General features: G+C 35.4%; 5 protein-coding genes and 3 long non-coding RNA genes across 13 annotated transcripts; 6 read left to right on the top strand and 2 right to left on the bottom strand.

The window, feature by feature from the left end:
• The first annotated feature begins 37,279 nt into the window (after positions 1-37,279).
• LOC110898195 lies at positions 37,280-37,903 on the top strand. The gene has a single exon (XM_022144955.1). The coding sequence runs from the start codon at positions 37,280-37,282 to the stop codon at positions 37,901-37,903; it is 624 nt and encodes a 207-aa protein (XP_022000647.1).
• Positions 37,904-42,286: 4,383 nt separating this feature from the next.
• Positions 42,287-42,856, top strand: LOC110906751. Its single transcript, XR_002573881.2, has 3 exons — positions 42,287-42,371; positions 42,453-42,667; positions 42,751-42,856. It is a non-coding gene; the product is annotated as an uncharacterized LOC110906751 (long non-coding RNA).
• A 69-nt stretch (positions 42,857-42,925) lies between these two features.
• Positions 42,926-43,563, top strand: LOC110906759. The gene is made up of 2 exons (XR_002573882.1): positions 42,926-43,040; positions 43,355-43,563. It is a non-coding gene; the product is annotated as an uncharacterized LOC110906759 (long non-coding RNA).
• Positions 43,564-78,551: 34,988 nt separating this feature from the next.
• LOC110924156 (NEDD8-specific protease 1) lies at positions 78,552-82,165 on the bottom strand. 3 transcript variants are annotated; one of them, XM_035984573.1, is made up of 3 exons: positions 82,018-82,160; positions 80,914-81,479; positions 78,552-79,431 (listed from the first exon to the last, which is right to left on the bottom strand). In XM_035984573.1, exon 3 carries the CDS (start codon positions 79,402-79,404, stop codon positions 78,733-78,735), a length of 672 nt encoding a protein of 223 aa, XP_035840466.1. In that variant the 5' UTR covers positions 79,405-79,431; positions 80,914-81,479; positions 82,018-82,160; the 3' UTR covers positions 78,552-78,732. The 3 variants fall into 3 exon arrangements, with proteins under 3 accessions (XP_035840466.1, XP_022023888.1, XP_022023886.1); XM_022168196.2 differs by lacking the exon at positions 80,914-81,479 and having other exon boundaries at positions 78,552-79,421; positions 82,013-82,165; XM_022168194.2 differs by lacking the exon at positions 80,914-81,479 and having other exon boundaries at positions 82,018-82,128.
• Positions 82,166-103,084: 20,919 nt separating this feature from the next.
• On the top strand, positions 103,085-119,867 carry LOC110924171 (V-type proton ATPase subunit a1). 2 transcript variants are annotated; one of them, XM_022168215.2, is made up of 19 exons: positions 103,102-103,337; positions 103,410-103,709; positions 106,830-106,874; positions 107,205-107,327; positions 107,462-107,569; positions 108,493-108,609; positions 108,682-108,855; positions 110,076-110,213; positions 110,893-111,000; positions 111,140-111,247; positions 111,352-111,500; positions 112,172-112,325; positions 116,180-116,340; positions 116,444-116,650; positions 117,750-117,933; positions 118,675-118,758; positions 118,834-119,027; positions 119,120-119,179; positions 119,269-119,867. In XM_022168215.2, the coding sequence occupies exons 2-19, from the start codon at positions 103,566-103,568 to the stop codon at positions 119,471-119,473; spliced, it is 2,463 nt and encodes an 820-aa protein (XP_022023907.1). In that variant the 5' UTR covers positions 103,102-103,337; positions 103,410-103,565; the 3' UTR covers positions 119,474-119,867. The 2 variants fall into 2 exon arrangements, with proteins under 2 accessions (XP_022023902.1, XP_022023907.1); XM_022168210.2 differs by having other exon boundaries at positions 103,085-103,709.
• A 699-nt stretch (positions 119,868-120,566) lies between these two features.
• LOC110906767 lies at positions 120,567-121,575 on the top strand. Its single transcript, XR_002573883.2, has 2 exons — positions 120,567-120,968; positions 121,452-121,575. It is a non-coding gene; the product is annotated as an uncharacterized LOC110906767 (long non-coding RNA).
• Positions 121,576-125,437: 3,862 nt separating this feature from the next.
• Positions 125,438-130,691, top strand: LOC110924183 (DDB1- and CUL4-associated factor 8). Its single transcript, XM_022168222.2, has 5 exons — positions 125,438-125,766; positions 126,412-126,663; positions 127,684-127,827; positions 128,351-129,040; positions 130,354-130,691. The coding sequence occupies exons 1-5, from the start codon at positions 125,644-125,646 to the stop codon at positions 130,591-130,593; spliced, it is 1,449 nt and encodes a 482-aa protein (XP_022023914.1). The 5' UTR covers positions 125,438-125,643; the 3' UTR covers positions 130,594-130,691.
• A 7,875-nt stretch (positions 130,692-138,566) lies between these two features.
• Positions 138,567-140,051, bottom strand: LOC110906770 (protein LITTLE ZIPPER 3). Of its 3 annotated transcripts, none has more exons than XM_022151848.2 (2): positions 139,927-140,051; positions 138,567-139,015 (listed from the first exon to the last, which is right to left on the bottom strand). In XM_022151848.2, exon 2 carries the CDS (start codon positions 138,996-138,998, stop codon positions 138,783-138,785), a length of 216 nt encoding a protein of 71 aa, XP_022007540.1. In that variant the 5' UTR covers positions 138,999-139,015; positions 139,927-140,051; the 3' UTR covers positions 138,567-138,782. The 3 variants fall into 3 exon arrangements, with proteins under 3 accessions (XP_022007540.1, XP_022007542.1, XP_022007547.1); XM_022151850.1 differs by having other exon boundaries at positions 138,567-139,019; positions 139,937-140,035; XM_022151855.2 differs by lacking the exon at positions 139,927-140,051 and adding an exon at positions 139,663-139,747.
• Positions 140,052-144,179: the final 4,128 nt, after the last annotated feature.

The following is a 144,179-nucleotide window of genomic DNA, read 5'->3' as shown; positions in this document are numbered from 1 at the left end:
ATATTGGTGAACGACTTGTGAGTTCTTTTCTTCTTTCGTGTTACTGGTTCAAATCATCCTATTGTTTCTCATGACTTATCTACCTCGTTCATTGTTCTCAACATATCACTTACATTGAAAGCACTATAAAAATTAGCTTTAGCTACGTGAGGACTCATAAGATTATTTTTTGTAACAAACATAAATGAGATTTCAAAGCTCATGATGCCCAACAAAACAACGCCGAGCCACCACTTCATTATCTCAAGTCACACATCTCGTGACTTACCCCAATTTAATCCAGTAGCTTCTTATCCATATCTCTTAGCTATCTTTCCTAATATAGAGTCAATGACACTTAAAAGAATACCATTATTAGACCAATTGATCGATATATATAAAACTAGGTTAATGCCCGCGTAATACGCGGGCTTCAACCAAAACCATATTATTTACTTTGAAATGAAATGTTCTGTACAAATACATACATTGGAAGAAAAAAACAAAAAACTATTCAAATACTAGAAATTTTTTACATGCCGCTAAAGCCATGAAAACAATAAAAAATGATAAAAAAGAAAAAAATAATCTACACACAAGTATAATAACATATGTTTGATGGTTGTAGGAATTAACACGGCTTTTAGCACAAGCGCCTTAGGCGCCTCATTGATATTGATGAACCTCTCTCCATTGATGACCAGTAGGTCAATCACCAGTAGGTCAATCCCTACATACATATATATATATATATATATATATATATATATAAACACCTTCGGGGCTTTGATTATTAGTAAATAGAATCCAAAAACTTTAGAGAATAAAATACCCTTTCAAAAGGCGAATCTAAATCATATATTTGTAAAAAAATATTAAAAAATGTATTTAAATATTGATGATATCATAAGTTTTAACCATGTTCTCCTCAAACAGAAGTCGTAAAAAATGAATCATGATCTGCATGCACATCCATTGATGAATCAGAGTGATCTTCATTGTTTCTTGGTCCATGAGATATGTAATAGTCCTGAAGGCTGCGATGAACTGGGCATGACTTGAGAATATATAATTCATGGGTGCAGCTTGATCGCTAGCGACATTGCTAGTATTAGTCGAGTCGGGTTGTAAACTTCTTGGAGCCATTGTCATTGATGGTTCCTCCCTAGATGATTCCAGCTTCTTAGCCTAGAAATTCATGTAGTTATGCATGTGGTCCAAGATACATTGTTCATAGTTATTTAAAATAATAAATTGTATACTTGTAAAATTATAGCTACTGTCATAGATACCTCCAATTGTGCAAAAGCCTCTTTATACTGTCTTCTTAAAGTCATTACTTGAAGTTGTTCCCTGGCAGATAATGTCATAGAAAAAGTCCAAACTATTAGCCGTTGGCCAGCAACGGTCCCAACTTCAAAAATAACCAGTGGTGGTCCCACATTTTCACATATTGTAAACTAATGTACCTTTACTAACATAACCTTAATTTCTTTTTGTCCCCTTATCATTTTTGGTTTAGTAAATGTCCATTGGTTTACAATATATGAAAAGGTGGGACCACCACTGGTTATTTTTGAAGTTGGGATGGTTTTCGGCCAATGCCTAATAGTTAGGATTATTAAAATCCATTATTCCAAATTTATATAAATCATAACTCTAAATATAAAAGAAATTTAAAGGAAATTTTACATATTAATATGGACAAAGTTCTGATGAAAATGAACATCGGACTTTTGATCTCTTAGACATGTCATTGCATATATACTGTACAAAAGAATTAAGATAAGTTGTATGTAAGAATAGAAAAAGTCCAAGCATAGCATGTTTTGGTGAATCAACATATTTCATAACAATTGCTTCGAAATAAAATTCTCTCCAAACATAAAATATAATGGAATTTAAGATAAAAAATCAAAACTTAAAATCTCTCCAAACATGTCGACTCTTTTATAATTCCAAATCCATAGAAAAAAGCAATGAGGATATAGGTGGACTTGTCAACATGTTTGAACACAAGAAGAGCTACTATTTTTAATCCTAAGTCATCAAGACTTTTTTTCCTAACCATTGGTGAAAGACAATTCATCGTTTATTGTCTGTATTTAAACCACTCATGAATTACAAACAATAACTTAAATAAGTACCTTAAGTTCAGGGAAGGAGGTTCCAAGATACTTATTACATTAAGTTGTTGCCTACACTTGCAAGAAGGATGAAAAAGAATGAGTACCAAATTAAACTCTAACATAAATAAAGAATGAAAAGTTGTTGCCTACACTTGCAAGACATGTCTCGGGTGTGGCGGCGGACCACCTTTGTATTAGTTTTGACCCGCTGAAAAATTTTAGATGACATGTTAACCAATTTAAGGTGACCTAAATTGACCCATTCACTAACTTGAGGTAAGCCGAACTAATCCATATACACTTTATTATTGCCCAAATCAACCTGTTTTATAAAGAATGGTTCAAGATTGCCACCTGTAAAAATGGGTAATGCGAGACCATATAAAAAGGACGCAGAGCGAGCAAGATAAAATTGTGATTCTAGGATTACAACAAAAGAAAGAAATGATTAAAAATGTAAGGAATAAATATTATAATCAGCTTATTTCCATATAAAAGAGTCATACATGTAGATAAATATACTCTACACATGTCTCACTATGCTTCCAACCAGCATGAAGATTCCAAATTTGTCAAAAAAAAAAAAAACAACAACAACAATAAAATCGAAAGCATTTAAATTCATTACCAGGGATTAACATAAAAAAAATCTTTAATTTCGTAATAGAATGAACCTTTTTTTTCATTATGGCCAAACATGGATAATCTTTCTTCAGCACCAGCACTATCACTATTGAGGCCTTCTTTGCTACATCTCAAATTCGAAAACAATACTCCTCATAGGGTATACTTTCCTGTAAAAATCACTCAAATTTTTTTCACAATAAACCACAAAAATTGATAATCCACAATCCATAATCACAAGTAAACCAATATAGAATGTATTCAAAGGGTTTTTTCATAGATGATCTTACAGTTGTATGTTGAGTACAAAGGGATATAAAAATGGAATAAATCAACAAGTGATTGTCTGATCTTTTTAAGCCAGTAAATAAGAAAAAAAAAAGGATAGAATTAAACATATTAGAGGGATGGTCAGCACCTTGATACAAATTCATATGATGAATTAAACATATTAGAGGGATGGTCAACACCTTAGCCTAGTTAGTGTTTCTTTGCAGACTCCTAGTCCCTGCAGATTACAAAGAAAATGCAAACAAAATTGATATATCAAAATACATGTTTTCCACTGCCCTAATCAACATCCCTAATATAGATTCAAACCTAAATAATCAATCAAGTATGAAACTTAATCCGAATGCTTTGGATTCACAGTAACCTAACTATCTAATCACATGTAAATCGACATTGCGGAATGCGGTACAATCGATAAATTTGATACGTACACAACCATATGCATAGAATCAGAGAAATTATAGCCTTTGGAAGTGGAAACCTAACTAATGAAACCCATTTCACCTTCAAATAAACTTCAAAAAAAATACCCTCAATCAATCGATCAATTTACCAAGAAGCATAAACAGAATGAAATCCAATGGATCTGGAAGACAAGAAACTGTAATTCAATCATAAAATAATGCATACCTACGCCACCATGCAGCACCAACAATTGAATGGAAGTGTAGGTTAAAAAGAACATTGGTGACTCTTACCTTATTTTTACTATCATCGGTGATGGGGAGATTGGAGGCGTATTCTTACATGGCTTGGCGGAATGTGCTTCCTGCTAAGAAGGTCAACCAAAAGAGTCCCAAGGCTATATATCACGCTTTCAGACCTTACTCTCCCTACAGGATGGAAACAAATTTCAGAAAAGCAAATGAAAAAAAAATTACTCGTGTCATATCTAAAGTAAAAAATCAGTAATTTTGATTTTAAATGTTAAAATGCATCTTTCTATAATAAAAATACTAATCGTGCCGAAATCGGAACACATTGATTCTCCAAAAAATTGGAAAAAGTAAACATCGAATTTGTGCTTGTTCCCTTATACTTGTTCCTTTAGTTAAAAAAACACAAAGAACTGCTTACAATGAAAAAGATGTTTTGCAACGGTGTTATTGGGCAAATACTCAATCACAGGTAGTCGTTCTTTGTTTTTACAACAATAACCAAGAAGATTTAAATTTTTTCAATATTTTTATTTTTAAATTACCCATGGCAGATATCACACTCGCAACCAGATCTTTCCCCTCCGCAAATCCATCCTTAATCTGCAACCAAAAATCAAACATCAAACAATCACAACTCAAAATTAAACAATCACAATTTATATAAGAGGATAACATCATACCTGAGTGAGGAGAGCATCATCAGTTAACCAACTCTACACAAAAACCAACAACAAACAAAACAGATCTAGAGTAAATCTTATGCAACAGTTTAATACTATCTGATTCTAAATAACTAATGATTCAACACTGGAAAGATAAAGAACATTCAGTTACCATCTTGTGATTACCGTCGAGTATAAAGGCTTCAAAGCCGATTTTTGATGATTCTTAGATGATCTTCAGAGAGAGAGGAGTATTGCGTCTTGAAGATCGATTGAAGGTTGTCAGACAGGATTGAGAGAGATGAAGATGCAGAGGAATTTTGATTTAGGGTTTTTGGCGATTAGGGTTTTCGGTTAGAAGAGGAACGATGATGAATGAGAGAATGAGAGATAACGTATAATTGAATGAGAGAGAGAATATGAATGAAACGTACAAAAGAAGCTTCTCCAATCCTTTGATTTTTAGCTATGCCACATGTGTGCTGATGTGTCAGCTTATTTGGCATTAACCATAGGGTGACAAGTGTCCCCCAATGGTTTTGTTTATTATATATATAGATGGTAATCCGTCACATAACTTTGTTGTAATTTATAAAACAACATATATGATTATCAACAATTCTTATCACCTCATATCCCCTTATTATCGATATTAACATTGCTACAGCAAAACAACCCATATAACTATTGGTGGGTGCGTATACATAAATGGTTATTAACGCACATTATAATCATTCATTTATCATTCATACTTTCCTACGCAATATCAACTTTTAACCAAACCAACCCATACCTGGGTTATAACCTCAACCAACGTTTTAAAACAACAAAAGTGGACACCTTAAGTGTTACAATCATACGAAAACCACGCCCAATGAGTTCTTTGTTAATTTCCAATGATTATGTAAAATCCTATAAAAATTATATTTCAAAATAGCTTTGCGCAGTTGTAGTAATTCAGTATTTTCCCACCCTTAGGACGAGTATTTCACCTCAAACTAAAATTCTTAGTAACGTAGACCCATAGAGCTTTCCATTGATATAAAACGCCCTGAATGGACCTTCGGTTGATTTACTATGAATTTTCAAAGACAGACAAAAATATGGAAATAAACTGAATTTTCAGCACTTGGGTCTCTCGACCCATTAACATTTTGCACACTTTCTTCATGGGTTTAAACCCCCAAAACACCGTCAAACCAATACGTTATTTGTATGTCAAACCATATTTAATAATTTATATTAAACCACCTTAACTATAAAAACTTCAAGTCAACCATAAGACTGTTTAAATCAATACAACTCTAAACACATTCAAGCCACTCACCTTCGCCCTTAGGAGTGTTGTTGCTTTATCATCCATTTGACACGTTGTCATCCAGACGTTATTTCACCTATCTTGACAACACATTAAACTTGTGAATCATTAGAACACATAACATGGGCAATCATCTCGAAATACCTAAGTATTATCCACCCATCACCAAACACATGTTCTAAATCGTTCTTTAACCCCAAACTTGTAAATTGGTTTATCACTACTCATTTGACCCGTTATCACACATTTTTATTTAATCAGAACATACGAGTCATTTTCACCGTAAATCCTCCAAAACTTTATGTTTACTAAACACCAATTTATTATTAGCAAATCATCTAAATCAAGGAAGCATGGCAATTCTTTCAAATTTCACTTTTATTTTGGTTTAGGCATTTAATCAAACATCTTGTGGGTATGATTAAAATTAACCATTAACATGCCCATTGGAACTCCCCAAATCACCATTTTGTCATCAAAGTTATCAAGTTCATTTAGCATGCACATGCAACTTGAAATTATAATCAAGCTCCTACTTTTTTTTGTTTTAATCAACTATCACCATAACTATGCGAAATTGTTAGAACCCAACATAAATCATTATTTTTATACCTTTTACACACCAAATCATACAATCTAACATCTAGACTATAACATGCTGTTAGAAATAACCCGTTGATGTGGCCTTACAGATCATTTGAGTAATGTTACCAATATGACACAACTAGTCTCTGACAATTACTTGATGGTAGTAATTGTAAATATTAAATAGTTTAAGGGGACAATTAAGATTTCCCTTTAGGTACCTTTTAATAAGAGAATGTATAGAGTTTTTTTATAACCTACCATCACTTATGATCATTATATATTGATCATGAGTACTGATAAAAAGGTATGGAAAAACTCCTTAAGAACACCATCATCAATTCTCTCTAATGTGATCCATCAACACAAGGTACCATAACGGGAATTGTGGATTCAACATTCTTATCTCATATCTCTGTTCCAACAAGTAAGTTTTACTGATTTGATGTCTAATATCATATTCATGATTGAATAAACATGATTAGGGCTTTTATATTTGACCCATGTATAAGGATATAATCAACATGTGGTATCAGAGCAATGTTGATTATATCAGGTTGATCATGTAAATCGATTTGTTGCCATGTTTTATGTTTCGTGATCTTCTGACCTGCAAGTTGATTTAGAAGTTAAACCATGTAAGTCAATTTGTTAATAATATCACGAGCTCTTTTGGACAATTCAAATAACTGGCAATCATGATGTAATAGCTTTCTTATGGAAGTAAAATATATTCATTTTCAATTGATTCATTCTGACACTCTTGATAACGGAAAATATATGGCATACAATCCAAAACAAAGAATTGTCACTTTAACTATATTTACATCATCTTGAATTGCAATTGATGGTGATTTTAATTAGTAGCATATTTTTAATTTTGTTTTGTTTATTGGGTTTCACAATAAATACTCTGTTGCAATTTTTTATTCATTGTGATTAGTTAGTGACTTATACATATTGGTGGTGAATTAATGGTATATTAATTTTAAATTATGTAAATTTCTATGCCATCAAGAATCCATCAGTTGGATTATTTCTTTGATTGCATTTAGTTTTGCAAAAAGAATTTAATCAAATGAGATATTTTATTTTATAATCGAGTTTTTTTTGCACATCGTTTATATGCCAATCGGTTTTCATGAATCTTAAACAGGCATAATTTGCAAATCACTAAATTAGCAGTATTTTTCATAAATCTATTGATGATCGGTTAAATCAATTTATTCTAAATGCTGGTGACTTATTTCAATCACACACCAACAAACCTATTAATGGTGATTTAATTTGGTATAGATGAAAAGTATTGAAATCGACTAATTAGTTAATTATGTTGGCAAAATTATCTTGCAAATTATGAAATCGTTTTGCAAAGATGTCGAAACCGGTTTGTAAGCCTTAGTTATTTATTTACTTATTTTTGCTCTCATATGGGACTAACTTGTGAATGGCCCAACTTAAGTATGCAAATTAAATGGCGTACGTCAGTGATCAATGATTGAACCAACGGGATATCATTTGATTAAACATTGAAGCTTAAGTTATGCCATCTTATGTGATTATCTGTATTTTCCTAATTTACATAAATATTTCATTTCTGGCAGGTGTTATGTTATATTTATGTGCTTTACTTTATTATTTATGTGTGTTCATAATATATGAATTTTGGTCAAAGTCAAAGCGAAGCCAGAGTTCATGTAGAACACTGAAGACGGTCTATTATTTATATTGTTCATAATGCCTGAATTTTGGTCAAAGCGAAGCCAAAATTCAGGCAGAACATTAAGTTGGTTTTATTTACATATGCTCATAATACATGAATTTTGGTCAAAGCCAAAGCGAAGCCAACGTTCATGTAGAACAATAAGTCAGTCTATTATGTATGTTCATAATGCATAAATTTTGGTTAATGCTAAAGCAAAGCCAGATTTATGTAGAACATCAAGACAATCTGTTATTTATGTATGTTCATAATGTGTATTGATGCGTGTGTAGTGTAATATATTTTAGATGTATATTTAAGCCCCTTTTTACACTTTTGGCCAAGTTTTAAATTTATAAAACACGATATTTACTAACACTAAACACACATATGGGCAAGTGCACCCATCGTGGACGTAGTATAGTGTTGGTAGATACCGAGGTCGTCCAAGGACACAAGAGCTTTTAATACCGGTTTATCCTCAACGTCTAATCAAGTCAAAAAGTGAGAAAAATGTTTTAAACTAAGAAAAATAAAAACTAACTAAATGCTGAAAAATAAAATAAAATAAAATAAAAACAGATAGACAAGATGAATCACTTGGATCCGACACGTGTGTTAGTATAACCTTTGATTATTTTCGCACTTTTGCACTTATTTAAGAGATTATCTTAGTTATTATAGTAGGCCCCTCTTTTGAAGGCGACGTTACCCTCAACCCAGTAGTTTGAGTCAGCAAGGATACAATCCTAAAGGGTCGGATTATTGAAAGATAATGAATTAAGTTATTAATGCAAATTGTGGTAGGCCCCGCTTTCGGCGGTGACGTTACCCTCGGCTAAGTAGTCTGAGTCAGCAGGGATACAGTCCTAAATAGCCGGGTTATAGTATTAATAGTAGTTAACTTATGAGGGGGTCAAAGAGTTTGGATCCCCGCCATCCAATACCTATGGGCATTGAAAGAGATCCTACTAAATTTGACCCAGGTCCCAAGCAGGACCTCTAAACGCTGAACAAGGGCAAGACCCTTACCAAACCGTTCCCTTAACCCCCGACCAGGTAGCCAACATACCTCCATATAGACCGTGGAGATATGAATGGTGAAAATCTTTTATTTTATATAGACAGTAAAATAATGCCAAGACACCACGGACAAACGATAAGGAAAGATCACCTTCAACATAAGTAACTAGTTATTAAAGTCATTAATACAAAACCAAATAAAAAGTGCAAAAGATTAAAAATAAAAAAGTATTATACTAAACACTTGTCTTCACCAAGTGATGTAAGAGACTTAGGCAAACATGGCCTTGATTGTCAAGAACTCTTACTATCAATCTTGGATCCCGAGACGACTCACACACTCTACGATGGACAATGGATGATGGTGGTGGATGATGGTGTTATGGTGGTGGTGGGTGGTGGATGAAGTGTGAGAGAGGTGGTGTGCCAAGGGATGAGATGGAATGAAACCAAGCACCCCTATTTATAGGCTGAACAGAAGGCTGGGCACGGCCCCGTGTCGTCCGCTGGACACGCCCCCGTGCCCGTCTGACATTCTCTCTCTTCATTAATTGTAATTCGCAATTACAATTAATGCGCCTGCTGTACTTTCACCACGCCCCCGTGCCCGCTGGACACGGCCCCGTGGTGGGCAATGGAAGCTTCTACTGGTTTGTCTTTTCTGCTGCTTCCTGGGCACGGCCCCGTGTTCGCTGGACACGGGGCGTGTTCAGTCTTCTGTTTTCTCTTCTTTGCCTTGGGAGGTGCCGTTGAGGGTCCGGGCAGTCTACTTTTGTTCCTTTTCTTGTATTTATGCTAGAATTAGTTGTCTTTTTGCTTCTTTTGTGATTTTGAGCTCATTTCATCCTGAAAATACAAAAGGAAGACAAAAACACTCTTTTTCCAACATTAGTACTTAAAAAGGGTTAGTTTTATGCTTTAATTGATGTGATTTATATGTTGCATTTTACACACATCAAATACCCCCACACTTGAACTTTTGCTTGTCCTCAAGCAAAACTCTTTAAATGTGGCTTACACTCCCAAATGGAATAGGTAGAAGAGAAAGTTTTTAGCTTGTCCTAGAGTGTCGGGAATCCAAGGTCTTTGTAAGTTTTATTTTTATTTATTTACAATCCTATTCGTTATGATTTATTTTGAACGTTTCATAAGATAAATTACTTATTTGGGCATAGCATGCCTTATTAAAATTCCATTTATATACAAGTTCACATACCTCGCGGGGGATCACTCAACACTCGGCCGAAGGTGTATTTTTTTAGTGAATCACTCGTGAGCGGCATGGAACTTACGCCTTCCATAGGCTTGCCAAGCAATTAATCCTCCTCCTTTTTAACTTTTTACCTTTGTAAATATCAAGAGGACTTTTTTTTTGGGTGAAGGGTTAGACTTGGGTTAAAGGTGGGTGGTTGGGTTAGTGGTTAGTAAAAGAGCGAAAATCGTAAAAAGCGTCGGTTTTCGTGAAATACCTTGTTTTTAGTGACTTTTTATTTTGAAGTATTTCTCCAAACAAGCTTTTATATAGCTTTTGTTTGTTTTTGACTTCATCATTTTTTTTCACATAAAAAGGCGAGTTTACGAAGAACCGAGCTTGTTACTAAAATAAAGGGTGAAAAATAAAACGGGTTTTTTTTTGGTGGGTAAAAAGAGTTTTGGGGTAATGAAATGAAAGGTTTAGGCTCAAAGGGGCTATCTAGGGAGATTTTGGGTAGGTGGTAAAAAAAAATGAAAAATAATGGTTTAGAAAGAAAAATATGGTTAGTCCTAATGCCTCCATCATTTACTTACTTGGGTTTAAGTTGGTAAGGACCGGGAATGTATTGTCGTGGCAAGTTCTAGATTTGTAAGAACCAAGTGGCTATTCACACAAGAAACGAAAAATGAGCATTTAGTCTAAATATGTATATTTTTATGCTCAATAAAGGCTCAAAACTCACTTTTGTGGGAATGGGTTTTTTAATGTGATCAAGTATATATAATCGAATTTTTAACTAGACTTGTTATGCCTTTTCATAATTTTCTTATGTTGGTTCTTTGTTATCACGACGCTATCGGTTGTAAATTTGTAAAAATATAACCTTTTTAGAACTTGTTATTCCCAACTTAAACTAAGAAAAGTAAATGATAAAAAAAATGAAAAAGTTTTTGAAAAAATTTGGGGTGTTTAGCGGTTCCAATAGAGTTTTGTGTAAGGCTTGTATTTAAGATTTGCAAAATTCAAGGTTTTAGCATCCCCCCACACTTAAATTACACATTGTCCTCAATGTGTCCAAAAATAAGGTTTTTGGTTGATTAGAATGTGTAAAAGTAGGTTAAAAAGCAAAGATTTATGTTACTGGCATCCTGGACACGGCCCCGTGGTGACCGGGCACGGCCCCGTGGTCAGGTGCCAGTAACGAAAATTAAAGAATTAAAACAGAAGCCTGAACACGGGGGCGTGTCCGCTGACCACGGCCCGTGTCCAGTTACCTGAACTGGGTGTTTTTCTGCAGGTGGCTCAGCACGGGGCCGTGTTGGTTGGGCACGGCCCGTGTTGAGCCTTCTGTGATGGAGATTTGTGTCGGGTTGCTCTGTTCTTCGTGCATGGTTCCATTTTTCTCGTTCCCCTTTTCATCCATTACCACCATGAGTGTGTTTATTCGTAAAACAACCATCAATCTTAAAAACCATAATAACATTGCAAACATAGAGAGACATTACATATAGTTAAAGATGAAAGTACATAAATATTAAGCTATGGAGTTCTAGCCCTATGTTTTATTTTAATTTAGCAAAATTTCCAAGAAGCTACTAATCTTGGTTAGATAAGGCTTTTTAGAACTCATTCTTCCGGGGGTGGTCCTCCTCATATGTCGGCGAGCCACTCCTCTACCTCCCTTGGAAGGAGAAAAGAGGGCTCATTTGCATTAGTTTGAGGAGTTTCGACTTCCGCTGGAATTTCTTGTGGGTGTTCCATGGGAGGTTCCGCGGAAAAATCTTCCCACCCGGTAGGGTTGTTAACCCCGAGTGCCAAGTTCCAGTCTTGTTGTGGAAGGACTGGTTCCATAGGGGGTGCTACCAGAATGTTTAACCTTTGGTGCAAAAGGTTAATCTCTTGGAAGCTGCTTTCAAGTCCCATCGTAAGATCGTTAATACGGTCAATGAGGACCTCCTCCACTGACGTCATTTCGTCGAGAGCTTCCCTCAGTGCTATCACATAGTGCACAAGTGTAGCTTCAACGGAGGGCCTTCTTCCCCTTCGGCTGTTTGAGGAATGAACGGATGATGTTTCGCTGTTTTCACTCGCCATTCTACGAAAAATAAACCAGAAGTAGTTTATATGACGAAACAGTTTCTGGACACGGCCCCGTGCTCATTGAGCACGGCCCCGTGTTCATCTTTCTGCAGGTTTTTGGAGCAAGGAATCTTGGGTTTTTAAGTTATTTTCTGAATTTATGTAGACTTTTTGGTCATAAATAACTATAAACAATGTTACACAACATGTTTTCACCAAGATTCCATGATCAAAACTCATTGTTTCCTACCACAAAGGTTGAAGAATTCAAACTTTTCATGGTAGTTCTTGAAGAAAGATGAAAAGAAGGAAATGTCTAGAAGAGGAAAGGACAAGATGGGTTGTTAGAACCTTCTTTTAGACTTACCTAGGATTGTTTGAGAGAAGATTCCTTCAAATCTCTGCCCCAAGTTGGTCCAAATGTGCAGGATTTTTGGCTGCATTTATAGAAAACGACAGCCTTCTGGACACGGCCCCGTGTCCGCTGGACACGGCCCCGTGTGCAGATGAAATTCTGACACAGTTTGTCCGTATTCTGACGTTCTGATCAGAAAGGAATCTTTTGGTGGACACGGGGGCGTGTTGGCCGGGCACGGCCCCGTGTCGGAAAGCTGTTTTATGAAGTTTGTCTCTACTAAGGAGTTTTATTTATATCGGATGGTTCTTGATTTGTTGGAACAACCCCAAAGTGCCTAAGATTTTGAGCTCATTTCATCCTGAAAATACAAAAGGAAGACAAAAACACTCTTTTTCCAACATTAGTACTTAAAAAGGGTTAGTTTTATGCTTTAATTGATGTGATTTATATGTTGCATTTTACACACATCATGTATGAATTTTGGTCAAAGCCAAAGCGAAGACAAAATTCAAGTAGAACTTTAAGTTAGTCTGTTATTTTGGTGTTATAGTAGACTATATCTTCGATATAATAATTTGTGTCTGCCTTACTTGATTACCCCATAATGTAAATCACTCCATGCTTCTTCTTAGGTTTGTATCTCATCTATTTCATCCACTCTAATTTCAAAACCTAAAATGTTTTGCTTTCTAAAGAGTTTCTACAAAATTTGCTCTTGTTGAATTGTTGATTATTTCTTAAGATATGATAATCCTACTGCTCTTTTCTGATAAAAATTTTCTAGAAGACAACTAGAGCATGACTAGTGGGATAAGTCAACTATTATATCTCTTATGATAATCAAGAACTAACTTAATTATTGCTATCATGTGAGCTATTCTAGATTCTAAATTTCCGAAGACTAATTTGTTTTCTTTGGAAGAATCAAAATAACTCCTAAGATGCATGCATTACTCTAGATTCTTACTATAAAGTTAGTTGCATATGCGAATACATCATGGTGTACAATACCATGACCCATAATTTAAAGGTTTACACATGGAAATCAGTACACTTTTCCGGTGCATTACATATAATTTTTCCACCAATACCATAAGTTGCCTTAAGAATCAACTATACCACTCAAGAGTACCAAAGGAAAACGAGTGTGTTGATTAGCAGCATATGTACAGGAAAAGGAATGCATGAAACTGGAAAATTAGATGTTGTTCATCTCACCGCCACTAAACCATAAAGGAGGATACTTTTAAGATTCAGCGATAGTGTACAAGTACTATTTCCAGCTATAAGTTTCTTCAAAAGGAAAGTCTCACTGCAATTTTGTGTCATTAAACCAGGCATGAGCATCGAGAATATCCATAATTCAATGGAACGGCTGGTTAAGATAAGTAGTCAGAAATTTATGATATTTAAGTCTGCTAATGATGATATTCCAATCAACACATGACGAGTTGACTCTAGTTCTTTGTGTTTCCTTACCATAAATCAACAAATACTTAAGATGAGAGTTAGTGACAAAATTTATTGTTAAGACTGTAAGAACCATAATAAACTCATAATAGGGCTTTATGATACCTTATATATTCTGTAAATTATTCAGAATTTAGTATCAATACGAAAGCTACATTAAGACAGTTGTGAGGTTTGCATGGTTAAAACAAAGTCACTCTTACTTTAAACTCTCATATTATTTGTTATCTCAATTTGGATAGAAACCTTATATGATAGAACTAGATAATACTACATTTTTTTCACAACTTTTGTTAAAAATTTAACAAAAGAAAAATGAGATCTACAAACTTCATCCATTAAGACCAAATTGCATGCGAAATTTGGACCAGGTTAATGAAGGATGAATGTGACAACCCGAAATCTAGAACCTTTCGTTGTGTCGTGATGTAACTTGTTTGTACATTATGTGACTAGTGACTGACTAAACTTAATGATAACGTGAATCTTTATGTGATATGTGCTTTGTTATGTGTGCATTGGTATGAATATATGTATGTGATATATGTGAGCCGAGAACCCAACCCGAGAACAAGGAACCCGACTCGAGACCATGAGGTCTCGAGTGATTTGTGACCATGACTCGCAACCGGGCGGTTGCGAGTGGGCCTTTGGGCCGTAACCGGCTTGGGCCGAAACCCCAAGCCCAAACCGAAACATCCCTTGGTATATATACCCCACCCTCCCCACTTTCCTTCACTTTACACAAACACACAAACATACACTCCTCCTATTTTTCTCTCAACTAGAAACCTTCAACAACAACACCACTCTTCTTCTCTTTTCGGTTCAAGCAAGGATCCCGGACAAGAAACTCGGTCAAGACTATCACTCGGACACTTCATCTTCTCTCATTTCCTTCCTTTCTTTCGGCTCATCCTCCTTCTTCACAACCGGTTAGTGTTGTTACTATGTGCATGAGATTTATGTTTGTTGTATGAACTAGAAATGCTTGGTTAGAATGATTATGCATGATTCTTAGGTTGATTTGTAAAGTTTGACAATATTTGGTAACATGTTTAAGAAAATGGTAGTTTAAGAATGATAATGCCTAACCATACTATGCTTCATTGTTTCCTTGTAAAATAATGATGTTAAACTTAAGATTTCGGATATAATGTATGTTTTGCATGTTGATCTTGCTAAAACATGTGATTTTGGTTCATAAATATATGATTATGTTGATATGAAAACCCTAGAAAATGATGAACATAAGATGAACTTGTTTGAATATGACTTGAAGATGTAAAAATGGCAAAGTTTGATCTATCTTTACTAGTAATCAGATTAGGAAAAAGTGTTAGTGAAACCTTATTGGTTGTTTCCTAATCTGGGTCTGAATACATGGTACAATTTCGGACTGTTGCATCTGCATCATCACGTGTACGTGAAAGGGACAGCTTACGACTCGCAACCGCACCGTTGCGACTCGCAACCAAGGCAAGACAACTCGAGACCACGTAGTTGCGACTCGCAACCACTGCATGACTACTCGAAACCACAAGATTGCGACTCGAGACTACGCCGGTTGCGACTCGCAACCACAGCATGATGACTCGAGACCACACGGTTGCGACTCGCAACCATAACGTGACAAGCCGAGATCTCCTGGTTACGACTCGAGACCATCTGGTTGCGAGTGGGCTGATCACTTTGGTTATTGGGCCATTATGTGTATCATGGGCTATCTGTTAAATGGACTATGTGTCACTGTGTTCTGTTTGAATGTGTGAATGTTAGGGCCGGCCCAATAACCCCATGACTGTTTGTATTGTTTTGCATGTTACGTGCCAGTGGTGTGTTTTTACGTGAATGCTTGTACACCGAATCTGACCTATACCGGTAACCATGTTAGGACGTGGTGACCAGCGTGTTTGACCAAGTAACCTAAACCTACCGAGCAACCCAAGGTGAGTTCACAACTTAAAAGCATGCGTCCCGGTGGTTTGGGACACGAGACTAACAACCCTATCCCCTGGTAAAAGGGGATACCATTTACATACTTTCCCTGGTTATTGGGAACAAAACTTACTTTTCCTTCCCTGGTATTGGGAAACCTTTTGGACAATCCTATCCCCTGGTAAAAGGGGATACCATTTACATACTTTCCCTGGTTATTGGGAACACAACTTACTTTTCCTTCCCGGGTATTGGGAAACCTTTTGGTTAATTACTGTTTATACGGATTGCAACTAACGGCACTAAACGAAACTCTATCACTCAAGTCCCTACTACAAATACCGATTAGTCGCCGGGTTAGGCGAGCGGGTTATTAGTTGATAGCGCTATTTAGGTGTTTACCAGCCTCACACCGTGCCCTGGTTTGGGACGGGCGTGAACTAATAGACTCAGAAATCCGTCAATGATGATAGAACATTGACATCGGGGCATCCTGCGGATACGCAACGGTTACCTAGTGTTCGGTATTGGAAAAACAGTTTAGTCGCTAACTTTTGGGGTAGCTCCCCAGGGCATGTATAAACGGATAAGTTAACCGGTGAAACAAAGTTTTTGGTAATTAAAACTGGATAACTAGTGAACTCACTCAGCATTATTGTTGACCCCCCTTACTGCATGCTTTGCAGGTAACCAATGATTCAGGAGCTGCTGCTTGGGGATGTGTAGTGTTCGTCAAACCCGTGTGTTGGGATAACTGTTTTGATCAATGAACTGTCTTTAAAACTATTTTGGTTTATGCTTCCGCTGTTTTGTTAAACTAATTACCGAATCCAAACTCTAATGTTGTTAATTACTTCGGATATTAAATATTGCTACTATTAATTAAATGCTCAGTATAATTGGTGGCTGGATCCTGGTCAGTCACGCCCTCGAAGCGGGTGTTATCCGCAGGTGGAATTTGGGGGTGTGACAATGAAATATTATCAAATCTCGTTCTTAGTGACTTATGAGCATGTGTTATAAGCCTTAATAATTAAATGGCTAAGGGAATAAATCAAGTTCAATCAGAAGTTATATTTCATTGGAACTTATCCCAAAATGGAATATTCAGACATTATTCATTTATCATAATATTTACTTGTGTCTAATATATCCCTTATGGATCAAAGTATTAAAGAAATTAATTCATATAAACTATGATTCCTTCTAAATATGTCCCTCAAAATTTTATATCATCTGGACATTAAGGAAATCAAGTCTGACATATATGACAGGTTCCCACAGCACGTACATCATTGAAACTTATCTTGTAGCATTCCTAGATATTTAAAAGGTTAGTGGGAGCATTAAGTATCTTAATTTTAACTTGTGAGAGTTGCAAGAGGCATGGGAGTGAAAACTTGTTGTTACCTCAATTTGTACCTCTTATACAAGACATTGCTTCTTCACAATTTTTCTCTTTAAGAATCTACTGCTACTCTAACAAAAGTTTCATTGTTGCTTAAACGTGGGCACACTCAGATTTCTTACCAAAATTATAATCCTCAAATAGAGAAACTACAATGAGTTACATCATTAACTTGTTTCTCTATTAGAATCTATTGGCCTTCTAATGTTGACCATAAGCATGCTAAATTTCAAATGATTTCTAAAATTAGTGGGAGTAGTAAAAGTCCTTATTATGACTTGCAAGAAGTACAAGAGGCGGGGGGGAAGAGACTTATTAAATTTTACTCCGATTACACCTCTTGTACACCATACTCCACCAACTCTTACACACTTAGAATCTTGAAAGTGATAGCAACTTAATCAAGAGTTAATCCATAAAATTGAAACTCATAATACAACCCAATAATCAGCTATGGAGGTCATCTAGGTTTAAACTTATCAAATTTTACTCCGATTACACCTCTTGTACACCATACTCCACCAACTCTTACACACTTAGAATCTTGAAAGTGATGGCAACTTAATCAAGAGTTAATCCATAAAATTGAAACTCATAATACAACCCAATAATCAACTATGGAGGTCATCTAGGTTTAACTTTGATGATTATGTATCCTCCTTGGCTGAAGTTGAAATGGATATTGGAAAGTTTACTCGTCCTACTTCCTCTAATTAAGCCATTAGCATCAATTATTTTTCTAAATGGAATAAGAATTGTTATTAGCAAATTCGATTTTAACGTTTGGGATTTGGTTGAATTACATAAGGGTGTTCATCACTAAACAAAATCTGAATGCAAACGTTAAGATGCTACAAATATGATTCATTGTTAAAGGTTATGCTCAGAAGAGAATTATTTATCAAAGAATCATCTTACCTTTCTTACAAAATGTTTCTTTGAGGATCATTGTTGTTCTAGTGGCTTATAATCATTTAGAGCTACATTACATGAACATTAAAACAACTTTCCTTAAACAAAGACTTACATGTTCATAAAACAACCTAAAAGTTCTAAACCGAAGGTCAAGAACACTTACTTTGTAAGTCAGTTGATTTCATGTATGGGTTTAAGGCAAACATCAAAATGTGATGAAATCTTAATGCATTCTTTTCATCAAGAATTAAGTGGATTTATGTACCTACCTCAAGATGAGTGGGAGCAACTAATGTAAACTTGTCCTTATATAGATAGCACTTTTTGGATAAGTATATGTTACACAAGTCAAATAATTTCTCACACATATTTTGATATAATGAATCTCGGAGATACCACTTACGTGAGAGATATCAAAATATACCGAGATAGACCCAACAGGACATTAGTTTCATCCCATAAGCTTTACTCTAAAGCGGGCTCTTACATGTATAACAAACAATATAGCTCTTCTTTAGAGGATAAAATGATAAATGAGATTACTTCCTTATGCTTCATTAATTAGAAGCCTTATGAAGGTTCAAGTCTATACTCGTTTAGATATTGCTCACATTGATGAACATTAGACCACTCTAAATTATCGTGAAGCATCTTACAATATCTTTAAGAAACGAGAAAGACTATAAGAAGAGGTTGATTATTCTTACCTTGATTTTGTAATATTCAAAAGAAATAAAAGTCAATTTGGGGTAATCCTTATGTCTGCGGACAAATTTGTCTCATGGAGGAGTCATAAGAAACTCATAAAACAAAATAAGTTATATTGACATAATATGTTGTTAATTAACAACGCAATTGGCAATAAATGTTGTTGAAGATTTATTAGTGGACTCATAAACTTGTTAACTCCATATAAATACTATATTGAAGACTTACTGTGAAAAGTCAGCTACCTTATTTCCTCGGGCAGTAACAGTTCAAGAGGTGCTGCATTAAACTTCGATACAAAATTATTGTTCGTTTATGAACAAGAAGAGGAACCTAAATACTTGTATTGAATACATTTACATTCATGATATGCTTGCAGATCCGATAACTAAGATCTACACCCAAAGTCTTTTTAAGAGCTCATAATAAAGACGGTTTTACTAAAGGCCTTACATAGTAGCATATCGTACATATGAATGATTAGTTATTATTTTTCCTCAATAATACAATTTGTTTGTCTATAAATACGTATGTGCACCTAATGACGTATACTATCGAATACATTTACATTCATGATATGCGTGCGGATCCGATAACTAAGGTCTACACCAAAGTCTTTCTAAGAGCTCATAATAAAGACGGGTTTTACTAAAGGCCTTACATAATAGCATATCGTACATAAGAATGATTAGTTATTATTTTTCATCAATAATACAATTTGTTTGTCTATAAATACGTATATGCACCTAATGACGTATAGACGAGAATTATACAAATTAATTTTAAAGGGCTTAACTTAGTCATTTTGGTCTTGAATTTACGTATGTTTTGATTTGGGGTTGTAACATGATTAATGGGGGTCTTGAGTTGATAATAACTCAATGACTGTATTTTTCTGTTACAATTTCAATTTGAAACATTGATTAATGTTGTAACTTGGCCAAACTTATTTATGTTTATCACAAATGATCACTCGGCCAAGTGGGAGAATGTTAGAAATAACCCGTTGATGTGGCCTTACGGATCATTTGAGTAATGTTACCAATATGACATAACTAGTCTCCGACAATTACTTGATGGTAGTAATTGTAAATATTAAATAGTTTAAGGGGACAATTAAGATTTTCCTTTAGGTACCTTTTAATAAGAGAATGTATGGCATGTGCTGGGATGGCATGCCAAGGACAAGCATGTGCTGGGAAGGCATGCCAAGGCCAAGACAAGGCCAAGGCAAACACATGCATCGTGAGCGAGATGAGACTTATAACCTACCATCACTTATGATCATTATATATTGATCATGAGTATTGATAAAAAGGTATGGAAAAACTCCGTAAGAACACCATGATCAATTCTTTCTAATGTGATCCATCAACACAAGGTACCATAACGGGAATCGTGGATTCAACATTCTTATCTCATATCTCTGTTCCAACAAGTAAGTTTTACTGATTTGATGTCTAATATCATATTCATGATTGAATAAACATGATTAGGGCTTTTATATTTGACCCATGTATAAGGATATAATCGACACATGCGACATGTATCTATAACTCCAAAGTTATAATCAATCATTCTAGCATAGAAATTAGGGTTGCTCAGCATCAAAATCTCACACCATCACCCCCAATTTCTTGGATTTGAACAACAACTATGAAGATCCCTTAGTCTTGAGTTTTATTAACATAAACTTAAGAAATCACTTACCAAAGCCCAAGAAATCGAGCAAGGATGGTAGAATTGAGACCTTAGCCTCTTAATGTCGCGATTTCATAATGAATTTGGCCTCCCACTTCCTTCCCTTGGGTTGACGTCGAACATGGTGACCCCTAGTCATGTTCTTTTTTTATTATTTCCCATTTAAAATATGTATTTTCCCTTATCACCATTACTATTGGTTCATTTAAGTTTAACCCCTACAAATACACATATATCATTATTGGAGATGAAATTTTAGTATATTTCACCCCTTGCAATATAAATCAGTTTTATAAAATTATCATAGTATTATTATAAAAAAAATACTATTTTGCCAATATAAACTCATTTTATAGATTAAATACTTATATTTAAAATATTATTTTAATCTCATTCAAATTCAGGATGTTACATGTTGTAACATCCTATTTCAGGATTTATATTAGACCGGAAATTGGGAGTTGTAGTTTGGGTCCGGACTGTCAAGGACCAATTTACAAGGATTAATTGTGCAATTTAACCTTTTTGGTTATCTACTTACATAAATACAAAGGTAAACTTGTAATACGATTACTGGAAACTAACAACGCTGATCAAAATGAAAGGAAGTAAAAGTTTTGCAAAAAAAGTGGAAAATACCCAAACTACGAGGACTAAGGTTGTAGTTATTCCTATTTGGTTAAATTTTTTGGAAGTTTATGTTGAGGGGAGTTGGGTTGTCATATGGTGGGATTATATGGGCGAAAAGTGGAAGTATTGTTGCAATTAACCAAAAGGCCAAATTAGAAGGACCAAAGGTGACAAGTGGGAAAAGTTGATATAAAATCTGCATATTTAGAATTTGGGGCTTGAGATTTTGAAGGATTTAGCCCTAGGAAGGCTTTTTGGTCAAAATTCAACACACACAAACCTAAGTCAATAGGAATACTGGAATATATGAAGTGCATGTGTTGATTGAAGCCAAAATTGAATGCTTTATGAAGGTTGCAAGCTAAGGTATGAATTATTCAACTCTAGTGATGGATGTACACCATGGAGGTTTATTGGTGATGAATCTTGAAACCAAATCCAAAAATTGAACGTGTTTGCATGAACTATAGATGTGTTGTATGTTATGTTGATGATTGAAACTTGGTGGTTGATGTTATGAGCTAAGAAAGTAGGCATGTAGTTGTTGTACATTGTGCTTTAAATGGTGTACGCACACCAAGTGTAGACGAAATGTCTAGGTGATGTTAGAATGTGATTTTGTATGCAAGAACTTGATAATATGAATAGAATGTGGTATTTGATATGATTGATAGTAATCTAACATAAGGGACACATATTAGTTGGAATTCATGTGGTAGTTAAGTTGAGTGTATGATTGGTAGAAATATGCACTAGAAGCTTGTACAATGAACTTAGTATGTTGTACGCACACCAACTGTTTGATGAAATGTCTAGGTGATGTTAGAATGCGATTTGTTTCCAAGAATTTAACAATATGAATGGAATGTAAAACATGACATAACTGGTGACTTTCATATGAATTGGTTGCATATGTGCATTAAAAATCTTGCAACAGGAGCTTAGTATGTGGTATGCACACCATTTGTTTGATTATATGCTTGACGTAATTCAATAGGTGAAATTGTGTTAGTTGTGGAGTATGTAAACTTACTAGCAAGCAATCATGTTAGAATTATGTTGTAATGACTTAAAAAGTAGTGTGTTCTTTGAACATATGGGAGGGATGGTAATTGGTTACCTTGGACTTATAAATGAAGATGGGTCAAAATTCGTAATATAATTTCCTATTACAACAGTAACTTTGAAAAATCATATAAAATCATAGAAAACTCCTTTGGAGGTGTATTTTATATGCCTGGAAAGGTCTCTGAATGAAGCACATTTGTATTTGAAAGTAAAACTCATGTTCTAAGGTTTAAAAGGGGAAAAGTGACTCTGAACAGCAGCTGCGCATAAAATGCAACAATGAGCTTTAGATTTAGCACAAACACATAAGGTGAATAGTTTAATTTATGAATGCTTAGGAGGGGAGAATGTAATCACAACTATGTTTATGTGTATGTATATGTATACAATCACTTATAAAGATGTGGAATTTGATGGAATGTGAATATTGTTGTAAGTAATTTCATATTGTATACGTAGTATAGTTTGACCTTAGAAAGTCAAGGTGCATATGAGTTTGAATGTAAACAAACTTGATATAAATATGAATACTAATGAATAGAAAATGCAATGACATGAAGATATAGGAATCAAGTTAATATTGACTCAAGCATGGAAGCATGGAAGGCTAATGAGCCTAGAGGAGGCAAGCATGAACATGGCGACTCGAGGTAAGTGATTCCTGAGCTCAACTTATGTTTATGTAAATAAATTCATACGTTTATATAAAGAATGGGAATCATGAATAGTTAGTTAATGGTGGTGCCAAGGTATGGAATGTAGTAATGAATCAAATGTAATTTAACTATGCTTAAATTTACATGGAGTATTCGAGGTGAGTGGCGTCCTCTAGCTTACATGTAGCTTGGTTAATTTGACTTTTAGATTAGTAATGGGTATCATAATGGTTTTTAGGTATTGATTAACTTATTGGGGGATTAAGTATTAGTTGTGGGAAAAAGGATACCTAAGTCTACAAAATGTGTAAAGTAATAAAGATGCCCGAATGCTACGCAACCGTGTTGAATTCTAACATGACCGTTTCGTTGTTCTGTCCCAAATTTATATAAATGAGCATGGTCGAGAGTTTAAGCACTTGTAAGGGTTATTACTCACATGAATTGATTATACTAAATACTTGAGAGTATATAACCTACATGATAACTTGGATTACATCCAATAAAGGTAAATAAGTCATAAACTAAGTGGGTCAGATGGAATATACATGCTATGCTTGTAGTAGGTGCAAGCTTGATGTGTGTATGTTACTATAATCCTTGAATATGTCATGGAAAACTAACAAGTGTAGGTACAAATGCATTTTAATGTTGTGAACTGTATTATCAAGGGAATGGAATGAAAGTGCAGACAGTGGCGGACCCAGGAATTTTTTCATGGGGGTGCGGAACATTTTTAAAAATTTTAGGCCCCAAGGTATATAAATAAAAAATCGGTTCATATCGGGTCGGTTCGGGTCGGGTCGAGTCGGGTCATGTAAAACAAAAGAACTAACTTTATATAATCATCAAAAACACATCAAACCTTGTTACAAACATAATTAAAACATCGTCCTACGGATTTTCATTTTTTGAAATCTATCCAAAACATCATCTAAACTTACTTTCTTAAGCAAGTCTTTCTCTATATAGCATATACAACCTTCACTTAAATTCTCATCACCAATCCGATTACGCAAGTATCCATATCAACGAATCTGGAAGATGTATCAACTTTCCTCTTGAGAAATCGCGCCATAACGTCCCTGCTCATTATTCCTATCGGCTATCACAAACAAATTGATCTATAAGTTCATGGCTCCATAACATATTACATAATGTATCAACTATTCAAGCCCTAAATATCATAATGTAAATCACCCTAAAAATCATCTAAACAACATATAGACCATAAAAAAGCCAAACGTTCTTCACTAAAAAAAAGCCAAACATACTGTGGTCTGCGGCTATAAAAAAAGGCAAAATATCATCACTAACAAAATATAACCCACCATAACATAATGAAAACAAAACGAAACACATGTCTACTATGGTTAGTATGCGGCTATAATAGGCTGCTGGAGATGGATAATATCAACCAAAAATCATCAAAAATAACAAAGAAACTTACCCATGTTTGATCGGCGGTGGTATGGTGGTTGATTACGGTGGTATGCGGCTGCTGACTGTTCACTATGTCGCTGTTGATGTTCTGATCGCTGGCGTGTAAGGACGATAGAGAGAGCATGATAGAATATGTAAGGGTTTTGGGCTTTTTATTTTATTTTAGTTTGAAATATTGTTGATTTGTTGGGTTTGTTTATTGGGCTAAGACTTAGTAGTGAGCTAGTTAAATGTATTGGGTATTTGGGTTTAGTTATTTAGGTATTAAAAGTAATATAATTTAGGTACTGTTTTTTATAAAATAAGACTTTACTAAAGAATATTTTTAAAATATAGGGTTATTGGATTTTATCACCCACAACTATTGGCTATTGGCCGCTGCCACCCCCAACTATCACTTTGACGCCTGTCACCCTCAACTTAACACTTAGTGTGTTATATCACCACATCGTGTTAACTGATCACTAACTTTTGATCCTGTTACTATACTTTTGAGGGTGTCATAGGGAACTTAAGAAGGATGTAGGGATCTTGGGATACCCCAAATGTATAGTAACAGGATCAAAAGTTAGTAACGATGTTGTGACAGAACACACTAAGTGTTAAGTTGGGGGTGGCAGACGTCAAAGTGATAGTTAGGGGTGACAGCGGCCAATAGCCAATAGTTAGGGGTGATAAAATCCAATAACTCTAAAATATAAATTGATAACACTTTTTACCTAAAGGGTGCGGATGGAAAATTCCATGGGGTGCGGACGAAAAATTCCAAGGGGTGCGGACGGGATTTTCGATGAAACTTAGCACTAAATTTTTTTCCCCGGGGGTGTGCCCGCCCACCTTGGGTTGGGCTTAGATCCGTCCCTGAGTGCAGATATGTTCAGAATGTACCCTTGAAAGTTGAACATTAGAATCCGAAGATCAGATACGAGTTTGTGACTGGTTGGATCCGCACTTGAAGAAGGAAGTTGATGTGGTGATTTGGTCTCGCTAAAAGTTATTTATATGTTGTTTAAAGTCATTTACTTTTAGCAATCTTAATTTGTTATCACTTTCTACACATCCTTGTATACTTTGTACTATGATAATTACAGTATTTTAGATTAAAACAACTTTCCTTTTTCATTCTTTTGTAAGTTATATCTAAAAGACTAAAACAACAATGCATATCAGTCAAATCAATTGTAAGCTAAGCTTACCAACAACAACAAAACTTAAGCTTGGCGACTATAAGATTAAGATAGTTAACAAATATTTTTATTACGGATTATAATTTGATTACGGATTTTTATGGTTAAAAACGTAAATAAATAAATACACGAAAAACTAATTAGACTGGAAGGTATGGGGGCCGGCTGAGGCCCGGCTAGGACCGGCGCCGGTCCCCCACACCGCCCCCCTCATGTCCGGCCCGGCTCAAGCGGCTCCCCACAGCCGGGTTAGCCTAGCCTCTCTCCTCTCTCCTAACACACATACATCTATACATACATACATATATATATATAAAGGGGTTCATCCCCCACCCCCTAGGTTCATCCCCTTCAAACCAAGCCTACGTAGCGCCTACGTGGCGGCTCATCCCCTCCAAGCCCATCCTCTCCATACCCTTTAGTCTTAAAGGATAAAATAAGCTTCAAAGAATCATTCTTTTATGAAATAAAAAATCCTCATATATAAACAGCATGACAGAGACACATCTTTTAACTTGTTTTCAACACCTAACCAGACAAATCCTATTCATCTTCTTTTTATGTGTCTCCCTATGTTCTCTTTTAGTATAATAAGTGACAAAATGGGCACAAAACACATGCATGCCACTCCCTTGATTATTAATCCAATCATATAATTCTAGTAAATTTACTCTGAGTAACTGCATATTCTTACAAATCACTTAAATAAATTTTATTGTATTTAAAAGATTAAAAAAAATATCTATGAGTTTTTAAATTTTGTTATTTATGCCATTCTATTATTCTAATTTTGAACAAAACAAATTTTTAAATACTTTTAATAACAATAAAATATATTTGCTTGTTAAATTGAAAAAGTAGGTTAAATAAAATTCATAAAGCCTTTAAAAAAATAAAAATAAATAAAATCCGAAAGCAGTAACAGAAAATTCAAAAAATTAATAATTGTGCTTCTCTTGTATTCACAAAACTATAAAAAGAATTACGTAAAATGATGCAATATATAATAGAATATTCCTCAATCAATATATTGTTGAAAATGTCACAAACCCAAAAATATAAAACTGAAATTATGGACGAAAATAAAGTAATAACACAGCAATAACTATCAACTGTAGAAAGGTACACAAAGCGTGAAAATTTACTACAAACTTTATACAAGGATAAGATTATTATTATTATTATTATTATTATTATTATTATTATTATTATTATTATTATTTTATTATTATTATTATTATTATTATTATTATTATTATTGTTGTTGTTATTATTATTGTTATTATTATTATCACTATTATGATTATTATTATTATCATTATTATTATTATTATTATTATTATTATTATTATTATTATTATTATTATTATTATTATTATTATTATTATAGTGTTAAACTCAATTTGTATGATTTAGACTTTTAGTTGATAAAATTGTCTTTCAAATAGACATACTGGTGGAGTGGTGGTTAAGTGGTGTATATCACAACCAAAAAAATTAGGAGTTCAAAATAGGTGTATTTATTATAGCAAATTTAAGAAGTGTTAATTTAAAAAAAAAAATTACAAAAATGTGTGTAATTATGATGGATTTGGGATTGCTATTGAACCTGTTATCTCACTTGATGCTTATTTATTCTTACATATGCTTATATTTATTCAAGCTATTTATACAATTATGAGAAAAATGCCCGGATAGTCCCTGTGGTTTCGTTTTTTTTCACCTATAGTCCCCAAGTTTCTAAAACTACCTGAATAGTCCCCAAATTTTTATTTTTTGTTCCCGGATAGTCCCTGAGTCTAACTTCAGTTACTTTTCTCTGTTAAAATGATGTGAAATGACAAAAATACCCTTTTTATAAAAGGCCAAACCATAGGGACTATCCGGGCATCTTCTTCATTTTTAATTATAAAACCCCACCACCAACACCCAACACCACTTACAGCCACCACCGCCACCCCTTTCTCTCTCTCTAAACCCTCTATTCAAAACCACCTACATTCCCACTGCCATCACCACCAATAACCAAAAAATACACTCTTTGTACTCTCTTCATCTTTCTCTAAAAAACACACACCGTTGAATCCCAATATTAGCCCAAATCTCATGTGGAACAATAACAAACCACCATGACATTACTCTAAATATATACACCAAGTTCAAAATCAAAAATTGAACACAATAATGAAAGGGGATTTGTATAGGGCACAGTATTTAATCGAACACAGTAATCAAAAATCGCAATCGACGGTTATTCGAATTCGATCTGGAAACGAGTCCACAAGTGGTATCAGAGCTACGGAAGCTTTGCGTGTAATCGTTGATCGAATCAGACGAGTTTCGGTGGATTTCGGACTGATTCCATTGATTTTTGGTGAAAAGTTCGAATTTTCTGATTGATTTTCAACATATTTCGAAGGAGTTTCAATCTGATTCAGTTTGTTTCAGATCGAAAATTCTAATATTTCGGATTAAATCGGTTGATTTTCAATAGATTTCGATTCGTTTCAGTGTATCGTTTGAAATGCCATAAGGATTCGGATTTGTTTGATGTATTGTTTGTGTATCTCGAACTAAATCGGTCTATTTCGGATCGAAGTTTGTTCATTTCGATAAGTTTCGGTGTGACGATTTGAGAATTTTGACATTTTCGATTAAATATTACTGAACTGTTTGAATAGATTCACATATATTTCAGGCTATTTCAGTCGAAGTTTTTTGTTTTTCAAACATTTTTTACTTCGATTTCAAATTGTTTGAATGAACAAAATTAGATGAAAAACTGAGTTTGTTGAGATCTGAATCAAATTTTGAGTTAAATCTGATGTTATTGTTGATTGATGTTGTGGCAAGTTGTTTCCAGAGTTCTTGAGCTGAGTTGATCGGACTTGTTGATCTGAGTTTGTGTGTTGTTTGTTTTGTGTTTTACGAAGACGATGGTGGTTGGTGGAGGGTAGAGGGTGGAGGAGGGTGATGGTGGGTGGAGGTTGAAGATGAAGTGTGGTGGTGGGGTTTTATAATTAAAAATGAAGAAGATGTCCGGATAGTCCCTATGGTTTGGCCTTTTATGAAAAGGGTATTTTTGTCATTTCACATCATTTTAACAGAGAAAAGTAACTGAAGTTAGACCCAGGGACTATCCGGGAACAAAAAATGAAAACTTGGGGACTATTCAGGTAGTTTTAGAAAGTTGGGGACTATAGCTGAAAAAAGGCGAAACCACAGGGACTATACGGGCATTTTTCTCTACAATTATTTATTAATTTATTAGTGGCATCCACTTCATAGGTGATAGAATAAATAAAAAGAAACAAGGTTTTTTTTGTTTGTTTGTTTGTTTTTTTTTTTTTTTGGGGGGGGGGGGGGGTATTTAGTGGTATCTACTTCATAGGTGATAGAATAAATAAAAATAAACACGTTTCTTTGGGGGTAAAAAGAATTTAGGCAAAAATACTGGTATTTTAATGGTCTTTATATTGTATTCTTAATATCTCAAATTTTCCTATGTAACATTAATCGTTTTACTCTATATTCTATTCTTAATATCTCAAATTTTCCTATGTAACATTAATCATTTTACTTTATAGCTCCGGACTAGTTTTTTGTTTTTTTTTAATTGCCACCATTTAAAAAAAAGTTATTTATTATCAAATAAATAATTATTTACTTCAATTAATAAATAATAAGCAGTTAGAAATTGAAATTTTAAGTGCAATTTATTGTTAAATTATCAACAACTACAACATAAGTGTCGGTTTTCGGCGGGAATAGGGGAGGCCCTTCATTGGGCTAAATGGGCGGCAAATGTATAGTGTCAGGCAGCTGTCTGGCACTCACTTATTGGCCTAACAAATTTACGATTTTATCCCGCTTTAAAATTACGATTTTGCAATCAGTTCAAAATTATGTTTTTGCTCTCACTTAAAAATAAATTTATGCTTATGCTTCCAGCTAAATATTTCAATTTTGCCCCCGGTTTAAAATTACGATTTTGCCCCGTTTCAATTTACAGTTTTGCCATTATTTTTTTTCCCTTAAAAATACGATTTTCCCATCAGTTCAAAATTATGTTTTTACCCCCACTTAAAAATAAATTTACGATTTTGCCCCGTATAAATTTATAATTTTGCCATTAGTTTTTTTTCTCACAGTCAAGTTACGATTTTACCCTCAACTTAAATTTACATTTCCCCATCGTTTTTGTTTGTTTTCCTGGTGACATTACAAGTTTGCCCCCAGTGTAAAATTACAATCGTGCCGGCAGCTTCCTGACACTCCCCCGTTGGTCCATTTAGTTAACAATTTATCCCCGAATTAAAATTATGATTTGGCCCTCAGTTAAAAATTACGTTTTTCCCATCGTTTTAGTTTTTTTACCAAAACTATAAAGGTTTTTTGTTTTAATTGGTTTACTCGATTTAATTTTTTTCCGTGTCAAGGAGCTCCCTAACACTAGCTCATTAGTCCTGAAAAATTACAGTTTTGCCCTGAGCCCAAAATTGCGGTCTTATCATCGTTTTGGTTTTTTTTTTTTTTTCCTAGCAAAATTATAGTAGTCTTTTTTTAATTGGTTGAGAATTATTCGGCCATCGTCCCGTAATGCGGGCGGGGCACCTACTAGTTAATAAATAATAAGTAGTTAGAAATTGAAATTTACAAGGGGATATGGAGTGGCGCGGCAAAAGGGATCGGCAAGGTGGTTTGCCGCGCGGGAACACCGCCGCCTACCCCCCTTTGCCGTTCGGCGACTTTGATGATCGGGGACCAATTGCCGATCGGTGAGTGGGGAGAGAAGGAGAGAGGGGGTACTGTGTGGTAGGGTCCATGTTAACTTAACCAATCAAACTTTTTTTTTAAAATAGTTTACCATTTCATCAAGTGTTTAACCATTAACAACACTTTTCAATATAATTTACCACTTTAACATAACACACTCTCATTAATTGATTTTAAAATTTACCACTTTTAAATGTCTAACTAAAAAAATTTACCAATAAGGGTGCACGGGGTGCCTTCGGCAACCCCATGCGGTGACCCTTTTTACCGATTAGGGGGGGGGGGCTGCCGATGATGAGGTGAGTTAGAGAGAGGGTGTGAATCCGGTGGGGAGCTGCCGAAGAGAGGGGAGGAGAGAGGGAGGAGAGAGGGAGAGCTTGACCAATCAATGCTTTTCTTTTTTTTTTTTTTTTTTAAAAAAACCAATTCACCTAAGAGGGGAGTGCCGCCATCAATTTAGGGTGTTAGGGGAGTTTAAGAGGGGGGTTGACGTAGCACACAAGGATTGGTTAGGCGTAAGAGAGGGGACTTACCTCTTAGGTGAGCACCCCTTACACCCTAAAAAAATAGTTTCAAATATAGACGGACATCCCAACAAATACGGGAGTGACATGAGATATGTAGGGCGAATAGGGTGGTGGGAGTGGGGGAATACCAAGGGGCCAACAAATATTCTAACTTGTCATTATCTGTCAGACAAAATAAACAAACAATCATACATTCCACTCAATCTTCCTTGGATCCTATCATTCCTGGCTCTCTCTTTTTTTAATATAAAATTAAGTTTAAATTTATAATCATATAATGAATTTTCTAATAAAGTTTTCCTTGTAAAAAAAAGATAATGAGTTAATTACACAAATGGGTCATGTGGTTTATAGCTAGTTTCGCCTTTAGGTACTAACTTTTTTTTTGTAACAGGTTTAGGTTCTACTGTTTCAATTTTGTAACACCTTTGGGTATTAACACCAAAAATTGACTAAAATACCCCTGCATTTTTTTTAAGTTTATCAATGTAACACATTTGGGTACTAACACCTAATTTTATTTAAGTTTAAATCAATTTTACAAAATCTATTTTTTTATTTATTTTCATCTTTTTATTATATCTCTTAATTAACATAAAATCTATTTTTTTTATTTTCATATTTTTATTAAATTTCTTATTTAACACAAAATCTACTAGTTACACCAGTATTTTTTTTAAATAGATTTTTTAAATAAAATCTACTAGCTATATAGTTTTATGTAAATTAAATTTCTTACCCGTTTTAATGCAATGACGTACCAAGGTTTCGTGCGATGATGTCGAATTAGTATTTGGTATTTTTTTAACTTATCTGAATGACGAAATTTTGTATGTGCAATGCGGTGTATGATGGATTTTAATTTTTTATGTTAAAAGTAGTTGTGAAATAATAATATATATAATTCGATGTAGCGACATACCCAACCATAATTGTGAAATAATTTGATATCATTGAAATCTTATTCCATACCAAATACTAATTCGACATCATCGCACATAACCTTGGTACGTCATGGAATTAAAACGAGTAAGAAATTTAATTTACATAAAACTATATAGCTAATAGATTTTATTTAAAAAATCTATTTAAAAAAATACTGGTGTAACTAGTAGATTTTATGTTAAAAAAGAAATTTAATAAAAATATGAAAATAAAAAAAATAAATAGATTTTATGTTAATTAAGAGATATAATAAAAAGATGAAAATAAAAAAAAATAAATAGATTTTGTAAAATTGATTTAAACTTAAATAAAATTAGGTGTTAGTACCCAAATGTGTTACATTGATAAACTTAAAAAAAATGCAGGGGTATTTTAGTCATTTTTTGGTGTTAATACCCAAAGGTGTTACAAAATTGAAACAATAGAACCTAAACCTGTAACAAAAAAATGTTAGTACCTAAAGGCGAAACTAGCTATAAACCACAGGACCCATTTGTGTAATTAACTCAAAGATAATCGTATAAACATGTATAACATGTACAAGTAGTAGGAGCAAGAAAAAGGAAGGTAAAGCCTTTAAACATCTAGGTTTAAGAGGGATAGATATTGGGTTTAAGTCCCATAAACGACAGAAATTAAAGAAATTTGACGTTCAAAAAAAGAAAAAAAAAACAAGTAAAGTATTTATACAATTTTAGTAATGCAAGTAAACGTTCATACAAAATTTCGGATTTGATAAAATTTCATAAGTATTTAAACACTGTAACACATTAACACGTACATAAATTTTAAATTACTTACAAAGTTCATAAGTATTTCAGTTCGTAAAATAACGAAACAAAAGCGGAAGCTTGAACTTCGGTTGTGTTCAGTTCTTCGTTATGTTTGATCTTCATCCGTAACATCACAGCTATCGCCTATACATCAAATATCATCTCATACGTTAGTTATATGACGTTTAAACGTAGTTTGATAACCCAAATTTATCAAAACAAACAAACAAAAATATTCAAAGAATACTCGTCGTAAGCTACGGCACACACAACAAAAAAATGGCAGATGGACTCTGCCGTAGCCTACGGCAGAGTGCCATATGTTATGACCACCTGCAGTTGTTCCCATTTTTCCATTTTTTGCCCCTTTTGGCAACTCCATATCTTTTCGGATATCTATTCGTTTCGCATCAAATTTATTTCTACGCGTTTGAAAATCAATTACTCACATTTTAACTCATAATCCTCTACCCGGATTAATACCTCTTACACCTTATGCTATCGGATCATACATTGTTCATGCAATTATTCGACCCGTTTACATATTTAACTATATTATCCGCATATTATGATAAAAATTATTTCCTTACAAATTTTATATCCCTTCTCCGGGTTTACTAAGCTTGCGTTTACACTCCCGTTACCCGGTTTGTGTCCGCATTATTTTAACCCGTTTGGTTAACTTTAACCAAACGAAAGCCTTACTTTTGTTTATCTTGAGGAACTCACATCCTCCATATTTTAACCTATTTCTTGGGTTCATCATTTATATCATGTGTTCCCGTTACTCAGTTTACGCTTTCGACTCGTTTGGTTGTTCCTGTGATATCCATCACTTATGAACTAACCAAACATATCAATATTCGCTATTTTGACCCGTTTGATTGTTCGTGTGAAATCCATCACTTATGAACTAATCATACATATCAATATTCGCTATTTATCCATTCATATCAATATTCCCTATTTTGACCCGTTTGATTGTTCGTGTGAAATCCATCACTTATGAACTAATCAAACATATCAATTTTCGCTATTTATCCATTCGATTCAATCGTGTGAAATCCATCACTTATGAATGAACCGAATTTCATGAGTATAACTTCATTATTCAACATATCATCCAAAAATATTAACAAAATCCTACAAAGCATAAAGCCACGTACTTTATTGCTTTTCCTGCAATCGTGCATTTGTCCCGGCTTGACTTCCCGATGCTTCACTTGTTTTGCCTAAAGTGTACAAGCCAATATCATTAGAACCTCTCGGCCCATAACTATGGCATGTAGATTTGCCAATCACATTACTTCATATTCCCATTAACAATTTCCATTCATTATTTAAAATTGGCAACTCATTTAGGCATTTTGTCAAACATCTTGTATGCATATAATTTAGCTAGCCATTTTAGTTCAATTAAACCTTGGCTAACCAAGAACCTCAACTTAACAAGTTCAATTACTCATCATAATTCACATTAACATGTAATTTCAATAAACTCATGTCCTTACCTTCTTTATTTACACAAGAACTTGGCGCTTTTCATACTAGAATCAAAACCTACTTCTTCATACAAAACATAATAATTTCAACATACTATTTTTTTATAACTCTATCAACTATTTTCAGTTAGGATTATGATCCTACACTTAGATTACACCTTCCTTAGGTCATGACATCAACCAATTGTTCAAGAACTTCAATCACCCAAGTTTCACCCAAAATCATGTATCACCAAAACTGAATTTACGACTTACCTTGTGTTAGACAAGTGTGGATTATTAATGTTCTTGATTCTTGTACGAATTTTAGACCGGATTTTCCTTTCAATTTGTTCAATCAAGTGAATGAGGGTTTTGATGTACTTCCCCCTTTCTCTAGTCGCACACTCATACACACTCTAATGAGTGTGTTGTGTTTTGTTTAATTGTTTTAATAAAACTAATTTTCCTCATTATCCCACTTTAGTCCCTCAAGTTTGTTTCATTTAACAATACTTGTCTACCTTCCATGTTTTCTTTATAAGTTTGCTATTAACTAGTAACTACAACAACTTAACCAAGTTACATTATTTTAGTTATCATGTCATTATTATTTACCATCAAAGTAAATATGAGACATTAATATAAAATATTTTCAAGGTGTTACGGGGAGGGTTCCACATGGAATAGAGTTTGTTTGTTTGTTTGTTTTTCTGAGAATTGAAAATAAACCAATAATTTTTTCAATTTAAAGAAAAAAATAAAAATACAAGACAATGTTTAAAATGTAATGTTTATCCACCTCTTCTAACATTTTATGAAATATATAAACAAAATTCGTTTATTTATAAAACCTACTAGGGGCGGAACCAGTGTTATGTGAGTCGTAGCACGGGCTACGGTTGAAGTCTGCATGCATAGTGTATTTTTTTAATTTTTTTCGGTTTTATACAAAGGATACCCTTAACCAACCCAAACTTATTTCGCCCGATTGAAACAATGACCAAATTGATTAGATAAGCCCAAAAAACATAAAATACGTATGACGGCATTCTTTCTGATCATCGCTCAGGTTCTGGAAGAAAACCAAACGTCGCCGATAATCCTTTACGCACTGGGCTCCGGTTTTGCTACTGCCAGTAACACTGGTTCAATAAAAAAAATCCATCATCCTGTTGTTTGCTGCTGTGATAACTGGTTCCGGCCGTTCTACCCATGCCCTGCAGTTTTGCTGCTGAAATCAGAAGGAAATCACTGACTTGGTAAGTGGTTACTTGTTATGCAATTTAATTTTATGCAAAATTTTATAGTTTTACTATTCTAATTTATGTAGAATTGAAGTTTATGCAGAATTTTTAGTTTATGTAGAATTTATAGTTTTATACACTACTAGAAAATACACTCCTCTTGACACGCGAACAATGACACGCGCATATTTTATGACATTCAAAAGCGTATGTCAAGAAAAAAATGTCATGGTTTACAAAATTTAATAAATCTATGACATTCTTTTTTGTGTGTCATGTTTTTAGTGTCATAAAATAAACAAGATTTATCTTGACATGCAAACAATGGCACACACTCATTTTATGACATTCGAAAGTGCATGTCAAGAAAAAAATGTCATGGTTTTACAAAATCTAATATATTTATGACATATTTTTTTGTGTGTCATCCTTTTAGCGTAATAAAAAAACAAGATCTATCTTGACACGCGAAGAAATGACACACACTTATCCATTCTCAAAACTTACGTTAATGATGGATTCCAAATTTATTATGGGAGAGCTAAAAAATTAAGTTATTTTAGGAGGGAAGTAGAAATTTAGATTAAGAAAGAGGAGGGAGATACTAGGTTTAAAGAAAATTGTTTATTTCAGTATATAAAAACACATGTCTAAATAAACAAAATAGTTGCATAAACGACTAGGGTCTAAAGATCAAATAGGGTTAATGTTGGTCAACTATAGTCTAGGATGGTCAATTAGGATCAATGATTATTTAGATTTAATTTAGGTCAATGATAGTCTGATAGGTTCAACAGGACTATTTAAGACCAATACGATGTAAGCCTTTAAATACATAATTCTAAGGCCACACGGTATGGGAACGTCCCCCCACCCATCCCACCCGGCGCCGATCAAACATCATCCCCCCACGTCTTCGTCGTCTCCGTCCGCATGGAGACGATGGGGACACTCCACTAAAGGACAAAATTTTTTGCCTTCCCCGTGCCATTTGACCGTTTAAAAAATATATTAATTTCCAATTTTAAAAACAAACGACTATATTTATAAAATACCCCAAAATCCAACCAAAATTTATATATATTCAACACTTTTACACCACTTCTCACCCATTACAACCTCATCTCTCTCTCTAATTTTTTTAAACCTTCTTCATAAAACATTCTTCTACCATGGATCCCTTCAACCTGAACAACCCGAACGTCCCCAACAACCCGAACTATCCCACGATGGAACCGAACCCTTTCGGTCAATTTTCCGCAACCGCTTTTGCCGCTTTCCAAAACTCACCAAATGTTTTTGCGAGTACGCAACAAAGTCAAGCCTTACAATACTTGATGATGCGTAACCCTTTTAATACGCAACCCGTGCAACTCGTTCAACCCGAACAACCATCGCAACCTATTCGAACCGAACCCGACGAAGATGTTGTTGAAGTCGTTCCCGAGACCCAACCGCAAACAAACAAACGAAAAAAAGGCAAGCAAGTTGTGGGTGACCAAAGCCAACCTTCCAAACCGAAGCCGAAACAATGGACGCAACTCAAGGAGGAAGCCTTAGCGAAGGCTTATATAGGCTCGGCCACACATCCCATTAAAGGTACGTAAAAATAACTTGTAATTTTTTTAAGTATATACTTTGTAGTATTAATTTTTTAATTTTTTGTAACATATATTTTGTCGAATATAGGTAACAATCAAACGGGTGAGGGGTTTTGGAAATCGGTTTTGGCGAAGTTTCTTGAGCTAATGGAACAAGGACCGTATCGAGATGTCGACTCGGTATCTTCTAAGTGGTGAAATATGAGTGGGTTCGTCAACAAGTTTTCGGAGGAATTTAATAAAATATATACAAGTGGGCGTCGTAGTGGGATGAGCTACGAGGATGTCTTCAAAAAGGCATCAGATGTTTACAAGACAAACCACAAAACCACGTTCGCACACGTTCGGGCTTGGGAAGTTATGCGAACGGCCCCAAAGTGGGCGCCGGTTCCCAACGAGGTGGAGATGGCAAAACGTCAAAAAAACTCGGAGACCGGTAGTTTTAGCGTCGCCGGCTCGGACGCGAGATGTCACATAAATTTAAACAACGACGACGAGTTCGATGAAGAAGAGTACGCTGTAAGGGAAGTGGAACGTCCCCCGTGTCGGGACAAATCAAAGAAGGAGGTGACCTCAAAGAAAGAAAAGCAAAAGGTCGATCCGAAGATGGAGGAGTTTATGACGCAATTTAAAACTTACACGGAGGTCACGACCCAAAAGGCAAAGGCGAAGGAACGGGCAGTCGAAGAAAAGGCACGCGTGGCGGGAGAAAAGTTACGATTGGCCGATGATAAGGTTCGGCTCAAAGAGTGGGATATATTGACAATGGATGTTGATAATTATCCCGAACCAAAACGCTCGACTTTAAAAAATGTGGATGATTAAAAAATAATAATAAACTAGTGGAGTAGGATCATCAACCCAGTGGAGTAGGATCATCAACCCATTCTCAAAAGGACTATGATGTAGCGCCTAGGTGGCGGATCATCCTCCAAGGGAGGATGATCCTCCAAGGGAGGATGATCCTCCAAGGGAGGATGGTCACCATACCATGTAGCCTAAGCTATAGCAAATATGTAAGCTTAATATGGTCCATTATGACATTTATGATCTATTCTTACTAGAGATGTAAACAAATCGGGCTACTCGAGATCTGCTAAACCAAAAAGCTCGAAACAAGCCAAACTTACACGAGCTCGAGCATGAGCCCAAGTTATTATTTATCTAATTTTATTTAATGTATCAATATATGTTTATATAATAATAACATTTTTTAATCATGATAAAATAAGTAAAATTATTGACAAATTATAATTATAACTAACATAACTTAATTAATTAACAAATAGCAAATGAGCTGGGCCCGATCCAAGCTCTCACATGTTAAACAAACTCAAGTATGGTTGAGCTTGGACTCAGCTTGATTCATTTGCACCCCTAGTTCTTAATTACTATGATTTAGTATGGCTCAAGTTTGGTTGAGCTTGGGCTCGACTCGATTCGTTTACATCCCTAACTCTTACCTGCTATAATCCATTAAGATATATATGATACATTATTGCCCATTATGATGTAGTGTGACTCTCTTTAAGCCGATTTAACCTTAAATATCTAATATGACTTTTTAAGGCCTGTCTTGGTACATAAAAAGCTACCATTCCATGACTATTAAGACCTAATATGTTTCATTAAAATAAAATATATATGTTCTTTTATTGCCCATTATGACATATAAATTGTCACGAATTGTATAACTCATTCTAACTTATTAAAACCTGATACATTTAATTACAACTCATTTTTATCCATGACTTAGGCTGGCATGGTGTGGTTTGGCTAGTATGGGCTAGTTAAAGCTCTACATCACTGCCACGTAGAAAGCGAGACTTTAACTAACCCATCATTTAACTAACCCGGTGTGATTTAACTAAATGTAAAAAAAGAAAAGAAATATGATTGGTTGAATAAAAGACGGTCCCCACATTTGGAATAGATAACGCCGGTTAATGACAAACTCATACTTGACGCCCCTCTTTAACTACCGTGGTTTGATGTTAAATGCGTTAAAGTGCTGAGGTGGAAGGACGCTAGGCCACACAAACCATCAACATTATTCATAAATAATAATACAAATATTTAGTTTTATTAAACGATAAAAAAGAAATATGTATTAAAATTTTTTGTATTCATAGCTGATATATAAATCATAATTTTAAATCTCCACATTTATTTATACCTATCGTAATAGATGGAAAAAAAATATAGAGATAGATGTGTTTTTGATTATTTTTATAATTCATTTATATTACTATATTTGCTTTAGTTTTTTTTTTCTTTCCAAAATTCAGTTTCCAACCCTCCTCTCTGCACTAAAAATTTGAAGTTTCCCTCCTCAAAAATTTGAGATCCCCCCCATACCTTGTCCCAAATCCAATTTGTATGCTCATTTCTCTCTTAATCTCGATCAAACTCCAACAGGATTCGCACCACCATTCAGCCGCCCCCATCCTTGTTTAGCATTCTCGTCATCATAGTTTGGCAGCCTTTATGATGTCAAGTTAAAGAGGACTTCTTGTTCTGAATTGCCCATCAAATTTGTATATGGAAAAATAGTTTCATGAATTTACTCGTTTGTTTATGGTTTTTGTTTGGTGCCCTAATCTTATAGTTTTCATTTCAGATTATGAATTACTGCTAATGAACACCATCTGTTTGATTAAATGCCTTGTGAGTTCTTGCCTCCCATTTAGATTTACTTTACACTCGTTTTTCTTTTGCATCCGAGTTTGATTTCCAGAAATGTTTGTTTAGGAATCATGTTGGAAGGAATATTTGTAACTAGGGCATTCTTTATGATAATGACGATGACATTTGTTGCCTACTTCAAAATCTAGCCGTTCATATTCGTAGTCAGACCCTTCATCCCTTCATCTTCCTGTTCTGTAAGTATTATTTTCAAAACGTTTGTTGTTATGTATTTGATTATACCTAATCTATGATATGTTTATTATCAGAATTCACAAGCATTTCATCAAACCCTAACCGAGGTGCCAGATGCGAGAATCATAAGAAGTTTGATGTTTGAAGTATTTATATCTCATTTTTTAGCATAGAAGTGGCCTGTAATCATAAAAAAATCACCAGGTAGGTATACTAGTCAGTTTATCCTTTTTCCTTTCAATTACAAGTAAGAACACACTATGTTTCACAAGTGCAGTTTATTGTTGTTATATCTAGCCCATTTATAGACTTTGATGATCATCCTTGGTTTTAAAAAGCGAGAGGCACACAAAAGCGACGAGGTCTAAAATTGAGGCACGAAGCGCAAAGCGCAAAAGCGGCGGGCTTTTCGTACCCGAGGTGCAAGATGTTTATATAATTTTTTTTTATATATCCCAAACATATCCCATAGGTTTTTAGCTTCCTTTAACCAAAATATAGCTATAAGTATGGTTTTTATACCATTTTAATTACATGTACAAGTCATAAAACCCAAAGTACAACATTTTTATGCAATAAAACGCCTAAGTTACATGAGGCGCGCGCCTCAGGCCAAAAAGCCCACAAAAAACATCAAAAAATGCGCTTTTTGGTCGCTTCCTGTAATTACACAAGGCGAGAAGCAAAAAAGCCCCAAGCCCTGCGCCTTGCACCTAGGAGCGCTTTTTAAAACCAAGTGATCATTTGGATTTTCTTTGTCTAATTGTGTAGCTGCCTTGAATTAATACATGGTTTTGTGCTGAAACTTTCTTGATTAGCAACCATATGTGCAGGGGGGGGGGTCGTTGGGAATCCTTAAAGAAATGGAGTGTGCCTTTTTTCATTCAACTATATGTAGACCTATCAACACCCGTAACCAGCAATAGGTGCGCATTTTTTATTTGCTTACTAGCACTATGCTTATTTGTTATTAACACCTATGTTGTCAAAGACGCAAGGCGCAGGCGAGGCGCATCGGCCTCGCCCGGAGCCTAGGTGCAAGGCGCAAAAAAAAGCGTGGGCTTTTTTTAAGAAAAGCGCACATAGAGAAAAAAAATATAAAAAATATGTTATGCTTTGAAAATAAATAAGATTCCACATATATAATTAAAAAAGCTATTATACATGCCATTTAAGATCATGGAGCTAATAGTTAGTAGCAAAAGTTTAGGATTTATATGTTGTAAGTTTTGCGTGTGTGAATAAAAGTCTCAAAAGGTGGTAAATACTTTGTCCCACATCGGTGTGGGGACAAAGTGAGTGGTTGTTTATAAGGTAAAGTCTTTACTACTCTATTGTAGCTTTATGACATGTTTTACCACAAGTCCTACCCGCACGCATGGGGGGGGGGGTTGAGCTGGAATTTGGTTGACCTCATGCGTGCCCGCACCTGCGGACACGAATGCAGCTCCGAAAAGCCTAAGCCTGGTTTATTCGTACTCAGTTTTGTTTTTTTTTTTTTTTAATTTTCCTGCTGCGCTGCGCCTCAGGCCGTTTTTGTGCGCCTTTTTTGCGCCTCAGGCCGTTTTTTTCAAAAAAACCTAGGCCGCCACCAGGCGCTATTGGTGCGCCTAGGCGCGCGCTTTTTGCGCTTTTGACAACATAGATTAACACACAATGGAATCATGGAGATTTGAATAAAATCCAAGATAAATATATTAGCACTTTGAATGGAATTATGGAAATTCGTTATATGTACTTCATGTATTTAGATTGTGTGTTATTAGTTTGTTTAGTTAAACACATAAGATTTGCAATGTTTTTTGAAAATGTTGGTTAGTAAGGATCTAGGCAATGTACGGAGGGTGGTGCATGGCGGTGCTAGATCGATGAGTAGAATACCGTAATAAAGGCGTAGCAGGAATCGAAGTCAATTTATTTATTGCTTCTCTAAATAATTTGATTTGAGAAATAGTAAAACTAATTATGGTACTCATTTTCATTCACGTAAGTTGTTTTGTTTTCCATTGTGTGTGGACGCCCTTTAGATGTACGCTTTTCCATAGATAAGTACATGGTTGAAACAAATGGCAAAGTTGGGAAATTAAGTGGCATTGGCGAGTCAAATATGTGATACATGTCTGGTCAAACAAGCTGAAGTGCCAAAAAAGAGTATCATGATAAAAAGACGCAGAAACAAAATTAGAACCCAGCTCTCATGTGTCCACATTTTTAATGTTGGAAAACAACTTTAAAACCTGAATGGAACCAACTTTGTCCTCACGCAACGAATGGCACTTGCTACTACAAGATGAGAGCAAGAGGAGCAAAAGTCTACCAGGTTATTGCACTAGCTTTCTAAAGATTAAAATGTTTTGAAGTTAGTGAGGCGGTTGTACCGAACACCTTATCTTATCAAGAGGCATGGGAAATGGTAAACGAATTAATCTCTTTCGGCTTATACCGTGAAGCTTTCTCGGTTTTGTTTGTAACTAATCTAATGTGCTTAATGCAGTCATATTTAGGGGCAAATGTTTTATACCCTCGAACTATCATTCCAGTGATGCAGTATGACATTCCGATCGTTATAAGAAACATCTTCAACCTCTCTGCACCTGGAACAAAAAATTGCAGGGCACCCATCATTGAAGCTGAAGTAAAACAGGACTCGGTAGCTTATGTAAAAGGCTTTGCAACCATAGACAACTTGGCCCTTGTAAATGTCGAGGGGTGGGTTTTTTTGCATTGTCTTCCACCTATCTATTTGTTTATTTTTTATTTTTGTGATTTGCGTTTACGTAACGGTTTTATAGAACTAGAATGGCTGGTGTTCCGGGTACAGCAAGTGCCATTTTTGCGGCTGTTAAAGATGTTGGAGCTAATGTCATCATGATTTCTCAGGTATGTTTCTCTAGTGTCTTATGAGTTATGTAATATTTGACTTATGTTAAGTTTGGTGTAATTACAAGCTAGCAGTGAACATCAGATGCAAGAAACCGGCAAGACAGAAGAGGAGATTGATAGGGCAACGTTGTGGAAAAAAGCAAGAGTATTGAAAACAGGAGGTTTCCAGAAAGATGTCCGAGTGATTGTTGATAGAATTGTAAGTTTTTTTCTCTTTATGTCTTACTTAACTTAAGGCGAATTTGTTTACTGATTAAATAAAAAACGTTGTCACTCACAACAAATTCTTGAATCTTGATTAAGCTTAACTAACAAAGTCTAAAAAAACTCTCATAGGATCAAATGCTTTTATCAACCCATAAAAGAGTGGCAACATTAATGGTGTTCCTGCATGAAAATGTTTACTTATTCTTTAGAGAAATATGTACTTATATATCCAAACAAATGCTTAAATTCATATATTAGAATTAAACTCTGATTTTTAAGATTTATTTTATTTAATTGTTGTCTCAGGTTGGGAAAGGAGTAGAAGAATACTCGGCTGCGGATATGGATGGCATTCGTGAAGATTGGCCGACTTATGCGGTTAACTCTATTTTTAAGTTATAAATCATATTTTAGGTGTTGATAATGTATTGACAAACAATTCTTTTTTTTGTTAACGTTAAAATATTTGTAGTATACTTGACAAATGATTATGTAATGGATTGTTTTGGTATTTATATATGTGTATTTGTTTTATGAAAAAGATTTATTGTTTTCTGTTATTATACATGTATCCAGGGCAAATTAGTAATTTTATAAAAAAAACTTTATACAATTAAAAGCATGACACGCGTAAATGAATGTCATACGTATGTGTCATAAATGCTTGTCATGAACGTGTGTCATTAAAAAGTGTCATAAAATGAGTGTCGTGAATGTGTGTCATTAAAAGGTGTCATAAAATGAGTGTCATGAATGCATGCCATTAAATGTGTGTCATTAAATGTGTGTCATGAATGCGTGTCATTAAATGTGTGTCATAAAAACATGACACACAAATGCATGTCATGTTAATTTTATGACTCCTCAATCAACGACTTGCATTTGCGTGTCATAAAGACCCTTTTATGACACGCAATGCATGTCAAGAAATGTGTTTTTTCTAGTAATGATAGTTTATGCAATATGCAGAATTTTAGTTCCGCCATGGTAAATTTTTTTAATACCCTTGATTTAATGGACTAGTTCCACCACTAAAACCTACACATGTATAAATCACGTGAAAATATACTTTCTACACATAACCTACTTATTTATAAATAAACATTTAAAATGAAAAAAAAAACACATTGTAAACAATTGATTTGAAAAATTAAAAAGTTTTAAGTTTATTATTGGTCTCACAATAATTTAGCCTTTCATAGTGAACTTCATGCATATATACATACGTAGATACTTTACATATCTTTTATTTACATAATTAGTGATCATCTTTGTATCTTGATCAGTTTTGATATAAAAATGGCCGGATGAATACGTTCTTTTTTTCCTTTACCATAATATAAAATAATATTCTATTTTTTCAGTAACATATTTTTCATTCATATTTGTCAAGTTACATTAAATCAGAAGGTAGACGGGCAACAAGCTGTGCCGCCACCCATTTCTGAATTGCAAACCCTAATGTACCAAAGACAAAACCCTGCCCCATGGGGCTGAACAATTGTTGTGGATGACCCGTTGGACCCAGTCAAGAATTAGATAACTTCTGGCGCCAGGGAACCAAATGTGTCAAAGGAAAAAAGGACAAAAACATGCGGGTTCTCTGCACAAGCTTTAGCATGCTTATCAACTTTCTTCGATTCTGCATTTCTTGCTACTTGTCCAGCTACAAACTTGTTTTCCCTTAAACCAACAGAAGGGAAACCCCCATAAGGTCCACACAAACATATTTCCCCCTAAACCAACCAAAGACGAGAAGATACGTTGGTGGCAAAGTATTCTATTGTACAAGTTCAAGAAATTATATTATGCCAACCCGTGTTCATATGTACGTATAATTTTTACACTTGTGCAATAGCTCATAATTGTGCATCAATTTAGAGCGCTTGTGCGGCAAGTTACAAAATGTTACACATGATGAGCAAAAGAAATCCTCTATTCCTCTTGTTTATTATGACAAGAGCCATATATATAGAAATACATATAACAAGATACAATAATAGTTATGGAATGTGATATATATTTTCTAAAATTCTCCTTAGTAATAGTACTCCCTTTCGATGTTCTAATTATAGATCGGGAACTTGATTTTCTTTCTTTTATCTTCTCTTATTTTTTCAACTTTCACAATTTGTTGGCAGAGTATATCAGTATTCAATAGGTTTTTTTTGGTTCACAATTTAGCTAGTCTTTATTTTGCATAATTGTCCATCGCAAAACTCAAACTATTAACCTCATAGGAGGGGACACCATTTAACAACCTTAGTATCGCTAGGCCATGTGCCTTTTGGTATTAGTATTCAATAGTCATAGACCTGTTCTTTATATATATTACCTTAAATCAAATGTCATTAATTTGTTATGTACTTTTTCTTTACTCTTTTTTTTAACGGTTACTTTTTTTTTAGTGATCCAATATCATACCGTCTAAACGGCAGTCCTGGTCAAGATCTGTCCAGACTACGTTGTCTTAACCGGGCCCGTATTGGATTGGTCAGACTTGGTTACGGCGTTCCTCCGGAAACCGTACTGCCTTCACACGAGAAGTCTCGCTAGAGTAACAGCCGGATGAAAACCGGGGTGTAGCTCAGGATCGAACCCCCCTCGATGGGTTTGTGACCATCATTGCCCAATATCCACCCCAATATGACACAAGTGAAAATTAAACTAGAGTCTCCATTAGAAAACACAACTCTTCTACCACTAGGCCACAACCTCTCTAAATTAAATTGTACTCAAACTAAGAACCCTTAATGTGGCAAAAATAACTAAAACATTTATTCTTAATTGTTTCCATTATATTATATTATATTTATTTATTTATTTATTTATTATATTATATTATATTATATTATATATTTATATATTGTTATTGTTAATGAAATACAATAAATTGTAATTTTACTTTTATAATGATATATATGTTTTTATTATTTTATATTCAATATAATAGTTTTTTATTATATTTACTTTTAATAGCATATTTTTATTATTTTCCTTTTTCTAAAATCATATATTTCATTTACCATTATTTTAATAATTTGTTTTTCTTTTTTTAGAACATGAATTAATTTATCGATTAATTTGATAATTCTTTAATAATTTACGTTTATAACTTTTTTTTCCAAAAACTTAAGTACGTAGTTGTGCTTATTTTTTCTGACATTCCATTATAACTTTTGTTAAAAATGAAGTTGTACTCAAAATAAAATATTCATTTGTTATCATAAAACGTTACGATTACAGACTAAACCGCTCTAATGGTTTGGCTTTCTAAATAACATACTTTATTTTTAAAACACGTTTGTTTTATATTATCATTTGTTCAGTTTCGCCGCAACGCGCGACATCAAAAGAAACTAGTTGCTATTAATTTTCATCTTATCAAATATAAAAGCTAAAAATGACCGTATATACTTTATTAAAAATTACTTCATCCATCATAAAGTAATTTTTATCGACTAAATGGCCGTTTTACACTTTAATCCATTCTATTCAAAAGTAAACAATTACCTAAAGACATATTATTAATAATAATATTAATATTAATGCGGATAAAGTAAACTACTCTATGTTTTATCTTTCATATTATAAATTATAATGACATACTCATTCTATTAGTAAAAGTAATTTACATACGATTAATTAGCAACGTTTTTATTTATGAGGGTATTATACCTCAAGCTTTGAGGTTTTTAAAAAAATTAATTTTTAACTTTTACCATTAAAACTTTTCATCTTTTGCAATTTTAACCTCACAAAATTTGTTTTTTTTTTCATTTTAACACAAAACTTTTCATTATTTGCAATTTAACCTCACAATTTTTTTAATTTCAACTTTGGTCCCCTATACTTTTCATTTTTCACAAATTTTTGTTTCAAGTTTCATTCTAAATTTTGCGAGTTAATATGCAGCAACGTGCGTGTTTGGTTGAATGTTTTTTCGTTTCGCTTTACGGTTCGTTCAAAATTTTACAAGTTACCACGACGCAACGTCCATGTGTGGTTCAGTGTTTTTACGCCTATTTTTCTCGTTTGACACTTCGCCATAATGCACGGATCCTAGATCGACTCGGTGTTGGTGATTGCTGGCGATGGCGTGACATTAGTATTATTTGGCACGATTTTACGTCCGTGCCGCAACACGAGAGGGGTTAATTCTTGTTTAATCATAATTTATAAAAGTAATAATTATTTAAGAAAAACTAGAAAACCCTAGTTTTGATGTGAAGATGGGGAGTGGGGACAGGACGCATGATATTACATATGTTGGGATTGAGTCAGGTTTGTTGACTGGTCAATCCATATTATTAGTCAAAGCAAACAATGTCACAAAAGTGAAAAGAGGTGAAGAGTAAATTATATACACATATATGTTCACAAAGATAATATTTATATAGGGGGGGGGGGGGGGGGGGGGGGCTGAAAAAGGTCCTGGAAACTGTAAATAAGATTGAATTAAAGAGTGTGTCATGCATGAATCCCAGAAATCGTGATTGAAGTAAGAGAACATCTTCTTCACATGGAAACTTCTTCAGCTTTGTCTCATTTTCAAATATGGACTTCTTGCTTTCTTTGCTGACATTACTGTCCCTACCTCTTCTCATGATTCCCTCTTCCTCATTTTCAAAACAATCCTATTATATAATTTTCTTTACAATAAAAAAGTTTTATACGAGGTTTAAATCTATAAACGTTATTGATTTGCTTTTGAGAATCATTTATTCACCTTGGAGAATATCAACTGGTGTTGGATTTGGTACGTTATGGTTCAGTTAAGTCTATCTGCATTGTCTTCATTTAATTTAATATGGCTGGCTACTAAATGAACCGAATGAACCGGAAACTGGATATAAAAATAATTATTTCTTTTCTTGTTATTTTTAAAATCTCATTTACTTTATTTCTTATTTTGTTTATTTATTTATTACTTAATACTTTATTAACAAAACAAATTCACAACAAAGGATAAGTGTGTTGCATATTTTATTTTAAGTTAGCTTTAGGCACACAAGCACACATATATAACCTAAGTTGAAGTTTGGGCTCTGGCTTGTTTGTCAAAATGGTTAATTTTAGGTTTAGACTCGAGTTCATTTAAGGTAAATCAACTTAAGATTTTTACGAGTTAATCTTGAGTACCTCAAACGCAACTTGACTCCTTTACATCCCTAACCCTAACTAATATATTTGATGTGCAGCCTTTCAAAAAAGATATACACTATATTTAACATATAGAAGATAATTACAATAAATCCTAACTCATATGCAGGGGCGAAGGATAAGAGAGGCGGGAGGGGGCGCCCCCCCCTGAATTTTTCGCTCAGTAGTGTTATATATGTAGTTTTCGTACAAAAATTTGTGGGTATATACGTTTTCGCCCCCCCCCCCCCCCCCGGACCGAAAAATTCAAGCTTCGCCACTGCTCATATGCCTATCTAATATATAAGAGATAATCACACTAAATTATAACTAATATACTATGTCTTATATATTTATCGCTAACTTGCCACCTTAAGCTAGACGTCGTGTCAATTCGAAGCCTAGCTTGAAACAAATCACGAAATAAAATTATAACTTAAATTGATAACAATGATTTGTTTTTTCGAGCTTGTAAGATGTTATATTTCTACACAAGCTAGATGAGGGGTGAAGAGAGCAAACGGCCAACCAATTGTGGCAAAAACGGCGAAGAGAGGTGTGGAAGGAGAGAAGAATGCAAGAATCCTAAGCCTGTAATAGTTTTTAGAAATAATGAAGACCACATAAGATATTATGTGCTATTAATCAACTATATATATGAATACAATAAGGATAATACAATGAATACCTAATCGCCGTTCAAAAAAAAAAAAAAAAACAATGAATACCTAATCAAATCATATATATCTAATGGAGGCGGCTGGTGTGCGTGTTTTAGGTGTGCTAAATTTAGTAACTTTTAGCACGGTTAGTCAAGTCAACTTAATAACTTAAAACACGTTTATATAGTTTTAAATTTATAATAAAATGATTATTATTTAGACTAAACATACACAATAGGTAAGTGTATCTATCGTTTGTAGTAAAGTATATGTAAAAACCAAGTATTGAACCCAAATGACAAAAGTTTTACTAGTCAACTTTTAATTACCGACTAGTTAATTAGTTATCATTTGTTTATTTGTTTATATCCAGATAATAAATTCAAGTAATAGAAATTAATAGAGAATATTAAGAAAATGATGAGTATTGCTTTGGGTTTTTGACAACATTTAGATTGAATGATAGTTAGGTTACGGGTAAGCGGTGTGGTGAATTTAACTAAAAAAAGACCCGATTAAAGGCTTTTTATTAGATTTACAAATTATGTTTTGAGGTTAAAATGGAATTAGGTCCGGTTAAAGTTAATTTAATGTCTTTGCCTATAAGAAGACTCTTTTTAAAGACTTATCAAGTAGGTTTAGGTTAAACACATACAACTATTCTTCTTCTTCTACACACTATACTAAACGATCCTTCTAGATGTGATCCCTCTTATGGGTCCATCAAGGATATATGTGTTGCTCCGTATAGCGTACTAATGGCACGTGTGATTAGTTAGGGTGATTGATATTTATTTAAAGGGTGACGTTACAACAATAAGATATATAAAGACGTATATATTTTAGTATGAGCTTACCAATTCTTGGTTCGCGCCAAACCTAATATATAGATCGTGTTACACAAGTCGATCCACCAAGCTTTGGCTTATCATTGAGGCTGATGTGTGTAAAATGCAACATATAAAATACATCAAATAAGGTATAAAACTAACCCTTTTTAAAGTACTAATGTTGGAAAAAGTGTGTTTTTGTCTTCCTTTTGTATTTCAGGGTTAAATGAGCTTAAATGAACAAAAGAAGCAAAAATGCAGCTAAATCTAACAATAATACAAGAAAAGGAATAAACGTGGCATGCCCAACCCCTCGACAGCATCCTCCCAAGCAAAAACAAGAGAACAGAAGGCTGAACACGCCCCGTGCTCATTGAACACGGGGGCGTGCCCAAGTGTCTGCAGAAAAGACAAAGTTGTAGAAGCTTCTATTTCCCAACACGGGGGCGTGCCCAGCGGACACGGGGCCATGGTCAACACTAAGATTCGCAGAATCCAAGCAAATCTTGATAGTACAGATACACTTCTGCACACGGGGCCGTGCCCAGCAGACACGAAGGGCGTGGTTAACTAATGCAGACAAACTGCAATTAATGAAGAAAGAGAAGATGGATGGACACGGGGCCGTGTCCGGGCTTCTGTGCAGGCTATAAATAGAGGTGCTTGGTTCACTTCAAAGGCATCCCTTGGCAAACCACCTCTCTCACACTTCACCCACCCACCACCACCATCACAACCCACATCCACCACCATCATCCATCATAGAGTGTGTGTAGTAGTCTCGGGATCCAAGATTGATAGTAAGAGTTCTTGACAATCAAAGGCTATGTTTGCGTAAGTCTATTACATCACTAGATAAAGACAAGCATTTAGTGTAATACTTTTTATTTTTAATCTTTTTGCACTTTTTATTTGGTTTTGTATTAATGACTTTAATAATTAGTTTCTTATGTTGAAGGTGAAACTTCCTTATCATTTGTTCGTGGTGTCTTGGCGTTATTTTACTGTCTATATAAAATAAAAGATTTACACCATTCATATCTCCACGGTCTATATGGAGATATGTTGGCTACCTGGTCGGGGGTTAAGGGAATGGTTTGGTAAGGTTCTTGCCTTGTTCAGTGTATAGATCCTGCAAGGACCTGGGTCAAGCTTAGTAGGACCTCCTTAAATACCCACTGGTATTGGTCCTATTGGATGGCGGGGGTTCGAATTTCTTGATCCCCTCCTATGTAAACTACTATTAAAACATTAACCCGGCTACTTAGGATTGTATCCCTGCTTACTCAAACTACTTAGCCGAGGGTAACATCACCTTCAAAAGAGGCGCCTACCGCATTACGCATTAATAACTTAATTAATTATCTTTCAATAATCCAACCCTTTAGGATTGTATCCTTGCTGACTCAAACTACTGGGTTGAGGGTAACGTCACCTTCAAAAGAGGGGCCTACTACTATAACTAAGATAATCTCTTAAAAAGTGCAAAAGTGCGAAAATAATCAAAGGTTACACTAAAGGCGAGTCGGATCCAAGTAATTCATCTTATCTATCTGTTTTTATTTTTATTTTTATTTTCAGCATTTTTAGTTTTTATTTTCATGTTTAAACCTTTTTTTCTCAAATTTTGATTTGATTAGACGTTGAGGATAAACCGGTACTAAAAGCTCTTGTGTCCTTGGACGACCTCGGTATCTTACCAACGCTATACTACGCTCACAATGGGTGCACTTGCCCATATGTGTGTTTAGTGTTAGTAAAATATCGTGTTTTATAAATATAAAACTTGACTAAAGTGTTAAAAAGGGCTTGGTGTGGTCTTCGCGGGGCGCGACAGACCCCTGAACAACCCTATATATAGAAAGGTCGAGCATTCAGTCCCAAATCGCTCACAACTTTCTTTCTCTCTCGAATTTATACATAGCTAAAGTAATTTTCGGGCATAATACCCCCCTAAATAGCGAAGTTCTGCCTCGCTGTAAGTATCATAACCCCGGTTACGTATTAGATATGCTGCCCGATTGATTTAGGGTTCCGTAACGGCTGTCGAGGTTCTGCTCGACGTAGTCGTTGGAATGCCGTCTCGGGGAGGGTATTACTAATGTAAATATTGGGTTATTATACTAACACGTGTACATTTGTGTAATTAATAGATAATCACCAGGAAATCCTTAAGGAAAACCCTAAGACAGCAATGTGAGTAATCTCTTTTTTGTAAACCTTTTTGCAAACTGTTTTTACAAAACCTTAAATATTTTAATTTATAAATAGCAGTGATTGAGTCTTTGTAATTCTTCAATTACTGCCGGTATGTTGGGGTTTTGTATACAAAATGTGGAACACGTTACCATTGGACAAAGAGTTAGCCAATGTGTAATATGACCCACTAGTCAGGATTGACAATACTGAATGAGTAATTGTGTAGAGAGAAACATTGTAATCGCTCTCAATACTGTTAAAGGATAAAACTCCTTTTGATTAAACTGGGATTCACTCACCAGTATTTCCCACTTACAAAATGTTTTTAAACGCGTTTCAGGTAACAAAATGTGAAAGTCAAATAGAAGTCAGCTGGACAGCATTGAAGGCTTGGAAAAGTGGCTATAAAAGTTACCTAAATAAAGAAGATGTTTTATTTAAATAAAAGAGGGTTTATCCCTATAAAATGTGTGTACTTGAAACTTGGGATTTTCCCATGTGTTTAATATTATAAAAGCGTGGTATTTTACTCTGATAAAATATTTCCTAACTACGGTCCTGATGTAAATCCCGCTGCTAAAATGATAAATACCGATACCACCGAAAATGGCCACGGCCGCCCGTTCCCGGGTAATCAGGGGACGGGGGTTGCAACAGAAGGTGGTATTAGAGCTAAGCCACTGATTCAGCCACAGAAGTGTTCTACTGACACCAAAATTTCTTCATATGTTAGGAAATTTTCTACGGAACTACGTGCATATTTGTATTTTATTGTTGTGTGTTATTTGACTATTTGTTAGTTTACAGTATGAGCGACCAAGGACCTTCCGACGCTTACTGCCAGTTGTCCAGCTCACCTAGGGACGAAGGTACCTCTTCACAGCCTACCCTCTCAGGGTATTCTGCTGACAATGAAGATGGGATATTCGTGTTCAAGGCCCAATCTGAAGAATCATTCTCTCCTAAGAAAAGAGGATGGTTCAGCAGAGGCGCGCATGAACGTAGGAAAATGATGAAAAAGTTACAACAACAGCGAGCTTTAGCAGCCGTTAAGAGAGAAACAGATGCTCACACCCAGGATATGCTCAATAGGAGTCTAGCAAATTTCCATATTTTAGCAACTACAGCTGCAGACCCTAATTTAGAGCAACTCATAGCACCCAGCCATTACCACTATTTCCCACACAACCAATGGAAATTGAAGTCAACTCAGAAAATCAAATCCTAATGCCTGACCTTGACCCAGCAGAGATACATAGAGTACCAGCACCCAATCCCTTAGACCCAGACTACGACTCGTGGTTTGACGACCATAGGAATTGCCAGCAACGCTACCCAATACCAGAGGAACCCATGCCAAACCTAGCAGCTTACCTAGACTTGGACCCTCTAGATCTTTACTATGATAATGACCAATACATCAGGGAAATTCTAGAGAATCCTTATCCTTACCAAGAACCCATGCCCCAGTTCCCAAACCCAGTACCAGCCCCTGCACCCACAATGAGTGCAGAGAATGTGCAAGAACTCTGAACGTTTGGTGAGTAGATTTTAGAAGGTAGTGAGAGGATAAGGCAGATAGGAGAACGACGCGTCTGGAAGTATGACGAGCGTAATATGGAGTTCTGGATGAACCCATATTAGTGATGGTGATAATAATAATAATAATAATAATAATAATAATAATAATAATAATAATAATATATAATATGTGTGTATGTTTGAAAAAAAAAATCTAGATAATAGCTATGGATGTATAATAGTATTGTAATTTTAAATTCCAGTTCCAGTTTGTATTAGATGCATAATATATAAGAAAGAGTAAGTCGTAATGTTTGACGATTTTGATCAAAATGTGTATTGTGTAATTGATTGTATTAGAAATTATCATATGATATTAACACGTGGTAAATGTTTAAAATTCAGATGGACAACGAAGTGAACCAGGAAAACCAGAATGATAATAACCAGAATAACGATACCCGAACAACAATAATAATGGAAACCAAGTGGATAACAGTGCCATCCAACACATAGTGGCACAAGGAATAATAGATGCGATGCCATATATTATCAAAACGGTTAAGGAAGCGGATAATAAAAGTAACCACGGTAGTAAACGACCCACTGAACCAGAACACAGCGTAAACAATGGACCTATACTTCAAGTGCCCATTCCCAAAAGAAAAAGAACCATGTCTTATGGTTGTTCTTATAAAGAATTCTGGTCTTGTAAACCAATGGAATTCTCGGGCAATGAAGGGGCTGTTGCAGCTCTACGCTGGATAGAAAAGACTGAGGCAGTCTTGAAAATAAACAAGTGAGCGGAAAAGGATAAGATAATGTTTGCCTCCAATCTGTTTAAGAATTCAGCCTTAGAATGGTGGAACACTTCCTCCAATCCAGGGGAAGTGACATGGTGTATAATATGGAATGGGAGGAATTTAAGAACATGGTGGAAAGGAAATTCTGCCTTCCCAATGAAAAAGAACAGATAGCAAATAAGTTCATAAACCTTAGAATGACTGGAGTGGATAATAAGAGTTACACTACGTTATTCTTTGAATATGCTAAAATAGTGCCAACCCTTGCATCACCTGAACCAGTATTAATCTCCCGTTACATCTGGGGATTAATCAGTGAGATTAGGCATGTAGTCAAGGCGGCTAGACCCCAAACTATAGAAGAAGCTGTAGAATTAGCAAACACATTGACTGATGAGTTAGTGCGTACAGGAGAAGAGGACCAGAGGATGAACCTAGCTCAGAAACTTACCCAAGAATTTCGTTACAGAAATTCCAACCATGGAAAAATGTAGGTTCTACTTCTGCACCTTATTGCAAGTATTGCAAAAGGAAGCATTCTGGAAGATGCTCTATATATTGTAATTTCTGCAAAATATCTGGACACAAGGAAGAAGACTGCAGGAAGAAACCTAACAACAGGATATGCTACAACTGTGGAGAACAAGGCCACATTAAGCCAAACTGTCCGAAACTAGTTCCAGCCATGAACAACAAGAATACTAAAAATGCTAGGGCATTTGTTCTAACTGCGGAAGAAGCTAAAATGATTCCGGACGTGATAGCCGGTACGTTTTTAGTTAATGATGTTTTTGCTAAAGTATTATTTGACTCTGGTGCAAACCAAAGTTTTATTAATACTTCATTTTGCAAACTTCTCAATTGACCATTAACTAAACTCCCACAAGAATGTCTAGTAGAAACAGCAAATGGGGAAACCATTAATATTTCTGAAATCTTGCAAGGAGCAAGAATAGAATTTTTAAATCAAAAGTTTATTGCAAACCTTTATCCAATGAATCTGGCAGAATTCGATATTGTATTAGGAATGGATTGTTAATAGCCAATAAAGCCAATATTTTATGTGATCAAAAGTCAATCCAAGTAAATTCACCAAGGGGTGAAAAGATCACAATTAAAGGAGATAAGCCCTCTAGATCCACAAAATTCATCTCTGTGATGAAAACAGCAAGTTATATAAGAAAAGGATCATTAGTGTATTTGATTTCTATAATCACTAACACTAAAGGAAAAGAACTAAAAGATATTCCAGTAGTATCTCAGTTTCCAGATGTGTTTCCAGAAGAACTACCAGGACTACCACCGGACAGGGAAGTTGAATTCAGGATTCATCTACTACCAAGAACAACACCGATTGCAAAAGCACCTTACCGTTTGGCACCTGCAGAAATGCAAGAATTGAAGAAACAGTTAGACAAACTACTGGAGAAGGGATTTGTGACAACCCGAACTTTCGAGGTTTGTAACGTTTAAGCTTGTGATCTTAACTCTTCGTTAATTCTTTCCTATGTGTAACATGTTCCGTACTATAATATTCCATTAAACGCTCGTAACTTTAATAAACGTGTTTAACGTGTGTGTCGGGTTTTCGGTTGGGCCAATGGCTCGGTTAGGGTCGCACACAAAGATAGGACACACACCTTAGTTCCTTTATCTCGGCCCTACACTCACTTAAGTTCGGCCCACACCACTTGAGCCCACCATTCATGGATTATGTATCTAAAGATATGGCACTTCCGTTTGTTTTTTTTTTATTATTAATAACATCCATAACATTAAACCAAATTAACATTTTTTTTTTCTTGGTGTCTCGTTCTGATCTCGGCCCAAGCTGGATCACCGGCCCACTTAATGATATTTGAGCATTATAATGGCATGTTACGTAACCTCTATTGACATCTCACCTTATCACCACAACAAACCCTATCCCTCTCAAGATCTCATACCTGCGGCATAGCAGACCCCCCCCCCTCATCAGCGAGACATCACCTCTTTCGGGCAAACCTTGGTTAGTATGTTCTTCTGATTTCATGTCAAAGTGTGGTTATGTGCTGATTATAGTAGAGATTAGTAACGTATGTTAATATGAATGTTGATGGAAACTATGTCATAACTACATGATCGATCAGTAAGTGTAATATTGATATTGTTATGATATGATTTAGTGGTAGCTAATTAGCCGGGTTATCATTGGAACGTGATTGGCGGGTGTTTAATGCACGAATGAAAACTGTTAGATGGTATCTTGAAATTATGTGCTACATGGTTTATTTTAGTGATATGACGATAGAGATATGGATGCATGATAGTGTTTGAAATCATCGTTCGATTAACCCGATTAGAATGTTTGCAATCATAATCATCAGCCGCAATCCCAAGACACCGATAAGCTTGTTTAAAAAGTAATAAGATGATGAACTGTTGCTCGATATATGAATTTGTTAACTGTTTTAAGTGTTGATGAAGATAGTCTCTGTTATGCGATGGGTTGTGCAAATAGAAGAATGATTTCTAGGTGATCAATGGTTATAGTAAGGATGTGATGCTGGGTTTCTTGAATGTACAAGTATTATTGCGTAGGGTACACCCAAGTGAATGTGCATGTTTAAATCTGTGTATTAAAGTGGTTTTGTCCTATCTGTTGAATCTTCTTATGTGAATTGGTTATTTGAAAATTATGATAAAGAATGTACAACTTGAGGAGCATAGGGTACCTCACAGGTAGCAAGTCGCACCCTAGCAGCCGGCCCCACCCTTTCAAAAGTCTCTTCATCGTACAAACAAATAAAATACGTGTCATGATCGCACACTCAGTGCGTGGACCCCACTTCTCTTCTTTCACCTGAGTTGGTCGCACATTTCTTTTATATGCCTACAGACTTTTGACTTGGGCCATCATTCTTTTAGTATAGGTTAGCAACTTGGTTGGGCTAACAAAATTCTAGTTTAGGACTTTGGGATGGGCCGCACACTTGGCATGCATAAGCTGGGCCACTCACGAAATTATTCAAGGACCAACATGTGTGTAATTGTTTAAGTGACCTACCTATCATAATTTATGATACACTACGTAATTTAAATGTATATACGTGTTACTTGTGCTACGTGTTAAATACGTGTTTATGTGCCGTTATCTGAATACAAATCTAATGAAAACATGGTAACTATAATAGGACGTGATTGACTAAAAGAGTTTTAACAAGTAAACTATCTTACCGAGCAAACCAAGGTGAGTTCATCTCTTTTGAGCATGCGTCCCGGTGGTTGGGACAGTCAGTGGGTATCCTGGGAAGGGATAAGTCTTTTGGGTAAAAACGGGAATGTTGGATAATATACTCTTCCTATCACCTTTAAAGTCCCTCCGTGTTGTTTGGTTACCGGGTAGGTAACATGGTATTAGTTAGTAGCGCTACTTAGTTTTGGCAACCTCACCCCGTTCCTAGGAGGACGGGTGTTGAACTAATGACCTAGTCATGACCAATGCTTTGATAGGAGCATTGGAGAAAGGGCAAAATAATCAGAAGCCGTCTTGTATTGGGGTATTATCAACATTGTTTTCAAAATGGTATTCAATGAACTGGATTAAACACTTGGTAACTAACGTTTTCGTAAAACTATGAACTCACCAGCGTTGTCTGATACACTTGTTGCATGCTCGCAGGTCGTTAGATATCTTGGACTTGGGAACTTGCTGTCTGGAGTAGCCGAAGTGGTCATGGGTCGACAGGAAGGATTTATGTGACTGATTTCTTGATACTATACTTTGGTTTTGAAACAGTTTAACTTCGTTTACTATTTGCTTCCGCTGAACTTATTGATTTTCGTTTAAACTTGTTGAAGATGTTTTTTTATTAATAATGGGGATTTTATTTATAACTTGTATGGGTTCAATGTAATTGGTGGCTCGTTATTGGTATGTCACACGCCTAACAGGGACACTCCCTATGTGGTAATTTGGGGGTGTGACAGTTTGGTATCAGAGCCACTGGTTATAGTGAACTTGGTTTTAAAATGTTTATATAAAACCAGACTATAACCGAAAAACTTCGAAAATCGACCATGACACTCAGCTCCAGATTGCAAGGTTCGTCTTCTAATTACTTCATGCCTTACTTGTTTAGTAGTCATACACTTACAGTTTGAACGAAACGATATACTAGCTACCATGGTGACTTGATAGTGTGACACTACTCTATGAATCTTGTGAATCATAATCCTATACTACCCACTTGGCTATTTGAATGCGGGGGAAACTTTTAGCGCAAGTTAAGAGGCACTGAGATGAGCATGCAAATTACCTTATTATTATGGGTGCACACATAATAATAACGCGAGGTGCATGCAAGTCCCAGTGAGGCTTAACGAGCGTGAGAAGGGTTCTGCCTTATTGTGTGTAAACTTGGTAGATTGTAGATTTCAACGTGATACTTGAGCTGTACCTCATTTCGACTCGCAACTTTTTCCCTCTTCTCCTATAGAATCATGAGTGGACGAGGACATGGACGTGGTCACATCGCGATGACCCAAGATGAGCTGACCAACTTGATCAACACTCGTGTAGCTGAAGCCCTAGCGGCTTACCAGGCGGGTCAACCTGCGAATCAAAACAATCCTCCTGCTCCACCGGTTTGTACGTACAAGATGTTCATGGATTGTAAGCCACAGACCTTCAGTGGGACTGAAGGGGCTGTAGGACTCCTGCGATGGTTTGAGAAGGCAGAATCGGTATTTGCAATGTGTAACTGTCCAGCTGGGGACAGAGTGAAGTATGCTACGGGCACACTCGAGGATGGTGCCCTTACATGGTGGAATGCCCAGGTTCAGATGTTAGGTATTGAGATGGCGAATGCCACTACTTGGGATGATTTCAAAGAGTTGATGCGAGAGGAGTATTGTCCTCGTGATGAGATTCAGAAACTGGAGAACGAGTTCTACAATCTGAAAATGGAGGGATCTGAGATTGAAGCATACACTAGGAGGTCTAATGATTTAGCAACTTTGTGCCCTAACATGTCTCGACCCCCACCTCGGCGAATTGAGTTGTATCTCAAGGGCTTAGCACCAGCTGTTAAGGGGTATGTTACTGCTGCAAACCTAGACAATCTGCCCCGAATCGTCCGTTTGGCACATAAGATTACTGACCAGGAGGTCGAACGTGGCAACCTGCCGCCACGCGTTTCTGCTACTACCTCGACTGCTACAGCTACCACACCTGCTAGTGATCACAAGCAAAAATGGAACGATACTGACAAAGCAACCAGTGCCAGCCAATCTCAGAAAAGGGCAGACAACAGCATCCACCGTAGTTTCAGCCAGTCGTCTTCTGTGAACCAGAATCAGAGCAACAATTCAAATCAGGGTTCTTACGCGGGAAAGCTACCAAAGTGTGATAAGTGTATGTTCCACCATCGCGGACCGTGCACCCGGGTATGTCATAGGTGCAACAAGGTGGGTCATATGGCTAAAGATTGTAGGGTCTGGCTCCCAAAGCCGCCGCAGCAGCCACAGCAACAGGAGAGGCAGCAGCCCCAACAGAATCGGGGAAATCAAAAGGGGTGCTTTCAGTGTGGTGATGAGGGTCATTTTAAGCGGGGTTGCCCTCAGCTTAATCAGAATGCTGGAAACAACAACACTACTGGGAATAACAATAATGGGAACAATGGTGGGAACAGAGCGCATGGAAGAGTATTTACTATTGGCGCTGGGGAAGCTCGCAATGAAGGGTAATGCTGAGACCGGTACGTCTTCTTTGAATGATCTTTTGCTCCTGTTTTATTCGACTTTGTTACCGATTTGAGTTATGTGTCTTTGGGGTTCAGTCGCCAGTTAGGACTAACTCCCACCCTTCTTGTAAATAAGCATGCAGTAGAATTAACTGATAGTAAATCGATAGAAGCTTCTCATGTTCTTTTTGGTTGTAAACTTGATCTCGTGGGTCAAGTGTTCGACATTGACCTACTTCCCAATACTCTTGTAAGTTTTGACGTGGTCGTTGATATGGACTTGGTTATCTATGTATCAAGCAGAAATTCTTTGCAAAAAGAAAATCGTGCGTATCCCTCTCCCCAGTGGGGAATCCTTATCAGTACAAGATCATCGTAGTAGTGCCATTGTTGGCATCGTCTCAGTCGTGAAAGCCCAGAAGTGTCTACGGAAGGGCTACTCTGCTATACTAGCTCTTGTCACCGATTCGCCGCTTTAAGAAAGGAAGAACGAGCATCTTCCAGTTATTCGTGAATTTTCTGACGTGTCTTCTGAAGAGTTACCTGGTTTACTTCCACATCGTTAGGTGGAATTTCAGAATTGACCTTATGCAAATCCTGATTTCCTTCTAGGATACAGCAATCCCTTGGGTTCGCTAGATACTAGCGCATATCCATCATGGGATTTTCGAAGAGTGCGCAACTTCACCCCCCCCCCCCGGCACAGCGAGGAGCTGTGAATTCATGGGAAGTAAAACAGGGGAACATCTTTTTAGCTTCTGAAACCCAACCTTGCAACGCACTGAGCATCGCATCTACCCGAGGGTACCGATGATCTGGCAGTATACCATTTTGTCTCGAATCAGAGTCCTAGTTACACATCGATGCAACGTGAGAAGGAGATGGCCTACGTGGTGGACTTACAGGAAGAACTGCACGAGCCATGATCTACGGTGGAAGCCATGGCCTTTGGATGTAAGTTGGAGGCATTACTTGGACGGTACCGAATGCACCACTTAGACCGATCACAAGGGCCTCCCGTGTACCCTGGTTACGAGAGAGTTAAATCAGTTAATGGCATCGCTGGATGGAACTTTTGAATGAATACGAGCTTTGCAGCTCGCTATCCACTCTACCATACCTGATCAGACTCGCCTTGTTCAAATTGAAGAACTGGAGGAAGAGAGTCCTCAAGATTGACCCATGTGGGGCATGGGGAAGCGACCTTTGGCAGGACAGACAATATTTGCTAATTCATGGAACGAATATGGACCTCACTATACATGAAGGAATTAGTTAATCATGAAGGAATTAATGTGGATCCCACCAAGATCGAGGTGATTACCAAATGGAAAACCCCTGAGTCACCAACAAAGGTTAGAAGTTTCTTAGGATTAGCCGGTTATTATAGAAGATTTATTCGAGATTTTTCTAGAATAGCCATTCCCTTAACTAAGCTAACCTGTAAATCTGTTAAGTTTAACGGGGACCAAAACAAGAAGAAGCCTTTACAATTCTTAAGCAACGATTAACCAACGCACCCATACTAGCGTTACCAGAAGGAACTGAGGACTTTGTAGTCTATTGTGACGCTTCTAAGATAGGTTATGGATGTGTGTTGATGCAATGTCAAAAGGTTATAGCCTATGCATCTAGACAACTTAAAAATCATGAAGATTTGGAGACATTACCTTTATGGTAGTAAGTTTACATTTTTACTGACCATAAGAGTTTAAGATATGTCTTCGGGCAAAATGAATTGAATATGAGATAGAGACGCTGGATGGAAATTCTTATTGATTACGATTGCAATATTCAGTATTATACAAGAAAGGCTAATGTAGTAGCCGATGCTTTAAGTCGAAAGCATCATGAAAAGCCAAAAAGAGTACGTTCTCTTAAAATAAATCTATAGGTAGATTTAAATGAACAGATTAGAAAGGCACAAGAATCAGTAATCAAGGATGATACTGAGAAGTTGAAAGGAATGATTAAGGAACTAGAACAAGGAACATATGGAATTTGGAGATTCCATAAGAAAAGGGTATGGATACCTAAATTAGGAAACCTACGCCACCGTATATTAGAAGAAGCCCATAAGTCTAAGTATACGATGCATCCTGGAAGTGATAAGATGTATCAGGATTTAAGAAAGAATTTTTGGTGGATAGGAATGAAAAAGGATATAACAACTTATGTTGCGAAGTGTTTAACCTGTTCACAGGTCAAAGGTGAACATCAAAAACCCTCAGGTTTATTGCAACAGTTGGAAATGCCAGTTTGGAAATGGGAATTGATAACAATGGATTTTGTTATTAAATTACCCAAAACAAGAAAAGGTAATGATACAATCTGGGTGATTGTAGACAGGCTAACTAAGTCAGCTCATTTCCTACCAATGAAGGAAACTTTCAGTATGGAACAATTAGCTAAGTTGTATGTAAATGACATAGTTTCATTACATGGAATTCCTTTATCCATTGTTTCTGATAGAGATAACCGTTTTACCTCATATTTTTGGACAAGTTTCTAAAAAGCCATGGGAACCAAGCTCAATCTAAGCACTGCTTTTCATCCTCAAATGGACGGACAAAGTGAAATGACAATTCAGACAATGGAAGATATGCTTAGAGCTTGTGTAATTGATTTCGGAGGTAATTGGGACGAACACTTACCATTAATAGAATTTTCTTATAATAACAGCTATCATACAAGTATCAATGCTGCACCATTCGAAGCACTTTATGGACGAAAGTGCCGAACTCCAGTCTGTTGGGCAGAGATTGGAGAAAAGCAACTATCCGGACCTGAGATAGTATAAGAAACAATGGACAAAATCATTCAAGTCAAGGAGCAACTAAAATCAGCAGTTCAGCACGTGATCGACAGAAGAGTTATGCAGATAACAGGCGAAAGTCGTTGGAATTTCAGGTAGGAGACAAGGTGTTATTGAAAGTTTCTCCTTGGAAAGGAGTGGTAAGATTCATCAAAACGGGAAAGCTAAGCCCCAGGTATGTTGGACCTTTTGAGATTATTAGAAGAATAGGACCTGTAGCCTATCAGCTACAACTGCCAGAGGAAATGGCAGGAATACATGATGTGTTTCATATATCTAATCTTAAAAAGTGCTTAGCCGATGAATCACTGATAGTACCTCTTATGGATATAGAGGTAAATGAACAGTTAAAATTTGTAGAAAGACCTCTACAGATCGAGGACAGAAAAGTCAAGAATCTCAAACACAAGAGATTAGTTCTGGTCAAAGTGAAGTGGGACTCCAAGAGAGGACCAGAGTACACATGGGAGCTTGAATCAGAAATGCGAAGAATATATCCACACCTGTTCCAGTAGACCTCGAGGACGAGTTCTAAAACAAGGTGGGGAGGATATAACAACCTTCTTAAATTTATCCCGACACCCTAATATATTTAAAATGTCCCTATATGTCTTAAAACATACCCCGTATGTGGAAACCGAGCCCAAAATACCATATATAATTAAAAATAAAATAAAAATCAAGATTTTGGGGTCGCTCACAGGGCGCGAAGGCATTGCCTTCGGCCTACGCGGGGCGCGACAGATAGGTGATCAGGCTGCACCCGGTGTTGCCACGTGTCGGGCGGTGTGTCGAGTCTATAGTGCTGACTGGTCATAGCTAGGCCCTACAAACCTAGGTCGCGGGCCGCGTAAGACCTTGGTGTGGTCTTCGCGGGGCGAGACAGACCCCCTGAACAGCCCTATATATAGAGAGGTCGAGCATTCAGTCCCAAATCACTCACAACTTTCTTTCTCTCTCGAATTTCTAAATGGCTAAAGTAATTTTCGGGCATAATACCCCCTAAATAGCGAAGTTCTGCCTCGTTGTAAGTATCATAACCCCGGTTACGTATTAGATACGTTGCCCGATTGATTTAGGGTTCCGTAACGGCTATCGAGGTTCTGCCCGACGTAGTCGTTGGAATGTCATCTCGGGGAGACTAATGTAAATATTGGGTTATTATACTAACGCGTGTGCATTTGTGTAATTAATAGATAATCACCAGGAAATCCTTAAGGAAAACCCTAAGACAGCAATGTGAGTAATCTCTTTTTTGTAAACCTTTTTGCAAACTGTTTTTACAAAACCTTAAATATTTTAATTTATAAATAGCAGTGATTGAGTCTTTGTAATTCTTCAATTACTGCGGATATGTTGGGGTTTTGTATACAAAATATGGAACACGTTACCATTGGACAAAGAGTTAGCCAATGTGTAATATGACCCACCAGTCAGGATTGACAATACTCAATGAGTAATTGTGTAGATATAAACATTGTAATCGCTCTTAATACTGTTAAAGGATAAAACTCCTCTTGATTAAACTGGGATTCACTAACCAGTATTTCCCACTGACAAAATGTTTTTAAACGCGTTTCAGGTAACAAAGTGTGAAAGCCAAATAGAAGCCAGTTGGACAGCACTGAAGGCTTGGAAAAGTGGCTATAAAAGTTACCTAAATAAAGAAGTTGTTTTATTTAAATAACAGAGGGTTTATCCCTATAAAATGTGTTTACTTGAAACTTGAGATTTTCCTATGTGTTTAATATTATAAAAGCGTGGTATTTTACTCTGATAAAATATTTCCTAACTACGGTCTTGATGTAAATTCCGCTGCCAAAATGATAAACACCGATACCATCGAAAATGGTCGCGGCCTCCCGTTCCCGGATAATCAGGGGACGGGGGTTGCAACATAGCATATACACCGTGCAAGCCAACAATGAAATCCTTGATAAGTGAGGGGTGATCACAAGATGTGTTTTATTATAAATGGGTCAACCTCTACCAAAATAGGACCCCCCCCCTATACTAGTATATGGGTTGTCATATACCATGATTGTACTGATAGGCTTCACAACACTAAGTTTATTAAGAATGCTCACAAGATCAAAGACCAAAACTAAATCACAAACCCTATTACCAATGAAGAAGGGTAAAAAGAATTATCAAAGACATAACACACCACTTCGCCAAAGGTTAAACATTTAATTCATGTTAAGCTTAATCAACAACCCAAGCAATACAAGAAGTTTAGCCAAGAATGGCCATAGAAACTTGTCCACAAGCAATGATCATCATAAGGATCATGTTTCATCAAGTATAATAATCAAACAACTTATTGATGGTTGTTGAATATAAATTATCTCTCTCTTTCTCTCTCAAGACAATCTGCTACAAGCTATTTTTTGGAGTGATCCCAAACTCCTATTGACCTCTCAAGACCAGAGAGTGTGTATGTGGAAAGTAGGAGATGAATGGATGGAATGGGATAAGGAAAATGGGCAGCCAAGACTTCTATTTATAGGCTGGTTGGGTGTAGATATGCGCGGTCGTGCATACATATGCATGGCCATGCCTTGTCCTTTGTACCGACAATGAGTAGTCCTTCTTGTCCTTTCACATTCCTTTTACTCATGATACAAGTACTCAAAGTTGATGATTAATAAGAAGACACATAAGATGTGCTTTATAATAATTAAACAAGAACTTATGTTTTGTATTTCTTTTTGGATTATTTTATTTGAATCTCAGTTGAACTTATATGATTATGTGTGACATTTAATATTGATGCTTTAAATATATTGAAACTTTTAATAGAGTCAAAAGCTATGAGCAATTCATCATGCCCCGTACTATTTCCGCTACGAGTCGGGTATTTTTTTATAGTTTCAAGTAAGTCTTTTGATAATCATCTTCGTTTATTCATCGTTTTTATTTACATCATGTTCTTTTAATTCCATTGAGTCTTTTCTTTCCTCGTATTAATATAATCATCCTATCCTAACCTTAATAAATATTATAACACTAAAACAAATATCAAAGGATCCCATTTACTATGCCGGCTATGCCGTTGCAATTTGTGAATCATACAAGATGATCTATTGCAAAAGTAGCTCTGCCGAAGCTTTAGAATCATCTTGCCTAATCATTCTTTAATAACCATAGAAGATCATAAATCAAAATCTGAAATATGTAGTATTCATGAGAACCAATCATGGGTTATATTTTTATCTTTGTTAAAACGTTAAAATCAATCAAGGGAATACATATAAGTGATTTCTCATTTACATCAGAATTATGTGTCGAACTTGTCACAACTATATCATGGTCATAACCTATCTAAATATGTTGATTTTAAGACTAAATTCATTGAATTGTCATTCCATCTATATTAAAAAAAAAGTCTAAAAACTCTTTCGTTTGGACCCTCAAATAGTCTAAACAAAACAGGTGTGCCATTTTGGACAGTCGGTTTTGTTTCATGTTTTTTACCTGTTTATATGTTTCAAACGAAAAACTTTTTCTAAAAGAAAGTTGTTAAGAAAAAATTAATATAGTTTTTTGATAATGTTTGCTATTTTTAAAACGCGACTAAAGATCAACACGGAAAGTTATTAAGATTTCGTTTTTCCAAAAACTATGAAACTACTATATTATCATTAATGCTCTTGATCATTACAACTAAATAACATCACCATAACTTCTTTAGACCCTAAATCATCACTTTTAATACATTTGGGTCCATCACGAATCAATGAACACGCTCACAAAATTCATCAAAAATCGAGGTGAGATCATAGCCCTTTTTTCTGCTTTTATCTTTCGTGTGGAAACATGTAATTGTACAAACAAATATTTTTTTACAAGCCAAACATAACAAATAGTATTCATATACGCATATTACTTTAAACTATAGACACATGACGCCTACATTCATTATCATCATACATCAATATCGATTGGTTGTATGATTATGGGTCTATAGATCATATCTTTGGGAACCATAGGGGTTTGTGCCACATGATCATCATCATATCGATCATGTGTGACGTTGTACATAATGTGTATATAGCTATGTTTTTATAAACATACACCAACTCTCGTAGTTGGCAGATTTCTGCAAGTTTTCAGATACAAAGATTTAGCTAGGATCTTGGATTTCCCACATAAAATTAATCCTAGATATCAACAATCAAGACTTAAAGTTTATTTTTCTATTCATTGTAATTTGTTATTTGATCTTAAAACAATGTAATTCAACTACTTCAATTTAACAGTAAATATTTTAATGCCTTGGTGTCTTTAACAATAAGTCACGCATCGTGAATTCCGTACAAGATGAGGGTGTGAGACCCATAAGGCTCTCGTGCATGAGTACATGTATAGTATTCATATACGCATATTACTTTAAACTATAGACACATGACGCCTACATTCATTATCATCATACATCAATATCTATTGGTTGTATGATTATGGGTCTATAGATCATATCTTTGGGAACCATAGGGGTTTGTGCCACATGATCATCATCATATCGATCATGTGTGACGTTGTACATAATGTGTATATAGCTATGTTTTTATAAACATACACCAACTCTCGTAGTTGGCAGATTTCTGCAAGTTTTCAGATACAAAGATTTAGCTAGGATCTTGGATTTCCCACATAAAATTAATCCTAGATATCAACAATCAAGACTTAAAGTTTATTTTTCTATTCATTGTAATTTGTTATTTGATCTTAAAACAATGTAATTCAACTACTTCAATTTAACAGTAAATATTTTAATGCCTTGGTGTCTTTAACAATAAGTCACGCATCGTGAATTCCGTACAAGATGAGGGTGTGAGACCCATAAGGCTCTCGTGCATGAGTACATGTCATGCGCGACATAGTAACCTTATACCAAAACCTAATTTCCTTACTATATTCACCATTTTTATATGATTCACTAAGAAATATAAGTGTGCTATAGTTTCACATTAATCTACCCAAACTCATGATTAAGATACCATTGTTGTGCATAGTTTCACATATGGAAATTTTATAAAATCACATTTTTCATAGCTTAACCATAATCAAGTTCTCAATAGTATTTAGTGAAAATCATAGTTGTTAATGTCGAATTTAACTCTCAATAACAATGTGTGATGATCTTAGTATTCAATATTAAGCAAGTGCTAATCAAAGTTACCATTACCAAAGAAATGAGAATATGTCATTTATTGAATTTCATAGTCCTTTAAAGGTTGTGAGATTCAAATTCTCAATGATATTATACTTTCTAAGTTTTAACAAGAATCAAGTATATAACAACTAGACAATTTACAAATTATAACTAGCTAACATCTTGTTATGCACAATATAAACTAGCATGTACGGTGTACCTAGTTGGTCCTTATAGTTGTTAGCATATGATTGAGGAACTTGATAGTCAAATTATATATTCTTAAGAGAGACAATATTGGTGTATATCATTTTTTAGAAGTTATATGTACTCTCTTAAGCAACAATGGCTTTCGAATCGCTTTTTGGGTCAACTTAGATTTAACACCCTTGTTCATTGAGAAATAGTATAACTTATATGTTTCTTAAGGCATAGTGTGCATAAATAGGACCTTGTTACCATGTACATCGCTAATATGGAAAACTCGCTAATATTATTCATTTTTACTTGCAAGAATCCTATTGGTCATGCAATTTTACCATAAAGTGTGTCTGAACTTCAAATGTTCACTTCTAAATTTTCAAATTAAGTTAATCAGTTTGTTATAAAAAACCACCACAATGAGCTTGATCGCCTTCCACACCAATTTATAAGTTGGAAAATACATGTAGATTTATTTCTAGGTCCAACAATTCACCAATTTATTTCGAAATCACGAATTTTTATGACCAAATTCCACAACTCTTGAAATTATAGCTATAACTTTCGTCGGATTTATTTCATGGTGATTACGATCGACTTTCATGAATAAGAAGTGGTTATAACATAATCTCTCATAAAGTTTGAATAAAAGTCAAACTTAGTAAATTTCCTCATAAACATCACAATATTAGTAAGTTATTGCTTGTCATAATTATACTTGTTTCCAAACATCACTACATGGGGTATAATAAGTTAATAACACACTTAAATTCACATACTATGAAGCTAGGAGTGAAAATTACTTTATGATGTAGCCAACGTCCACTCTAATCACTAAGATTTGCAGGAATCAAGCTTATAATCATTAAGCTCCACTTCAATATATGTACTTCTCTTGTGGTTCTCCTTTTATCACACCTCAAGATACACACAAACACTACACTTTTGTTTCTTCTGGGACCTACACACTCCCTTGAGATATATCTAATTTGCTTAAATTACATAAATGGTCCCACAAGTTTATTTACTTGGTAATTGCACTTGCACTATAGTTGATTATTTCAATAATAACAACGGATGTAATTTTTGTTGACTTCCTAGTATTTCTTTTCAAAGAAAATTAGTGAACATTATCTTTTTTATTGAATAACAATATATTTATAATATAATAAATATGAATATGAGATATTATAAATTTGTTTTGGTTTTATTATATTGAGATATGGGATTTAAATAACCTCAATTTTTATCATTTGGCTAATAATACTCTGAGTAAATTACAAGTTTTGTCCTTTAAGTTTATACCGAATTGCAGGCGGTGTCCTTTGCCTTTAAATTTGACGAGTTTTGTCCTTAACGTTTCAAAATCCTGCACGTTATGTCCTTTAGCCCTAACTCAGTCAGATTTTTTTTGTTAAATATGGTCATGTGCCTTGCACATGAGGGTATTTTTGTTATTTTACATCCATAGGGACTGTTGAGTAAATAATTTGATATTCAAGGGAATAATTGTGTAAGAAAAAAAATAAATTATAAATATTAAAAACCCATCTTCTAACTCGAAACATCTCATCACTGCAGGCACCCCTTTCACCTTCTGCCTCACATCTTCTAACTCAAATCCCAATCCTAATCCTAATTCTTCTTCATCACCCTTTTGTTCATTTTCATTTTCAAACCCTAATTCATCTACAATATACTCTTCATCATCATCATCAAACTCATCATCAGAATTCACCTCAAACAACTTAAATTTCCCATAATCAAACCCATCATTTTCCAAATCACTCTCATCACTATCCAACTCTAAATCATCATCCTCTATCTTTTAAGTCTTATTAACAGAAACTTTCTTATCTTTATGGGTTGGTACTACCAAATCAACAGGCTTGACTTCTGAAGATTGATCAGAGGGGATAAAGAAGTCATCTTTAGGGGGTACGCGAGTAAAGGTGGTTGTTTGACCATCGGAAATGGAGGATAGAGGTGGGGTGCTAATGGGTTTGATCTTTTTTGTGTTAGGGTTTGTAACACCTCGAAAATTCACGTCCTATAATGTATTGACACGTGTCATAAGTTTGAACATGTGAAAGTATACTCTAGAGGGACTAAAGTTGACAAACATGGAAAGCATGGGAATATAAGGGTTCAGAATGTCAACAAGGGATAAATATACTTTACAGTAACCCTACAGGATGCTCATACCTTCAAACGAATAAATCATGGATCATACGAAGCTAAATATGAAAGAAAGTGAGAGATTACAAACTGCAGGGGTTAAATGTGTCAACATGTTTAAAGTATACCTCTGAATGACCTTTTAGCAAACCCGAAGCTTTGTAACGATTAATTATGCTCACTAGAATGCACTATAAAAATCTCATAAAGTTTCGTTATCGTATGAGAAAGTTATGATCAAATTCGTATACGAGGGGTTAAAGCGTCAACGTTGAAAATTATGACTTTTCGGGTAACATGAAGTGACCAAGAACTTAACAAAGTGGGTATAAGTCATGAACCCCTTATAAGTCAATAAGAGGGGCTCAAAATGCAAGAAACAAAGTGTGGTTGACCTTTCGAAGAACCAAGAGCCAAGGGTGCAAACTGAAAAACTTGTGTAACCTGACCACCACCCTCAAGCGGGCCGCATAAGCCCAGGGAGACACTTACGCGGGCCGCCTGGCACGCCCAGATGCAGAAAATCATTTCAGTTGGCTGTTCAGCCCCTGTAAGCGACATGTATTGCCCTTTAACACTTCCAAGAGTTGCCTAAACTAATTCTTAGGCCTTAGGGACACTTGTTAATCATCAGGGATCATGTATAGCATGATTTGTCATGATCTTAAGCATTCAAGAACACTATATAAAGCCCCAATGTTTGCAAACTTTGATCATTCCTTCTCAATCATCTTCTGGTCATTTCTGGAGCTCAAGAGCTCTGCCCAGGGATCACTAATCGTGCATAGGACTTTGGTAAGTACCCTTGACCTTCCTTAGTTGAGTTTTGCTTAGTTATTAGCCTAAAAGTCAAATCATCGTAATTAAGGTTTGACTTATCAATTAATCATTAATGGTCCACTGATTAGTCGAATTGAAAGTAGTTATAAGTTGGTATTCATGTGGGCAATAAACCCTTAAAAGGACACCCTCTGATTTCCACTCTAACTAGACCATTTGTCGGGTCAAAGTTGATTAGAAAAAGTCAACAGAATGCTAATCTTCGAATTAACGCATAATTAACAATGTAGAAGGTGTGTAACCTATTTTATCATTCATATAACTTGGTAATAAGTGTAAGAACTGGTCTAAACTTGTTTGATCCGACAATTTTCTGTTTGGACCCGGTTCGGAACCGAAAGTCGCAAAACTTTGACTTTTGCTTTGACTTCAGTTCTGACTCGTTTTAGTATGATATGGAAATACCTTAGAGCTTCCTTAGGACCAGGTTACATGCTAGTATAACCCTCTGTGATTATACACCTTGGTTCATTAGTTATCTAATTAATATGCATGATTCCGTTAATTGCTCATATGTTGACTATTATGCCCTTTTTCACCATAAAACGTGACTTTTAAAAAGGTAAAAGAGTGGAAACCTTAGTTACTGATTTATAAACTTGTAACCAAAATTTGACATCAGTTTGAGGTGTAGATTGAGAGTTATGCTCATTAGCGTAATTAGAAAGCTTTTTAGCGATTTAACGGCATAATTAGCATATAGCCTATTTAAACCTACTTTTTGATATCAAACTTGTTACCCACTGATGTAATATAATATTTTGGGATTTTTGAAGATTTTTAATTAATTTTAGGCTGAGCATAACTTAGAGTTATAAGCTTGATTCGGTGATTGTCGGTTTTGCCCTTTTAGGCTATAAAATGAGTTTTACATATCTTTTTGACCCCAAGCCTTTTGCTACTGATTTTATATGATAAATAATTTATTTTAAACCTTTAGGAATAATAAAAATTTCAGCTCTCTATATAGAACCCGGAAACGGCTTCTAATCGCCTTTTTTAAGCGCTTATAACGCATAGTATGTACTAAAACTATTTTAAACATACAAGGGTTGATACCTACTGATATTTTAGGTAAATTATAATATTTTAACAGTAAGCAAAAGTTGTTTAACTCAGACTTCGGTTTTGAGCTTTCGGCTTATGTGAAATTACCAAAATGCCCCTACAGTGCATAGTTTGGTTATAATTGATAAATTTCACATATATGCAATACCCTACTGTTATAACTTAGTAAATTAAGTATTTTTTCTGATTATATCAGACCTGTAACTCAGGTTAATACTTAAACTCTTTTATAACCTTGTAAATGACCAAAATACCCCTACGAGGCATAGTTTGAGTTTTAATTCATTTCGGGCATAATAGAAGATATCTTACTGATGTCACAACATATTTGAGGCATATTAACTTAGGAAGCCTGTAAATGACTCTTACGGTCACCCGTTACGCCTCTTGCGCGTTCGGTTTGGTTTATGTAACTAGTTTGCATAAATTAGCCGAAACGAGTCAAACCTTATCGGTTTTATCTCAAAATCCAGAATGTGGTTAGATTACCCATATCATACAAGTATTCAAACTTGTCGGGTCTAAATCACATTCTATTCCGGTCTTCGCTTAACCATGCGTTTGAATCGTATCTTTCGTTAAAACTAACCGGTCTAAGTTTAGACTTAATTAAGGACCCGTTAGGATTCTAATGGGTTATTATAAACCTTCGTTCCAGAATAGGAGACCTGGTAAAAGCTACACGCACTTGCTATTTGTGATTGATACTTGCAAAGGTAAATACTTTTAACTTAATTTCCCTTATACGGGCTTGGGGTACGGTATATAAAATACCGCTTGGTCCAGCATTGAATCTTTAATCGAATAGAGATTAAATCATTGATATGCTTCGTTTTGAAATGTTTTGTTTGCTTAAAGCCTTTGGGAGGTTAATGACCATGTCCCGGATATCCTTGGCATCATCTTACGAGATGGCCACGACCTGAGCACGGGGTGTAGGCGTACACCAGTCAATGCATAAATGAATAAATAATGTGGTGTGTCTATTAATCTTTAACCCGGACTACGGATCGGGCTACTGAACGCATAAGAAACATGTAAATCGTTTACAAGTATTATATTCAAATAATTATCCCAAGTTATAAAAGTTTGTGCCACGTGCATTTAAATCAATTTTATTAAACTTTTCAAAATGAGTCGGTTGAACGTATTTACCAGTGTAAACTGACGTATTTTTCCCAAAAAGGTTAAGTGCAGGTACCACGCGAACTAGGCTGGCTTTCTCCTAGCGTCCACAATAAGTCTCTCAAGCTTGGATATCAAAACTGTTGAACAACGTTTCCTATTTATTTTGATCCCCCTGTGGATTATTTTCAACTGTTTGTGATACTTGATATTACAATTATATTTGGTTGAAATATATCTATCTTTTGCTTCCGTTGTGCATTTAAATATTGTGTTGCTTGACTGTAATGTTATCAACTACGCCACGATAATCCCCCATCGGGCCCACCGGTGAAACGTGTAAATATCGGGGTGTGACAGGGTTTCTGGGTGTGAGTTGTTTTCTGGGTTTGTTGGTGCGAGCTTCACCGATCCATTTCCATCGTTCCCCGCCACAGCCGTCATCTTGAAGCTATACACCCACCACTGATTCATCTTGAAACCACCACCGTCACTATCGTCCCCGATTCATCTTGAAACCACCACCACACTGTCATCGTTGCCGCCAATTTTACCATGAAACCACCACCACTTCCGTCATCTTGAGGTTGGAGAGGGAGGAGAGAGAGAGAGAGGGGTTTGCAGATTTTTTATACATGTAGATGTTTTTTATATTTTACACAACAATCCCTTACTATAACTTTTTTTACACAATAGTCCCTGATGAAGTAAAATGACAAGAATACCCCATGTGCAAGGTACATGACCATATTTAACAAAAAAATCTGACTAAGTTAAGGCTAAAGGACATAACGTGTAGGATTTTGAAACATTAAGGACAAAACTCGGCAAAGGACACCGGCTGCAATTTGGTACAAACATAAAGGACAAAACTTGTAATTACTCTAATACTCTCAACTACGAATTGTACTACGTCACTCCCAACTTTCAACTTATATTTTTTTGGCACTCCCAAACTAATTAAACCCTAACCCAGTTAGCTGACGTCAGATGGCACGTCAGCAAAAAATGCCATGTTAGATGTCACATAAAAAAATGTCACGTCCGCCAAAGTGCCACGTCACTAAACAATGTCATGTCAGCAAAAAACCTAATTGGGCTATGGTTCAGTTAGTTTGGGAGTGTCGATAGAAAATAAGTTGAAAGTTAAGAGTGACGTGATACAATTTGTAAGTTGAAAGTGTTATTGACCAAACGGTGAATTTATTTAAATTTCATATCCCTGTTATATTTAACTATTAGATATTAGATTAGACTAGAAAGAGCTTATATATAAATGGATATAAGCTCTTTCTAGTCTCATAATTAATGTTTTTAGGCCTCATTGTTTAGTGTACCTATAACGCTTTCTTTACTTGGTAAAATTTCGAATTTTTTTTCTTTTATTTAAATTTGTATTTACATACAATTATTCAAATTTCAAGTCAACAAGCTATATCAATTTATTTTTTCAAATTAAATTCTAATTAACTTTTTAGTGATATAAATTTTGTACCCACAAATACTTTATTTTAAAGGTGGAAGGGGCACCCATCACGTTTTTCATATTCATCACACTATCATATCCAATCATCATTTAACACATCATTTCATCAGATTTTCACTATCACACTTGCAAAACCCATCACACCACCATAATCATTAACCCACACCCAATCATAACCCTTGAATCAAGTTCCACAATCACTCTACGGCCGTGATGTGTATCACGACCAAACCCATCAGTACCATGAAACACCCACTTGCGGCAGTGATAAGGTGTTTTACGGGGCGCCCCGACCACCCTAATACCTACAAGGCTACAATATTATATTGTAACTTCTCGTCAGACCCAAAAGTTGAAGGGCCCAGTGTTACCGTTAGTATAACTTGTCATGCCCCATAACTAAAGCCTAGTCTTACTGAAGAACAACAATAAGTATATAACCTTGAATGGGCCGTTGACCGAAACTGGGCTTTGAGCCTCTGATCGAGTCTCGAATAATGTTTTAAGTTTGCGAATCTAAATCCAACTAAATTGGATCGAGCTGCAAGTTCATCATTCTGCATGGCATTGAAAATACGTTAAATAGAGGTACTTATTTTTACAAGTTAAGTACAACTAGGATTTTGCCCGCCGCGCGTTGCGGCGGCGCGCGACGGGTGGAAACATATAGTAAGACCAAACATGATTCGTAAAACGCAGTGCGTTAAAGACAATTACAAAAAAATGTAAATCACAAAGGTAGACACAAAGTGTACAACACAATGCCAAAGACATTTCGAAAAACACAATGCATTGGCATTTGCAAAAGTAGGAGTTGTAGTCTAGGGGTTACAATTGCAAATTTTTTAAAGTTTGGCGGGTGTCTTGACGTATTCAGTTCAACTCAATGTATGGTTGAATCCAAACGTTTAGTTTTTTAAAAAAGAAATTAGCGAACGAAAATAATTAAAGAAGGCAATAAGCTAAAAATGTATAGATATACCGTACAATGATAAAGTTGAAACATTATAAACTTTTGAGATTAAACCTCAATGGTCTAATATTGCAATGTAAATGAAGTTTAACTTGGAAAGGAAATGGACTCAAAACTAAAAGCAAAAGGCTAAAATGTATTTTAGTCAAAGTATGGGTGAAAAATTGAAGTTTACCTTGGAAAGGAAAGAGACTAAAAATGCAATTTAACAAAACTAAAAGCAAGGGGTCAAAATGTATTTTACTCAAAGTATGGGTGAAAAGAGGAAATGTCGAAATGGACTCAAAACGCCATTTAACAAAACTAAAAGCAAGGGGTCAAAATTTACTTTACTCAAAGTATTGTGTGAAAAAAGGAAATGGCACATGCATGTCGTTGGCCTATGCCACCGACTTTATGCTTTAAGTAAGTTTATAATATTAACCGACAAAGTCTATATTATCATTGAGTTCATTACTTTTTGAGTTTCTCTGTTTTAGTGGTTTTAACCAGTTGAGTTCAAAATCAAAAAGTTTAACGTTCCAAGTCCTCAACCGCTCATTTTATAACTTTTTGAGTCCTTGTGTTTTAGTGGTTTTGACCACTTGAGTCCAAAATCAAAGTACAAGTTTTAAAAAATTGGACTCGGCACGTTATAAAATGAGTAATTAGGGACTAAGGCATTATATTTTTTGATTTTGGATTCAACTGGTTAAAACCACTAAGTAATCAACTAGTCTTAAGCCCCACCGCGTTGCGGGGCGGGGGAGTAAAACTATGTTACCAGCGTTGCAGGACCGGAAAGCGTAAAATTGTGCTAAGTAGAATCAAATCACGTAATTGTATTGAATGATGTAATAGGGTTACAATATGTCCTATATATAGATAAAGTAATTACACCTTAATACCCTCTAATAATATCTATTTGTAAACTAATCTTATAGTCTAACAAGTAGAAACCAAACCACGACTAAAATTGGAAAAAAAACGTAAAATAATACACGATTTTTAACACCAAGTGACTCACATGACGTAAAAACTACCAAACATTATGCTAAATAGCAACCGAACGAAAATTTAAAAAAAAGCTAAGGAACCGGATGTGACCATCAAACATTGCGCTAAGTAGCAACCAAACGACAACCAAATCATGGAAAAAGCGTACAACAAAAACTAATAAAAAACTAACCTTGTTTAACTTTCTATGACAAAATTATAAAAATAAAAAATAAACTTGTAAAACAAAAATGAAAAAAAAAACCTAAAGTTAAAAAAAACAAAAATAAAACACAAAACCACAAAAGACAAAAATATGTCACTATTCATCAAGATGTGATGAACAATACGTATATATGAATATTAACCGACTAAGTAAATATTATTTATCATTATAACGTATAAGAAGAAGCAGGACAACCCAATTGCTTTGTTTCTTGTTTCATTTTTTTTGAAGGGTGACTTTCTATGTACAGGACCTAGTGGTCACCGGGTTCTTGTCAAAGACAATCCCCTGTCAGCCCCGCCTACGGACGCGATGTTCTATCGGGCCCCAGCCGCCGCGCAAACTGACCTTCGCCCGGAAACTATACTGTCCCCATACGAGAACCTCGCTGGGGTAACAGCCGGGTAAAAACCGAGTTGCCCTCCGGATCGAACCATGCCTTGGTAAGAAACGATCCATCATTGAAACGTCCCGCACCTTTGCTACATCCGGGAGTCGAACCGGTGTCTCCAAAGAGAACACCAGCCCAACTGACCAACTGAGCTGGGTGGGGTGGGGGATTTATTTCATCACGTGGGTTTCTTTCATATGTGATTGTTATTTGTTAACCATTAAATGCGATGAATACTTTAAATTTGGGGGTAATTAGGCTGTTTTTTTTTTTTTTTTACGAAAGCTTGGAACTTTTCTATGTTTAAAGTTGTGGTAAAGAAAGTCATAGAAATAATGAAATTCATGTAGTTATCGAAGGAGGATGAAATCATGTTAGGATCATCTTTAAAATCATTTTTAACAAAACAAATATCATCTTTGGAACCTAAAATATTTTGGTGACCTAATTTTACTCGGTAAAAAAACTGGTGCCGGTGAACAAAAAAAAACCTTCATTGTAATCATAGTGAAACAATATTTTTTTTTTCAAAATATAAGAATATTACTTAGATAAAAATAATAAAACCCTTGATTTCATCGTCTTAATTTTTCAAAAGAAGGTAAAGTATATAAACGTCATATAAGTATAACAAATTAACGGAACTAGGTTTGTACCAAAAAGTCAACAGCAGTGCGTCTAAATTAGTTATAACGGTGCGTCTAAACCAAATATAATAGTTTGTCTAAACTTTACAACTATGTATCCAAAATATCCATTAGAAGAATGAGCGTGTCTGCAAACTCTCTCACACACACACATATAAATACATAGTGGCATGTTCATTTCAAAAACCAATAATATGTTGAGAACCACACGAACTACATAACCATAAGGCACTTGTATATATTGCTCAAAAGACAATCATGAGTAGTGGAAGAGTGAAACAAAGGTGAGTACATAATTATCTTGTATATCACATTTAAAGCCATCATCATCATAATTCTCAGTAAATCCTACCAATAGTAAAACTAAGGTAGGGTCTGAGAAGGATAAGATGTAGACAACCTTACCTTACCTCTATCCTGTAGAAATAGAGAGGCTACTTCTAGTTAGACCCTCGGCTCGAATCACATTTAAAGCCATATATGCATTATATTACTCTTTAACTTATTATTGGTTTTGAAATAAACAGACATGAATCTTCTTAATATACAAACATAAACCAACATTCATTCACAAATACAAATTATGTAAACAAAAGCGAAATCATTAATATACTCATTACAATCCTACAAACTAACAAATATGAAGATGAAACATTTCATTCATTGAGATTCCATCCAAACATATCAAACAGGTTAATTCCAAAATACATCATACCACAAATCATCACTTTCTTCCTCTTAAACTCGTTATCAACTCCAAAATCTCGACACGAAGACCCGAAACCCTTTCAGGAGTAACACGTTCCTCAACTTTCGCAAACCACAAATCCTCATTCTTTGTCGAATTGCCATCAAACCAGTCACATATTTCCTTCGCAATGGCTAAAACATACAAACCACAATCATAACCCGTAACTTGTTGCGGGCTGCTCTCACATTCCACATAACGTGATCCAGAACCACCCGTATACGGAACAAGCGTTCTATAAAGGCGTTTTGCATCATTCTTGTTCATACCACCATAACTGTCATGATGCACGAATACATTAGTGGCTTTCTCAAATGCAAGTAAGCTCCAGTGGCTGCCGCCTTCTACCGCCGTTACATCATCGTTGTTGTTTACGGGGAAGATTATTAGCTGTTTCGATGGTAGGTTTAGGGGTTGTAGGAAATCGTTGAGGCTGCTGATGTCGGGACAGTTCATTATCCAGAAAGTGATTGAAGGTGGGACGAGTAGAATGTGTTCGGAAGGATGTGATGAAGAAAGATAACTGAAGTAAAATTCGATTATGCGATCGTTAAGATAATATGGACCGTTTAGAATCGTTAAATCGGATTGCCTGAGCACGACGTCGTTATAACTTAAGATCTTCTCATCGGCTGAGGATTTTGGCATGTTGCAGATGTTAATGTTAATGTGCACCTGGTTGATCAAAATAATAAGTATAGATCATGCACATGTTAATGCCGGATGATAATTAAACCAAAATATTTCTATCATTATTTTGTGTTATACACTTTAATAAGCGGGTCATGTTTGTGTTGACCTGTTTAACCCGTTTAATCAAACAAATCGACCCACAACCCCGTTTAACCCATTTTTTACAACCCACCAACCTGATTAACCCGTTGACAACTTGATTATTACATGTCCACTCGTTTGACACGTTTGGATAAATGGGTTAAGGGATCGTGTTCAAGTTACATGATTTTAAATGTGTAGGGGTAAGACTCGGTGTTTTATACACGAATAAAAATACATGTCATGTTCAGATTGAACAATTCAGCCCGTCAACCCAACACGATTGACACACCTAATTAAAGGCAGAAACAGTGGAAGTTAAGATACTCAAATCGCTTACCACTATGCACCCCCTTGAAGGAACATCATACAAAAACATACATATTACATTTATACAAATCCAATAACATATGTATAAATACACATGACATATACACAAATAGTATAAGACGGTTTGTTGATTTGTAGGCCATGTGAATTAGGATCGAGAATTACTATGGAAAGTAGAACCAACAGTTTTGACATATTATAACACAGAATAGCAATTCATATACACAAAATATCATATTAAAACCTGCATATTAACGGAATTGAACAAACTCTCAATAGCAAAATCATAGCAATGTGCCCTAATAGCAATTAGCAACTAACAACATGAATCAGAGAATTCCACTCTAACTTAGGGTTTACAAATTTAAGGTGCAATTAAGGACTTAGGGTTAGCAGAGATCTGTGCAGACTGAGGACGCAGAGTGCGATTAAGAAACTGTTTCGTTGACGGATAAGGGTGGTCGACGGTCGTTGAGCGCCGATATTTTATGAAAACTCAATCTTTATAACTTAACTAAAACTCCTCTTTATATCTAAACTCTATTCATCTTTTAAAAAACCCAACACATCTGATTCTCCATCTCTATATTCTTTTTTTATTATATCTTTCTCTTTCTTCCATTTCGAATCTTAACCGCTAACTATTTTGTCGTATTATATTTTTTTTTTCTAACCATTGATGGCGAGAAGCTAGGTACAAGAAGCCAAGGTTTGAATTTTGAAATCAAACTATGACTGAAAGAACATAAGAGGGGATGCAAAAACATAAACTATATGAAAGTAAAAAAAAATGCTCAAGATTAGTGATTTCTTGTGTTTTCCAGTTAATGAAAGTGAAGTAAACAGTTAAGTTCAACATGTAAAATCAGAAAGAAAAAAAAAAGACTGCTTTTTGAACAACCCTAACACTAAGATCTAGGTATAAAAAGAAATAATCAAATTGATGAACTTATCATCCCAAATTAATCACAAACTCAAACATAATTTTCATCAAAAAGGCCACATGAACCGTCACACCAATCGCTTTCTAAACTAAGCAGATAAATAAAGTACCTCGCTAGTGATGTCATAGACATCTTTTCATCTCGTGCTCGTTCGCGCAAAGGATATGGGAGGAGATCAGTAAATGGGTCAGAGTCAACTCAATTTTTGTGCTGGAACGTAAGGATTTGATGCGATTTCATCAGCATGTCAGTGGCTCGGTTAAATGGAAAAAGGTCGTTTATATGGTTATGCAAACGTTGTGTGGTGCATTCGGCGAAGCCGTAACGACTTAGTTTTTAACAGAAAACAGCCACGATTCCATAATGTTTTTGAGGAAATTAAGGCGGCGAGCTTTATATGGTATAAAAATCGAGCAAAAAAATCCTTGTTGACTTGGAACCAGTGGAATAATTTTGGTGCAGCAGCCTTGGGCGTCTGATGTATGCTTGGTGTGGGAGTAATAGCTCCAAGTTGTACTTTGTATGTTTATGTTTCTCTGTATGTATGTTTGCTGGCTCTGATTAACAGTTGTTAATCCAGCGGTTGATATAATAATTCCGTTTTTGTTGGCCGTTCAAAAAAAAATGAAATCAAACCCATCAACCAATCCAAAAAGATCAAAACAGCAACAAATACTAAGAAAACAACACCAACATCAATACCCATCAACACAAAAAGGGATATCAGGTTCAAACATCCCACAAAGTTAAAAACTTCAAATCCATTATTTGCACCAGGGGCATTAAATCCTCAATTCTGTAATGTTGTATCTACTTTAACCGACCCGCATTGACTTGTTTTAACCAATTACACATTGGTTCAAAATGCAACACCAATCTTCTTACAAGCAATACAAAACTTGAGGGTTCTGATATGCAAAACATTTTACTTTTAACTGACATAAAGTATGGTCTATTCCCAATACAGGCATTTTAACAAACAGTTGGTGTGCACATCAGTCACATACAAATCTTTGTTTCCTCATATGGGTTTTAGTTCAAACTTAAGCATATTCATAATTCATAAAGTAAGTGAAAGGAACAGAGATTCATACGATTGAATCACTTAATTGCTCGAGATTAGTATTCAATTTCATCATCAAATTGCAAAACCTTAATATAACGAATGCAAATTGAAAAAAAAAAATCATTTTAACGGAGGAAGAAACGGTACCTGACGGAATCGAGGATGCGAGCTGCGATGGATTTTAGGGTTCAAGAAGATTCGAGTTTGAAATTCAAGAACTCGTATAATATTCTCCGATCTGTTAACAAGGAAATGATTTCAACAGTGGTACTTTAGTAATCTTAGCATAAGAACTTTGTATTTTTGTATGAGTTTTGCTTTTATTTTTCCACACACTTGTATTGAAATGTTTCAAAAACAATTATGAAAAAAAAAAAAAAATTAAGGTGGTGTTTTCGGCCCCTTAAGCCAGGGGTGTGGTATACCGCCTCTGGTCACGTCAGACTCGTTAGAGCCCTATAGCGCCACCACCTTATCCCCTGCGCGCCAAAGAGGGGCGCCATTGATCTCTCGACAGCCCAATAACGAGCGTTTTAGCACTTTGTTCGAGACTTTGGTCAAATTTGACAGTTGGGCAACGGTCATGTATAAAAAAACTATTAAATATCTAATATACATATACACATATATTTACACAAACCAATCACAAACTCAAACACACATCAATCACAAAAACACACACATTCTCTCCGATCATTTTTAATCTAAAAAATGTCATTCCACTCTTCATTCGATTCGTCCAGCTCTTCATTTGACGGTATTGTCGACGATATGCTTATCGAAGTGATGCAAGAGGCGATTAATTATTTGCGAGAAGAAGCCCAATCGTCTACAACGTGTACGAGACAAGGGCCTCTTGAACGAGATTGATTAGGTGCTCATGAACGGTTAATGCGCGATTATTTTGGTGAAAATCCGTTGTATGACGAGTGATGATATGTATTTTTAGATTAACCTACTTACTTTTTAAGCATTGTATTTTTTAGTGACAATGTAATTTTTATTTAAATTATGAGTTTTATATATTTTTCTTGTTATTTAAATTTAAATTAATATATCAAAAATAAATAATGTTTGAATTTAAATAAAAATAATAATTAGGTAATGATGGTGGAACTTTAAACCATTTCATGCAAATTAAAGGGGGAGTTTTAAAGCCCCTATGTGACATGGCGCTGATGTGGATCTGACGTGGCACTATAAAGCCATAGGGGCTTTAAACCACACCCCCAGCCTTACAGTTGTTGTAAAAAGTTAATAGCATCAGCATGATATCAGTTTTTTACAATGTTTAAGGTTTTTTTCTTTTTGGAAAATTTGATTTTTTTAGGATTTTTGGTTAAAAAAAAACCTTCATAAGGTCGAGTTCTCTAAGACAAATACATTTTAAAATAGGATCATTATAACAGATAAAATTGTCACAACCCACACTCGGTCTTCTCTGTCTCTTATTCGCACTGTGACACACCAGAAAAAGGCTCATTAGAAAGGTTAGAATTTTGAGTCCGGTTTACATATGAGTCAGATTTTTCTAGAACCCGTTTTTTGTGGATGTTACAGTCTTTCATACTTTTGGGAATTTCGTCCCGAAATTATAAGGGAACCGTTCATGTTGAAGAGTGTATATTAGAGTTAAGAATATATATATATATATATATATATATATATATATATATATATATATATATATATATATATTTGCTTGAATGCATAATGTACAACTTAAATATGGTGAATTATTCTTTCAAACACTAATTACACTCTAACTTCCTCATCTTAATTACACTTTAATCCCTTATATTTAACAAAACTATAGATAATCAATTAGTAGTTACCCTTTGTCCCCTTATAAAAAACTAATTATCCTTGCTAACAAAACAATAGATAATTAGTTAGTGGTTACATTTTATCCAATTATAAAAAACTAATTATCCTTACGATTTTTAAAAGCTCATAACTTTTTGCACGTTAATATTTTTATAAAAAAAAGTACACTGTAAAAACGAGTATTCTATTCTTTATTATTTGAGTATAATATTACTATGGTATTTTTAATTTAAAAAAAATGATATGATGAGTGATTAACAATGTCTAAGAGTGAGCAATAACTTAACAGTTAACCAAAACCGAATCGAAAACAAACGAAACCGAATATATTGCATGAGTTTAGTGCTCCTTACACTCCGCAGCAAAATGGAGTAGCAGAACGAAAGAACAGGACACTAATTGAAACGGCCAGGACAATGCTTGCTGCCTGTTGATTTTTGGGCAGAAGCAGTATCAGTCGCATGCTATACGCTCAACCGGGTTCTTACTATAAAGAAATTTAACAAGACATGTTTTGAGCTAATCAATAACCGCAAACCTAACCTGAAGTATTTAGAACCGTTTGGGTCTTCCTGCACAGTTCTAGAGCCTTTTGGAAAGTTTGGTCCAAAGAGTATCGAGGGCATATTTGTGGGTTACTCAAGTCCACAAAGACGATTCTATGTTCCAAGCTTGAAGCGGATTATTGAGGCACATAATGTTGAATGTCAAGGTTACACAATGCCACCGCAAAATCCCGGCGATTCATGGCGTTTTCATTATGACACTTTGTGGAATTCATTTGACATGGAAAGAGAAGAGGAAGAAGAAGAAGATTTCTTTGACGAGTTGGATATTCTAAGAGAGTTTGAGTCATCGCAGGAAAGGTTCCCAGCTGAGTCTTCAAGGCGTCAAAGGCATACTTCAAATGACGATAAAGCAGGTCCAAGCAATGCTGGTGAACATGATGATATTCAACAAAATGAAGTTGCTCATGATAATCAGATGGTAGAGAATGATAATCAAGAATCTGAGAACAGACCAGTATTTGATCGTGGTGATTCAGATTATGAGGGGGAGCAAATTCAGATTTCAAGTCAATCTATTCCAGTTAGTGAACAAAGTGCATATCAAAATATCACAAATTTGGAGGGCGAGGTAGATGTTCCGGGCGAGGTGATGCCAAGAACGCTTTCATATCATTCAGAGGAGCTAATTATTGGAGAATTGCAATCAGGCGTCCGCTCTAGACGACAAATTGATCAAGGGCTTACTTGTTTTTATTCTACAGTTGCTCCATTACAAACTGAGTTTTCACTTGGTTGTTTTATTTCGCAGATTGAACCGAGGACTTATAAGGAGGCACTTACTGAAGATTCTTGGGTCAATGCGATGCAGGAGGAACTGAGCCAGTTCGAGAAGTTAGGAGTGTGGAAGTTAGTAGATTTGCCCGACGGTCACAGGAAAATTAACACAAAATGGGTTTTTAAATGCAAGAGTGATGATCGAGGAGTTATTATTCGAAACAAAGCTCGACTCATTGTCCAGGGTTTTAGTCAGCAGGAGGGTATAGATTTCACCGACGTATATGCTCCTGTGGCTCGACTAGAAGCAATTAGGATCTTTCTAGCATTTGCATCGTGGAAGGGATTTAAAGTGTTTCAGTTAGATGTGAAATCGGCGTTTCTCTACGGCGTTTCTCTACGGGAAGGTTAAAGTGTTTCAGTTAGATGTGATCGTTCAGATATACGTGGACGACATCATATTTGGGTCAACGAATGAAAATATTTGCAAGGATTTTGAATCTGTTATGAAGCAAAAGTTCGAAATGTCATCGATGGGGGAGATGAAATTCTTCTTGGGACTTCAAGTTGATCAACTTCCTGAGGGAATTTTCATACACCAGACGAAGTATGTTCATGATATCTTAGAGAAATTTGGGATGTCAGGATCTACTCCAGCTTCAACCCCTTTAGCGACGAACCATGGGATAAACCCAGATCTCACCGGAGACAGGGTAGATGAAACTACGTATCGTTCCATGATCGGATCGTTGATGTACTTAACTGCTTCAAGACCCGATATCATGTATCCAACGTGCCTCGCAACACGGTTTCAGTCAAGCCCCAGAGCTTCGCACATGGTGATTGTGAAACGGATATTACGCTACCTGAAAGGAACTCCATCATTGGGGTTGTGGTATCCAAAAACAGGTGATTTCACGCTCAAAGGGTATTCTGATTCTGACTACGGAAGCTGCAAAGTTAATGCAAAATCAACAACAGTGGGTTGTCAGTTTTTCGGACCACGTTTGGTCACCTGGCAATGTAAGAAGCAGACCTCTGTGGCTCTATCCACCTGTGAAGCTGAGTATGTATCTGCTAGCAGTTGCTGCTCTCAGATCTTGTGGATCCAGCAACAGATGCGCGACTACGGTTTGCAATTTCTTAACACCCCTATCTTTGTTGATAATGAGGTTGCGATAAGTATAACAAAAAATCCTGTTCATCACGCTAAAACGAAACACATCGAAATTCGTCATCACTTCATCCGAGATTGCTTAGAGAAGAAGTTGATACGAATTGATAAAATCCACACTGACGAACAGAAAGCTGATTTACATACCAAAGCTTTTGACAAAACTCGTTTTAAATATCTTTTAAAACTTAACGGTATGAAGCTTCTATTGGTGTCGGATGGGATTATCGGCGTTGATGAGGATAACATTGTAGATGACGATGTTGAGAAACAATCTGCAATGGTTTGTCGATTTTTTACTTGATTTGGTATTTAGGGGAAGTATTATATTTTCAGAAAATACAAAAACAGTAAAAAATTTAAAAAATCCAAAAACATGAGAACATTTTAAAATCCAAAAACAATAGAAAACTGAAAAAGAGCTTGTGTAAAAAGGGAAAATGATAGTACATTGGCTTGACGGTTACAGTACGCTAAAGATTTGTAAAGTCTAAAGTTTTTAAACAGTCTTGCTGATGATGTGTCGATAGGTTTTTATACATTCAGTAAATCTTGTTTGGGATATAAACCTAAAATTCAAACTTGCTTATTTTGTGGGGAACACTACTTGGATATATAGGTAACCCCTGAAATCTTGTTTGAAAGGTCCCTCTTTTTGAGATACTAGGTCTTTATACTCAGTGATATCTGGGGTATTATCCCAGGACTTCTGATTTTGCGGAAGCAATGGTCTAGTCCTCGCATAATACTTTCTGCTTGCTTGAAATAAAAGCATCGCCCTCAACATAAAAATGATGAAACATTGAAAAATGCTAATAATGTGCTGTTGAAGAAAAGATTCTCTAAAGGGAACACACCAAAAGTCGAACTATCATCTCTCTGCTGAACGGAAGTTATGACCTGAGCTCTCACGGTTTCGCATCTAACCCTTTACAGATATCATCTAGGTATACTCACCTGTAAGACTGAATATTGGGATCTGGATACGAGAGTATATTCAAGAGGTGGGACACACATATAAGTTTAAGTTCTTTAATTCACTTAAATCGTATCCTGAACAGATTGAAGTTTGTATGAAAATTTAAGAGGATCAGCATATCGACAATCTAAGTGAATTGTTTAAGACTTAGTATGTTATCAAGCTTAACGGTGCCAATAACTTGTCTTTAGCTAATATGATTCCCTAACACGCTCACCAAAAATATGTTTGTAAATAGTTTACATTCTGCATTTAATTTCTGCAATTCATTTTCTAGTTTAGAAACTTTATTCAAAAATCCAAAAAAAAAAAAAGATTTTTCATTTCTGCTTTATTTTCCGACAAACCAAAGTGGGGAGTTGATCTTCAGATTCAGAAGAGGGGAGCAGATGCAGAAAGATTCTAAGCAGGATGATGAGTTGGGAGCTTCATACTTTAAACCTGAAAGATGAAAAGATAAATCAAGTTCATTAATTTGAAACTTGTATATTTTCAAAAAAAAAAATTTGAAAATGTTGAACAAAATCAGTTTGTTTTGTCACAGATCAATCAAGGTCATTAAGTTGGACTTGGTAGATACATTGAGTAATCAGGGTCATTAACTTGGACCTGAATACTTAAGTGGATTTCTAAAACTGATGAACAGTTAATAGAAGTTTAAGAGTGTATAGATTATAATGTTATATGTTTGAGAAACAGGAAACAGGAGTCAAGTTCCCCATGGAAAAGAAATGTCAAAGTTTAAACCAGAAATTCGAGTCCTAGCATATCGAGAGGGGGAGTCTGCGAAAGGGGGAGTCAGAATTCTGGATCAACATTCAAAGGGGGGATTGAAGGTTAGAGTTTGAAGATAGAAGAATGAAGGAAGCTTTTACAATGTCAAAACAATTTAAGGCTGAGAGTGAGAATTCAAGACTAAAGACTGAAGACATGATGCTAAAGAGTTCGTCAACATCCAAGGGGGAGTCTGTTGGTGCAATGATGTCTGTTAACTTTGTCTTTGTAACACCTCGAAAATTCATGTCCAATATTATATCGACACGTGTCATGGACTTTAAACGTGTAAAGGACTGAATTAGAAGGGCTAAAGTTGACAAACAAGGAAACTGCATGAATATAAGGATCCAGAATGTCAACAATGGATAAATATATTTTTAAAATAGCCCTACAAGATGTTTATACCTTCAAACGAATAAGTCATGGATCATACAAAACTAATTGTGAAAGAAAGCGAGGAATTACAAACTACAGGGGCTAAATGTGTCAACGTGTTTAAGCTATACCTCTGAGTGATCTTTTAGCGGACCCAAAGCTTTGTAATGATAAATTATACTCACAAGAATGTGTGATAAAAATTTCACGAGGTTTCGATAAAGTATGAGAAAGTTATGACAGTATTCGTATACGAGGGGTTAAAAGCGTCAATGTTGAAATTTAAGGCCTTTTGGGGTGATCACAAAATTTACCGGGGACTTAACGATGTTTGGTTATGAGTTGGAGTCCTTAAAAATCAAGTTAGAGGGCCAAAAGTTCAAGAAACAAAGTTAAAACCACGTTTAAAAGGTGCAGGGACTGAAATTGCCAGCTTTAAAACTGGTTGAGCTGGTAACCTAGGCACTCGCGTAGCGCGAGCCTGAAGCCTTTTGCCGTCGCGCTACGCGACGGCCTTCGCTGAACAGAAAGAGCTGGACAGCTGCGGGTTTGGCTGTTCCACCGCCTTAATCTAGTTTGTAACGATGTTTGGAGCTATATGTCGGTTTAAACCTCTAGCTAGGACACTTGGGATGATCTCTTAACATCCTAAAACACCTGGAAGCCATCAAGAACCATAGAAATCACTATATAAGTGAACCTCCTCTAGTGATCATAACTCACACTTGCAACATTCCATTGTGGGACTTAATCTGGAGCTTCCAACAGTAAGGAGAAGACTTTCAAGTGTAGAAAAGATTGCTAGGACCATTAGTAAGTCTCTAACTACTTGTTTAGTTAATTAATTTAGCTTAATTGCTTAAAAGTCAAACTTAGTGCTTAATCAGTTTGACTTTCGTTTTAATTACATGTGGCTTAACCACTGACCAAATTGAAAGTGGTTATGAAACCACATTAGTATAGGTGATTAACCCCTGTAAGGGTGTCTCCTAATTATTTCGTTTGACTGGTTAATTGTCGGGTCAAAGTAGTTTGACAAAAAGTCAAACTGGACAGAAATGACAAAAATGATTCTAATTAATAAACCAGAGGTTCTAAATTATATTATAACATTCTAATGACTTGGTAATGATTATATAAACATGTTTTATCAGTCCTAATCCGACAATTAATCATCTAAGGGCAGATGTTAACCGAAAGTCGCAAAAGCTTGACTATGCTTTGACTTTTCAGTTCTGACCCGATTAAGCTTGATTCTCACATGTTTTAAGCTTCCATTAGGACCATATTATTCAGTAGTATAACCCTCTGGAGTTATATTGCATGGTTCCTTGTGGTTTGAATTATACGCTAGTTTCCGCTATTATGCTTATAAACGCCCATTTTGCCCTTTTGACATAGGAATGAGATTTTTAGAAATATGAGAGGACAAAAACCTTTGTTATGGATATATAAGCTTGTCCCGAAAAATTGACATCAGTTCTTGGTCCCAAATAGGAGTTATGCTCGATATCGTAATTAGAAGCTTTTAACTAAGTAAATTACGATATCTTGCATAAAGCATGTTTAAACTTGGTTTTTGACCCAAAACTCATTACCTACTGTTAAGATATTATTTTTAGGGATTGTTGGAGTTATTGATCAGATTATAAACTGATCATATCATAGAGTTCTTGTATTAATTCGATAAATGACGATAATACCCTTTTCACGCATAAAATGAGATTTACAAATGATTTGAATGCCAAAACTTTTCCTACTGATTTTATACATTAAATAAATTATTTTTGAGCATTCAAAACTAATCAAAATCTCAGAGTTCCATAAAACCCCTTAATGATCGTCAATTAGCGATTTTTACGCTATTTAGGTGCATAGTATGGTTTTAAACCATAATTAACACCTAAGACTTGCTACCTACCGAATTCTTAAACAAATTTTAATATTATTATAGTAGGTATAAGTCGAGAACTCAGACTTCCAAAATGCCCGTAAAAGCATATGTAAAATGACCAAAATGCCCTTTCGGGACATAGTTTGGCCATAAATGGTAAACCTCACATATGTATGATATCTTACTGTTGTAATGAGATAAAATAAATATTTTTACTGATTAGAAAGGACCAGAACTTCAGTTTGTTATAAAATCTCTTTTATAAATATTAAAATGACCAAAATGCCCTTACGGGACTTAAAATGGTTTTAAATACTTTTTGGGCATATATGTTGACATCCTACTGATGTATTGACATATTCTAAGCATAATAACATATGGAACTTGTATATGATTCATTTGGTTACCCGTTACGCATTTTACGCATTCGGATCGGTTTATGTAACTAGTTTACGTAAAAATTGCCGAAACGGGTTTAACCTTATCGTTTTTGTCTCAAAATCCGGAATGTGTTTAGTTTACCCATATTATACAAGTATCCAAACTTGTTGGGTCTAAATAACGTTCTATTCCGGTCATCGCTTAATCTAGCGTGTCGTACCGCTTTAGATACTTCAAGCTAGCCGGTCTAAGTCTATGACTTAAATAAGACCATTAGCATTCTGAATTTGGTTATATATTACCATCACTCCAGACTAGAGCCACCCGGTAAAAGCTACCTGCATTTAGATAGATTGGATACGACTGAGTTATTTTGCTGTGAATCAAGTGTTAGCTCAGGTAAATACTTTTAACTTATTTTCCCCTATACGGGCTTGGGATACGGTAGATTAATACCGCTTGGTCGGGTGTGGATCAATCAAATGCCAGATTGTGGTTAGTAAATCCACAAAACCTGCTTTGATACTGTTCTGTTAATGACTTAAACATTGGGGGTTAACGACCGTGTCCTGGATATATCCTTGGCTCATTCATTTGTAAATGGCCACAACTTATGCGCAGGGTGTAGGCATACACCGAAAAGATGCCAATAATAAATTATTACCCACATGTTGGGGATAACTCCTTTATGGGTTTTAAAAGTGGTGTGTCGTTTAATCATGTCTCAGTCTCTGTACTGGGCCCCAGATGTACGGTAAACATGTAATTCAGTATACAAGATTTTTATTAAGAATTGTCCCAAGTTTTAAAAAGGTTTTGTGCCTTGTGCACTCAAATCAATTTTCATAAACTCTTTTCAAATGAGTCGGTTAAAACGTATTTACCAGTGAAAACTGACGTATTTTCAAAAGGCTAAGTGGCAGGTACTACTCGTAATAGGCTGGGAGTTGCTCGGTGTCGAAAAAGAGGATCTTGCAAATCCTTAAAGATGCCATAAAGTCTGTTAAGCTTCATTTTATACATTCCGTAATGATCCTCCTGTGGATTGATATTACAGACTCGTCTATAATAAATACTTTGATATTTTCAGTCGTTTGAGTTTGTAATAATATTTTTATTCCAAGACTTCCGCTGTGCTATTCTGTGTATGTTTGACCATGATGATATCAACTACGTCACTATACTCCCCACCGGGCCCACCGGTGATATGTGGAATATCGGGGTGTGACAGGTTGGTATCAGAGCCAACATTGAGTGAATTAAACACTAGTCTTTTGCGTTTAATCTCAATGACACAGTAGCATATTCCTTAGACCTTTAGAGTCTAGACTTAACATAGGAATGTTCTCATCCCTATTAAGTAAACATTGTTTTCGATTTTATGTATTTTGAATATGTCGCCAAGCAAGGAAGCTGTTGATAGAGATTTCCCTCGTCTGAAGCCAATGAATGCCAAGCTTCACCATACGGCTAGAATAAGCGTGCGACCGGTTTGGAGGAAGACCTTTATAGATTCATTTCCAAAAACCAAACCCATTTTTAATTGGAATCAGACTTCAGAGTCCATACCGGAGGTCCCTGAGGCTCAAATTTTAAAGTCTGTACCAGTGGAATCCATACCAGGTGGTCCCTGAGACTCCCGTTTGTGGCTGATAACCCGTGTTTCTTACCTTCAAGTTTGGAATCCCAGACTTGGATTATATCAGTCAAAACCCAATCCGTGATCCATATCATTCTTTAACCATTGAATCCTTGAATTCTATCTCCGTAACGGATCCTGATTGGATTATCTGCATTATTCACTAAGGTCTTTTGTACCTTCATCATGTATGGTACACACAGAAGAGAAACAATCTAATGGAGCAAGGAAGACGTTGGATAATCATTCCTTCATAATATTCTTTGTCTTTTAAGTCCTTATAAGGACCTATCTCTTTTATTTAGTCCCTGTGTGGACATACCTTCGACTTAAGACCCTATATGGGCATTTACTATTCAGTCCTTTCATGGACTTGATATTTTGATATAATCCTTTCATGGACATTATATTCCTTCATAGTCCTTTCATGGACATAGTAATTCATTAAGAGTCTTTTCGTAGACATATTATTTTATCAAGTCCTCTGGCGGACATGATAATTCATTATAGTCCTTTCGTGGACATATTATTTTATCATAAAGTCCCTTCGAGGGCAATTGTTTAATAACGTCCTTTCATGGACATGTTATATCATAAAAGTCCTTATACGGATGTATTTTATAGTCCCTTTTCGGACTTATAATTCTTTTTGGTCCTTGCGTGGACTAGAGTTATTTAAAAGTCCCTGTGAGGACACTTGTACAGCAAAGCCCTTTTGTGTGCACACTGTACCAATATAGTCCTTTCATGGACATGTTATTTCATTAAGACCCTTTGGGGATACGCTATTTTGAATTAGTCCATTTTGAGGACATTGACGTTTGGATTTGTAATATTTTTATAGTCCTTATACGGACTTATATTTTTCTTTAAGTCCTCTGTGGACAAATATATTACTAAAAGTCCTGTTTAAGGCACTATTGTAAGTTCCTAATAATCTAGGAAAGTTTTGAAATTTTATGTAGGTATTCGTCTCGTCCCTTTATCCAACAATAGTTCTGAATTTACTCGAACTTTATCGATCAACTGATATATTTCAAAAAGATCCTCTTAATGGTATAACCTAGCCTATATGTCTATGAACATGGCTGTGATGGTAAAACCCTCTTAAGATAATTAATCCTTGTTAACATCTGAGAACATGTTAACATTCCTGGCTGTGTGACTTGAGAGACCACACTAGCTTCCAAAAGTACTTGGACTTTTCCAAGCCACCTTCATAGCCTATATGATCAATACGAATCACGGCTATCAAACAACGGTATGAAGAATGCATCAAAACATCCAATTTGGATGTATGCCATTGGGCGAAGATGTATTCATGACAATAATAGTTTTATTTTATAAACTTATTGTCAAAAGGCGATGAACTATGTTCGACCCTTAGAAATCACTGATCCAAGAGATCATTGATTATGTCCTTGTGACAAGGCCTTTTGCGCCATCTAACTGCCCTTCGAGACAAGCCTTATGCTATATATGGACGTCTCTATGATATTGACATTGTGATCTTTAAGATCCCCTGTCCAAGGTAATGAGCTGTGCTCAAGCCTAATAGTCTGCATGATCAATGCGATCACGACTATAATCATCAGTACGATGATTAAATCTGACATCCTTAATGATGTTTTGCTTAAGGGCTATAATATATTGTCCATCTGAGACTAGGCAATTGTAATCTTTTGTGATTCTTTGCCAAAGGGGGTGAGCCATGCTCGAATCCCAAAAGTCTATATGATCATTGCGATCCTGACTCCTATCATCAATATGATGACCATGATAATAACATCCCTTGTGATGAAATGCCTACGGGCTACACTTTACTCTATTGTCAAAGTTAGTGGTGATCTTCAAGATCCCCTGTACAAAGTGGTGGGTTATACCCAACCCTAACAGTCTATATGATCAGCGCGATCATGACTAATATCATCAAATGCAATGATGATGTATAAAAATCAATGAGTGATGTTTAAACTCATCAATGACAAGCCAATGTGCAATAATTTGTCATTCGTGACAAGTTAACATATTAAGTGTTCACATCCCTAGTCACAGGCCTTTTGTGCCAGCATTGACAAATGTCCTCCGTGACAGGCCTTGGTGCCATATCTTATAACGTCATTGTGACAAGGCCGCTTTGAGCCATATCTAATCGTCCTTTGCGACAAGGCCCTCATGCCATATAATCATCCATGTCTTTCATGACTAGGCTTTATGCCATATATCTCTACGTCCTTCGAGACGGGCATTTATGCCATATATGTATATAATTATAATAGAAGTCATGTAAGGCTAGCCTTTGAGCTATTCGTAATCGTCCTTGTGACAAAGACAGTTGTGACATTATGATCCTCTGTCAAACAGATAATGGACTCGTTCCAAACCTTAAGCGCCGTTAATGGTCCTTTTGTGACCTAGGCTAAATGTAATGGATATACGTTCAAATAACATTCATTAGGAATGTTTGGAAAATAATAGCCTATACGGTTTATGGATGCCGTGGCTGATCTATACCTGGTCATCAGGACGATGACTAGAAATTGCTTAACATGGTGGTTAATACCAAGTTTCGAGTATGGAAAACTTGAATGAGGTGAATAGCAGTCGCGATACTATTAAGGCGACAAAAGCTAATAATGCTACAGACATAAACCTCAATATTAATGGAGTTAATCTCCAAGCTGTAATTGACACAGCAGTTTGAAAGACCATGGAAAAGGTCATGAAGCAATTCAAAGAGCCGAATGCTTCTCGCTCTGAATTTCATTCAAAACCTCAATCAATTGCTCGTGAAAAGAGTTTTGTTCGCGCTTCGAATGTGAAGGATGAACAAGGGAGGAGGATAACTCCCAGAAATCGAAGAGTAAGAGCAAATTACAGGCTTAGTAAGAACCATCATAAGTTCAGTAAGAAGCCTGTATGTAAGAATTGCTATAAAAGACACTGGGAACGGTGTCGAATAAATCAAAGACCAAAGCAGTGTGACATCTGCAAAGGAACTGGTCATCAGTCCCATGAATATAGGGACATGTGGAATACAGTCTGTTATGACTATAGTGAGTAAGGCCACATCAGAATTTGATGCCATAAAGCTGCCAAAGAAGGTGCAGCTAAGTCTGGAAAGGCTAAGAAAGAAAATGTCTGAACTCACCTGATGAATGCCAAGAGGAAGTACATGATGTCATCCAGTACTTTTCTTATCATTTGGACAATGATAATTTCTGCCAAGTATCCTGTTTCAAATATAGGCAATAATAAGTCTTTCATAGACCATAAGCTCAACAAACTCATGATGGTATTCATAAGGACTCTAGATTCTTAATCAGGAAGAACTTACCAAAGAAACCTGAGAGACTGATTCTCCTAATTGTCGGCGATGATCTCTCTGTATAATCTAAAAGTACTCTTTCTTTGAATAAGAGTACGACAATATATGTTATTTTAATTATTTTTCTTATTTTCTCATTGATTTTATCAACTGCGAGTGCCAACTAGGATTGACAAAAGCACCATATGAGGATTGCGTATCCCAGTGCGTCCCATAAATTATGTCCATGCCTGATCAATATGGAAGTTTAACGCATGGGGCCACCAAGATATTCCAATAGTCATATTGTACTAAAGTCAGCTAGTGGCGTTCAAAGAAGATATCCATAATAGAAATTCCTAAGTAGGCGTCTCTACTTAAGGCATCCGTGCACTCGTAAAACTGATGTGTCATTTATATGGCACAATCGACGGTAAGTGGACCAAGGCCGAAGATTGAAACTACATCTATCATATTTGGAAAACTTGATTATCATCTCTATAGAGATACTCCGTTTTACCTCCTGAAAGGCAAAATAAGATTTTGATTGACATCCTGTTAGGAGCTGCATCTGTTACAGCAACCCTATATTGGTAAGCATTAACAGAAATGGAAGAACTGAGAATTAACCAGATGAGTTTTTTGGAGAAAGGCTTGGACAGCCTGGCTCATCATTTTAAGAGCACTGATTATGGTTGACAAAAGAAAGCGTAAGGTAATGCGCTTGTGCATTGGCTGTTGCAACCTGACTAAGAAACGATTAAAAATCATTATTAGCTGCCCAGGATCGTCGATTCGTTCGACTAACTATGAGGGTAGATGAATCCTTAAGATGGATACGGGTAATAGTTGGAATAATTATCTCACCCTAATTAAGTTCTCCTATAACTGATAGCATTATATAAGCATCAAGGCTGCTCCTCTGGAGACCTTGTTTGGGAGAAATAGCCAACACCCATTTGTTGGGTAGGAAATTGGGAAAGCCCAATTATCAGGATCTGAGATTTGTCATAAAGATGATGGATAGAATATTATGAATCCGTAATCATCTGAAAAACTGCCAGTATTCGGTAATAGAGCAATGCGAACAAGAGGCGCAAATCTCTTGAAGTTCCAAATGGGGAACGAAGCTCTATCGAAGTATCAGACATGAAAGAGTACAATACATTTCGGTATATAGAGCAAGTTAAGCCTTGGATGTATAAATCATTCGAGATCATCGAATGTGTCGGCAGTGTAGCTTAAGCTAAACCTGCCTAAGGAGCTCAGTGGAATTCACAATGTGTCCCACATTTCTAACTTAAAGAAATGCCTAGCTGATAAATCCCTAGCAATGTCTCATGAAGACGTATAGATTGATGAAAGCCTGAGGTTTATGGAAAGACCTATATCGATCAAGGATCGACAGGTTAAGAAACTCCGAAAAGGAGTAAGCACCTAATGGATGGGTCAACTGGAATACCCGTAAAGGTGCTAAATGACTGTGGAAGTTAAGTTCAGTTTACGACGGAAAGTACTTCTATCTTTTTGGAGCAATTCTCGGGGTCGAGATTTCTTTTAAGGGGGTAAGGATGTAACACCTTGTAAAATCGTGTCCAATGATGTGATGACACGTGTAATGAACCCTAATAAAGTCAAACGTTGACTATGAGGGACTATTTTCGTAAAAATTAAAAACTTTGTTTATAGAAGGACTGAAAGTGTCAACATGCCTAAACTAGGCCTCTGAGTGACCTTATACGATGTCCGTATTCTCAAATGAGCCACTTGTTGGACGAGAGGAGCCGATTTCGAAATTATTTGGAAGTTTGCGCAATAATGGTTAAAAGCGTCAACATGTTTAATTATACCTCTGAATGACCTTTTAACATTTGTGGAAAAACCTGTATCGATTGAGGATCGGCAGGTAAAGAAGCTTCGAAGGAAGTATGTACCTATTGTAAAGGTTAAATGGGATGCCCGTAGAGGTCCCAAATACACGTGGGAGTTAGAATCCACGATGCAAGAAAAGTACCCTCATTTATTTCAGTAAATCTCGAGGGCGAGATTTCTTTTAAGGGGGTGAGGATGTAACACCTCGAAAATTCATGTCCAATATTATATCGACACGTGTCATGGACTTTAAACGTGTAAAGGACTGAATTAGAAGGGCTAAAGTTGACAAACAAGGAAACTGCATGAATATAAGGATCCAGAATGTCAACAATGGATAAATATATTTTTAAAATAGCCCTACAAGATGTTTATACCTTCAAACGAATAAGTCATGGATCATACAAAACTAATTGTGAAAGAAAGCGAGGAATTACAAACTACAGGGGCTAAATGTGTCAACGTGTTTAAGCTATACCTCTGAGTGATCTTTTAGCGGACCCAAAGCTTTGTAATGATAAATTATACTCACAAGAATGTGTGATAAAAATTTCACGAGGTTTCGATAAAGTATGAGAAAGTTATGACAGTATTCGTATACGAGGGGTTAAAAGCGTCAATGTTGAAATTTAAGGCCTTTTGGGGTGATCACAAAATTTACCGGGGACTTAACGATGTTTGGTTATGAGTTGGAGTCCTTAAAAATCAAGTTAGAGGGCCAAAAGTTCAAGAAACAAAGTTAAAACCACGTTTAAAAGGTGCAGGGACTGAAATTGCCAGCTTTAAAACTGGTTGAGCTGGTAACCTAGGCACTCGCGTAGCGCGAGCCTGAAGCCTTTTGCCGTCGCGCTACGCGACGGCCTTCGCTGAACAGAAAGAGCTGGACAGCTGCGGGTTTGGCTGTTCCACCGCCTTAATCTAGTTTGTAACGATGTTTGGAGCTATATGTCGGTTTAAACCTCTAGCTAGGACACTTGGGATGATCTCTTAACATCCTAAAACACCTGGAAGCCATCAAGAACCATAGAAATCACTATATAAGTGAACCTCCTCTAGTGATCATAACTCACACTTGCAACATTCCATTGTGGGACTTAATCTGGAGCTTCCAACAGTAAGGAGAAGACTTTCAAGTGTAGAAAAGATTGCTAGGACCATTAGTAAGTCTCTAACTACTTGTTTAGTTAATTAATTTAGCTTAATTGCTTAAAAGTCAAACTTAGTGCTTAATCAGTTTGACTTTCGTTTTAATTACATGTGGCTTAACCACTGACCAAATTGAAAGTGGTTATGAAACCACATTAGTATAGGTGATTAACCCCTGTAAGGGTGTCTCCTAATTATTTCGTTTGACTGGTTAATTGTCGGGTCAAAGTAGTTTGACAAAAAGTCAAACTGGACAGAAATGACAAAAATGATTCTAATTAATAAACCAGAGGTTCTAAATTATATTATAACATTCTAATGACTTGGTAATGATTATATAAACATGTTTTATCAGTCCTAATCCGACAATTAATCATCTAAGGGCAGATGTTAACCGAAAGTCGCAAAAGCTTGACTATGCTTTGACTTTTCAGTTCTGACCCGATTAAGCTTGATTCTCACATGTTTTAAGCTTCCATTAGGACCATATTATTCAGTAGTATAACCCTCTAGAGTTATATTGCATGGTTCCTTGTGGTTTGAATTATACGCTAGTTTCCGCTATTATGCTTATAAACGCCCATTTTGCCCTTTTGACATAGGAATGAGATTTTTAGAAATATGAGAGGACAAAAACCTTTGTTATGGATATATAAGCTTGTCCCGAAAATTTGACATCAGTTCTTGGTCCCAAATAGGAGTTATGCCCGATATCGTAATTAGAAGCTTTTAACTAAGTAAATTACGATATCTTGCATAAAGCATGTTTAAACTTGGTTTTTGACCCAAAACTCATTACCTACTGTTAAGATATTATTTTTAGGGATTGTTGGAGTTATTGATCAGATTATAAACTGATCATATCATAGAGTTCTTGTATTAATTCGATAAATGACGATAATACCCTTTTCACGCATAAAATGAGATTTACAAATGATTTGAATGCCAAACCTTTTCCTACTGATTTTATACATTAAATAAATTATTTTTGAGCATTCAAAACTAATCAAAATCTCAGAGTTCCATAAAACCCCTTAATGATCGTCAATTAGCGATTTTTACGCTATTTAGGTGCATAGTATGGTTTTAAACCATAATTAACACCTAAGACTTGCTACCTACCGAATTCTTAAACAAATTTTAATATTATTATAGTAGGTATAAGTCGAGAACTCAGACTTCCAAAATGCCCGTAAAAGCATATGTAAAATGACCAAAATGCCCTTTCGGGACATAGTTTGGCCATAAATGGTAAACCTCACATATGTATGATATCTTACTGTTGTAATGAGATAAAATAAATATTTTTACTGATTAGAAAGGACCAGAACTTCAGTTTGTTATAAAATCTCTTTTATAAATATTAAAATGACCAAAAAGCCCTTACGGGACTTAAAATGGTTTTAAATACTTTTTGGGCATATATGTTGACATCCTACTGATGTATTGACATATTCTAAGCATAATAACATATGGAACTTGTATATGATTCATTTGGTTACCCGTTACGCATTTTACGCGTTCGGATCGGTTTATGTAACTAGTTTACGTAAAAATTGCCGAAACGGGTTTAACCTTATCGTTTTTGTCTCAAAATCCGGAATGTGTTTAGTTTACCCATATTATACAAGTATCCAAACTTGTTGGGTCTAAATAACGTTCTATTCCGGTCATCGCTTAATCTAGCGTGTCGTACCGCTTTAGATACTTCAAGCTAGCCGGTCTAAGTCTATGACTTAAATAAGACCATTAGCATTCTGAATTTGGTTATATATTACCATCACTCCAGACTAGAGCCACCCGGTAAAAGCTACCTGCATTTAGATAGATTGGATACGACTGAGTTATTTTGCTGTGAATCAAGTGTTAGCTCAGGTAAATACTTTTAACTTATTTTCCCCTATACGGGCTTGGGATACGGTAGATTAATACCGCTTGGTCGGGTGTGGATCAATCAAATGCCAGATTGTGGTTAGTAAATCCACAAAACCTGCTTTGATACTGTTCTGTTAATGACTTAAGCATTGGGGGTTAACGACCGTGTCCTGGATATATCCTTGGCTCATTCATTTGTAAATGGCCACAACTTATGCGCAGGGTGTAGGCATACACCGAAAAGATGCCAATAATAAATTATTACCCACATGTTGGGGATAACTCCTTTATGGGTTTTAAAAGTGGTGTGTCGTTTAATCATGTCTCAGTCTCTGTACTGGGCCCCAGATGTACGGTAAACATGTAATTCAGTATACAAGATTTTTATTAAGAATTGTCCCAAGTTTTAAAAAGGTTTTGTGCCTTGTGCACTCAAATCAATTTTCATAAACTCTTTTCAAATGAGTCGGTTAAAACGTATTTACCAGTGAAAACTGACGTATTTTCAAAAGGCTAAGTGGCAGGTACTACTCGTAATAGGCTGGGAGTTGCTCGGTGTCGAAAAAGAGGATCTTGCAAATCCTTAAAGATGCCATAAAGTCTGTTAAGCTTCATTTTATACATTCCGTAATGATCCTCCTGTGGATTGATATTACAGACTCGTCTATAATAAATACTTTGATATTTTCAGTCGTTTGAGTTTGTAATAATATTTTTATTCCAAGACTTCCGCTGTGCTATTCTGTGTATGTTTGACCATGATGATATCAACTACGTCACTATACTCCCCACCGAGCCCACCGGTGATATGTGGAATATCGGGGTGTGACAGTCTTTATAGAGTCTTGTAATATACTAGATAGATCAGGGCACGCAAAACGAGAAAATGGTATTAAAGGTAATTCCGCTTGAAAGGAACCTGAGACATTTCAAATGGAATTAGAGTTACAAGCGAAATTAGCTAATTCCGCATGGAATTAGGTAATTCCGTTTGAAACTTAATTCCGCGTGAATGGTTCAAGCGGAATTAGCCTTCGCTTATAAATACCGAGGTGCCTAGTTCATTTGGAACGAAATTAGATCATTGTCTTTGAGTCGAGGTACTGTCCGTTTGTCATTTGAATTGTAAAATGCTCAGGATTGATCAATAAGAAGATAATTAGAAGGAAACAAGCTGTTTTACATCAATTACATTGATTCCGCCTTTGTTTTTGATGATTAACTACTCAGATTGACTCGTTAGGGTCACACGACGATCCAACATCAGCGAAGAAAAAAACACACAATGAAACATCACCAAAATGATTAACTAACACTCGAAGGTATAGTATAATGTATGCAAAACGAGCATGACTCAATTACCAAGACAAGTTGCTTTAGTTACAGATCAAAATATACATTTGCATCATAATGACAAGGTGGATACATGTAGAGGTTCTTATCAGGGTTTTGATTAAAAAAATGATTGATTAAAATGTTAGAACGACCCAACTAAAAAGGAACTATTACTTAACATATGATGACGGGAAATTAAAAACTCCTTAAGCATAAACTCACGACCATGATACATATCTTATTCTCTCCTTTATATTTTAACGTGTTCTTTTTTTACTGTGCAAATTTCAAATAAGTACAAGTAAATCAGGACTGCTAACTAGACTTACGAAAACTGAATCGGTGAGCTCATTACGAATGACCAATGCCTAAAAATATTAACCATCAACCTTAATGCTTAAACATATAGAAGACATCCCTATAATCTATACGTTATCTTATTTAGAACAAATACTCTAAGGGGCTGTTTTGACAACTTCTGAATGGTTAAGTGTTGATCCAGTAAGATGTCTTAATCATTAAGTGCTGAACCAGTAAGATGTCTGAACCATTAAGAGCATGTATAATGCTTAACCGTTTAGAGGCAAATGTCTGACCAATTCAGATTAGAGGTCTTAACCATTCAGACTCTGTATAATGTTTAATCATTCACAGGCAAATGTCTGAACCATTTAGACATCTGCTCGTGAAACAAACATTCCGAATCATTAAGTGCTGAACTAGTAAGAGGTCTGAACCATTAAGAGCCTCATTAAGAGGTAAACAAAGAGCCCGTAAATGTTATCAGACTCAAAATCTCATAAAAAGAATAATACTGATGTGTGATACATGAGTTGTTATCACGTAGTCCATGTCTTAAATCACTATTCATAAAAAAAACTACCATAAACGAGTAAAAGCAAATACCGATAGAACAAAGAGACAACGATCCAAAATATTATTATGGAAGGAAAGAAAATAGAAAGAAAGTAAAAATATTTTGTGTTTCGGTGCCTCATTTAAGAAAGGAAAATAAAACATGTTGTGTTCCTAAGTTTTATTTAAGGAAGGAAAAAAAAAAAGAAATGGAAGGAAAGACATCATTTTTTTGTTTTCCTTTCTTCATTGTACTTTTCTTTTCCTCGTTAAGTGAACTCGGGAATAGAGTGTTAGTGAACTCTCGAACTGTTATAAAATTTTTTTACCAAAGAAATCCTAGTAGGATATATACACTTTAACCTTTACATTACGAGTATTTTAACTCGTATCTTTTGACTATGAAGCACGCCACTTAACCACCATGTGTCGCATTCCAAAATGTTAATTATCATGACTTTTCTCAAAAGGAATCCACACCAATGTTTAATGGAGAGTGAGTAAGATTATCATTGTGGCAAAGTAACCCATACATAAAGGAAACCATAACGCAAATTCCAGTGTAGAGGCAGTTAGTTGACATCTGCCTGCCCAAAACACACTAAACTCTCCGCATCATATGCATTTTCAGATCCACAAAAACTGCACGCACTATCAATTCACACACTCCAGATCTCAAGATCTAGCCCTAGATTTCTGAATTTCACCATTCATCCATCAACATTTCTTCACTTTTAGTAAACAGGAGGTTAGCAAATAACATCAAATTCTTGAAGAATTTTATCTGAAATTTAGCATTCATCGATCGATGTTTGTTCAGTTTTAGTTACAGGAATTAATTAGGTTTAGCAAATAAGATCAAATTGTGGAAGAATTTACCGGAAACGGATCTCTAATCCTGGATATCTGAAGTTTAGCATTCGTTGATCGGTATTTGTTGAGATTTAGTTACAGGAATCTGTTAGGTTTAGCAGATATGATGCAATGGTTGAAGAATTTGCCGGAAATGGATCTGATGCGGTCCGAGAAGATGACGTTCGTTCAGTTGATCATTCCTGTTGAATCTGCTCACCGTGCGGTTTCGTATCTCGGTGAACTCGGTTTGCTACAGTTTCGTGATGTATGATTTTGATCTTACTTTGTTTGTATATGTATGTGAATGTGTGTATGTTAATGATTTCTGGATTGCTGATATAGGAAATTTTGGTTTTGAATCATTAGGATGACTTTTAGGTATGATCTTCGGTTAGTTTGCTATCAATTTGTTGTAATATGTAGTTGTTAGTTTGGATTAGTTGATATTATACTGTTTGTGAAGTTAGAAACCTGTTGCTGCCTAATGCTAATTTGGTGTAAACCTTATAATGAATGTAACTGTAGTATTAGTGTAATTGTAGTTCTCAATATTCACTTGCTGATATCGGAAATTTTGGTTGTGAACTGTTATGATGACTTTTAGGCATATCTTCGTTTTTTTGCTATCAATTTGTTCAGGGCCGGCCCTGAGAATTTGTGTACCCTGTTCGAGCTCCAAAAAAAGTGCCCTTAGGCTTTAACGAATTTGGGTATTGGGCTCAATAAAGGTCTAAAGCTAATGCCAATGGGCTAATAACTAATCTAAAGTATAAGAATAGTTTTGTAAGTGGGCCTATGTTGGTGTTTGTATAGGTACACCCTATTAAAAAAGAAGTTTTTACGTATACATATCGGGTTTTTTTCTAAAAATAGCGTGCCCTCCGAAATATCGGGCCCTGGCTGGTGGTCCTCCCCGCCCACCCCCAGGGCCGGCCCTGAATTTGTTGTGATATGTAGTTTCTAGTTTGAATTAGTTGATATTATACTGTTTGTTAAGTGCTTGGAACCTGTTGTTGCCTAATGCTAATTTGGTGTGAACCTCAATGAATGTAACTATAGCATTAAGGTAGTTGTAGTTTTCGAAATTTACTTGATTCTTTCTTTCTATGGACTTGAAGTTTAAGGGTAATATGACACAGGATGTCAAACACTGTGATAGACTGATAGGTGATAGACTTATAGGGTGCTAGAAGGTTTAATGATCCCAGCTTCAGTTAGGATCAAGCACACAGGAACACGAACACAAAATGCAAAAGCAATAGACGAACACATAGATTTATTGAGGTGATAATCAAATTACGAGTACATAGATTATATCTATAGAGACTAGTTAGGGTTTAGCAAACTTGCTCCCCAAGTTAAGCCCACGTAGGGCCCACAAGGCCTGCGAGTACGAAGCCAACAGCTTCTTTGTATAGTTCAGGTTTAGATTGATAAAGTGGTTGCGATAAGAAGTATGATTCAGAGGGATGGCCTAGACTGCTAGAGGGATGGTGATTTCACAGAGATTGTTGTTAGAGGGGAAGAATTGTATTTTGGTATGTTCTGTACATTCTAAGCTTTTAGGTTGATACTGATATGTGGTGGATGATTGGATGCCCTTTGAGAGGCTTAAAATGATTATGAAAAGATTTAATTGGTTTAATAACTTATGTGGGTGGAGTAGTAATCGTTAAGAGTAGGTTAAGAGGGTCTGGTGAACAGTTGTTTATGAAGTGGGATTTGTGTGAGGTTCTGATTAGGTGAACTCGCTTGCAGTCGTTGTAAAGCCAAAATAGGAATAATATGTCATGGGCCTCATGGCTGGGTGGAGTCATCGCTCTATAAATGTGCAACTAGCTTATGTTGTGGAATTATCGGTCCCGCTGATCTATGGACAACATCTCAGACAATGAATAGGATAATCTTGATATGATTTATGATGTAGTCATGAGTTTGCTAATGCATTTTTTGGAATTATGATAGCCTGTCTGAATTGTATGTGGACTGACAAAATAAGCTCCAGGAAGGTGAAAACAATTGTATGATACAATCATGTGATTAAAAATGGATGACTGAACTGTCAGGGTTGTATATGCTCTGTTAGCATTTCTGTTTATCCTGTTGAGTGAAGCCTGCTTTCCTTGGCAAATACAAAATATTGTACTCCACAAGAATTGGAAGCTTTTAGACAGTCACAATGATGAGAGGATTCTTGCCTTTCTTTCACACTTTGGTTGATAGGGATTAGGTCTTGTACTCTTGTTGAAGAGCTAATTAGTCTTCTTGTCTTGATGTTGGTTTAAAAAAGCGCGAGGCACTCCGAGCCATTTAGGTTCTGAAGGCCGAAGCGCTAGGGCCTAGGTGTGAGGCGAGAGCTTCACGTACGCGAGGCGTTGCTCTATGTACAACCAAATGACCTTTATGTACAACCAAAAGCTGCATCTGTTTCATCTGTTTACATATTAGCCTTTTTGTATCAAGTACATTCATAATCTCTTCATCCTTTTGGTTGTTTTTAAGCATCACCCTCCTACACCCTAATTTTGTTAAGTGAAATCAGGGCCGCCTTTTTAAACCAAGGTCTTGATAGGTGAAAGTTGAATATGCCAATATGGTTATAGTAGTTTCAAGGAAGCGTGAATATTTGAGGTAAAAGAGAACTAACTGGAATTTGCAAGTGCTTTTATTATAAGTCCTCTTTGAGATCAGATCAAATAATAAATTCTACTACATTTTACAAGTGTTGGGCATTTTGTTAACCAAGATCCTTGTATTCCTCACTATTGCTAGATGAGCCATATGTATACAGTCTTGCTGGGCCATGAGTTTGACATGTGACCCAAAGACTTTAAAGTCGTATTGTGCATATATTTTCAGTCCCACCTAACTGATGAAAATATAGGATAGGTTGGTGAAAACCGTGAAATCAAAGCTCTATAAAAGCATAAGGTACTGCTGCTGTGATGCTGTCCAGCTTAGATATATTGTAGCAAATTATAAGCGTTGTTTTTTCCAGTCTTATTATGCCACATAAGAACTTAACTTATATGTGTGATGTGTCATATTGACTTCAAAACCATATTTCAGAGATATTTTATGCTAACTATGCTATGACTTTTGAGTATTTCCATGACTAGTTCCTGACAAAAGTCTCTTTGTGCTAACTAATTTTAGCTTGCTCTTTATTTTTCTCTATTTCTTTATATCATTCTCTTCTTTGAATGTTTTGTCTTGGAACATAGATGATGTGTGTAAGTCCTTAAGATCAGAGTACAAGTTTAAATATCAATGGTTTAATTCACTTAGTTTCTCTCTCTCTCTCTTTTTGGTTTTTTTTTTTTTTTTTTTTTTTTTTATGATTCATGCAATTTTCTAATTTACTGCCTTTCATTCTTGTTGGCAGTTAAATGACGATAAAAGCCCATTTCAAAGAACATTTGTTAATCAGGTAATGATTATATCATATTCATAGCTTTCTCACTCGTTCACGCATAGTTATGTTTTTGGTAGCTGCTTGTTGTGCTAATGTGCTATTTAATGTTTTATCTTGAGCCTAAATCTCCTTCCTAGATAATGGTTTTGTTAAATTTGATATTGTTTTTTATGTAATCATTTACTTACAACGTTCTATTTTGTTGTTACAACTTACAACCACACTATGATGTATATAGATCACATTGTACCAGCAAGCAGAAGACCTTTATGTCTGTTTATATCACCACTAATGTGTATTAATTCTTCAGTTTATCTTTATTTGCATATCATGCCATGATGTTAGGTAAAAAGATGTGCTGAAATGTCAAGAAAGCTTCGGTTTTTGAAAGATCAAATAAACAAGGCTGGTTTACTATCTTCTGCTCTTCCTACACTGCAATCGGATGTCGACTTGGAGGCACTAGAGGTCTGCCCTTCACAAGCTTTACTGAGAAAAAAAATAAGAACGAAAAAAAATTCACATTTAGCTGTTTTTATTGAGCAATAAGCAGCCATCACATGTTTTTGAAAAACGTACCGACTTCCTTTTTATTTTGACAGAGTCAACTTGCTGATCATGAACACGAACTTATTGAGATGAATGCCAACAGTGAGAAACTACAACAGACATATAATGAGCTGTTAGAGTTCAAGATGGTGCTGCAGAAGGTATATTGTGCATAATGTTTGTTTTCTATAATAAACAGGCCATCTACCTGGCTAATGCTTGCTTTTATACAATGCGAGCAGCGAGACTAATTTGTTGGGTGAGCAGAAAACCGGAAAAACCAAACCAAAAAAAAAAAAAAAACCGAACCGCACAAAAAACGAACCGAAGTTCGTGGTTTGGTTACGGTTTTGCATCTTATGGAAACCGAAAATCCGAATCGAACCGAATAACCTTAAAAAACATTTTTTTAAAACTTTTGTTATATTTTGATTTAGGAATTATTACTTTTATTTTTGAATGTTAAGTATTTATAATAAATTCATGAACATGTTTATTTATCTTTCAAAAGATTTATCCATTGCCTACAAGAAATAACAAAATTTAACAAAAAGATAAAATGATTTTCAAAGTATTAAAAAGATGTCTTAATAAAAATTTTGGAGAAACATAAAACTAGATTAGAAGGTTAGGTTTATGTGAACAATATTAATTAACTAGATTAGAAGGTTAGGTTTATGTGAACAATATTAATTAACAAGGTTAAATATAATAATTAAAAGTCTAAAATGTAAATATCCAAGAAAAAATCTTAATATTTGGATTGCACTTTTTTATTTTTGAATCTTACGTAATTTTGTTCCAAAAACCGGAACCGAACGGTTTTCAAAAACCAAAAACCGAACATTTCGGTTTTACCATAAAACCGAACCAAACCAAACCGTGCACACCCTCTATTTTTTAAGTTTTAATGCTTCTTATTGTATTGAATGCTAACTGTACTGAGTACTTGTGGCCAAAATGTTCATCATTATGATTATTCACACATTATTAACATCTCTACTTTTTATTTTTCGATTTATTCTTACCAGAACATTTGGTGACTCCTAAATTTTGATTTTGAATATTATCATGGTATCTTCAGGCAGGAAGCTTTCTTATCTCAGGCAAGAGTTACGAGAGTGCGGAAGGCAGAGAATTAGATGAAAACGTGTACCCCAGTGATTATACGGAGTCAGACTCAACCTCCTTACTTGAGCAGGTAAAATCTTACGTGCTTTTGCTTTTTTAAGGATGCAACAATTTAGATATTCAAAATTTGGTAATCACCCAGGCGACACAATCAGGACCGTCAAATTCATCTGGTCTTAGATTTATAAGCGGCATTATCCCAAAATCTAAGGTGTTATTCTTCGAGAGAATGTTGTTCCGTGCAACAAGGGGAAATTTGCTTTTCAATCAGGCGCCTGCGGATGAACTCATCATGGATCATGTATCTTCTGAAATGGTTTGTTCACCTCTTCTTTCTCTCTTATGACCATGCATATAAAAATACATGTACATAATTCATATGCTTGTAAAGAGTGGTTCCGCCAGTTTGTAATTAGTCAAAACATGTAATATTTAGTACGGTCAAAACGGGTATGGGTCATGCCGGGTTGGGTTGACAAAACCAGTTTTTTGCTCATTTCTTTTAACTTATTAACAATTCATGCAATCGTGCGAACTACTCTATTACAGTAACAATCTTAAATTTTTAATGGAAGTGGTAATAGGGGGTTGTATACATTTCAATTACACTTTGGGTGACTTTTAGCCCATTCAACCTTTTTACTCCATTTCTTTTTAGCTAAATTGTTTTGTTTACTTTTGCAGAGTTAAGTTCCTGTAAAAATAAAGTTATCGTACGAAACGTACGAAGTGAAAGAAAGTCAAAAAAGTGGCGGTGGCATTTTGGTAATTATCAGCAACTTCAAAATTACTCTAGTAGAGTAATTTTGAACTACTGTAGGGTAATTTTGTAAAAGTTCAAGTAGAGTAATTTTGGTCGTGTAGGGTAATTATCAAAATTGTAGGGTAATTATCAAAATTACACTAAAACCCCCCCCCCCCCCCACCCCCCAAAAACCTAAACCCCCCCCCCCACCCCCCCAAAAACCTAAAAAAACCTAAACCATTGTAAAAGTTCAAGTAGAGTAATTTTGGTCGTGTAGGGTAATTATCAAAATTGTAGGGTAATTATCAAAATTACACTAACCCCCCCCCCCCACCCCCAAAAACCTAAAAAAACCTAACCCCCCCCCCCCCCCCCCCCAACCCAAACTAAAAGCTAAAAACTAAACCATAAAGCTAAACCCCATAACTAAATGCTAACAAAATTACTCTACAAGACATTTCCCAAAATTACCCTACAGAAGTCAAAATTACTCTACTAGAGTAATTTGATAATTACCCTACATTTCCTAAAATTACTCTACAAATGCTCAAAATTACTCTACAGAAGTCAAAATTACTCTACCAGAGTAATTTGATAATTACCCTACATTTCCTAAAATTACTCTACAGATGCTCAAAATTACTCTACAGAAGTCAAAATTACTCTACCAGAGTAATTTGGAAGTTGCTCATAATTACCAAAATGACACCGCCACTTTTTGCTTTTTCCCTCAATGCGTACGTTTCGTACGTTAATTTTGTTTTTATTTGATCCTTTACCTACTTTTGCAGGTTGAGAAAACGATATTTGTAGTGTTCTTCTCCGGAGAGCAGGCTAAGACAAAAATACTGAAAATCTGTGAAGCATTTGGTGCAAACTGCTATCCTGTTCCAGAGGACCTAACAAAGCAGACTCAAATAACTCAAGAGGTATGTTTTCAATCTAGTGCTTGTACTTTTTTTTTTTCATTTATCAAATGTATATATGAATATTTTCCCATTGATTACTTGTATGTAGGGGTGTGCACGGTTCTGTCCGTTTTTTTAGTTATAGCAACGATTCGGTTCGATTTTTCGGTTTTTTTTTTTGTTTTTAGAAAATAATTACGTAAGATTCAAAAATAAAAAAAGTATAAACCAAGATTTAAGAATCTTGAGATGTTTACATTTAAACCTAACATTCTAATCTATTTTTATGCTTCTCCAAAGTTTTTATTAAGGCATTTTCTTTTATAATACTTAATTAATAATTCCTACATCAGTATATTAAAAATAGAAACTGAATTTTTAGCTTATTCTGTTCAGTTCGGGTTTTTTCAGTTTTTATAAAATGCAAAACCATAACCGAACCGTAAATTTCGGTTTTTTGTGTGGTTCGGTTAAATCGGTTTCTTCGGTTTTGGTTCGGTTTTTTTGGTTTTCTGCTCACCCCTACTTGTATGCATTCTGTAATTTACCGTGTGCTAGAGCTTGAAGAACCGTTTTTGGTCCTTATCTTCAATCTTTCACTTAAGTAACCACTGAACTTGTATGTGGTTTTTTAAGTAATTAGTCTGCTTTTTGAGCACCTCAGTTTCTTGCTGGACTTCCAAAACCTATCCTTTTGCAGGTTTCGTTACGGCTCTCTGAATTAGAAACCACTTTGGATGTTGGAATTCGTCACAGGAATGCTGCTCTTCACTCCATTGGGGTCCACTTATCAATATGGATGAACATGGTAAGGTGTGCTTATTTGTGTGTGTGTGTTTTTTTTTTTTTTTTTTTTTTTTTTTTTTTTTTTGTATTGAAATAAATTTCACAATGTCTATTCTACTTTGATACCATATGCATCTGTATATAATGTAACGATTTTATAGGTTAAAAAAGAGAAAGCTGTGTTTGATACATTGAATATGTTAAACTTCGATGTTACAAAAAAGTGTCTAGTTGGAGAGGGATGGTGCCCCATATTTGCTAAACCCCAGGTATATCGTATACGGCGTATACGTTGCTTTTTTATGTAATTTTGGATTATATTTTTCAACCTATTTATTACTTTCAATTGTTGGATTATGTTATAATACATTAGATTCAAGAGGCACTGCAACGTGCGACTTTCGATAGCAACTCGCAAATTGGCATTATATTTCATGTCATGGATTCTGTTGAGTCACCTCCAACATATTTCAGAACCAATACATTCACAAACGCATATCAAGAAATTGTTGACGCCTATGGGTAAGCATGTTTCACATATTATAAATATTGTCATAGCATCAATTTAATAATTTATATTCTATATAGTATTTTTAGAAAAATGCTCGTAAAAGGTCCCTGTTGGACATTTCATGGGTGATCTCATTAATAATTTTGAGTAAAATGCCATTTTCGTCCGTGAGGTTTGGCCAGTTTTGCAACTTTCGTCCAAAGGTTTGTTTTTCCGTATCTGCATCCAAAAGGTTAGAAATCTTGCCATTTTCATCCAGCTCGTTAACTCCATTCATTTTTCTCCGTTAAGTTAGGGGTATTTTCGTCTTTTTTTGTTAACTTAAAGGGCAATTCGATCTTTTTCACTTTATGTAAAAAGACCGAATACTGCCGAAAAAGACCGAATTGCCCTTTAAGTTAACAAAAAAGACGGAAATATCCCTGACGTAACGAAGAAAAATGGTTGGAGTTAACGAGCTGGATGAAAATAGCAAGATTTTTAACCTTTTGGATCCAGATGCGGAAAAACAAACCTTTGGACGAAAGTCGCAAAACTGGCCAAACCTCAGGGACGAAAATGGCATTTTACTTAAAAATTTATTACTGCAATTTTGAACAGCAACCCATCTTTGTATGGAACTGAATATGTTTATGTTTTTTGTGTGTGAGATTTAGTGATATTTAAACTCTGTTCACTGCAGTGTTGCTAAATACCAGGAAGCCAATCCAGCAGTTTATACCGTAATTACTTTTCCATTTCTTTTTGCTGTCATGTTTGGGGATTGGGGACATGGAATATGTTTACTGTTGGGTGCGTTGATTCTCATAGCGCGTGAAGGGAAGCTTAGTTCTCAGGTTAGTTCTCTTAGAAGGCTTATTTTTTTTTACTTATCCACTTTTTTATATCTTTTTTCATAGTAATTTTGTTTTGTTTTATAAATTTTCTTCTACACTTGAATTTGGTGCTTTTAAGTTGAAAATATTTATAATACCTTAAAAAAAGGTCGGTGGCTAGGCCTGTAAATAAACCGAATGAACACGAACACATTCTTTTGTTCATGTTTGTTTATTAAGAAAAAATGGGCTTGTCGTGTTCGTTTATGTTCGTTCGTTTAAAACCTAAACGAATAGTTCATGAACGTAACAAACATAGTTTAACAAACAATAAACAACAAAAACGAACATAATTGAACAAACAGAAATGAACACAAATGAACATAGATGAGTAAACATAAATGAACATAAAGTAGTTTTTTTTATATAAATTAGTGATTAGTGATTAATTACAATAAATGCCATTGGATAACCCATTTTTATACTAAAAGCCTAATTACCAATTTATTATGTTTATATAAGTAGTTAGAAAGTTTTTTTTATGTTTAATATTTATATGAATATAACTACTAATTATGTAGTTAAATTGAAACGAACAAACATAAACAAATGTAAATAAACAGAACAAACTTAAACGGACGTTCACGAACATAACGAACAGAACGTGTGTCCATGTTTATTTGTTTAATTAAATGAACAAAAAATTGTGTTCATGTACATAAACGAACTTCCCCCGCCGAACAAGTTCATGAACATTCGGTTCGTTTACAGGCCTATCGGTTCCACCGATCCTTTCTACCCTTAAACTTTGTAAATGTCATTTTGACCCCTTCAAGTTTCTAAATATTCGAGTTTACCCTAAAACTAATTTCTTGAGTTTTTATTTTTTTGTACGTGTCGGTATAAATTCGAGTTCATCTACGCTTTAACGTAATTTTTGTTTGAAAACGAGTCGGGCACTCGGGCCAGTTATCTAATGTTTTATTTTTATGTACGTTTTGAGTTGGACACTTGGACTACGTATTGACATAAATTTTGTTTGGAAACGAATCTGGTGAAATATGATACATTTTCATTCGACGGTATAAATTTGAGTTGCTATACGTTTCGACGTAAATTTAGCTCTTTAACGAGTCGGGTCGATTGTAGTCTAAACGTTATCACGCCGCGTATGACGCTGACGTGTGCGTATATATACATATTTTTACAATTTATTTTACACACGAACTTGGTTTTAATATTTATAAAAAATGATTTATAGTTTTATACCTTATCATTAAAACACACACAAAAGGACAAGTGTACCCTATCATATATGTAGTAAAGTATAAGTAAGAACAAGATGTCGATCCATGGACGCGGGCGGATGCGCAAGTACTAAATCGTTGTCATTGGTTTACCGGTAAAAAGATAGGTGAATGAGTTTTTAACTAAAATTATCTAAAACTATATTTTTAAAACAAAGAAGACTCCAAATACAAAAATATATATTATCTTGTTTCGCAAACAACCTAAGCATGTTAACTAAATCGGACATGTCACGAAAGCACTTGATCAATCTTCCAATTATAAAAACAATCAGTATCCCTTTCGGGAATCCTAACAATGATAATCCTTCGGAAAGTTAACGCGATAAACACACTTTAACCACCTAAAATCATTCGTTAACGAGCTATTGATATATTTTCATGCAAATCTTCAAAAATAAGTTAGTCATCCGTTAAGAGTTTTCTAACCTCACTTATCAAGAAAAGCAATACCGAATCACAATACAACCACCACAGCAAGCATAAAGTAGATCATATCACAAACTATTCCCTTTTGCAAGTCTTAAACACAAATTTACTAAGATAGCAATTTCAACCAAAATTACTAGACAAAGATCATGAACCATTTCAAGAACTCGCAATAACACCATTTAACCCGTTAAAGTCCTTACGTGTAAGAAAGCATTCTTGATCAAAGTCAGATTTATCTTTTATTAAACCAATATCCATTTCTAGTTTCATGGTGTAAACATATTAACAAGTTAATAGCCTACTAACAAATGCTTAATCAATAGTTTTTCAACATTTTTCAACTAAACATTCATTAATCATCCAAGATAACCAACTATAATCAAGAATCCAACATCAATGAAACAAATTTGCCATATGATCATCAAGATTCAAACATGAAAAAGTGCCAAAGTTTCATACAAACAATATTAACAAACTAAAGATTGTTCATGAAACAAGTAACTAGTGTTTTTGCCCAAAGGTTACAAGAATACATAAAACATCAGCTCATTGCTTGAAATGTGCCCAAAAATTATGAAAAGAACAAGGATTCAAACCATAAACAAGCAAGGATTTGATGGATTGGATGATAGATAGGCTTCTTGCAACTTAGAGGCTTGAAATCGACCAAGACAGGCTGCTTTCGGACCCCAGAAATCGCCCAGAAGATAGGAAAAATACCCAATAATTGATCAGATTGCGAATGCTTTGTTATATAGGGTTTTCAAATCTGCACGGCCGTGCACTGACAAATGGTAGTATGACGTCAGTTGCAGAATGGGTCAGACAAGTGGCTAATTGGGCGGCAAAGTCGAACAAAGTGCACGGTCGTGCACATCAAGTGCACGGTCATGCATCTCCGGGAAATCAGTCTGTTTGTTTGAGGATCAGGTAGTGCACGGGGGTGCACAGGGACGCACGGTCGTGCGTGTCCGAGAAGTCAGTTGCACTGTCATGTGCACCGCCAGTGCTTCCGGTGTCGAGCGCCTTGCACGGTCGTGCAGATGGAGTGCACGGCCGTGCATGATCTGTATCTTCAACAACATAGTTATCAATAGCGTCCATAGCGGACGCAATCGCGAATTGCGTAGCGACGCGGCCAGATGCCGCTACAAGGTACTATGCGACCACATATCGATCAAATAGCGACGTCCGGCGGCGAATTCCGGCGCCGGTGCTGCAACTTCTGCCGGAAACGAGGAAGAAGGAAACCGGAGGCTCAAATTGATAGGAAAGAAAGAAGCGATACCTTGTTTTGATGGCATTCGTAGTAGTTTTTCCGGTGCTTTTCTGTAATTTCATGGCCTCGTATACAGATCTGGAGTTCTGGACGGCGGAGGTTACAATTGGGGGTGACGTTCTAGCTATTTTAGGTTTAAATTAGTTTGCAGTTTTACAGTTTACCCCCTCAATCTTTCTGTAGTTTACATAACTTGTAAATTTTTACATAAAAAGAGTGAAATTAGTTTGTGCATTTTAACATTTACCCCCCTCTATCTTTACTAGTTTACATTTGATTCTTAAACTTACAAATCTATAATATAAAGTATAAAATTAACATTATAATATATGTATATAATTATAAGTAGCTATATTTTTATTTTTAAAATTTTCTACTACCTTATCGCTATACACGAAATAGCGGGCGCTATTTCGTCGCTATCGCTACGTAGCATATAGGTCGTCTGTCGCTATTGACCGCTATTCGCTATCGATAACTATGTTCAACAAAATGTGCAGATTTCATCCGAAATGCCCGGAAATTCCTCTTTTTTCTCCAACTTTGTCTTTGGTACGCCGTTTAAGACCTGAAAATCCAAAAGTACTTGATTAAGTACCTAAACAAAGAAGTTTTAGCCAAAAACGCGTTAAACGGGAGTAAAATGGGGGACTAAAACATGTATAATTTGGCGTATATCAGACACCAACACACGTTTCTGGCAGAAACTTGGGAGCTTTATGGAAAGATTAACACTTTGAAAAGTGTTTTACTTGTTGACCTTGATTTGTCGAATTTTTAAACTCTTTGAAACAGTTAACTTGTTGTCATTACTTTGTGTGATTCGTTCTCAATCTCGGTCTCTTTGTTTCCGACAGAAACTTGGGAGCTTTATGGAGATGTTATTCGGTGGCCGATACGTACTTCTGCTGATGTCACTGTTTTCAATCTACTGTGGTCTAATATACAACGAGTTCTTTTCTGTTCCTTATCACATATTCGGTGGTTCAGCTTATAGATGCCGTGATGCTTCATGCAGGTATATTTTGCTTACATGTATCTGAACACACATTTTCTGCATTAAAATAATCCTGTCAGCTGTCACTGATGACTGAACAACCTTTTTCTGTTTTTATCGACAGTGATGCATATACAGTCGGTTTAATCAAATATCGCGATGCATATCCATTCGGTGTAGATCCTAGCTGGCGCGGGAGTCGTTCAGAGTTACCTTTCCTAAACTCTCTTAAAATGAAGATGTCTATTTTATTCGGTGTTGCCCAGATGAATCTTGGAATCATGTTAAGCTACTTCAATTCAATTTTCTTCAACAACTCATTGGATATCCGGTATATAATTACACTTGCTATTTGTAGATAACTAGTTGGATGCCCCGCCCGCGTTGCGGGGCATCAAGCCGAAAATTTCTTAGTTTCATAACATGCACGCATTTATTTTAGTTACATATACATACTACTTATAACACGATCTATAAAAAAAATCGAGTCAACCAATTAAACCAAAACACTATCATAGTTTTGTTAAAAAAAAAAAACTAAAACGATGGCAAACCTTTAATTTTGAGTTAGGGGCAAAATAGTAATTTGTCAGAACCAATGAGCAAGGGCAAACTCATAAATTTTAACTTGGGGGCAAAATCGTAATTTTAAAGCTGAGGGCAAACTCATAATTTTAAGCTGAGGGTAAATTCGTAACTTTAAGCTGGGGGCAAAACCATAATTTTATTTTGAACCGGGGCAAAATAATAGTTTTGAACTAAGGGCAAAATCGTAATTATGAACTCATGGCGCAATAGTAATTTTTGAAAAGGGGGCAAAATCGTATTTTTGAACTGAGGGAAAATTGTAATTTTTAGCTAGGGAGGAAAAACTAAAACGATGGCAAAACTACAAATTTTAGCTGAGGCAAAATCGTAATTTTTTAAATGATGGAAAACTCATAATTTTAAACTGGTGGCAAATTCGTAAATTTTTAGCTAGGTCAAAACCATAATTTTATTTTGAACTGAGGCAAAATTCTAGTTTTGAACTAAGGGCAAAATCATAATTATGAGTTGGGAGCATTGGCATAAATTTATTTTGAAATGAGGGCAAAATCGTAATTTTGCACTTAGGGCGAAAGTGTAATTTTTGAAAAAGGGCCAAATTCATATTTTTGAACAAAGGATAAAATCGTAACTTTGAGTTAGGGGCAAAAGCATAACTTTATTTTATTCGTAAATTGATTAGAGCAATGAGGATATCTGTTTATATTAAAAACTTAAAATTAAAAAAAAAAAAAAGAGGCCACCCACTTTTTCCACCAATTAGAGGGTGGCAGCCGACTTTTTCCACAAATAACACTGTGGAACTATTGCCACCATGTAATTTGTATACGTAGGTAACTAGATATCTGATATTAATAAATCAATTGGTGTAACTCTGTCAGGTATCAGTTCATACCACAGATGATATTTTTAAACAGCCTTTTTGGGTATCTTTCACTTCTTATTATCATCAAGTGGTGCACTGGTTCTCAAGCCGATTTATATCATGTGATGATTTATATGTTCTTGAGTCCTTTTGATGATCTCGGCGAGAATGAGTTGTTCTGGGGACAAAGGCCCCTTCAGGTACAACTAATTGTTTCTTTTATCCTTGATCCATTAGATTTAAAGTGCCAACTTTGACCCATCATAAGAATGGGCCGATTCAGGTATATTTTACCTTAACATCTCAAACTGGGTAACATAAAAATAGTAGCTAAAAAGGAAACATATCAAAATGGGTGGGTTAAACAGGTCGAAGTTCTGCCCAAAATAACATCTTTAGTTTTTCTTTTTTAAATTAGATTAGATTATTGTTGAGTTTACGTAATTTTTCTTATCCTTATTTGCACTCTTATTATTAAATAAAAGAGTAAAGTACACGGATGGTCCCTATGGTTTACCAAAATTTTGGATTTGGTCCCTAGCTTTCCAAAAGTACATGGGTGGTCCCTGTGGTTTACACTTTGTAACACATTTAGAACAAATCTAAAGGTTTTAGCATGTCCATGGTAGGGACTAAATGCGTTACAAAGTGCAAACCATAGGGACCATCCATGTACTTTTGGAAAAAGTTGGGGACTAGATGCGTTACAAACTGCAAACCACAGGGACCATCTGTGTACTTTGGAAAACTAGGTACCCTCCAAAATTTTGATAAACCACAGGGACCATCCGTTTACTTTACTCTAATTAAAATTAAATACTTTGGACAAAAAGCGTTCTGGACCGACCCGTGCAAAACTTACGTGTTTTGACCCTTTACCCAACTTGTAGAATCTAAGTTTCAAGTCCCGATGGTTTTCTAATAAATACATTCTTTTGCAGATCCTATTGTTGCTTTCAGCTCTAGTTGCGGTTCCATGGATGCTTTTCCCGAAACCTTTTATTTTAAGAAAGCTTCATGCTGAGGTACTACCCGTTCCATACTATGCACTTTCACAAACACTTATCTAAAAATTAATTGTTTTATTTCTTGTTTTTTAGAGATTTCAAGGTCGTACATACGGGGTTCTTAGGTCATCTGAGATGGATATAGATTCTGAGCCCGGTTCTGCAAGGCATCATGAAGAGGAATTCAATTTTAGCGAGGTTTTTGTACATCAAATGATACATTCTATCGAGTTTGTACTCGGTTCAGTATCTAACACTGCTTCGTACCTTCGGTTATGGGCTTTGAGGTACTACATTCACATATCTTACTTTAGAATAATATGGCGTTATTCATTTACTTTTTTTAGCTAATAGTTTATGGTTATTTACACTTTTACAGCTTAGCTCACTCGGAATTGTCCACTGTATTTTACGAGAAAGTTCTCCTCCTTGCGTGGGGGTAATTTCTACTTTCTTTTTTTTAAGATGATCTAATAATAGTCACGGTAAATTCTTTTTGCATTTATCGTTCATCTTACTGTATTTCAGGTACGAAAACATCTTGATTCGGATGGTGGGACTAGCGGTATTCGCCTTTGCAACCGCATTTATACTCCTCATGATGGAGACACTAAGTGCTTTCCTTCATGCATTGAGGCTACATTGGGTAGAATTTCAAAACAAGTTTTATGGAGGCGACGGTTATAAGTTCAAACCTTTCTCCTTCGCAGCATTGGCTGACGACGAAGATTAGTACAATTACAATTACAATTTTACCCAACACTTCTCACCTTTTCTGGGTCAACAAGGTCAATACCTGTTCACCCATCACAGCATTCAAACACAGAATTTTGGCTAGTTAGAATTACGCGAGGTGTGAATTAACATACTTTTGTAGAAACCTGACCCGGACTTATATGAACTGGATGGTACCAATTATCAAGACCCCGTAGGGTAATATTAGGTGTTGTAAAGGGAGAGAGGGGGGGGGGGGTTCCTTTTGTATTGGATTGCCCCAAGGTGTTAGTTGTGTAGATATCATTATCTTTCTTTCTATTGTATTATGGTCTTGGTTTATGTTTTTGGTAATAAACATCAAATTTACAAAATTTTATATACACTACAAATAAATATGCATTAAGATGCTCTCTCTAGCTGTTTTAAACCCTTTTTATATTCATTTATTCAGTTTTATATATGTATCACACGAACCCATGATATATACATGATGGAAACAAGGATAAGAGCATCTGCAAGGGTTCTGCCAACCTACACGGACACAAATGTGGAAGATAGATGACAAAGATGCGGCTGACATCGAGGAGAGAAGGTGCGGGAGAGAGGTCATTATGGCGATGGACGTTATGTTGGTTCTACTTGTAAGTTTTGTGAAAGAGGAAGGAGGCTGACTTCACCAGGCAACGTTGATGTGGCGGTTTGTGGGACCTTCTACAGTTACTGAATCTCTTAGGGGTGTAAGAGAAACTTGACCAGGTGTAAGGGTGTGTAACAAAAACTTTATCCGGGTTGATTCTTGTTAGGGTGTCTTTTAGAGTCTAACTCGACTCGAATTAGAACTTTATCACAAAATTTAAGTTATAAGTTTGGATAAATTACACTTTTCGTCCTTTATGTTTGTAGCGGGTTGCAATAGATGACCTTTAACTTCAATAATTACAGTCACAATCCTTTATTTAGAAAACTCATTACACCTTTCGTCCTTTAAGACTAACCAGGTTAAAAATTTAAGTTAAATCCATTCACTTAAGGGTATCATGGTCATTTCATGCTTTTATTTAAATATTTCTTAATAAATAAAACAAAAAATTACATATATAACATATCTTTCCTAATTCCTAACCCTAATCCATCTCCTACATCTTTCTCCCTCTCCACAACAAATCTCCAATGGATCAAAAGTCTGCTGGAAAGTAAAAAAACATAAATATGAAACACTATAGAAACCTCCTTTGCTAGATCCCCAAATCACTACTCAAAATCATCTTCTGCAGATTAATACATCTGTCAACTATAAAGCTTCAAAGATCTGCTCTCTGTTTAATTGCAATCATAGGGCTTCTATCCACAATCGCTCATTCAATTCGCTTCGAGATCGAATCGGGTCACACAAAGTGTATAGCAGAAGATATCAAAAGCAGTTCGATGACTGTTGGTCAGTACTCAATTGTTAACCCTAATGAAGGACAACCTTTACGGCTTTACCTGAATCTCACAGAATCACTTTCAGAGTCAGTTCAATTACCAATATTTTAACCTAATTTTGCTTTTTATTAGCAGCTTGTAATATAGATATTGCTTCTTTGTTTGTGTATGGTTGTGTTTTGGACTCTGTTATGTTATTATTTGTTTAAAGTTTTGATTTTTACAGCTTGTATGGTTTGGTTTATAGTATTTGTAGTCAGCGTTTTTATATACTGAACTGTGGGATTCTAAATTTGCCTAATTACTTTGTCTTGTATGAATCTTGTGTTCGGTATATGATGCTGCATAAGATATTTCAGTTTGAATTAGTTTTTGTTTAAATTTGTTATTTTATATATATTGGTTGATTTTTAGTTGGAAATTGGGGATTTGTGTGTGAGTGTACTTTCTTTTTGTTGGAATCTTATGTTTTTCGGTTTTGGTAGTTATATATGATTCTTTTGTTTTATGTTTCTGGCATTTCGTTGAACTTAACTTTTGCGTAGGTTGCTTACATTGAGTTTTTGCAGGCTCGGGAGAAAGAAGCAGATGGATTAGGGTTAGAAATTGGGGGAGATATGTTAGAGCATTCACATCCATTCCACCATATTTTCACCCTAAATTACACTAAAAAACACTATATTTTCTCTCTCCTTTTCAATTAAATAATATTTTTATACCTTTATCATTACAGTTTCTCTCTCCTCCACTCACAACCACTTTCAAAATATATTAAAAAATTATAGGGCGGGAACAGTGTCCCCCCAAATATACAGATGAACAGTAACATTTTCTCTCTCCTCCACTCACAACCACTTTTTATACTTTTTATATTTTAAAAACATATGTAATTTTTTGTTTTATTTATTAAGAAATATTTAAATAAAAGCATGAAATGACCATGATACCCTTAAGTGAACGGATTTAACTTAATTTTTTAACCTGGTTAGTCTTAAAGGACGAAAGGTGTAATGAGTTTTCTAAATAAAGGATTGTGACTGTAATTATTGAAGTTAAAGGTCATCCATTGCAACCCGCTACAAACATAAAGGACGAAAAGTGTAATTTATCCTATAAGTTTTAAATATGTTTTTAGTTATCTCAAGTTTCAATCTAAAGCCTGTCAATAAAATCATGAGAACGCCTTGTGGTTTCGAGTTGAAGGAGCATTATCTTTAACCGCTGAGCATAGCCTTCTCCCGTGATTAGCAAGTGAAAACGTGCCTCTTAGCAAGTTTTTTCATGTCTTCCGGATGAAATCAAACGCACACGTTATATAATTCGAATAAAAAGAACATACGTGGATGGTTGAGATCTTTATCTCTTATGTCGCTTTCACTGCATGAATCATGATTGTTACCTTCTTTTGTTTGTCTTGTAAAACGCTAGAAGTGTTTAGTTCCTAATTATTTAATTGTTTTAAACCCACACATATAGGTATAAATACAGGTGTGTGTATATATATTACTTTTTTTAAAATATCATATAAACATAATCAAAAACATAAACGATCACTATATTTTTTTTGAACGGCAAAACGATATATACCTAGAAATTCAGGAGGAGACAATGAAGTTAGGGACACACATGTGTATGGAGATCGTGTACATGTTTCCATGCATTATCGATGTTGATACTGATAATGAAAGATGGAGATATTTCTAATTTAAATCTGGTTTAAAATTTAATAAATAATAATAGACTTTTATTTGAAAAAAATTATAAATATATATATTTAATTTACTATTTTTGGCCCCATAGTAGAGTAGGCCCTAGGCGGTTGCCCACCTGCTCCTCCTCAGAGCCGATCCTAATTACATGTAATCAAATTTATAAGATGGTTATTCATTAATGGTTTCCAAAAAGCTACTTATCTACATGTAATCTAATATGTATATCAATATAACATATATATCAACATTTTACCATGCAATTACCTAGCCCTCAATTACTTATCCAATTACACATTCAATATAATTTTTTTCCAAGTTATAAAGTACTTGAAATTTCAAAACATTTTTATAACAAAAGTTTCATTTTAACTTTTATCAAATTCAAAACAAGTAAAATGCACTATTCTATGCAAATTCTATAATCATCCCAATTTCTCTTGAATTCATATTACAAGGCAATACACATCTCAAAACTATTAACACATAATAAACTAACTTATATATACATAACAACTAATTTTCATTCATTATTCATGACTTGATTACTCTTAAGTTTGTTATCCAGTTCTTCAAATATTCTGTACCGATCCATTTCCTCTTAACTTTTTATTAAAAACATGAGTTATGAAACTGAATGAATAATGTTTACTCCAAAATACTTATGGATATTTATTCACTTATTTATTTATTTTTTGGGTTATTGGATTTTATCACTCCTAACTATTGGGTATTGGCCGCTGCCACTCCCAACTATCACTTTGACTCTCACCACTCCCAACTTAACACTTTGTGTGTTGTGTCACTCCGATTGAGTGGATTTTGGATCCGCTTTTATCTTTTAGGAGCAGATTTACATGAAGTCATTAGTAATTCACAAAATGTTAGCCTAATATCATCAATAACACAAGTCAAACATTAAGAAATGTTCACCTGTGGAGTGACACAACACACAAAGTGTTAAGTTGAGAGTGATGAGAGTCAAAGTGATAGTTGAGAGTGGCAGCGGCCAATATCCAATAGTTGGGAGTGATAAAATCCAATAACCCTTATTTTTTGAACGACAAATTGTTACTCTTACTCTACTTTACACCAATTATTCTAAACTTATGGATATATTTTTAGATAATTTAACTCGTTATTAACCAACTCATTGGTTAGGTCAATGTGACCCAAATTATAATTTTTATTAGTATTAAATTTCAGTACCAAGACAACAACACTTAACTTAAAATTCTTAAACATGTTCATTAGTGTTACTAAGCATGTCTAATTATTATTTGGTGTCTTGATTAACCTTTTTCCTAAACACACCCATTTTGGTTGATTTTTACCCATTTCACCTACGCGCATGCTAATTTTCTAGCTAGATTATCAAGTTAAACTTGTCTAAGAAGTTCTAACACTATATTAAACCTTTCAATATAAGTATAAAATCTGATCTAGAATAAATAATCTCATACTTTGGTCAAATATCCACTTCAAAAAAAATTCAAGATATAATTATTACCTTGAATAATGGATGATTCTTAGGGTGAAGGGGGTGCTCACCTAATAGGTGAGTCCCCTCTCTTACGTCAAACCAATCCCCGTGTGCCACGTCAACTCCCCTCTTAAACTCCCCTAACACCCCCATTTGATGGCGCCACTCCCCTATTAGGTGAATTGGGTTTTTTTTAAAAAAAAAAAAAAAAAAAAAGGAAAGCATTGATTGGTTGAAACAAAGCTGGCCCCACCACCTTTCCCCTCTCTCCTTCGGTAACCCCACACCGTTTTCCACCCTCTCTCTCTTCACCGCCTTTGTTGGCGGCACAATCCCGATCGGGATTTCGACTCACCGAAGGGGTTGCCCGAAGGCACCCCGTACCCCCTTAAGACCAGACACCTTTATTTGATATGTGGAACACTCCTGATTAAATAGACTATAGTAGACAAAAATATGTAGATTTAGATGTAAGATTTAATTCATCAAGGAAAAAGATAATACTTAGCTACTCAAGAAAATTTCAGTTCCATTAGATAATATTCAAAATAGGTTATAACATCACTTTTCTTTTAAAGATACTTAGTAATAAATAAAAAAAAAAACAAATACACACATGGCTAAAACAATTATAACTTTTAAAAACAGTATACACAATTCTAGAGACGACTAAAAAGGTTGTTAATAGGAGATGTATCTTAATGGTATCAATGTGTTCAAATAATATTTTTTAAATGGTGAGAGTTCAAGCCTTATTATAGATAAATAGTGTAGATTTAGATTGTTATTTAAAAAAAATTAACACCTCATAAGTAGACAATTTTATATGAGTTTTGAAGTTAAAATTGATTATATGTTATACTGTTAGGTGTCAGTCGTATCAGGTTGAAAAGTCGACCAAACACAACCCATATTTTATTCGTGTGTAAAATATCAACCTTAACCTCAAACACACTTAAAATCACGTAACCCGAATACAAAACATTAACTTATATCTAAACGTATCAAACAGGTTGACATAAACTAATCAAATCACAAACATACAAGATAACATAAACATGTCAAAACGGGTTAACAAATCAACATATTACTAAAACCAATCAAAAGCTCGCCTCAAACACAACCCGTTTAACAAACAGAAATAACCCGCTTAGACCAGAAACCACAAGAAATGTTAATCACATTAGCAAGTTATACAAGATAACTAAACATGTCAAAACGGGTTAACAAATTAACCTATCTATTAAAACCGATCAAAAACTCACCTCAAACACCCGCTTATTAAACAGATACAAACCGAGTAGATAAAAACCATTGAACCGGTAAAAAGACCAGTCCGACGATCCGGTTGTGCAAACATTGACAAAAACCCAAAAGAATATAATGACTGGGAAGGGGGGACTACACAGACTAGCCACAACATAGAAGCTTCAAGAAGAACTCTCCCTGTTCATCAATCAATCACTATAACTGTTATCATCATCATCATCGTCCTTTTCGATTCTTTGCTTACAATTTCCATGATTCTACACCTTTCAATCCTCCAACTTTTCTTCTACTGAATCGAAAATGGAGGATACCGGTGTACGTAACAATAAACGTTCATCACAACATGAGATTCTGGAGGTTTTCAACCGACAAATCGGCGTCAATTCGCCTAAAAAGTTCTCTCGCAGAATCTCCGCTTCCGAGGTTCGTTCATTCTCTCTCTCTCTCTCTCTATATATATATATATACAGATGTTATTGTTTTCAATTTGTTAGTTTCGATCTGTACAGTGTGTGATTCAGTTCAATTTAACGGTTATGAGGCTACTTAGATGATGTAGAAATTAGGTTATGATTGTATCATGAGTAACCGATGTATATGATTCAGTTGATAGATGATGTTGAAGTTAGGTTATGATTGTATCATAAGCAACTGATTTAATCGGTTCAATTGACAGATGATGTATAAATTAGGTTATGCTCGTATGATTTAGCTGATAGATGATGGAGAAAATAGGTTATGATTGTATCATAAGCAACCGCTATGATCAATTCAGTTGATAGATGATGTAGAAATTAGGTTATGATTGTATCATAAGCAACCGCTATGATCAATTCAGTTGATAGATGATGTAGAAATTAGGTTATGATTGTATGATTGTCATTTCAGGCTCTTGTAAAGATAATTGATCTTTGCTGGTAAGTTAAGTGGTGAGAGGGTTGCTTCAAAGTTATGATTGCATCAAAAGCAACCACTAGAATCAATTTAAGTGATAGCTGATATAAAACATGGTAATAGAGTGTTTCTCATATTGAAAATCAGGTTATGATTGTATGATTGTTGTTGCAGGCTCTTGTAAAGAGGATTGATCTTGCTGGTAAATTAATTGGGCACGAGGGATGCGTAAACACGATTGAATTCAACTATTGCGGTGATCATCTAGTGTCAGGGTCTGATGACAGACGAGTCAAGTTCTGGAATGTGGCAACTAGATCTTTGGTCTGTTCATACGCTTCTGGTCATGTAGATAATATATTTCAGGCTCGAATTATGCCGTTTACTGATGACACGAAAATCATAACTTCTGCTGCTGATGGCCAGGTGAGTTTTCTATGCAAGTTCCTTCGGATCTTGGAACATATTATTCTTCTAATCTTATGATTGTATAGGTTAGATTATCAAATGTTTGATCGTTTGACAAATTCTGATGATTTAGGGAATTAAAAGTTAAAATTAAGAAAAAGGACATTTTTGTAATGAGGGAGAGACGGTACGTGAAATGAGAGTAATAGATATCAAATTAGGTTAAAACAATGGGTAAATATGTAATTTTGTTTTACCATAAAAAATAACCAGTTCTTTTGCAACTGCATGGAACTGATTATCTGACCCTATAATCACATAATCAATAACAAAATTTGTTCACCTAAATCATAAAAAAAAAACGGTTCACTACGACCTCAAATCACAATAATCAGTGGATCGTATTGACAGAAGGTAAATTGAAGAATATAGTAGTACAAATAACCAACATAAAAGCTAAGAAAAAGTTGTAAAGAAGATAAGAAAGTGAGAAATGAAGATTGAAGCTAGATAAAGCACTCAAGGAGATTTACAAGATATCAAGACTGTTTGCCAATCCAAGTTTTAGTGAACTCGACATCGACTCATAAACCTTTAAACAATGTACAAAATATGTTATAATATACAATTATACATATGTTAAGTCACTTTTTATTACGTGCATATTGTGCTTGGATCTAGGGCTTTCACATTATCAACTGTTTGAAGGAAGTAACGTGATGGCCTTTTAAAAACGAAATAGAGTTCCCAAGATGCATGGAAATATGATTAAATCTATACATGATAAGTCGGTAATTTATAGTTTCTTTGCTGATATTTTGGTAGTTATGTACTTATGTATCATCCATTTCAAGTTTAGTTATATAAATGACTGGTTAGCACTTAGCAGGGTGTTGGCGGGGGGGCGTGGATTTTCCCTAACGGGTTCTTGTGGTCAACACAAAAGGCGATCATTTTTTTCATAGTGTTTGAATTTGAGAATACGGTTGTTGTAGACATGCATCCAGCTGGTTATGTGCCTTGTATTTTATCATTCAGGTAAGACTCGGTCAGGTAGGGGAGAACGGTCACGTCCACACAAAAAAGTTAGGGAAACATCACGGTCGCGTTCACAAGCTTGCCGTTGAGCCTGGAAGCCCCCACATATTTTACAGCTGTGGGGAGGATGGATTAGTTCAACATGTATGTTAAATTTAAAATACAGTAAAATGCCATTTTCGTCCAAAAGTTTGTTTAACCGCATCTGGATCCAAAAGGTTTGAAATCTTGCCATTCTCATCCGACTAGCTAACTCCGTCCATTTTTTTAACGTTAAGTCAAGGGTAATTTTGTCTTTTTAGACATTTTTTTTTCTTTTTTCTTTTTTTTTTTTGTGATGATTAAAGGGTTTGGGTGGGTAGAAAGCCAACAGAGGTGAATCTTTGTTTCTTATAGTGTTTTTTATTTTAATAAATATGTCTAAAAAGATGGAAATGCCCGTCATTTAACGGGGGAAAATGGATGGAGTTAACGAGTCGGATGAGAATGTCAAGATTTCACACCTTTTTTGATCCAGACACGGAAAAACAAAAACATTTGGATGAAAGTCGCAAAACGGGCCAAACCTCAGGAACAAAATGGCATTTTACTCTTTAAAATATAATTAGTTTGACCATTAGAAAGTCAAAGATTCAAACTTTGACACCTTGTTTCTCGTCTTTTACAGTTCGATTTGCGAAGTAATTCTTCAGCAAAGTTATTCTGTTGCTCTTCGTTCTCAGAAAACAACCACCACTCATCCTCAAACAGTTTAAGATTAAATTCTATCGTAATCGACCCGAGAAACCCTAATTACTTCTCTATAGGAGGCTCTGACCAATACGCACGTGTATACGACATTAGAAAACTCCAATGGGACCAGCCGTCAAGTAATCAAGACCGACCCGTAAACACATTCTGCCCGAAACATCTAATCAAAACTCATGATGTCTCCATCACCGGGATGTCATATTCCCACACAAGCGAGCTTCTTGTTTCGTACAACGACGAACTTATTTATTTATTCCAAAAGGATACGGGTTTAGGACCCGATCCGTTGTCGGTTTCGAACGAGAATTTGGAAGAACCACGGATGTATTCGGGGCATAGGAATTCGATGACGGTTAAAGGGGTTAGTTTTTTTGGGCCTAATAGTGAGTATGTTATGAGTGGGTCGGATTGTGGGCATATTTTCATATGGAATAAGAAAGATTGTAAGCTTGTACGCGTAATGGAAGGTGATAGGCGTATAGTGAATCAAGTGGAGCCTCATCCTAGTATCCCTGTTCTTGCTTCTTCGGGATTAGAGAAAAATATAAAGCTTTGGGTTCCGATGTCTGCTGATAATACTATTCCACTGCCTCATGATTTACAAGAGGTACGAACTTCCAGAATTTATAAAAATTTTAATGCGTTATATATGATTATAAAAAAAAATGATTGTTACAATCGTAAATAGGGGTGTAAACGAGTCGGGCCGAGCTCGAGCTTGGCCTGTTTAACTTACAAGAGCTTGAGCTCGGCTCATTTGACTTACGAGGGCTTAAACCTGCTCTTTTATTATTTATTACTTTTTAATTAATTTTTTATGCAGATATTCAAGATTATTTTTATTAGTTATTTGAATTTTAATTTCCTAATCTTTTTTATTTAGTTTCCTTATAAATTATGATTCCTATCTTATAAATCATAATCTAGGAATCATAATTTAAAAGGAAATTATGATACCTATCTTATAAATATCGAGCCGGGGGGTCTCACTTGAAGCAGTCTCTCTATTCCTACGGGGTAGAGGTAAGGCTGTCTACATCTTACCCTCCTCAGACCCTACCTTAGCTTTGCTATTGGTGGGATTTACCGAGTATGATGATGATGATGACCTTATAAATAGGATCTTAGGGTTCATTGTTAGTTTTTAGATGATTTATAATTGAAGAACATTGTTCTTGAACCTTTTGGTTCCCTTTGAGTATTTGATCAACTATTTGATCTTTAGCCGTTAGATTGCACTTGAAACTGCATCTATTTTATTTTCTACATATAACAATATAACATAATATATATTGTTGAGCTATTTTTTTTATCATAGTTATGTATATAGGATAATGATCATGTGAGAACTTTAAAGTTACTTGAGAACCGAGAGAAGTACTATCAACAAAGCAAAATCTTAATTTTTTAAAACTTTTTTACATGTTACTATTCTTTACGGAAACTAAAAAAAATGTAGATCGACGAGCTGCATATATCTAGCTCGTGAACTGCATATATATACACACCTCATATGAGCTACATATATGTAGCTTGTCAATCTACATATATTTTTTAGTTTCTTAATATTTATACAATAAAGAAAGTTGAAAAAAAATTTGCTTGGTTGATAGTGGCTTTCTCAAAGTTCTCAAGTAACTTTGTGGTTTAATTCGCACCCCATATAATAATAGTTATTATGTAATTACATATCTATTAAATTATAAAAAAAAAATGTTTATTTTATGTATGTGTGTGTGTGTATTATAGCTTGTTTAGCTCCGTATATATGAAGCTTCGGCTTGAGTCTTCTTATTAAACGAGCTCTAACTTAGAAGCTTGGCTCGATTCGAGCTTTTAGCAAAGCAATCTCGAGCAGCGAACAAGCAGCTCAACTTGTTTACATCTCTAAATCATAATCTAAATCTTTGAATAAAACAGATTATGGAGTCAAACAAGCGAGGCAGGGAAGATCATTCGCGGGTCACACTTACTCCTGATGTCATTATGCATGTTTTGAGGCTTCACAGAAGACAAGCAATGGCGTATATTGAAAGAAGACACAATCGAGAGGATATTGCAAGTGATGAAGAAGATGAAAGCGATGCTTATGTCTTGGGATTCGCCGATCATGATGGCTCCTTAGAGGATGGAAATTCGAGCGAGTGTAGTATCGTTTGATATTCCATTACTCGTTGTAAAATGTTTGCTACGATTTGGGAACCCGACTGCCGAGTATGCATGGTTTGTTAAATAAAGCCGGTAAGTAGTTTTGTGCATGTAGAGTGGTCTAAAAAGTTGATACGGGTTGGGATCCGAACATTGCGCACCTTGTTTATAGTTTGCGGGGTTGTGAGACAAGGATCGACAGTCAAAGTGATATGGTCGGGTTGAGTTGACAAGGAACATTTGTTTTCTCAATTAGGCCGATGGTTCCGTTTGGCGCCTGGTGCCATGTAGCCTCCTATTAGCGCTAAACACCGCGCCATGGGCGACAAATAGGGGCCCCAAGAGCTTGGGCGGTAGAGAGATAACGGGAGATAAGCGGAGACACATGGATGTGTGGACCAGACTTACACACGTTAAATGAAGGGGACGTCAAGCCACTACGAATAGTATGATTGTTAAATATATTTCTAAAAAAACAATAATGAAATAACAAAAGATACGTGGTCCTTTTCTAAAAGAATATTTTTAATTAGGGTGGAGACGAGACGAGCCCGAGCTTGACAAGGCTCGAGCTCGAGCTTGATTAACTTATGAGAGCTCGAGCTCGGCTTGTTAGTAGTTTCTCAAGCTCGAGCTCGGCTCGTTTATTATCTATTAGTTAATATATTAAATAAAAGTAATATAAATGATAGGTTCGTGAGCTCAATAAGTGAAGTTCTGGCTCGTGCCTGTCTACTAAACAAGTTTATAAATTATATGGGGTAAATATTATTAAATATTAATAAAAATCAATATCATACTAATTACTAAGGCTCGAAGATCCTGACGAGCTTCACAAGTTAGGCTCGAGCTCGGGCTCGATAAATAAACGAGCTTTATTTCGGGTTCGGGCTCAATAAGACTCGGCTCGTTTCGAGCTTTTCCCAAGCTGATCTAGAGTAGCTCGCGAGCCGTTCGACTCATTTACACCCCTGTTTTTAATATGTTACTTTTTGGCTTGTTAAAATCTATCTATTTTGTATTTGCGCAAATATTTTCAATGAATCACTTATTTGCTTGTTAATAATCATTACAAACGAACAATAAAAAGGATTTTATTCATTAAATCTCAACAACTATTTAAAAATCTAATTATTATTTGAAAACTTTATGAAGTTTGTAAGAATTAAAAATAAAAATAAGAAAAATATGGTGAAGAAGATCCATGATTTTATTGTCAGTTGTGTTACTTGTTTCTGCAGACTAATCATTCATTTGCAGACAACATTTAAGTACCCCTCCATCCCCAGTCCTATAAACCATCATTTTTAACCTTTCCTTTTTCATTTTGTTTTCATCTTAATAATAAAAAAATATTTGACTTGCAGAAGCCATTATTCACATAAAAATAAGGGATAAAATAAAAAAATAAACTCAGTTTACAATACTTTTATACATAACTGCAGTGTAGGAGTTTTAGCGAAAACTCAGTGTAGGTCGGAATCTCAAAATTCAAATTGGTGGGGGTGGATTTTTAAAAATACAATATTTTACACTAGATAAAAATTTCAGAAATATTCGGTAAACTTAACAATGTGAGCGAAAAATCGGTGGGGTTCGTCAATGCATAACCGGTTAAATAAAGTAGATTTGATGGGTCAAATTATTAGTTAAATAATTCAAAACTAGATTTACGACCCGCCGCAATGCGGCGGGGATCCTTTAGTTATAACTAAGTCGATTTAAGACGCGCACGTTATGTTGAACCTGTCAAACGGGAAAAAATAGACGATGTAAAAATATTCACCCACACACGCACGTTGCGTCATGTTAACTCGTAAAATTTAGAACGAAACGTAAAAACGTTAAACTAAAGATGCACGTTCCGATGTGTTAAGTCACAAAGTTTAGAACGAAGCATAAAGCGAAAAATTTGCGGAAAACAAAAACTATAAAGGACCAAAGCTGAAAGTAAAAAAAAGTTGTGAGGATAGATTGCAAAAGATAAAAAGTTTTGTGTTAAAAGTAAAAAAACAAATAGTATTGGGTTAAAAGTAATTCATGAAATACTTTCGGGTGAAAAGTAAAAAAATCAATTTTTTTAAAAACCCCCCAAAAGCCAAGGTTTTAACAACAATATGCATAACCATTTTTTGTTTGAAAAAACCCACCAAAGCCAAGATTACCACACATAAGTAAAAAAAATCAAAGTGGTTAAATTGCAAAAGATGGAAACTTTTGAATTAGAAGTGAAAAATCAAATTAATCAAACGGGTTAAATTGTATAAGATAGAAACTTTTGAATTAGAAGTGAAAAATCAAATTAATCAAAAGGGTTAAATTACCAAAGATTAAAACTTTAAACTTAAATTGTCAAAGATTAAAACTTTAGGGTTAAAAAGGAAACAAAGATTAAACTTTAAACTTAAATTGTTAAAGATTAAAACTTTAGGGTTAAAAAGGAAAGTTGTAGTTTTTTTTTTTTTTTTTGAAAAACTCACTAAGCACATGTTACAACACATGTATGCATATTCAACTTGCTTATTTATAAAGTTTAAAACTTTAAACTTAAATTGTCAAAGATTAAAACTTTAGGGGTAAAAAGGAAACAAAGATTAAACTTTAAACTTAAATTGTTAAAGATTAAAACTTTAGGGTTAAAAAGAAAAGTTCTAGTTTTTTTTTTGAAAAACACCCCAACCACAAGTTACAACCAAGGTAAACCTAAACTTGTTGTTTATATGGTTTTAATTTAATATCATGTGGTAGATATTTAAAAAGTTATGTTGAGCTGGTAACTACTGTTTCTAAAAACAAAAATGAAATCAGTGTTGGCTAAATCCAAGTTCTAAACTTTCGGTCAAACCATTAAACCCGGTTTCTAAAAAGATTACGATAGACAAAACTATATAAATCTTGAACGTTTGTTTTGTTGATCGGTGAATGTGGACACTTTTGTGATAAGAGGGTAATCAGTCCTGAGAATTGGCATGTCTTTCCTAGTGGAGACACAGGTTCGATTTCCGTTTAGGCTGAGAATTTGGTTCAACGGTGAATTGGCATGTCTTTCTTAGTGGAGACACATGTTCGATTCCCGCTTAGGCCATTTTCGATGACAAATCAGGGCTTTAATCTCGGGTTCGGGCCGTGGGTTTACGGATTTCATCTGGTTCCCGCGCATCAGGAGGAGAACACGGTCTCATGGCGGTCGAGGAGTCGACCTTGGACATAGCCCCGAGCAGGAGGTGTACACGTAAGATTCTTTGGTGTTAAAAAAAAGTGTAATCATGGTAAAAATGAAAATTCCAAAAAAGTAAGAAATTTGTTTTAAGATAAACTAATCTAAAAACTTTTAATAGAAGGTCATTCATTTGTTCAAGATAACTTAAAGTTTAAAGATATATGTGTTATATGGATAACATAATTAAATAAATAATATCTTATCATCATTACATACGTAAACTGATAGTACATCAAATATTTAAATCACTTTCTGATGCAATAACTAATACACTAGTATGTTCAACAGTATATTTCTTTATAACAATTTTAAATCACTTTCTGATGCAATAACTAATACACTATTTCTTTATAACAATATGTCAGTATCCTTGATTATAAGTAGGCATCGTATAATATTTCATGGTATCGATTTATACTTTATTACAAGTATTGTCAACAATTAAAATCATGGTAATAACTAAACATAAAAGGTAAGAATTTTATAACTAAAATAGCCATTTGATTTTAAGTTTAAAATTTATTACTAAAGCAACTATGTTATATTTTTGGACATATATAAGAAGGAGAAAGTGAATATGAAGCTGTCACACGCCTAATTTTAGATGTAAACGCTCAAAATTATGTTATTTTGATTAAAATCCTAAAACAACGTAGTTTTGAGGGTTTTACATCTAAACTTAGATGTGTGACAGCCTCATATTCATTTTCTCCTTTTTTATTTATACAGAATCTACGTCTTCATTTTACATTTTTACCAAGATGAACCCAAAACACCATTTCAATCCAAACAATTCATTCTACCAAAATCATTCATTCAACCTAAACGACCCCAAGTAATTTGTCCAAAACCTTTCGACCCTAGCATATGTTACCGCCCCCAAATGGAACCAAACCAAAACCAACCAATGTAAACTCTCGGCAATTAGAACCAAAATCTTTCCAATGTCAACCAATCTCCACCACCCAAAGCCGATTTCGTTCTCAAAACAAAACCCGAAACTGATATTGTTCATGAAACACAACCAAAAACCACAAAATCGAAACACGAAAAGAAACAAGCTACAATATTAAGAAGGGAGCGCGGAGGACTCAAAGATTGGTAATAACTTTCTTAAACTTTTTATGTGCAGTTTTTTATTTTTATTTTTAGAGTTTAATTTTTGAAAACGTATTCATGAAAATATTCATAATACAATGGACCAGGGAGAATACCGTACCTCAGACATGATTACATCCAAATTGAGGGACATTCCTCTAAAAGTTGGAAAGTTTAACGAGATCTACAACAAGAATTTTATCAACTGACAAAGTGGTACAAGTGACACCAATATTCTTATGGACTCGTGTTATGAATATAAAAAGAGAGATTAGTTCGTTGGTTACCCTTATAAAAGTTTGAGAGGTTGTGAGAAATTGTACGAAGTGGGCGAATGTCCTATTGATGGGTCAATCATCAAAATGGACAAAAACATCATCGTCCTACGAATATACTAGCCAAAATTAGTTCGGATGTCCGTTGTCAAATTAACCTCAACGAAACAAATGATGAGTTTGAAGCCCAAGAGGAACCGATTCACCTGTCTGGTGGAACAACAAAGGGAAACGAGCAACATCCTCTAACAAACTCGGCTTCAAACAAAGTTTAGATAATATAATCGAGACAATGCAACTATTTAACGAGCTATCGTGGGTAAAGCTTGAGGTGAAAAGAAAAAAAAACATATTAACTCGCATATGATACTTCTTTGGGCTAACATCTATAATTTGTCGGGATGGGATTGTGAAAATGCCGAGAAGATGAAATAAGAAATTAGTAACAATACGACATGTGATATTTGGTTTTAAACAGGTATTAATTTAAAAATAACTTAAAAAAACATATACGTATAAAAATAGTTAATGGCAATGATTAATTAAGAGTTAAAAAATTGTCACACATTCACATGACCATTACATACCTCAATGAGTGTGTGAAGGGTGTTATCACTCCTACCTATGTATGTGTAACGCCTACATAACAACACTTTATTTTTATTTTTACATGCCAGACATTACAAGCGATCTCATATTTATATTGTTTTCTTAATGAGACTTCAAAGTAACTATTTTGAAAACCGTGTTATATTCTTATGTTCATGTTCATGGGTGGACATACTTCAATATTAGGGGTAGTATTGTGACCCCTCAACTTTTATGACGTAGTGTAAATTTATTTTATTTTTTTACATTTTGTGCTTTGTTACCCTTGAAAAAAAATTACATTATTTTTAGATTATTTTAAGCCACCCCTAAAAGAATTGGGATTTTTAAAAAAGCACAAAGGCAAACTTATGATTAAAAGCCCACTAATAAATGGTTAAAAGACCACTATCATTAAAACTTAATAGCCCACATGCTTGGTTAAAGGCCCTGATGATTTGTGTTTGATTTTGACCAGAACAAACAACAGGGGCTTAGTGACCTCACCTCAGGCCGGCTCTCACCTCCGCCTCCCACTGCTGATTGTCGAACGCCTCCAAATCTCCATTATAATTTGCAAAGAGGGTATGTACACTTGATTACATGCAAATTCTAATTTTAAATTCTAATTGATTTGCTTCATGTACATATTGTTCCTACAAAAGTTACTTGGCTTAAGTAACAACACTTCAATTCACACAAATAGTTGATTTTCAAACCCATAACTTTATAGTAGATTGATCAACACACCAATGATGAAAAGCATGCCATGTATCAACTCAACTTATTATCCATCCAATTAATCTTATTGTAATCATCTTCTAAAGTTACTCACATGTTATATCAAACACAAAATCTCAAATTCAAATTGTAATCGAACACCTAGAATGCATATAAACACTAAAAACATCGAATCTTTTATAGACACGCGTATGTAAAGTTAGATAGGTTCATTCATCATAAGGCTGATCAAATCTTCTATGACAAAGGTATAATTAAATGTTAATTAACATCCCCCGTTTCATTAGCATTTAACTATAAACTCCTAATTATAAACACAAATCAATGATATATATATATATAGAGAGAGAGATTGAGGGTAAGAATAGTGTAAAAAGGGCCTAAAGTGTGAGAAATGTATTATAACAATATATATAATACTATATAACACCATATAAACATCGTATAACAATATGTAACACCATATAATACCATATAACACTATGTAACACTATATAACATTATATAACAAATATAACACTATACATCTATCATAGACATGCTATCAGACAACCTATAGTGTTATATTTGTTATATAATGATATATAGTGTTATATGGTATTATATGGTGTTACATATTGTTATACGGTGTTTATATGGTGTTATATAGTATTACATATAGTGTTATAATACACTTCTCACACTTTGAGCACTTTTTACAGGATTCTCTACCTATATATACAAGGGCGCAGCATGTAAGGGGCGGGGAGGGGGCGTCCGCCCCCCCGAACTTTTCGGTTAGTAGTGTTACGTATGTGTTTTTCGTATAGAAATTTTTAGGGATATACGTTTTCACCCCCCCCCCCCCCCCCGAATTTAAAAAAAAATTATGTATATACGTGTTCGACCCCCTCGGTTTTATAAATTTTTTTTTTGTATATACGTATTCGACCCCCGGTTTTCTATTATGTAGCCCAAATAAAATACTTAATTAGCCCAAATCAATTTATTATACACCAAAATCATACAAGCCCAAAATAAAAGCCCACCATCCAAAAAAAAAAAAAAAAACCCAAATTCAGTCCTGGTGGAATACGAGCATAACCAGTCGCACGCACAGAACAGAAGGGGGAAAGAAACCCCAAATCGCTGCTGACCTGCTGTTGTTGTTCGAGTCCGAGGGACAGAACTATAATTCTTCATCCAAGTGAACCGGGTACCTCACCTTCCTCATCTTTTTAATGTTTTGGTGTCTTTGTTCAATTGTTTGTTAAACAATGTTTAACTTTTAATGTTTGAGAACATTTTTTATTTGATATTAGCGTTTGACCCGACCCGAATCGAATCACCGACGTCCGACCCGAACATAGAAAATTTTTTTTAGGTCCGGTGCCTTCCGCCCCGCCAAACTTTTTTTCCAAGCTTCGCCACTATATATATATATATATATATATATATATATATATATATATATATATATATATATATATATATATATATATAGCTAAACAAGGATTGAGCTTAAAGCATAAAATAGTTTTATTAAATTGTTGCAAACGACACCCGATACATTTTAGCTTTATAAGAATATATGCAATATAGTTAGGATGTTCATAAACTGTTAAGACCAATCAAACTGTCTAAAACAAAATACGACAACTAATTTGAAATACATACAGTTCCTCCTAGAGATGAATATGATCGGGTGGTTCTGCTGATGACACGATGATACTATAGTTGTACGTCAGTGATCCAAATTTGCCGTTAAAAAAACATATATTGTTGAAATTTTGCCATTTAACATTATATTTAATCTTTTCTCTCTTAAAAATGTTGTATTATGTGTATCATGAAAAGGTTGTCTTTTTGAGGAAAGGTTTGAGTTATTCCTGCTGAATGTCGTCTGAGAAAAAAACATGATTTAAGAAAAATGATTTACAAGAATACAAAATGAAATTTTATTTTTTATATCTCTTAGCTTTAAGTTTTTCAATTCATGACATACACCATCATGTTAATAATTCCAAAATCTTAACAAGTAAGAAAACACAATCAAAGCAAGCAAAACATTAAAATAGAAGCAATAATAATCATAAACCATAAAACTTTCCTAATAACCAATATATAAAATAGTAAACCTTACATTAATACTAAATTCCAATTTGACCCCCCTAACATCCCTATCTACGCAAACTAATACCATCCTTTTTGACACCTAATGCCCTTCCCATACCCAACAAAACCAAAACAAATGGGGGTTAACAAAAGGTGATATTTGTCTTTTTGGTCATTTCACACCCTTAATTGTTCCTAGAACTAGAAGACCCAAGATTGAGGTCAGTGAAAGTAGTAGGGGCATTATTGACATTTTGCCCACCCATAGTTAGCCTCTGCTTCAGCTGTGAAAGCAATTGTTGATTTTCTTGATTTAAAAGCTGTGCTTTCTTCCTCAGTTTTTCATTCTCTTGCATGATCATACAGTTCTCAATGTACAGCTTTGAGTTCAACCTCTCCATTTTCTTGATTTTAAAACCTGTAATTAACCACAAAATTTTAAAAAGATTTAATCAGATGGTTAAATAAACAAAACCCAAATATATTATTATTTTTTTTAAAATCAAACTATTTTTAGACCCAAAAAATTCAAATTCAAGAAATGAGAAAACAGAGCACATAACCCTGCAATCTAACCAAAAATTGTAACTTTTTTCACTCAATCGATTAAATAAATAAAACCCACTTCGAAACATTTAAAAAATTTAAAGTCAAGCGATTTTTACACCTAAGAATTTGAAATTCAAGAAAATGAGAAAACAGATCATAACAAAAATGGGGTTTAAAAATTGTAACTTTTTTCACTTAATCTATTAAATAAATAAATTACAGGTTAAATCTTTAAAAACTATTAGAATCAGACCATTTTTTAGACCACAAATTATCATATTCAAGAAAATGAGAAAACAGAGGACAATAGAAAACAGTGTTTAAACCTGCAATCAAACCGAAAATTGTAATAATTATAAAAAAAACTGCTTAAAATAAACAAAACCCACGTCAAATCTTTGAAAGTGATCAAAGATCAGACAATGTTTCACACCTAACAAACTGAAAAATACAAGAATGTGAAAAAAAAAAAAAAAAACAGAGCATAACTAAAATGGTGGAATAAAGAAAACAGACCAAAAACAGGGGAAGTGAGAAATCTGTAAAATAAAAAAGAATGATGATGGATTGAGGATTTGGGATTTGATTTATAGAATGGTATCTCCAAATACAAACTCAACTATAATTAACTTTTGTGCTTTTTTACCAACAAGCAAAGAATAAAGAGAAACAAAACTACTGTAACTATACGTATATGTTGTGTAAGTATATGTGAGTATGTGTGTGTTTCATGTGTGAATCTTTTATGAATAGTGCGTGTAGCTTTTCAAGAAAGATCACCTCTGAATAAGAAGAAGAAGAAAGGGTTGTAAGGAAGACTGACTCTGTTTTTATGAGTTTTGAAGAAATAACAGAAATGTATATATAGGTGGAAAATGGGGGGGGGGGGTAGGGTGGGGTGGAAAATGTATGTATAATGATAATGGAGATTTGAAAGGATGTGAAGAGAAGGGAAGAAGACGGCTTGTAAGGGAAAGGATTTAATGTGCTTCTTCTTCCACAATCATGATGATTATCAGATTTTTGGTTTTCATTACGTCATGTGAATGATGGGGTCTCAAGTAGGGGTATTTTCGGTATTACCTTAGTAAAAATAATAATAAATTATTTGAAAGTAAAAGAAAATACCATCATAATCATTAGAGGGGTAAAGGAGTAACCTGTGCCTGGGTCAGTGTTTTTAAAACTGGTTTAAACGAGCCAGTAGTAGTGTACATTCGGTTGAACCATCTGATACATTTGTTTAACTAATGTTTTAAAATTCGATTTTTATATGACAAACATTTTAATCGGGTGTATCGGATGGTTCAACCGGGTATACCGGGCGATTCAACCGATACCAACGATCGGTTTAAACCGATTTTTAAAACATTGGGTTAAATCGTTTCTGAGCCCAATCAAATACGGTATGAAAGCGGGATTTTAAAACATTGGGCCGAGTCTATACTCAAATTGTTTAGTTTAACATAGTTCAAGCTTGGTTTTAGCTGTTTTTTATGTCTTTGTTTGTCAGGAGCCTAAGTTTGACTTATTAATAATCTACTAACTTTATGCTTGACTCATGTATCTTATGTTAAATATTTGATTATTTTATTAAGGGTTATTGGATTTTATTACCTTTAACTATTGGTAATTGGACGTTATCACCTCCAACTATTACTTTGACGTCCATCGCCCCCAACTTAACACTAAGTGTGATCTGTCACCAGATCACTAACTTTTGATCCTGTTACTATACTTTTGGGGGTGTCCTAAGATCACTAAAACCTTCCCAAGATCCTTATGACACCCCAAAAAGTGTAGTAACAGGATCAAAAGTTAGTGATCAGATAACGATGTGGTGACAGAACACACTAAGTGTCAAGTTGGGGTGACGGGTGTCAAAGTGGTAGTTGAAGGTGACAGCGGCCAATAGCCAATAGTTGAGGTTGATAAAATCTAATAACCCTTTTATTAATGGGGTGATGGTCCATTGATGAAGTCATTAAAAATCTTGGGAGAGAGAGGTCCTAGGCTCAAGTTCTACAGACGGAACAAATAAAAGAAATTGGCCGTTCAAAAAAAAAAATTATTTGATTATTTTATTCATATTCAGTTTATGAGAGTCTAAACTAGGTTTTATCTTAAAGCTCGAATTTGGCTTGTTTGCTTGTGTTTAGATGTGTCATCATAAACTCAAGTTCGTATTTTTTTTCTCTCCCTCCCTTCCCGGCGACGCCTCAACTTTCCGGCTGTTGTTCAAGCCTCGTATAACAGCCTGAGATTGATCTTTCGGACTTCTTCCTGAAGATCATATCGAGTTTGTTAGCGGTGCTTGCACTCGGCTGGCCTTGTGGTGTCGTTTCGTTTCTCCTCCCTCCGGCGACCGGCGACGAACCGTCTTCTCCGGCTACTGTCCAGGCCTCGTATAACAGCCGGTGATTGACCTTGCAGGCCTCTTTCCTGCTGGTCATAACGAGTTTGTTAGCGAAGCGTGCACACGGCTGGAACAGTGGTGTCGCTCCGTCTTCCCTCCCCCCCCCACCCACAACCTCCCTCATCAGAAACAATGGAAGAAGAACAGCCATGGAACCAAGCAATCGGGAAAAGGAAGCAAAAGAGAAATCAGAGACGCACAAAAAAGCTACATTTCGAGTTTGAAAACGCTACCACGTTCTTCGTTTCAAATCTCCCCGGGTACTGCACCAGGGAAGAACTTTGGCAAGAGTTTCGGGTCTTTGGTAACCTAAAGGACGTATTCATCCCAAGGAAGTTTGATAAAGGGGGAAGCCGGTTTGCTTTTGTAAGATATGAAGATGTGAAAAATTCGGGCAAACTACTTGAAGTGCTAAACAAAATCAAAATAAAAAATGCAAAGCTATTGGTAGACATGGCCAGGTTCAGGAGAGATGGGTTGCCATTCTCCTCTGATAAACATGAAGGAAGCAAACCACCACCAGCAAATACGTCATTCCAACGGGAAACATACACGAAAACAAACCAGTGTTTCATGGAGCATGGGGGCACCAGATCCTACTCGGATGTTGTAACGGGCGGTAGATCCGGAAAACAGAAAGTGGTTGAATTTCATGGATATAATTCAAAAACAATTCGTGCATGGGAAGGAACAGCGCTTATGGTGGAAGCCAAAAGCTTTGAGATCCTTTGTAATATGAATGACATTATTGGTAATATGTACCAGTTTCTATCCGGGATGAGGTACATTGGAGGTCTTCGGGTTCTACTGACCTTCAATCTCCAAAAACATTGTGAAGCTTTTCTCAATCATTATCAAGAACAGCAGTCCAAATGGTTCTCTTCGATTAGGCCATGGTTGGGCAACGAAGGCTTCGTTGATCGCATCGCATGGTTACGTATTGAGGGGGTACCAATTCATGCATGGGACAAAGATACCTTTGACATGATTGCAAGAACTTTCGGTGTCGTAATCTCTCCTTCTGGAGCAACGGTCAAGGACTGCAATCTTTCGTATGAAATGGTTGGCATTCTCGTTAACTCAGGAAGAGAGGTAAAAGAAGAAATGGAGATCACATGGAATGGAGATGTGCATAAAATTTGGATTTCTGAAGTATTGAGAGATTGGATCCCAGATTTTCTCATCGGCAGCTCCGGGATTCCGAAACGCTCACTCGAAAAAGAAGGAAACAACGCCATGCCGGAAACGGTGGTGCACGGGACCCCGGCTACCGGAAAGGCAAACACCGGTGTCAACGAAGAGACGGGAGAGGGAAGGTCTTTTCCGGAATGTGAACAATCAAACACGGACGGCGGCACGTGCAATAATAATATATTTAATGCCTCGGAACCTTCTCTTGACACTACTACCCAAGATGATAATCCCAACATTCCAACTGACAAGGAAGGACATAATCATGCTGGATTTAATGCTGGTGGGGCCCCACATGCAAAACCATCTGTCACTAAACCCCGTAAGCCTAATTCTGGGCTGCGCCATTCCAGGCCCAATGGCTCCTCCAGTGGGCCTCCTGTTAGTCCAAGGCAACCGGCGTGCAAGAGACCTAGACATATGGATCCAGAACCCAACTCCTCACCCTTCTTTTTCCCCCTTCCTCCATACCCTGATAATCTCCGCCCCATGGTTGCTCCCCCCTTACCTCCTTCTTACCCTTGTGAACCTGAACCTTGCACCTCCAATAACGATGAAGCAAACCCTACAAAAGACACCAGTGGGGTTCGTGAAAATGACAATCGCATCTTGAACAGCTCTATCGGCAACCTCGTTGACGAAGTCCTCGCTACTATTAAAATAGGGAGCATTACGGGTATGGAAGTCGAAAATAACTCAGCTCACATCGACAAATTGATCAGGGGTGATGGTGAATTCAGTGGTAATCAATGAATTACATGACTATTAATATCAGGGGTGTTGGCAATGCCGACAAAGCAGTATGGATTAAAAAACTTAAACAGGAAAACGGTATTAACTTCATAGCCATCCAAGAAACGATGATTGCGGATAGCTCAAGGATTAACTTTACAAATTTCTGGGGTAACTCACCCATTGAATCAGATTGGGTTAATTCGGAAGGAAGATCAGGGGGGATTGCTTGTATCTGGGACCCGGCAGTCTTTACGAAGAATGAATCGACCAAGCACAGACATTTTCTCCATCTCAACGGGACAATTAGGGGATACGAGGAAAAAGTGAACATACTAAATGTCTATGCCCCTCAATCGGCCCAAGCAAAAAGATCTCTATGGGATATTATCAAGGAGCTCATGGCCAACAATGAAGGTATGTGGATTATTCTTGGCGACTTCAACCAAGTTAGATCTCCTGATGAAAAAAGGAACTGCCACTTCGACCCATGCTCAGCTTCGGATTTCAACTCCTTTATTCATGAGGCAGATCTTTCGGAATATGCTATGAACGGGTCGAAATTTACCCGTTGGCTTGACGGGGGCAGAAAACTTAGCAAGCTAGATCGTATGCTGGTGTGTAATACCTTCTTGAATCTTTGGCCTACCGCTACACTTCGTGCCCTTCCAAGGAACCTCTCTGACCACTGCCC

This window comes from Helianthus annuus, chromosome 2 (assembly GCF_002127325.2).
Source record: "Helianthus annuus cultivar XRQ/B chromosome 2, HanXRQr2.0-SUNRISE, whole genome shotgun sequence".
NCBI lineage: Eukaryota > Viridiplantae > Streptophyta > Magnoliopsida > Asterales > Asteraceae > Helianthus > Helianthus annuus.
The sequence above is the reverse complement of the archived record's forward strand: the minus strand, read 5'-3'. Positions and strand labels throughout refer to the sequence as shown.

Excerpts from the sequence above, each read along its gene's own strand:
- LOC110898195 (XM_022144955.1), top strand. The coding sequence starts at position 37,280 with ATGAGTGGGTTCGTCAACAAGTTTTCGGAGGAATTTAATAAAATATAT.
- LOC110924156 (XM_022168196.2), bottom strand. The coding sequence starts at position 79,404 with ATGCCAAAATCCTCAGCCGATGAGAAGATCTTAAGTTATAACGACGTC.
- LOC110924171 (XM_022168210.2), top strand. The coding sequence starts at position 103,566 with ATGATGCAATGGTTGAAGAATTTGCCGGAAATGGATCTGATGCGGTCC. Across the intron at positions 103,710-106,829 it reads GTTTGCTACAGTTTCGTGAT|TTAAATGACGATAAAAGCCC; the intron begins GTATGATTTTGA and ends TCTTGTTGGCAG. Across the intron at positions 119,180-119,268 it reads GTTCTCCTCCTTGCGTGGGG|GTACGAAAACATCTTGATTC; the intron begins GTAATTTCTACT and ends ACTGTATTTCAG.
- LOC110924183 (XM_022168222.2), top strand. The coding sequence starts at position 125,644 with ATGGAGGATACCGGTGTACGTAACAATAAACGTTCATCACAACATGAG. Across the intron at positions 127,828-128,350 it reads AGGATGGATTAGTTCAACAT|TTCGATTTGCGAAGTAATTC; the intron begins GTATGTTAAATT and ends CGTCTTTTACAG. Across the intron at positions 129,041-130,353 it reads TGCCTCATGATTTACAAGAG|ATTATGGAGTCAAACAAGCG; the intron begins GTACGAACTTCC and ends TGAATAAAACAG.
- LOC110906770 (XM_022151848.2), bottom strand. The coding sequence starts at position 138,998 with ATGGAGAGGTTGAACTCAAAGCTGTACATTGAGAACTGTATGATCATG.